The sequence below is a fragment of the Mobula hypostoma genome, chromosome 17 (assembly GCF_963921235.1).
Source record: "Mobula hypostoma chromosome 17, sMobHyp1.1, whole genome shotgun sequence".
In the NCBI taxonomy this organism is placed as follows: domain Eukaryota; kingdom Metazoa; phylum Chordata; class Chondrichthyes; order Myliobatiformes; family Myliobatidae; genus Mobula; species Mobula hypostoma.
This window is the reverse complement of record NC_086113.1, coordinates 8,466,114-8,583,551: the sequence shown is the minus strand read 5'-3', so window position 1 is coordinate 8,583,551 and position 117,438 is coordinate 8,466,114. Positions and strand designations below refer to the sequence as shown.

Here is a 117,438-nt window from a genome sequence, read left to right as displayed (position 1 = left end):
AGTGACCACTGACACCAGTCTCTGATGAATATTGATAATGGCTGGGGTCACTTGTAAAGACACTGCCTAGAAGAAGGCAGTGTAGAAAAACTTCTGTAGAAAAAGTTGCCATGGTCATGGAAAGACTATGATTGCTCACGTCATATGACATGGCACATAATGATGATGAATGATGTTTTACTGCTATCGTAATTATATGTTCTATATGGGCTTTGTGCAGTGTGCAACTTGGTTCCGTATTTTGCACCCTGGCCCCAGAGGAACACTTTCATTTGTCTGTATTCCTGTGTATTGTTGAATGATAATTAAACTTGTACTTGAGTTTGAATGCTGATCACTCGTTTGCTAAAAACAGAATCCCTAAGGAGGACAAATTCCCCATTCCAGTCTTTGGGAATAAAGTTTTTTTAAAGCTTGCTAGCCAGTGAATGTTAAAGAATATGTGGAGATCTTTATTTTACATCTAAATAAAGGTATCCATTAGTCTTGCGAGACCATGGATCTGCGCCTGGAAAGTCTTCACTCTCCAGGGCGCAGGGCTGGGCAAGGTTGTATGGAAAACCGGCAGTTGCCCATGCTGCAAGTCTCCCCTCTCCATGACACTGATGTTGTCCAAGGGAAGGTCATTAGGACCCATACAGCTTGGCACCAGTGTCGTTGCAGAGCACTGTGTGATTAAGTGCCTTGCTCAGGGACACAACACATTGCCTCGGCTGGGGCTCGAACTCACGACCTTCAGATTGCTAGTCGAGCACCTTAGCCACTTGGCCACATGCCCACATCTAGCATGTACATATAATGTTATTCATTATAGTTTGTGCACGGTTCCTTTAATTCCATATCATTGCAGCCGTATTCCCAATTATACCTCTAATTTTAGTTATGTAAATTTACCTTTGTGCTGTTCAATATATGGAATGTATTCACAGTCAAATTGGCAATACATACATAAACCTGCCATTTCATAAGTTTTAAGCTGTTCATTTACATAGTATATGGAATAGTACAAGCCCTTCAGCCCACGATATTGTGCTGACCTTTTTCCGAGATCAATGTAACATTTCCACATTTTTCTTGCATCTATATGCTGTTCTAAGAGTGTCTTAAATGTTCCTAATGATCACTTGAGAGGAAATTTCATAGAGATATACAAAATTATGAGTCTCTTAAATGTCCCTAATGTATCTGCCTCCACCACCACATCTGGCAGGGCAAAGTTCACAGTTCAAAGTAAATTTATTATTGAAGTATTTGTATGTCACCATATACAGCCCTGAGATCCATTTTCCTGTGGGCATACTCTGCAAATCTATAGAATAGTAACTATAACAGGATCCAGTGAAAGATCAGAGTGCAGATGACAAGAAACTGCAAATGGGAATATAAATATACAGCAACAAATAATGAGAACATGAGATGAAGAGTCCTTAAGGTGAGATCATTGATTGTGGAAACATCTCAATGGATAGGCAAGTGAGTTTAGTTATCCCCTTTGTTCAAGGGCTTGATGGTTGTGGGGTAGTAACTGTTCTTGAACCTGGTGGTGTGAATCCTGAGCTTTTTGTACCTTCTACCTGATGGCAGCAGTGAGCAAAGATCATGGCCTGGGTGGTGGAGATCTCTGATGATGGATGCTGCTTTCCTGCAACAGCATTTCATATAGATGTGCTGAATGGTTGGGAGTGTTTTACCCATGATGTACTGGACCGAGTCCATTACTTTCTATAAGATTTTCTGTTCAAAGGCATTAGTGTTTCCATACTAGACTGTGAAGCAACCAGTCAATACACTCTCCACTACATATCTATAGAAGTTTGTCAAAGTTTTAGATATCATGCCAAATCTCCACAGACTCTTAAGGAAGTAGAGGCGCTGCTGTGTTTTCTTTGCAATTGCACTTACACTGCATCCAGGCCAGGTCCTCTGAAATAGTAAAACCTGGGAATTTAAAGTTGCTGACCCTCTCCACCTCTGATCCTCCAGTGAGGACTGGTTCATGGACCTCTGGTTATCTTCTCCTGAAGTCTACAGAGTTACAAAATACACATGGACTAAGATGTTAACTGTCCTGTGCTATCACCAGTGGGATCATCAGTTGACCTGCCACCTGTCTTCAGGAGTTATCAGTTCCTTGGTCTTTCTGACATTGAGTGAGCTTTTGTTGTTATGACACCACTCAGCCAAATTATCAATCTCCCTTCTGCATGCTGATTCATCATCACCTTTGATTCGGTCATTGACAGTGGTGTCATAAACAAATTTGAATATGGTATTGGAGCTGTGCTTAGCCGCACAGTCGTAGGTGAACTCACGCACACCCCTCTCTCTATGTGAAGAACTTACCTCTCTCATTCCTCCCCCCTCATACTTTGCTCCAGTCGCCTTAAAATTGTGCCCTCTCGTATTAGTCACTTCCACCCTGGGGAAAAATCGTCGTGGCTATCCCTCGAGGTCGAGGGTGATGGTCTTCAATCTGAAGAAGTGGCCCACAGAGTGAAGACGGCTGTGCGTGTATTTGTTTAACGTGTACTTGATGTTGCACTCCAAGAAGCACACGATACTTCACAAATCAACCAACTGATTCCAATGGCATGGAAACCACGACGACTGGCGCTGATGGATTTGTTGCAGCCTTCATCCGCCTTCACAGCCGTTGAGTTTGAGGTAACTTTGTCCGCCTGTTCCACCGTTGAGGTCTTGGTGGGATTGTTCTTTGTCAGGGACCTCGCCCTCAACCTTACCGCCATGGGTGACCCTACCAGGAAGTTAGCTCCAGACGGCATTGCTTTCAGGATCACAGGACCACACAAGCTTCTCCACCACGACAAGGTGACAATCCACAGAGAAGCTGGTTGGCGGGGGGGGGGGCGGGGAGTAGCTGGCTGTCCACTCTCTTAATGCCTCTTATGATCTTATACACCTCTATCAAGTCATCTTTCATCCTCCTAACAATATCGATATAATATAAGTAATTGCTCCTTAGCAGGTAACACATATTAAAACCTTGATTAAAATAGATGTATTTATACACTTTACTGAGAATCTCGAAGGTTAGAATCTATTCTACATTTAAATAATTTAGTTTTCAAATTCTATCATCTGTACTGTCAGCCTGTTTAATCACACTTAGCAATCCTAATAGTAATTTTAGCATGGGATGTTTGTATTGTGGACATGTCCTGTGAAATTTGCAGAATGTAGTCACCATAACATTATTATTATTATTATTACATTCCTAAAGAAAGTAATAATATTCATTGTTATCACATTCAGTGGCCACTTCATTAGGTACACCTGTACACCTACTGATTAATGCAAATATCTAATTAGCCAATCATGTGGTAGCAACTCATGCATAGAAGCATGCAGACATGGTCAGGAGGTTCAGCTGTTCCCTACCACCCATCCTACAATCTCTTTGACTCACTACTGTCAGGAAGGAGGTACAGGACTTCCAAACCCCCAGGGTGTGAGACTAATGAATACCCTGCCACCACCAAGGTTTTGTCACTAGGACATGGGGTATTTACTGCTTACCTGTGCTTCACATGCACTTTGAGTTAGAGTTTATTAATTTATTTGTGGTAATGTTTTGTTTTATGTGCATTGTGTAATATATGTATTGTGGGTGCACTGTGGTCTGGAGGGACGTTGTTTCATTTGGTACAGTCAGATGACAACAAGCTTGAACTTGAGTGAGTTGTTTGACCAAATATCAGAATAAGGAAGAAATGTGATCTAAGTGACTTTGGCCATGGAAAAATTGTTGGTGCCAGACAGGGTGGTTTGAAGATCTCAAAAATTGCTGACCTTCTGGCATTTTCTGGAGTTTACAGAGCATGATGCAAACCCCCCCCCAAAAAAAAATAACATTCAATGAGCAGCAATTCTATGGTCAAAAATGTCTTGTTAATGAGAGATATCAGAAGAAAATGGCCAGACTGGTTCAAGTCGACAGGAAGGTGGAAGTAACTCAGATAACCACAAGTTACAACATTGATGTGCAGAAGAGCATCTCTGAATGCACAAACTGTTGAACGTTGAAATGAATGGGCTGCAGCAGCAGAAGACTACTCCAGGTTCACGAGGCGTACCTAATAAAGTAGCCACTGAGTGTATAACTATGTTTAATTTGATGGCCATTTTAGGAGATTGAACAATGGAAATGAACAGCAGCTCCAGCAGGATTGTGGAGAGAAAAAAAAATGTAGTTAAAAGCTTTAGGTTGACAACTGTCCCATGATCCTCTCGTATCTCTTTTGACTATCACCTGTCCAACTCTTGGCTCCATCCCTCTCCCTCCTGTCTTCTCCTATCATTTTGGATCTCCCCCTCCCCCTCCAACTTTCAAATCCCTTACTCACCCTTCCTTCAGTTAGTCCTGACGAAGGGTCTCGGCCTGAAACGTCGACTGCACCTCTTCCTAGAGATGCTGCCTGGCCTGCTGTGTTCACCAGCAACTTTTATGTGTGTAGGTTGACAACTGTTTTCAGATCAGTCAGATTTAAAAATGTTAACAATTTCCATCTCTACCCTAATCTGCCTCCAATCTAGTCTCAAAAGGTGGTTTAGCAGTGCCACTTCTCACAGCTCCTAGGATCAATGGGAGTGAAAATCAAGGAACAAGATCTAGACAATAATGGCTAACATATTTCATGTAAGTATTAGTATTGGTTCTGCAAATTGGCATAAAATGAAATATATAGCACTGCCCCACTAATCATTCAAATAATGCAAAAATATAATTCCAGAAATGGCACATATTCCAAGAGCATTTCTGGAGAAGTCAGCTTTGTAGACGTTTGTATTCACCACTGTGACTTTACTCTGATCCAGTTTGTGATGAAAATCACCTCAGAGCTGGGAAGTTACATTGTAGCTTTTAAAAAAACTCTAGTTCGGCAGCATCTGGAGCAGTGCATACAGTTATGGTCGCCCCATTGCAGGAAGAATGTCAAGGCTTTGGAGAAGGTGTAGAAGAGGTTTACCAGGGTGATGCCCTGGATTTGAGGGCACATGATATAAGGAGACACTTGCGTTGTTTTCTCTGGAGTGGTGGAGATAGAGAAGATTGAGAGGCACAGGGTAGACTGTCAGTACCTCTTGCTCCAGGGTTGAAATGTTTAATAGCAGAGGGTATGCATTTAAGGCGAGAAGGGTTAAGTTCAAAGGAGATAGAGAGGGCAATTATTTTTGAAACACAGAGCCTGGAATGCACTGCCCGGGGTAATGATGGCGGCAAATATGAAAGAGGTGTGGAGGAGGCTCTTAGATGGGCACATGAGTGTGTGGGAAATGGAAGGATATGGACATTTTGTAGAAAGGATTAATTTAGTTGGGAAATTAATTACTAATGCAATTAATTTGCTTTACATTGTGGATCGAAGGGCCTGTTCCTGTGCTGTACTGTTCTGGTTTATGGTTTGTGCTACTTGCATTTAAAATATCAGAGAAACCCTTAAGCATGAAAACAACATTCTTTGAAACTATAAATCGCTCATAGAATACATGGCTAATTATAGTTAACAGAAATTCCAGTCAGTTTACTGGTTTAAGCTTGTAACACCATTAAACGTACGTAGGAGCAGAATTAGACAATTTAGCTTATCAAGTCTTTTCCACCATTCTATCATGGCTGATTTATTTTCCCTCCCAATCCCATTCTCCTGCCTTCTCCTCATAAGGTTTGACACCTTCCCTAATTATCAAAATTATTAACCTCCACTTTAAATATAACTCAGACTTGAGATATAGATATGTGTGTGTGTGTATGTCTATATACACGAGGGGTGATTGATAAGTTCGTGGCCTAAACCTAGCACATTTATTTATCAACATTGTCCCCTCCTACATTTACACACTTAGTCCAGCAGTCGTGGAGCATACGGATCTTGGACCTCCAGAAAGTGTCCACAGCAGGAGTGATTGATAAGTTCGTGGCCTAAGGTAGAAGGAGATGAGTTATACAGCTCTCGTTACATGCACATGCAGTTCAACGCTTTGAGTGATCATGCAGAAAGTTTGAAGTTAATGACTCCTCAGTTAATAACTCATCAGGGGTGATTGCTAAGCGTGTGATTATGGTAGCTCTATACTCTCATTCAGACAATTTATTGACCAAACAAGTACTGCTTTCAAATTCCCATCTCCATGATGACATTTAATAAATTAAAGCAGATTTCAGTAAAGTATGCCATAGCAGTAAATTTTACTATAATACGATAGTTACTTCCAAAGAAACTACACATTATAGAATAGTTTAGTAGAATAGGCTGTAGTTGCCTTCAAAGTAAACAAGTTTTCCCAATTATGGTATAACCCAATGTAGTCTGCATAATGCAGATAGTGTTCCCTAATGCATCAATTACATGTATTTATTGCAGAACTGTACACTATAGAGCTTGAATTTACAAATGGAATTAAAAATGTTGCTGGCTAACAAATACTGTCAAAAGCTATTAGGAAGTGAACAATAATTTTCTTTTCTTTTTAAAAAACCATACACTAGATTGACACTTTTACTGAGCAGAATTCCGCACACAATGCTCACCTAACTCATCCTCAGAATTAAAGCAAATATAGAAATTTGTAAAAGAGAAATTTTTCTCTTTTTGACAGAATTACTGTTCCAATTGGAAACTCAAAGGCATGGTAGCGTAGCGGTTAGTCCAGTCACCTTACAGCACCAGCGATCACAGATTGGGAGTTCGATTCCCGCTGCTGTCCTGTAAGGAGTTTGTACGTTCTCCCTGAGACCATGAGGACATCCTCTGTGTGCTCCGGTTTCCTCTCACGTTCCATACATGTACGGGTTAGGTTTAGTGAGTTGTGGGTATGCTATGTTGGTGCAGGAAGTGTGTTGACACTTCAGGGCTGTACCCAGCACATCTTCAGACTGTATTGGTCGCTGACACAAAATGACGCGTTTCACCGTGTAGTTTGATGTACATGTAACAAATAAAGCTAATCCCTTTATATCTTTACATTTAAAATAAATAAGCATGAAGCTTATAAGATTGACATGTAACATATCTAATCAATGCAATGTTAAATCTATGAATTAACAAAGAAAAATGTTCAGAAGTACAACAATAAAATTCATCACATCTCAATTAGTGTGCCAAATCTGATTGCTGAGAGACCGACGTTTAAGTACGTAGAACAGTCACAAAATAGAGGTCAGAGGTTTCAGCTGTTATTAAAATTGAAAGATTTGCTGGGCAGGAAAGTAGGGAATCAGAAACAATTGTTAAAAAACTGGTTTTAAATTGGAAGTATGGGACAAGGGATTTGGATCTGGATTATAATTAATATGAAGATCAATATACAACTTGGGAAATGTTTTAAATTGATAGTTTCAATGCACATGTAACAAATTTTGGTAAAGAGAACAACATATGGAATAGACTTTGAGGACCCCAGAGGCAAAGACCATAGTACTTGAATAAAAATTGGATGCAATAATTCATAAACTGCAGGAGTGCTCTGAGTAGAATTGAGGTGGAATAAATTATCGTAGAATTCTGCCATGGACACAAGAGATTCTGCAGATGCCGGAAATCCAGAGCAACACATACAAAATACTGGAGGAGCTCAGCAGATCAGGCAGCATAAATGGAAAGGAATAAGCAGTTGATGTTTTGGGCAAAGCCATTTCATCAGGACTGGAAAGGAAGGGGGAAGAAGCCAGAATAAGGTGGGGGAAGGGAAGGAGAACAATCTAGAAGGCGATAAGGGTGGGGGAGGAGGATGATGTAAGAAGCTGGGAGGTGACAGGTGGAAAAGGTAAAGAGCTGCAGAAGGAATCTGATAGGAGACGACCATGGGAGAAAGGGAAGGAGGAGGAGCACTGGGGGAGATGAGAGGTAGGTGAGGAAAATAGTACAGGTATGATGTTTATTTATTTCCATAGACACTGCCTGACCTGCTGAGTGCCTCCAACATTTTATGTGTGTTCTTCTGCTATCTTAAAAAGTCACACTCTTAACTGAAGCGTACAAAAATGCTGTTTCAGTTGAACCAAATGTGATGGACAGTGAGGTTGGGAGGATTAGTAAACTGGTAAAAGCACACATTAGAAGAATTTACAAAGCTAATGTACTCTTGTCACATAGCTCTCTTTGCTCATAAATATACACACTGAGTATTTTTAGATGTGTCAAAATGTTCATTGGCAAAATGCAGACAGGATTGATTTATTTCATGTCAACACCACAAGGTGAAACATTTTTTTAATGAACAGAAATGTCATCTAAATAATTCATCACAATATTTTAATTGTAAACATTTAAACCCATCTTTATGCACTTAGTGGCTACTTTATTAGGTACAGTAATGAATGCCATTGTGATCTTCTGCTGCTGTAGACAATCCACTTCAAGGTACAATGTGCTGGGCATTCAGAGGTGCTCTTCTGCACACCACTGTTGTAATGCATGGTTATTTGAGTTATTGTTTCCTTCCTGTCAGCTTGAACCCGCCTGGCCATTCTCCTCTGACCTCTCTCATTAACGAGGCGTTTTTGCCCACAGAACTGCTGCTCACTGGATTTTTTTTTTGTTTGTTTTTGCTCCATTCTCTGTAAACTCTAGAGACTGGTATGTGTGAAAATCCCAGCCATCCGCAATTCCTGAGATACTTAAACCACCATGTCTGGCACCAACAATCAGTCCATGGTCAAAGACACTAAGATCACATTTCTTCCCCATTCTGATGTTTGGTCTGAACAACAAATCAACCCCTTGACCATGTCTGCATGCTTTTATGCATTGCGTTGCTGCCACATGATTGGCTGATTAGATATTTGCATTAACAAGCAAGTGTACCTAATAAAGTGGCCACTGAGTGTACCTTTGGTTACTTTGTCATGGAGTGATTATATTCTTTTCAGCATCGTCAAAGTACATCACAAAAATGCTGATCATGTTTACAGCTCATCATGTTTATACGTGAATTCTCTGGCAGAGATGTATCCATCTTGGTCTTCATCTTCATTTTTAAAGATGTTTTCCACCATAATATCCTGCTGTGTGTCATTTTGCTCAGTTCCGTGTTTTATAAATTCACGGCGCAGGTACTCTTTCACCTAATTATGAAATGTAGCACTGGATTAATTTAGCTGAAACTTTCAAAGGCATGCAATCTCAAGTACAGAAATGTCAGATATATTTTTTTAAAGTCCGGAAGCATCTAAGCAGGGGAATAATCTGTCAATGTTCGAGGCTGACCTGTTGAGTTCCACCAGCATTTTGTGTGTGCCGCTCGAGATTACCAGCACCTGCAGAATCTCTTCTGTTGATGTGGAAGCCTCAGAGTGCGGGCAAGGTTGACCAGAATGCTGCCTCAACTTAAGGGCTTGTGTTATGAAGATAGATTGAGAGAGCTAAACCTTTTCTCTTTGGATTGAAGGAGGATGAAAGATAACTTAGGTGGAGGTGTACAAGATGATAAGAGGCATAGATAGTGGATAGCCAATGACTTATTCCCAGGGTGGAAATGGCTAATACAAGGGGCATGATTTTAAAGTGATTGGAGGAAAATATAGGGAGGATATCAGAGGTGAATTCTTTACACAGAGTGGTGGGTGCATGGAATGCACTGTCAGGGCTGGTGGTAGAGTCATAGGAGCATTTAAGAAACTCTTGGGTAAGCCCATCAATGACAGGAAAATGAAGGGTTAGATCAGGCGTTCTCAATCCTTCATATGCCACAAAACATTACCATTAAGCAAGGGGACCGTGGACCCAAGGTTGGGAACCCACTGGGTTGGATTGATCTTAGAGTAGGTTGAAAAGTCAGCACAACATCTTGGGCTGAGGGGCCTGTAATGTGTCCTCATTTTCGAAGTTGTATGTTCAATAGAAGAAATCTCTCTTTTACAGCTTTGGGAAAACTGAGAGAAAAGAAAGCATTTTAAGAATGTTAAGTTGATAAATCTGTGTGCGCACATACTCTTTTATATACCAGTTGAAAACTGAAATAAAATTAACATGTCTGTGGGGTATCAAAGGAATGCAATGGGGGTGGGGGACCTGTTCAAACAAGGGGACTAAGAATGACTGGTTGGCCACATAAAGATGCATCAAAGACTGTGCTAGACAGAGCAGCGTGGGTGATGGCATTGCATCAGATACCTATGCTTGGGTCTTTCCTCCTACTTTGTTTTGAAAGAAATCCTCTTCCTTGTACACGGAACTAAATCTGCATATGACTTTACTTTCCTTGTTAGACCATAAGGTGTAGGGTAGAATTAGGCTATTCAGTCTATCGAGTCTGATCTGCCATTCAATCATATCTGACTTATTTTCCCTCAACCCCATTCTCCTTCCTTCTATCTGTAACCTTTGATGCCCTTACTAATTAAAAACCTATCAACCTCCACTTGAAATATACCAGTAGCTTGGTCTCCACAGCTGTCTGTGGCAATGGATTCCACAGATTCACTGTCCTCTGGCTAAAGAACTTCCTCCTCATCTCTCTTCTAAAGGAACTTCTTCAATTCTGAGGCTACACCCTCTGGTCCTAGACTCCTCCACTATTGGAAACATCCTCTCCACATCTACTCTATCTAGGCCTTTCAATATTCAATAAGTTTCAATAAAATCCCCCCTCCCATTCTTCTAAACTCCAGTGAGCACTGGCCCAGAGCCATCAAATGCTCCTCATACGATAACCTTTTCATTCCCGAGATCGTCCTCATGAACCTCCTCTGGACCTTCTCTACTGCCAGCCCATCATTTCTAAAACTCCTCACAATACTCCAAGTGCAGTCTGATCAATGGGCTTATAAAACCTCAGCATTACATCCTTGCCTTTCTATTCTAGTCTTCTCAAAGGGGATGCTAACATTGCATTTGCCTTCCTTACTATGATAGCCAATTACCACCAGGATATCCTGGTCAATTATGTCTCTTGCAGCTCCTGAGGTAGGTAACCTATCTGCCATTGAGAGACCCTGCTGCTACCAATCTGTATTTCCTCAATCACCACTTCCAGCAGAGCCAAGAGTACGAGGCCAAAAAAGTGATGTATGACTAAAGATAAGGAAACAATATTCTGGAAAGAAGGTTGATACTGTGAGAGGCTTTTTCGTGGATCTCATGGTTGGCTTGCCCCTGGGCCTGGCCTAACTGGCCATTCACAGGTCTAGGTAGCAACAGTTGCAGGCTCTGCCCAAGCCGATGGACTCACTTTCAGGGGCTCTAGTGAATGTTCTCAGGATTATTTATTTACTATTAATTAATTATTATTATTTATTTGTACTTGCGCAGCTTCTTTTCTTTTGCACATTGGTTGTTTGTCAGTCTTTGTGTTTAGTTTTTCATTAATTCTATTGTGTGTTGGCGCGTGGCCAAGTGGTTAAGGCGTTCGTCTAGTGATTTGAAGGTCGCTAGTTTGAGCCTTGGCTGAGGCAACATGTGTGTCCTTGAGCAAGGCACTTAACCACACATTGCTCTGCGAAGACGCCGGTGCCAAGCTGTATGGGTCCTAATGCCCTTCCCTTGGACAACATCGGTGGCGTGGAGAGGGGAGACTTGCAGCATGGGCAACCTTGCCCAGGCCTGCACCCTGGAAAGTCGGTAACACCGCACGCGCAGGGCCTCTCCTTCCTCTTGTTGGTGACCGAGGATCAACGCTTCGGTTGCGTGAGGCCGAACGGGCATCTCCCTGCCACTCTGGCCTATGGAACTCTCCCGACTCTCTCGCCTTGCCCCTGTGGCGTGAAAAAGTGCTGCTGCGGCCGGCGCGCCCGTCCCTTGCTCCCTCGGGCCATGTCGTCGCAGTGCCGCGCCATCCCCTATCGAGCCGCGTCGCTGGGTGAGGTCCGCACCCGCACCCTTCCGCCGAGCTGGCTCTCAGGACGGTCGCCGCTCGCCTCCATCAGCCCAGGGCCTAACGCCGCACCGGTAAACGCCTCGCCATCCCAGTCCGTCGATCGCGCCGGTGAGGTCTGCACCTTCACCGCCTAGGTACGCGCGTGGGTGTACCTGCCTTCTCGGGATGGTCGACGGTCGTTCGACCAGCCCCCGTCATCTATGCGCACGGCAGTCCCGTCCGCCGGCGGGAGACTCCGTCAATCGATCGTGGTGCAAACGTGAGAATGCCCAACGTCAATTCCGCCCAAAGCATGAAGCCCTCGGTCGGCAATCGGGCCGCCCCACAGCAGACCCACCTACCCACCTCCGGAGATGGTAATGAGCTGAGCACGGAAGTTCGGTGCACGTGTCGAGACCATCGCTTCCACTCGGCCTCTCCCAAAGGTGGGACCGACCAAGCCGGATCGATCGGGAAACAGAGGTCTACGCCTGCACCCTGGAAACCTTCCAAGGCGCAAATCCATGGTCTCATGAGACTAACGGATGCCTATATAAATAATTCTATTGTGTTCCTTTGTGGTACTATGAATGCCTGCAAGAAAATATTCAGAATAGAATATAGTGACATATATGTACTTTGACAATAAATTACTTTGAACTTTCATCGCCTTCCCCTCTTCTGGGGTTAGGTCTGTGCCCAGATGTCCTTGGAGAATGCACTAAGGGCACAACATGGAACTTCCAAAAACAGTAGGCCCCTCACGGCCTCGAATTTGTTGTGGATAGTAGTAATTATACTTCAATTTGAAACTGCAAATAGTTTATTAAACACTGATTTATTGTGTAGTGCTTTGCTGGTGAACAAACTTTTGTTAAAAGTAAATAAGGAGGTTGATGTTCAGAGACAAAGTATTTTTGTAATTCTTTCTGTCTGGTGGAGGTTAATCTGTGAATCAACAGTTACTAACCTAAATTGGTTGTTCCCTTTGTTCTAATCATGAAACCTGGAGGACTGTCATCTGATTTTTAATGAAAATTGTTATATTTGATGGTTCACCAATTGTGGAATGAAAAAAATAGGGAGGCCAACAATTCCTACTTAGTATGTTCCGACAATATAAATTTATTTATTTCTTCTGAAGTCACTGGAGGTTTCCTCTCAGCATCTATGGAATTGTACTCTATGGAATACCATACACAAGAAATTCTGCAGATGCTGGAGACCTTGAGCAACACACAGATGCTGGAGAAAGTCTAGCTGGAAATCTTGTGCGGGAGTGCTAATGAAGAGTCTCAGTCCAAAGCGTCAACTGTTCATTCCCCTCCATAGATACTGACTGACCTGAGTTCCTTGAGCATTTTATTTGTGTTGATATATGGAATCTATCAGGTTTATGAAAAGGTAAAGTATCAAGGAGTCTCTTCAGCCAATCAAGTTTAAGAATCTTCATTCATGTATGGAGACCCAGTAATTTAAAAAGTAAAAGAGAATATTTAAAACATTTGATAGGAAGCACAACAGAAGTTGGGATTTGATTAAGGTGAATGCATAAGAAACAACAAAAAATCTGCGGATGAAAAGAGAAAATACTGCAACTACCCACTTCAGTCTTAAATTTTAACTGCAACACTTTCCACAGGTATGACCATCACCAATAACCTGATCTGGTCTGAACACATTGATGTCACAACCAGAAAAGCTCACCGACACATCTACTTTCTCAGGAGGCTAAAGAGATTCTGCATAGCCCTGTTGACTCTCTCAATTTTTTATTGATGCACCACGGAATGCATCTGTCTGGATGTATAATGGTTTGGTATGGAAACTACTCTGCAAGTATCCACAAGATAGAAGTGCTGGCACTGGAGAGGGTTCAGCAGAGGTTTGCATGGACGATTCCTAGAATTAAAGGGTTATCGTATGAAGAGTGTTTGACGGCTGTGGGTCTGTACTCATTGGAATTTAGAAGGATGAAGGGAGATTTTATTGAAACCTTTCAAATGTTGAAAGGCCTAGACAGAGTGGACGTGGAAAGGATGTTTCCCATGATGGGTGAATCTAGGATAAGAGGGCACAGCCGCAGGAGAGGGGGTGTCCATTTAAAACAGATGCAGAAAAATTTGGACAGTATGCAAGACAGGCTTTTCACTGGATCTTGGTATATGTGACGATAATAAACCAATACCAGATACAGCCCGAGCTGTTCAGCACTTCCAGCATTTTCTCTCTTCATATTATGTAAAAGACATATTCAAAAGGCAAAACCTCAAAAAGGCAGCATCCACCTTTAAGTATATCCGTCAGCCAGGACATGCCCTCTTCTCATTGCTACCACCAAGGAAGCAGTACAGGAGCCTGGAGCCTAAAGACACACGCTCAGTGTTTTAGGAAGAGGTTCTTACCTCACTACTTTTGTTCTGTTTTTGCACTAGTTGTTATATATATAAAGTCTTAGGCACCCTAGATTTTTAATATGGTTTCAGATAGTATGGCCTCCACAGAGCCCTGATCTCAATGTCATTGAAGCTGGCTGGGATTATCTGGAGAGACAGAAGCAAGCGAGGCCGCCAAAGTCTGCAGAAGAACTGTGGCAAGTTCTCCAAGATGCTTGAAACAACCTACCAGCTGATTTTCTTATAAAACTGCACGGCAATGTACCTGAGAGAATTGATGCATTTTTAAGGGAAAGGGTTCTCAAACCAAATATTGATTTGTTTTAGTTTTTTTTAAACTGTATACTGCACTGTTTAGTAAATATTTTGATATTTAGTAACTTTTCATTTCAGTAGTTTCGAAAGCATCTTCGCTGTACAGTATTTTTTATATATGCCTAAGATTTTTGTGTGTGCGTGTGAAAACTTACCTCATGTTTAGATAATTTCCAGTCATCGTCGAGGTCCATCTCCTGGAATGCATCATGGGACCGCAGGCCATTTCTGATTTCAATAAGTTCAATTTCAAATATCAATGTGCTTTCAGGTGGAATTTTCCCTGTAAAATATAGCTTATTTATTAAATTCACTTGTTTACAAAATTGAACCATGCAATGAATTGACAAAATTATTAAGAAATGATTACTGTTGTTCATCATTTCAGCTAAATAGTGGCCTGCATTAATTTATTAAACATCTTAGTGATTTAATACGCGATGAAGTATTGAAACTACTCTACCTTATTTTTTGCATTATGTACTTATAGATTTTGTCTTTGAACTTTGCTGCAAAACAACAAATTTCATGCATAATCAGAATTGGGTTTATTATCACTGGCATACTGTACATATCATTGAATAATTTAGTGATAATAAATCTGATTCTGATTTCCATTTGAAATTAAGAATACAGGTTGAGAACCTCTTATCCGAAATTCCAAAATCCCAAAGCCTCCGAATCTGAAATTGCTTTGAGTGCTGTCATGACAACACAAATGGACAATTCCAAAAGGCACTGGGAAGGTTCCCAGATGAAGCACAGGTCTCTGCACTCCATAGATGGTTCTGAGAAGTGACTTCACATATGTAATGAACATAAATTAATGAGAAATAAAAAAATCACTGCATAAAGTGAAAAATGAAGATTTTGATGTGTATTGAAAGAGTGGACTCATCATCGTCAAAGTGAACATAATCCACAGTAATATGTTGATCATGAAACAGTCAAAGGTCTACTGCAAAGAACTGAGAATTGAAGGTAACTAAGCGTTCACCAGGCTTTTTGCAGAATTTAAGAAAAGGCACGGCATTAAATTTTTCAAAGATTTGGGGAGATAAATCATCTGATCATGAAGCAGCAGAGAAATTCGTAGAGTTTGCCAAGATTGTTGCTGATGAAAACCTAACAAGGTGAACAGCTGCGTCAATACATATGTGATGAACCAGTGTAAAACAAAGACTGCTTACCGGTAGCACATCAATTCAAAGTTGGAATTTTTAAAAAAAATTTAATTGAGATACAGCATGGAATAGGCTTTTCCAGCCCTTCGAGCCGTGCTGCCTAGTTATTCCCTGATTTAATCCTAGCCCAATTATGGGACAATTTAAAATGACCAAATAACCTACCAACTGGTATGTCTTTGGACTGTGGGAGGAAACTGGAGCACCCGGAGGAAACCCACACATTCATGGGGAGAATGTACGAACTCCTTACAGGCAGTGGCAGAAATTGAACCCTGGTTACTTTTACTGTAAAGTGTTGTGCTCACCACGACACTACCATGTTTGATAGCGATCCCAAGCTATCTCATACTATTCCAGAATCTGAAAAAATGCAAAACACTTATCCAAATCCAAGCATTTCAGATAAGGGGTACTCGTTCAGTAAGGTATAATTGTGTGATGGTGTAAACATCAAGGTTAGACCATAAAACATAGGAGCAGAATTAGGCTATCTCTCCCATCGAGTCTGTTCTGCCATTCAATCATGGCTGATCCTTCCTTTATCTCCTCCTCAACTCCAGTTCCCGGCTTTCTCCCCATAACCTTTGATGAGCTTAATAACCTTAGAGAGGATTAATAAAAGGGGATAAATTTTGATGGCAATTATTTTATTATAAACAGTCAATTTACTACCATAAACATTGTTGGAAATTAAACATTATAGAATTTGCGCAGCCCAGGTATATTTTGGATACTGACCAGCATGATTTGGCATTAAGTAAAATTCCCTTGACAATAGGCAATAAGTGGCTTTGTCCTGAATTCAAAGAAGCATGCAATGGAACAGCTATTTCTAGTGCTTATGCCAGGCACAAGTTGGTTAATTTTTCTGGTGAATTGCTGGTAGTTATTGTATTAAGTTAAGCCCTTTGGTAACTAATCAAAGTTGGTCAGACTTCATTTACAAATAATATTGAAAAGGCTGCAGATTGATCAGACCTGTCTTCCCCGTCAGTGAGTATCAATAGGTTGCCTGGGTTTTACCTGCTAAATATATCTAAAGATAAAGATTAGCTTTATTTGTCATACAGTGAGTTGGGTCATTTCTGTAAAATCAAATCAACTAGGATTGCGCTGGGGGAAGCACACAAATAAATGTTGCTATACTTCCAGCACCATCATAGCATTCCCACTACTCACTAACCCTATGTCTTTGGAATTTGGGAGGAACACCCAGAGGAAATCCCCGCAGTCACGGGAGAAGGTACAAGCTCCTTACACACAGCCGTGGAAATTGAACCCCATTTGGCGATAGGTGATTGCTGGTGCTGTAAGAGCGTTACGTTAACTGACATGCTATCATGGCACCCTGGGTTAAAGCAGCTTTCTCTTAAATTATAGATGCCCGAGATATGACCCAGCCACTGGATGACTAGCAATGATATTACAACAAAGAAGTCCTCCTGACCTCAGCAATAGAATATGGGTGGCACGGTAACAGAGCAGTTAGTGTAATGCTTTTACAGCGCCAGCTGTACGATTGGTGTTTGAAGCTCACTGCTGACTGCAAGGACTTTGTATATTCTCCCCTTGACAATCAGGGTCTCCTCCAGGTGCTTCAGTTTCCTCCCACATTCCGAAAGGCACATGGATTAGGGTGAGTGAGTCGTGGGCATGCTACGTTGGTGCCAGCGGCGTGGCGACACTTGTGTGCTGTCCCCACCATCCTTGCTGATTGGATTTGACAGCAATGACGCACTTCACAGTATGTTTACATGTCATCATCATTATGTGTCGTATTGTATGACATTGCTGATCGTGGTCCCATGATCGTGATGATTCTTGGCAAACTTTTCTACAGACGTGGTTTGCCATTGCCTCCTTCTAAACAATGTCTTCACAAGATTATTGACCCCAGCCATTATCAACACTCTTCAGAGGCTGTCTGCCTGGTTCAGTGGTTGGATAACCAGGACTTGTGATGTGCACCAGCTGCTCATACAACCATCCACCAGCTGCCAAACAACCCTTTTATATCAGCTGCTTGATGCTTGATGTTTCCCTTTTTTTGGCAGTAACATAGATATCTTGGCTTACATCTAAATAATTCATCGAAAATCCCAGCTTTGTTTACAACTTTAACCCTTAAAACTCCAGTATACAACATTGTTGGGTGGCGGGGTGGAGATGCATTCTACCAAAGGAGGTGTAAGGCGCTCCTTCCCTCCGCCAGGCTGCAGATAACCCTTGGGCAAGATGGAGCACTTGCTTAGCCCCCGATCAGGGTCATGTGAGGCCATGGGAGCATGCGGTGGATGGTCGTATGAACAGCGGGTGTGTATCACAACTCGCCACATGATGATGATGTACAACACTAACACGTTAATATTGCTGCTTTCATTGAAATAGGAGACTGAATCAGACTAAGGGACTTTACAGCATCTATTCTGTATTTATTTATTCTTATTTTAGAGATACAGTATGGTAACTGGCCCTTCTGGCCCAACGAGCCAATGGCACCCAATTACACCCATGTGACCAATTAACCCACTAACTGTGGGAATGTGGGCTGAAACCGGAGCACCCACGCCGTTGGGCAAGAATGTACAAACTCCTTTCAGACAGCGGTGGTAACTGAACCTGGGTTGTCGGTGCTGTAATAATGTTGCTCTACCTGTTTAGAGCTAGATATTTGTCAGCTTAACCACCTTGTGGTTTTTAGTTATTATACATCACAGAGCAACATGGAATCTGTTTATTTATCCTGTACACTTAGAGATCCAGCCCGGAACGGGCCCTTCCAGCCCAATGAGACGGTCCATGCAGCGACCCGCCTTTGAACCCTAGCCTAGGTAGAGGGTTTGGGGTTGATGTTCTTGTTCCATTTTGTGCTGGGGAGATGAGGGTTTGAGGTCAATGTTCTTGTTGCATTTGTGTGGGTGGAGGGGGGTTTGGGAGTTGATGATCATTATGCTGTTCTATTTTGTGCGTGGAGGGGTGTTCTTCTTTTGTTTCATGGCTAGCTGGAGAAGATGAATTTCAGAGTTGTATATTGATACATACTTTGATAATAAGTGAAGCTTTGAATCTTTGAACCTTTGAACCTAATCACAGGACAATTTACAATGACCAATTGACCTGCTAACCTGTACATCTTTGGACTGTGGGAGGAAACCAGAGCATCTGGGAGGAAACACACATACTCCTGGGAAAAATGCAAAAACATCTTGTAAAGGACACCCGGATTGAATTCCGAATCCAGCGCCCCAAGCTGTAATAACCAAATTTCTCTATTACTGGCTCTATATTTTTATGGACTTAAAGCCAACCTTACCAGAAGTAAACAAATATACTCAACACAGCCAAAATCAGCGTGTAATGGTCACAGTGGAACGAAGATTTCAATTCAAAGGCGTGCAATGAACATGCATGAGCATATTAGCTGTACACCAACAAAAAGAGTATGAAATTGTTAGTAATTTAGCACTAAACATAGCAACAACAATTTTTATGTTAACAACTGTTAAGTTGAAAAAGACATGCAAGATACTTTAGTTACAATATGAAATCTGTTTGGCATTATATTTCCAGCACTAAGTTTTGTAACTTGAGTAGATACTGCACTCAGTGGCCACTTTATTAGATACACCGTTACACCTGCTCGTTAATTAAATCTAATCAGCCCATCATGTGGCAGCAACTCAATGCATTAAAGCATGCAGACATGGTCAAGAGGTTCAGTTGTTGTTCAGACCAAGCATCAGAATGGCTTTGACTGTGAAATGATTAGTGGTGCTAGATGGGGTGGTTTGAGTATCTTAGAAACTGTTGATCTCCTGGGACTTTTAAGCATATCGGTTTCTAGAGTTTACAGAGAATGGTACGAAGAGCAAAAAACATCCAGTGAGCAGCAGTTCTGTGGGTGAAAATGCCTTGTTAATGAGAGAAATCAGAGGAGGTACCTAATAAAGCAGCCATTGAGTATATATGTTAAAAGAACGAGAACTTAGCAACTTCAGGGGAAGGTACTTCCATTATATCAGAACAATTATTGCACATCTTCAAGTAGGGAAGTGTTGTTGAACTTCCACATTCTCTGCGCATTCCAAACTGCTGAACTTGCCTATCATGAGCTTTTATCAGGTTACCAATAGGAAACCACAATATATTGGATCCAACACAAGACTACTCAGTAAGTACCTATTTTATAAACCTAACAGATTCTCTAGATGCTGGAAATCGAGAGCAACAAACACAAAATGCTGGAGGAATTCAGCAGGTCAGGCAGCATCTATGGAAGTGAATAAACAGTTAATGTTTTGGGCCGAGACCTGCTGAAATATCTCAGCCTGCAAAGTCAACTGTTTATTCCTCTCCATGGATGCAGTCTGACCTGCTGAGTACTTCCAACATTTTCTGTGCATCAGTTACTATTTTATAAACGCAGCTTTGCAGCTTTATGTACAATAATGTTCATACTTTGAAAGTTATTAAATACAATCAACATAACCATTTTGGTCATATGTGACAGCATTTGTCTTATGCAGTTATCCCAAAGACTTTTGGAGTCATACAACACACTTCACTCAATTACCCTCAATATCTCACTTCCAAGATATTTCATTAGCTAGTAACTTTGTATATGCAGTACTGTGCAAACGTTTTAGGCACCTTAACTATATATACAGTATATATTGTTTAGACTTGTGTGTAAATACCAGACACATCCTGTAAAGATCAATGAACCAATTGTTTGGAATCAAATGTCCTTGCCTGTATCTCAGGACTGGGTGTTTCTGAACCTGCACCACACCCCCGTCCCTGGCACACCTTCTCTGCCATCTGTCCCCACCTCCCCAAGGTGCTCCACCCTTGCGATTCTCAACATCTTTTGCTACCACCAGATTTACAAATCTCGCTCTCCTCTCCATGCTGACAAATACAGTACTGTGCAAAAGTCTTAAACACCCTAGTTATATATGTGCTTAAAACTTTTTCACAGTATTGTAGTCAACAGGAATTCTGCAGATGCTGGAAATTCAAGCAACACACATAAAAGTTGCTGGTGAACGCAGCAGGCCAGGCAGCATCTGTAGGAAGAGGTGCAGTCGACGTTTCAGGCCGAGACCCTTCGTCAGGACTAGTCTCGGCCTGAAACGTCGACTGCACCTCTTCCTACAGATGCTGCCTGGCCTGCTGCGTTCACCAGCAACTTTTATGTGTGTCACAGTATTGTAGTATTAGTTTAAATCACAGAAATAATGCAGAATTTCTAGATCATTCATATTCCTGATCTGAATACCTATTTCTGGGTACAATACCTCTTCCTTCTTTTCCATAGGCCAGGGCTGGCGGGATGGTTAGCTTCCTCTTCTCTCCAGAACACATTTCACGCAATCCTTTATCCCAACCTTTAAGCGATTCTTTAATCCCAAGTGTGAACCAAACTGGGTGGCCATTGTTGTCACGGTGACTGGAATAAAATAAGTTTAGTACCAAAGTTGAGAGAACAGATACAGTTTTGCCACAAAGATAGGTAAAGATGGCACTGAAATTGCATAGTGACAGTCACTACAATGTAACCTCTAGATCAGGCGTTCCAACCTGGTGTCCATGGACACCTCGGAAAATGGTAAGGCTCCATGGCATAAAAAAAGTTAGGATCCTCTGTCCTAGAAGAACAAAGTGCTGGAGGAACATGGCAGGTCAGGTAGTATCTATGGAGGAAAATAAACAGTTCACTTTTCAGGGTGAAACCCTTTATCAAGACTAGAAAGAAAGGAAGAAGGAGACAGGTGATGGGTGAGTCCATCTAGGGAGAGAGTGGGTGGGGGAGGTGGGGAAGCTTGCAGTTGATAGGTGGAAGATGTAAAAGACTAAGGAAGGAGAAATATGATAGGAGAGTGGACCATGGGAGAAAGAGAATGATAAGGGCCACCAGAGGGAGGTGATGGGGAGGACGGGTAAGAGTGGAGCCAGAGTGGGGAATGCAAAAAGAGAGAGAGGGAGTGGAAGAAACTACCAAAAGTTAAAGAAATCAATGTTCGTGCCATCACGTTGGAGGTTACCCATATGGAATATGAAGTGTTGCTCTCCCAACCCAAGAGTGGTCTCAATGTGGCAGTAGAGGAGGTCATGGACCAACGTGTTGAATGGGAATGCAGATTGCAATTAGAATGGGTGGCCATTGGGAAGACTGCCTTGGGAGCGAAGGTGCTTGACAAAACGGTCCCCATTTATAACTATTTAGACTAGTTCCTTTTATATTTTATAAATGATATTTCAGAGAAACATAGAATGTAGAAATCTACAACACATTACAGGCCATTCAGCCCACAATTTTGTGCTGACCATGTAACCTACTCTAGAAACTGCCTAGAGTTTCCCTAGCGCATAGCCGTCTATTTTTTTAAGCTTCATGTACCTGTCTAAGAGGATCTTAAAAGACCCTATTGTATCCGCTTCCACTACCACCGCTGGCAGTACATTCCACGCACCCACCACCCTCTGTGTGAAAAACTCACCCCCGACATCCCCTTGGTACCCATTTCCAAGCACCTTAAAACTATGCCTTCTCATGCTAGCCATTTCAGCCCTGGGAAATGGCCTCTGGCTATTCACACGATCAATGCCTCTCATCATCATATACACCTCTATCAGGTCACCTCTCGTCCTCCATTGCTCCAAGGAGAAAAGACCAAGTACACTCAACCTCTTCTTATAAGGTACTCCCTCCAATCTAGGCAACATCCTCATAAATCTCCTGTACACTCTCTCTATAGTATCCACATCCTTCCTGTAGTGAGGTGACTAGAACTGAACACTGTGCTCCAAGTGGGGTCTGACTAAGGTATTATATAGCTGTAACATTACCTCACAGCTTTTGAACTCAATCCTGTGATTAATGAAGGCCAACACACCATACGCATTCTTAACAACACTGTCAACCTGCGCTGCAGCTTTGAGTGTTACATCGACATTGACCCCAAGATCTCTCAGATCCTCCACACTGCCAAGTGTCTTACCATTTATATTATATTCTGTCTTCAAATTGGACCAACCAAAATGAACTGCTTCACACTTATTTGGGTTGAAGTCCATCTGCCATCTCTCAGCCTAGTTCTGCATACTATCGATGTACCACTGTAACTTCTGACACCCCTCCAGATTATCCACAACACCCCCAACCTTTGTGTCATCAGCAAACCTACTAACCCACACTTCTGCTTCTTCATCCAAGCCATTTATAAAAACCATAAAGAGGATGGGTCCCAGAACAGATCCCTGTGGAACACCACTAATTACCGACCTCCATCCAGAATACGAACCATCCACAACCACCCTTTGCCTTCTGTTGGCAAGCCAATTCTGGATCCATAAAGCAATGTCTCCTTGGATTCCATGCCTCCTTACTTTCTGAACAAGCCTTGCATGGGGAACCTTATCAAATGCCTTACTGAAATCCATATACACTACATCCACTGCTCTACCTTCATCAATGTGTTCTGTTACATCGTCAAAGAATTCAGTCAGGCTCTTAAGGCATGACCTGCCCTTAACAAAGCCATGTTGGCTATCCCTAATCAGATTATGACTCTACAAATGCTCACAAATCCTGCCTCTCAGGATCTTCTCCAACAACTTGCCCACCAATGAACTAAGACTCACTGGTCTATAATTTTCTGGGTTATCTCTACTCCCTTTCGTGAACAAGGGAACAACATTTGCAACCCTCCAATCCTCCAGTACTTTTCCCATCCCTATTGATGACACAAGGATCATTGCAAGAGGCTCAGCAATCTCCTCCCTCGCTTCCCATAGTAGCCTGGGGTATATCTCATCTGGTCCCGGTGACTTATCCAACTTAGTGCTATTCAAGAACTCCAGCACATCCTCTTTCTTAATTATCTGAAATCAGATCAGAAATGGGGGAAAACTAAGCTCTTAAAAGTTTGAAAGAAGGTACTGTTTTGAAAAAAGCAAGGACATATATGGAACTAATTTTTTTTTGCAAACTCCCACTGCCAACTAACTGTTGATATTTGTTAAATATAGCAGCTGAGTTATGGAGAGCAAGGTTCCATATTGAGTAACATGGTAATGGCAGATATTCAGATTTCTGTAAAATCTGAATCTGCATTAGGAGCATCAGATTTCTGCATTAGGGTAGATACTGAATAGTCCATCACTTCTCTTCTTCCAAAGCGTGCTACAGGTCCTTGTGTCCACCCATGAATGAAGACAGCATGTTGTCTAGGTTTACTCAAAAGTTGACCAATCTGACATCCTTGTGCTGTGGTGCTGTCAGCAGAGCTTTTGTAATTGAGATGCTGAAGCCAGTCTTAAATCCCACAAATTAATGACTCACAGGCAAGAGAAGTACCAACTGAACCATAGAGGGAAATGGAGAGACTGCAAATGCTGGAAATCTAGAGCAATACACACACACACACACACACAATGCTGGAGATCTCAGCAGACCAGGCAGCATCTATGAAGGGAAGAACCAGATCTACTAGTCCTGATGAAGGGTTTCAGCCCAAAACGTCGACTGTTTATTTCCCATCATGTATTCTGTGGGCACGTGGCCAATTGGTTAAGGCACCGGACTAGCTACCTGAAGGTCGTGAGTTCGAGCCCCAGCCAAGGGAACGTGTTGTGTCCTTGAGCAAGGCACTTAATCACACATTGCTCTGCGACGACACTGGTGCCAAGCTGTATGGGTCCTAATGCCCTTCCCTTGGACAACATTCATGTCGTGGAGAGGGAAGACTTGCAGCATGGGCAACTGCTGGTCTTCCATATGGCCTTGCCCAGGCCTGCGCCCTGGAGAGTGAAGACTTTCCGGGCGCAGATCCATGGTCTCGCAAGACTAATGGATGCCTTTATTTATTCTGTTTGTCCTGCTGATTTTCTAAGATCAGGAAAGGTTGAATAGGTTAGGCTTTTAGCTTTTATTCCCTTGAGTGTTGGAGAATGAGGGACTACTTGATAGAGAAATACAAAATTATGAATGGGATAGATTGGGTAAATGCAAAGCAACACACACAAGATGCTGGAGGAACTCAGCAGATCAAGCAGCATCTGTGGAAATGAATAAACAGTTGATGTTTCAGGTTGAGACCATTCTTCAGGACTGGAAAGGAATGGAGAAGACGCCAGAATAAAAAGGTGGGGAGAGGGGAAGGAGGACAGCTAGAAGGTGATATGTGGAGCCATGTGGGTAGGAATCTGATAGGAGAGGAGGGAGGACTATAGGAGAAAGGGAAGGATGAGGGCACCAGAGAGAGGTGATAAGCAGATGAGAAGAGGTAAGAGTGGGGAATAGAAGAAGAGGGGAGGGGGAGGGAATTTTTTTTATCAAAAGGAGAAATCGATATTCTTGCGATCAGATTAGAGGCTACCCAAATGGAATATAAGATGTTACTCCTCCACCCTGAGGCCATGGATAGACATGTTGGAATGGGAATGGGAATGAGAATTAAAAAGTTTGGCCACTGGGAAGTTCCTCTTTTTGCGGATTGAGTGGAGGTGCATGATGAAGCAGTCCCCAGATCTATGATGAGTCCCACCAGTGTAGAGGAGGCTACATCAGGAGCATCGGTTGCAGTAGCCGACCCCAGCAGATTCACAGGTGAAATGATGCCTCACCTGGAAGGACTGTACGGGGCCCTGAATGGAGGTGAGAAAGGTGAATGGGCTAGTATAGCACTTTGGCTGCTTGCGGGGTAAGAGACTGGAGGGAGGTTAGTGGAGAGGAACGAACGGACAAGGGGATCATGGAGGGAATAATCCCTGTGGAAAGCAGAGAAGATGGGGAAGTAAAGATATGTTTGGTGGTAGGAACCTTTTAGAGATGTTGGAAGTTGTGGAGAATTATGTGATGGATGTGGAGGCTGACGTGGTGGCAGGTAAGGACAAGAGGAACTCTATCACTGTTATGGCGGTGGGAAGATGGGATGTGTGTGTTGTAGAGTTCTATAATTAAGGGTAATAGTGACTGAGTCAATAATGTGGTATGGGGACTTGATGTCTTCATCCCAAGTGCTGCTTCCTCACTCTTGCACTTGACTTCTTGCTTTCACCATGAGTGCGAACTCCTCTCTCCGTAAATACTCTCCAGGCCTCAGCTTCCCGTTTAGATCCAGATCACCAGAGCCGTATGCAAAATCAGCGTGTCACCTCTTTCATCTCTTCTATAAGTTATCATGCCTCGTAAAATGATCCCCGACTCAGGTTTCCGCACTGCGAACAGACTTGTTTATATAATCGCTGGTTAATTTTGGCTGAAAAGGTAATCTCAGCCATGCATTATTAATCTCGCCTAAATTGCGTTATTGAAACAACTCAAGTTCTCGATTATTATTTATGATTTGTTTTGTTCTGTATTTGCAGTTTGTCTGTTTTTTTACACATTGTTAGTTTTTGATTCCTATTGATTCAATTATGTTTCTTTGTTCTACTATGAATGCCCGCAAGGAAATGAAACTCAGGTGACATATACTTACTTTGTTAATAAATTTACTTTGGTCGTTGATTTAGTGTGCGTCCTGCATTAGGTAAAAACATATGCTCATCACCTATTGGGCACCACCGACTTTATTCAGTATTTTTCACCAGATTTAAAGCGATTCAATTACGGATGCTGGTTTATAACATTCATATCAAAGTTCAAAGTAAAATTATCAAAATACATACATGTCACTCCTGGGATTCATTTTCTCGTGGGCATTCACAGTAAATACAAATAGAAACACCAGATACAAGGAAACACAAGAGAATCAATGAAAAACCTCACGCAGCAAGACGGACAAACGACCAACTGTGCAAATACAAAAATAAATGAACAATAAATATATCGAGAACACGAGATGAAGGGTCCTTGAAAGCGCGTCCCGTGCTTGTGGGAACAGTTTAATGTTGGGGTGAACGAACCTCATTCCTGACATACCCAATTACAAATGATCGAAGTTTTTGAACCTCAAGGACTCACCTGGAGTGAAGCATTGTCCCATTTTCAAAATATCCATCATAATGTAGCAGTAATAAGTCACCTAGCTTGGTCTTCCGGTGACAGAGGAAAGGCTTCTGCAGAACCTCGATTTTCACATCAGCCTCTGGTATCAGAGCATTGCTGGCGTAATCCAGCAAAAACGTGAAAACGAGCGCTTGAAAAACACATAAACAATTAACCAGCACAGCACACATTGCGCCCTTTTAAGATGTTTCTCCTTTTCTTTTGTTGCCTGCCCCTTGCGTTTGGATCTGACGGCCCATACGCGTAGACGTGGCACTCACAACTTTTTTTTCCCACTGCAACTTTTGAGTCGGAATGTGAAGCCGACGTCCTGTTACGCCCCACCCTCCCCTCCCCTCCCCAACCTCACCTCTCCTCTCTCCAACCTCACCTCTCCCCTCTCCAACCCAACCTCACCTCTCCCCTCCCCAACCCAACCTCTCCCCTCCCCTCCCCTCCCCACCTTCCGAAACACCGAGGACACAAGCGAGAAGGCGGAATCGGCAAAAGTACAGCAACACATTCACACGGGGGGAGGGGGGGGGAGCTCCGCGAGTGAGACCCTCTGAAGAGAAGCGGACAGTGGACGTTTCGGGTCGAGACCCTTCAAAGTTCAAAGTCAATTTATTATCAAAGTATATATAAGTCACCATACACCACCCTGAGATTCATTTTCTTGAGAGCATTCACAGTAGAGACAAAGAAGCGCAATAGAATCAATGATAAAGATGAACAAACAACCAAAATACGGCCTTAAGAGTGAGGCCATAGATTGTGCCATCAATTCTGTGTTAGGATGAAGGAAATCTGGTTTAAATGCCCTTAGAATGCACTTTTAAATGAATCCTTCCGTCACGCCGCTGTCCCAAAGTGTCAAACTTTCTCCTAGGCTGGCGTAAGCGCCTATTGGTTCTTCCTTGCGGAGAGACTCACGCTGAGAGACTCAATCTACCATTGGCTGTGCCCGGTATCAGAACGCCTCCAGCTGAGTGCCAGGGCCCTTTGCCGAGTGGCTCTGCAGCTCGTCAATCAATCGACGTCACTCTCTTCTCCCCCCTGCTCGCTTCTGGTTCTGCTCATCGTGACGGGTCGAGTTGGGGGGCTGCGAGTGAGCGAGCGGATGGTAGGAGGTCTCCGCGGTTATCATGGAAGGAATGCTTTATAAGTGGACCAATTATCTGAGTGGTAATTTTGGCCGTCTTGTCTCCGGCGTGTGACGTGAGGTCGCGGGGCATGGGTGGAGGGTTGGAGACCCGTGTCTCTGTCAGGGCATTCTTTTGCAATCTTGAAATAATCTGCAGTGCATGGACCTTCCGAACAGTGTGGCTGGGTTTCTCCGGAGGCCCATCTATAAAGCAATTACAGTTTAAAACGCGGTATCAATAGACTGCGTTGGATAAACTACGTACAGATTTACACCTCCGTGGTCAGGTATCTGGGTCAGGGGAAGAAAAGTAAAGCTACTATTACTGGTGTTTTTTTCCATTTGAAAATAGAAATTGCTGGACATAATTTTCATTTTCCTGCAGACATTTCTAAAAATAACTATAAATTACAAAATAACTGGTGCAAGAATATGATATAGTTTTCATGGATGAATTCAGAAATCTGGTGGTGGAGGTGAGCAAGTTATGTGTGTCTTCATTTCCTTCCTTCCTTCCTGATGGTAGTAACCGGGTGATGACATGTCCTGGATGCTGAGGGTCCCTAGTAATGGATGCTGCCTTCCTGAGGCCCCACCTCTCCAATATGTCCTCACTGGTGTATTCCTTTAAATTGAATTATGCTGATTAGTAAATTTAAATTGCTGATGGTTTAGATGTTTGCATTTTTCACTTGCAACATTTTGAAAGTCATGAATGCCATCTTTGGACAGAACCATATTTTGTATTATAAATAGATTAATAAGGTAGATATTATAAGACCATAATCCCCGAAGAGAGACCATATTACTTCTATCCTGGCCTCTCTCCACTGGCTACCAGTATGATTTAGAATTGATTTTAAGGTTCTCCTGTTTGTTTATAAAGCCTTAAATGGGCTGGCCCCCTCCTATATCGCATGCCTTCTAACCCTTTATTCTACTTCCAGGTCCCTCAGGGTTGGCTTACTTGGGGCTCCTGGCTGTCCTGCGATCTAAATTTAAGTTCGGGGGTGACCGCGCCTTTGCTGTTGTAGCCCCTAGACTGTGGAACAGCATTCCCCTCCCTATCAGATCTGCCCCCTCCCTTGACTCTTTTAAGTCCAGGCTCAAAATCTACCTTTATTCACTAGCGTTTGTATCTTCCTGATGTGGCTGATATTTGGCTTGTGCCCAGGCTCATGTGTTGTTTATTTTGTGCCTGTAAGCTGTGTGCCTTGTTTATATCTGTGTTTCTTGTATTTGTGATTTTAGCTACCTGTTATGGTTTGTACAGCACTTTGGTCAACATGGGTTGTTTTTAAATGTGCTTATAAATAAATTTGACTTGACTATAAGAGCAGAATTAGGCCATTTGGCCCATCAAGCCTGTTCTGACATTTCATCATGGCTGATCCATTTCCCTCTCAGCCCCGATCTCTTACCTTCTCCCTGTATCCCTTCATGCCATGACTAATCAGGAATCTATCAACCTCTGCCTTAAATATATCTAATGACTTGGCCTCTACAGCAGCCTGTGTCAATGAATTTCACAGATTCACCACTCTCTGGCTGAAGAAATTCCTTCTCATCTCTGTTCTAAATGGATGTCCCTCTATTCTGAGGATGTGTCCTCCAGTTTCCCCCCACCATAGGAAACATCCTCTCCACATCACCCTATTGAGGCCTTTCAACATTCAATAGGTTTCAGTGAGATCCCCCTCGTTCTTCTGAATTCCGGTGAGTACAGGCCCAGAGCCATCAAACACTCCTCATGTGATAAGCCTTTCAATCTGGAATCATTTTCGCAAACCTCCTTTGAACCTTCTCCAATGTCAGTATGGCCTTTCTTAGATGAGGGGCCCAAAACTGCCCGCAATTCTCCAAGTGAGGCCTCACCAGTTCCTTATAAGGCCTCAACATTACATCCTTGCTTTTATATTCTAGTCCTCTTGAATGGATGCCAAATTTGCATTTGTCTTCCCCATACCGACTCAACCTGCAAATTAACCTTTAGGGAATCCCTATATATTGCAAGGGCCCATTTGAACAGTGAAAATTTTATTCTGATACCACCCTGTACAGCCAGTCCACGTAAGACTGCTGGATAAGAAAGCACTCTGTGTTTTTGTGCATATCTGCTTCTTTTCCAGGAACTTCATTCCAACATAGGTCAAATAGTATCCTCTGTTCAAACATAGCAGTTGTAAATAAGCATAAACATGGAACATTACAGCATACTACAGGCCCTTCAGCCCACAATGTTGTGCTGACCTTTTAACCTACTCTAACGTCAATCTTTTTTCTATCATCTATATTCCTACCTAAGAGTTTCTTAAATGCTGCTAGTTTCTTAAATGCCATGTCTTCCACCACCCCTGGCTGTGCATTCCATGCACTGACCACTCTCTGTGTACACATTAAAATTATGCCACCTTATATTAGCCATTTCCACCCTGGGGGAAAAAAAATCTCTGGCTATCTACTCGATCCATGTCTCTTATCATCTTATGCACCTCTATCAAGTCAACTCTCTCATCCTCCTTCATTCCCGAGAGAAAAGGCCTAGCTCACTCAACCTATCATCGCAATGCATGCTCTCTAATCCAGGCAGCATCCTGGCAAATCTCCTCTGCGCCCTCTCTGAAGCCTCCACATTCTTCCAATATTGAGTAGACCAGAACTGAACATGATACTCCAAGTATGGTCTAACCAGGGTTTTATAGGTCTTCAACATTAATTTACGTCTTTTGATCTCAGTCCCAGATAGCTAATGAAGGCTGGCGCACCATCCATGTTCTTAACTGCCCTATCAGTCTGAGTGGACCCCAAGATCCCTATGTTCCTCCATACTACTAAGAATCCTACCATTAACCCTTTACTCTGTCTTCAAATTGGACCTTCCAAAGTGAGCCACTTCACACTTTCCTGGTTTGAGCTCAATCTGGCGATTCTCTGTTCAGCTCTCTTGTCCTGAGAAGTATCCTAAGACGGCCAAAAAGAACATTTTTTTTACGTTATGATCTTGTATAATCAGATTTACAATCCATGTGATTTAATTACAAAGTAAAGAAAGACTTGCATGCATGCAACATCCTTCATGACCCTTTTAGGATATCCCAAAGTCTTTAACAGTCCAACGTGTTTCCACTTTCCTTCAAGGAATGTTTGTCCTGGCCTAAAGTGCTTGTAGGCCTGAGCCTGCTGCATCTAAAAGAATGCACTTCAGACAGTATTTCCTCGATATTGTACTAGGATTGTTGGCATGGGTTCCTGGAACAGGACTGGATCACGATCAAGGGTCAAACAGGAAAGGAAGAATTCTCTTTTTTTCTTGTGCCACAATAGTGTAGTGGCTAGTGCAACGCAATTACAGCTCGGGGCATCAGAGTTCAGCGTCCTCTGTAAAGAGTCTTCCCTGTGGAATGCATGGGTTTTCTCCCGTTTCCTCCTACAGTCCAAAGTCATACCGGATTAATCAGTCATCGTAAATTGTCTCGTGATTAGATTAAGGTTAAATCAGGGTTGTTGGGAGAGGGTGGGGGATGATGCATACACACATTCAAAGGCTAACAAAGTTGGAGGTTAAAATATCGATATGGAATAAAATGTTAAATAAATAAATACATGTACTTACATTATAAACAACATTGTAAAAAGTGACTTAAAAGTGTTTACAGTGCAGTGATGAGATAATAGATGGGGAGGGGGCTGACTGGAATGTTTGATCAGATTAACTGCCTAGAGGGAGAAACATTTAAGATGATGTGAAGTTTTTGTTTCAATAGCCCTATAGTGCTTTCCAGCAGGGAGCTTTTGGAAAAGGCAGTTTGCAGGGCGGGTAGTGTCCGCAATGATTTTTCTTGCCCCCTCATTTGTCCTGGACACGTACAAGTCCCGTAGTGAAGGTAGACTGAAACTTCCCTGCTGACCTGGTCGTTCACTGTAGTGTTCGTGTATTGCGAGAGGAGACTTCAGACATGGATGAGAGTACTACCAGCTGTCCACTGATGACATTGGAAGTGTGTTGTGAGGCTCTTTGGCCCCTGGTTATCCAAACACACAGTTGGTGTGAAGCTGCTTCAGACCAGAGCTGGGCTGTAGGATCATGGTATGCTGATTATGATCACAACAGAGTCAGCACTGTAAGGGGAGAAGGCAAGTACACAAGGGTGAGAGGGAGGAATAGTGCAGGGGGTGGCTGGTGATTCTTTTTTCCTTGCGTCTCCATGAATGCTTGTTGTTTATATTTAGTTTAACTTTTGCATGCAACTAAAGATGGCTGAAAATGTTGCAGCATGTCTCCACTTAATACTGTTCTGGAATGTTTGAAGGAACATAACGCCAAGTGGTATCTCAAAAGGATACTGCAGGAAGAAGAATGGTTTGATACCATTAATGGTGAAAGCACATCATCTTGTTTATTAGATCACCACACTAACAAGTAGTGAGCAGACAGTAATGACAATTATACCAAGACATCTGATCTCTGTAAAGATCTCCCACTGTGCGTCAAAGTTCACAAATTAAATGTCAACAGAAACTATAGACACTCCCTCTGGAAATTATTTTATTTGATAATGTTAAGGAAAATCACAGTTAATAGAGAAATTACCATGAAGCTGACAAGGCCACTATATGGATTTCACAAAAGCACAGGCCACTGAGAGGAGTGTGAGCACTCGGACAGAAAACTTTGGGTATTTAATATTTCAGTAGAATTAAAGTAATATTGTAAATGTGTTTCATTAAGCATTCTTCATTTAAATAATTCATTATGGGTTATATGTAAAAGTAAGTGAACTGCATACATCATGACACTACCACATCATATGTGTGCATGTTGCTTAAAGAAAAAGACAAAGTCAGACTTGCATTTTGGGCTCTTTTATTTTCCTTTCAATTAGATTTTTGTTTTGGAGTTACAAAACATAACAGTGGTGATGAGGCACATTTAAAATGAACCTGTGGTGACTACCTACCTGTTGAACCAGTGAGACATTTGAGTAAAAAAACAGGAAGCGTAGCATGTTTTCTTCACAATAGGAAAGATAATTGATTTAAAAATAGGCTGAAAATGGAAGATTACCAGGTGATATGAATCATTAAAAAAAGAGCAGAAACGGCTGGCTACATCGGAAAGTTTGATGCATTTGATTACACAACAGATAATTGGAATATGTATACTGAACTAATTGAACAATATTTTAAAGCAAATGGAATAGCCAATGTGAAACAAGTACTAGTCTTGCTGAGTGCATTGGGTTGAAAAGCATACAGTTTGCATAGAAGTTTGACTGTTCCAACCAAATCAGTCGAGATAAGCTTTGCTGTTATTGTGAAAGTAATACAGGAACGTTTGGAGCCAAAACCATTGCTGATTGCAGATCACGTTAGGTTTCATAAGTGGAATCAAAAGGAAAGGGAGTCCATTTCAGTGTACAAGGCTGAATTGAAGAGTTTGTCGGAGTATTGTCAGTTCAATGATGGGCTAAATGACACGCTGGGAGACCATTTAGTTTATGTAACCTTACAAGAAAGTGTTCAAAAACAGCTCCTGACTGAAGCACACCCTACATTTAAAAGAGCAGTTTAAATGGAAACAGCAGACAGAGACAGTCTGAAATCAAAGTGTGCGTGGACAAAATTGCAACGTCTAGACAGAAACCAGCCTGGCCAAACAAATTGTGTTACTATTGTGGCAGGGGCTCACATACTGTAAACCAGATCAATGCAGATTTAAAGGTAAAACTTGCAGAAAATTAAGCAAAGTAGGAGATATACGAAGAGCATGTCAGGCAGACCAAAGTAAATGGACTACACAGGGAAGAGAAATCGATTAAAAAGTCAAGTTGCAGTTTCAAAAAAGAGCACCTATTTGCATGGTTTTGATGAAAAATCTGACAATGATGAAATAACAGTAAAACTGTGTAGCCTTGAGATTTACAATGTGGAAACTAACATTAGAAAAGCAATATGGCTTGTACAAGAAGTGAACGGCACATTATTTAAGATGGAATTGGTCACTGGCTCAGCTGTTTCAGCTTTTCCACAAAATGAGGTTGAATGATATTTCAAAGATGCAGATTTGAAGCCTGCAGATATCCAACTAAAAAATTATGCTGGAGAAAAAAAGGTAACTTCTGTGGGAATGACATTTGTAACAGTGAAACACAACAACCAACAAACCACATTGGGCTTGTATGTAATAAAAACAGAAGGACCAGCATGAGTGGCGAAGACTAGTACAACTTGATTGGAGATCCATTCACCATTTAAACTATAGAAACTACAGCACAGAAACAGGCCTTTTGGCCCTTCTTGGCTGTGCCGAACCATTTTCTGCCTAGTCCCACTGACCTGCACACGGACCATATCCCTCCATACACCTTCCATCCATGTATCTGTCCAATTTATTCTTAAATGTTAAAAAAAACCCCACGTTTACCACCTCGTCTGGCAGCTCATTCCATACTCCCACCACTCTCTGTGTGAAGAAGCCCCCCCAATGTTCCCTTTAAACTTTCCCCCTCTCACCCTTAACCCATGTCCTCTGGTTTTTTTCTCCCCTTGCCTCAGTGGAAAAAGCCTGCTTGCATTCACTCTATCTATACCCATCATAATTTTATATACCTCTATCAAATCTCCCCTCATTCTTCTATGCTCCAGGGAATGTCACATCCCCTGTAATGGAGTCAACTAAAAGCAAATTAAGAAAAGTGTTGCATCATCCAGTATCTATCTCCATGGTGTACCTCATGAACCGTTGCCCAAATGAGGACAAACCACCTCTATGCCTCTGGTTGGAAAGTATATTGCACCAAGGGAAGACCATGCTGCTCAGAGGAATCATGAAAGTGATAAAAGCCCTGGTTTGACTGGAACAGTTTTTGTAGGTACCATAACTGAGGAAGCTTCTGATTTGTTAATTAGGCAGTTACTTACAAAATGTAGCTTGATTTTTAAACTAGAAGAGAGTTGAAAGATCTTCAGGAAAGTTGCAAGTATTCAACTTTTGTGAGTATAAAGAACCAGAATCTATGCTGGGTGCATTAAGGTTATTGCATGAACTTCAAGTGGGAGACAAAAAGCTGCTTGTAAAAGTAGATACAAAGACCAGAGCCCAGTTGGATAAATGGAAGGCCAAAAAGAAAGGAGTCAATAGAGATACGAAAACAGAGGATTTGTCAGATGATGTTGTGAACGAGGAACCCAAGAGGATTGATTAAATTGTAAAAGGAGCAATAGGAGGATTAAGAAGAGAATACTCCGGGGAACTAAATGCACCTTCCCAAGATCAAGATGCACGTCCTAGAAAGAAGAAAAAGGAAGAGGAAGAGAATGCCAGAAATGCAATGAAATATAAGATGTATAAGATGCAATTTCTCGAGAAATTAGCAAATGTGGAGATACAAGAAACTAGAAGAAAAAGGAAGGTGAGGAAAAAAAAGCAAGTTGAAAAGGGAGAAGAGAAAGAGAGAAACCCCAAGAAAAGGGTAAGAGAGGTGTCTAGAGCTGTCAGAACCACTTCTTGCCGACCCAGAGTCCACTCCTGCAACCACCACGGAGGAGGCCCCAAAATCTGAAACTGTTTCACAGCCTCACCAGGAAAGACATTATCCCACAAGAGTAAGAAAGCCTCCACAGTGATGAAATCTTTACACCTGAATAGGACAAGTTAAAAATTGACTATGCTGTGGATGGCTGTATTGTAGTTGCATTATATAGTATATTGTGTATATAGTTGAGGTGATGGAATTTATAGCTAAGCAGGGAGGAGTGTTGTGCATTTAATATTTTAGTGATATTGTAAATATATTGTTTGATTTAGCATTCTTGTTCATTTAAATAATTCATTATGGGTTACATGTGAAATTAAATGAAATACATATATCATAACGCTACTACATGATACGTGTGTGCCTCACAAAGTAAACACCAAGTTAGACTTTCATTTCAAGCTCTCTTTTCTTTTCAGTAATTTTTTATGTTTTGGAGTTAAAGAACATAATGAAGTTGCCCTCTACAGTGTCCTTGGTTTGTTTGGCTGAAATAATCGGTTTGACAAGCCGATTAGTTTTCTGGGAGAATGTTGTGCTTAGAAAACATTGGTGTCTGGATTTTGTTTTCTAGACATGGTTTCACATTCCTATGTTAACTTTTGTCTATGGTCTTGTGTTTTATTGTAGAAAATCAAGGACACTTATATTTATGGTCTCTGTGGATGATTGATAATTGTTTAAATTCCAGACAATTATTCTAAGGCAATTAGATAAGTTGAATATCCCTCACAGTTTGATGATGACATTGTCGCAATTTCTAAATTCTTATTCTTTTCTTCAAATTTCTTGATGACTTTACCCTTCTGTGACCTTTGGTCTTTGCATTCCTGACTCTTGAGAGTCCTGCTTTCCATCACTCTTTCTTTGACAGTCGTATCTTTCGTCACTTAAACCTTGGAATCCCTTTTCTGAATTTCTCAGATCAGTTTCTTCCATCGGAGTTTTGGTTGATCACAAATAGAATGGATAGCTGGATAGCAAGCTGGTTTTACAGACAATAATTTCAGTGCTGTTCATTGTGTCAGCCTGCAAGTGTCGCCATGCTTCCAGCCCACAACCTACTATCCCTAACTCGTACATCTTTGGAATGTGGGAGGAAACTGGAGCATCCAGAGGAAATATCCATGCAGTCACGGGGAGAAGGTACAAACTCCTTATGATGTGGACAGGAATTAAGCCCTGGTTGTTGGCACTGCAGAGCAGAATGCTAACTGCCACAAGACTGTGCCACAAATTAGGATATTATAGTAGTCATAGTCATACTTTATCGATCCTGAGGGAAATTGATTTTTGTTACAGTTGCCCCAACCAAGAATGGAGTATAAATATAGCAATATAAAACCATAAATAATTAAATGGTAATATGTAAATTATGCCAGGAAATAAGTCCAGGACCAGCCTATTGGCTCAGGGTGTCTGACCCTCCAAGGGAGGAGTTGTAAAGTTTGATGGCCACAGGCAGGAATGACTTCCTATGACGCTCAGTGTTGCATCTCGGTGGAATGAGTCTCTGGCTGAATGTACTCCTGTGCACAACCAGTACATTATGTAGTGGATGGGAGACATTATCCAAGATGGCATGCAACTTGGACAGCATCCTCTTTTCAGACACCACCGTCAGAGAGTCCAGTTCCATTCCCACAACGTCACTGACCTTACGAATGAGTTTGTTGATTCTGTTGGTGTCTGCTACCTTCAGCCTGCTGCCCCAGCACACAACAGCAAACATAATAGCACTGGCCACCACAGACTCGTAGAACATCCTCAGCATCGTCCGACAGATGTTAAAGGACCTCAGTCTCCTCAGGAAATAGAGACGGCTCTGACCCTTCTTGTAGACAGCCTCAGTGTGCTTCGACCAATCCAGTTTATTGTCAATTCGTATCCCCAGGTATTTGTAATCCTCCACCATGTCCACCTAATAAAGTATGTTTGTAGTCTTCTGCTGCTGTAGCCCATCCACGTCAAGGTTTGACATGTTGTGCACTCAGAGACGCTCTTCTGCACATCACTGTTGTAACACATGGTTATTTGAGTTACTGTCACCTTCTTGTCTGCTTGAACTAGTCTGGCCATTCTCCCCTGATCTTTCTTATTAATCAGGCATTTTCACCCACAGAACTGCTTTTCACTGGATGATTTTTTTTTGTTTCTCACAGCATTCTCTGTAAACTCTTGAGACTGTTCTGCGTGAAAGTCCCAGGAAATCAGCAGTTTCTGAAATACTCAAACCACTCCGTCTGACACCAACAATCATTCCCTGGTTGAAGTCACTTAGCTCACATTTCTTCCCCATTCTGATGTTTGGTCTGAACAAGAAATGTCTTGAATATGTCTGCATGCCTTTATGCATTGAGTTGCAGCCATATTAGATATTTGCATAAATGAGTTGGTATATATCATCATCGTCATCATCATCAGGTGTCATGCCCAGTTTGAGCCTTGACTGCCATGGCCCACACACTCCTGTTTCGGGTCAACTGGATCAATTCATTAGTATTTGTTTCCAGTTCTCCGGCTGCTGTCTCCATCATCAATTGTCTTTGTCTTCCTCTTGCTTTCTTCCCTTCAATCTTTCCCTTAATTACCATGCATTCTAACTCCTCTCCTAATCATATGTCCAATGAAGTTACGTTGCCTTTTCATGATCTCATACATTATTTCTCTTTTTGTGTTTGCTCTGTTCATGACATCTCGTTAGATATTCATTTCGTCCATGATATTCTTTACATCCTCCTCAAAAAACACATTTCTGCTGCTACAATTTGTTTCCTCATGTTACTAGATATTTTCCAACATTCTGAACCATGTAACATTACTGAAATGTTACGTTTATCCAGTTCTTTGAGGTGGGTTGTCATGCCTAGTTTAGTATTGGTCAGTATACTCTTCATTCTCGTAAAGGTGTCTTTCTATTCTTCTTCAGTTGTCCATGTCACACCTGCCATCTGATGTCACCCAGCTTCCAAAGTAGCAAAAGTTCTATACTTGTTTTATGTCTTCCCCGTTTATTCTCAGCCTGCAGATAGGGTTGTCCTTCTTTTTGGATATCACCATAATTCTGTCTTTTTGCAATTGATAGATAGACCCATTTTTGCACTTTCTTCAACAATTATATCAATTAAGTTTTGTAGTTCTTCCTCCATACTTGCAATTAACAGTGTCATCTGCATATCTGAAATTATTGATGTTTTCTCCGCCAACTTTGATTCCCAAGATGTCTCTTATTTTTTGTAATACAGTATTGTTTCACTGTACACATGAAATAAATCAGGGGAGAAAACACATGCTTGTCTAACGCCTTTCTTGATTTTCGTAAACTGACTCACTCTTCCATCTATTCTTACAGCAGCAGTTAGTTCCCAGTACAGATTTCTGATTAGGCAGAGGTCTTTTGAATCTGGATCTAGAGTTTTCTGTAATATTTCAAATAACTTATTGTGCTTCACTTTATCAAATGCTTTTGTGTAGTCGATAAAACAAAAAAACATATCTTTTTGCACTTGAATAGTTTGTTCTGATAGTATCCTTAATATCAATATTGTGTTTCTTGTACCTTTATCTTTCACAAAACCACATTGTTCTTTACCTATTTCAGCTTGTATCTTACTTTTAGCTCTTGCCATCAAAATTCTTAGAAGTATCTTGGTGATATGACTCATTAAACTTATGGTCCTATGTATTTCACATTCTATTGCTCCAGCTTTCTTAGGAAGAGTGATAAGTACTGATTTTTTTCATCTCTTCTGGTATTATTCCAGTCTCATAAATGTCATTGATTTTTCAAGGGTGATAATTTGTTCTATTACTAATTCATCAGGACCTGCTGCCTTTCCTTTCTTCATTTTATTTATTGCATTACGAACTTCAGATTTTAAAATACTTGGACCTTCAATGTTTTTCTTAATTTCTGGTTTTTCGCCTTGATCGTCTTCAAACAATTCCTGAATATACTCAATCCAACTGTTCATAATCTCATCTTTTTCCATGATAATGGTACCGTCCTTTGCTTTCAAACATCCACCTGAAGAACAGAGGAGCTTTTTACCAGTGATATTCTCGATTTGTTGATGTAACCTTTTTGGATCAGTAATAAGGATTCTTTCTATTTGCTCACATTCCTGGTTTAACCATCCTTCTTTGGCTTTTTGAAATAAAATTTTAACTTTTTTATCTAAGGACTTATATTCTATAGGATTTACTTTCTTCCATTGGATTTTTGATTTTATCTGTCATCCATTTATTCTTTGTGCTTTATTTCCTTTTTAGGAATCATTGACTTTGCTGATTCTACCAAGGCATTCTTTAGAGAGTTAAATTTCATTTCTACATGATTGCTATCATCTTCAACAGATTCTATTTCTAGACTTTGAAACCTATTCCTTACTTCAATTGTAAATTTTTGTCTTAAGTTTTCTTCTTTAATTAATTGCAAGTAATCAAGAGATTGTTCAGGTATATATATGTATGTATCTAATAAAGTGGCCACTGAGTGTGTGTATATATATTAATGATATATTGTTATAGAGTAATTCAGTTCCGTTCATATATTCTGGGTAAACAATCTGAATTTACATTTGTAGTCACATGTTTATATAATCCACTTAAAACTTTGTTGTGAATGTTTATATACAGGATGGCAGCCACGCTGGTTCGTTCTTGCCGGTGGAGTCTTATCCTACTACGATTCACAAGAAGACACTTGGAAAGGCTGTAAAGGCAGCATTAAGATGGCAGTATGTGAAATACAAGGTGAGGTGTCAGATCAATTTTACCATCTCTTAAAAACTTAATTTACATTTCCTTAGGTGTCTGTTTGGAATAATGGATTTTGTTATTAAATATCTTAGCTTTCAGTCTTCAAATGGGAAGAATGCTTGTTTTTAGTATTGTTTTAGTATTGTCACGTGTCATGGAGACATAGAACACTACAACACAGAAATAGGCCTTTCGGCCCATCTAGTTCATGCTGAACCATTAATCTACCTAGTCCTATCAACATGCATCTCACCTATAGCCTCCTATCCATGTCGTCATCATCATTATGTGCCGAGTCCTATGACATGGGCGATCGTGGTCTATGACAATGATTGTTCTCGGCAAATTTTTCTACAGAAGTGGTTTGTCATTGCCACCGTCTGGGCAACGTCTTTACAAGATGGGTGACTCCAGCCATTATCAATTCCCTTCAGAAATTGCCTACCTGTTGTACGTGGCCGCATAACCGGAACTTGTGATATGCACCTATGCTCCCATGCTTCACGTGACCCTGATTGGGGTGGGGGTGGGGGGCTAAGTAGGTTCTACACCTTGCCAAGTGTGACCTGCAGGCTCGCAGAGGGAAGGCGTGCCGTACGCTCGTTTCTCCACTCCGCCACCCAACCCATCCATGTACCGATCCAAATTTCTCTTAAATGTTGGAATCAAACCTACATCCACCATTTCCACTGGCTGCTTGTTCCAGTCTCACCAACCACTGTATGAAGAAATTTCCCCTCATGTTCCCCTTATTTCACCTTTCTCCCTTAACCCATGACCTCTTCTTCTAGTCTCACCCAACCTCGGTGGAAAAAGCCTGCTTGCATTTACCCCTCATGATTTTGTATACATCTATCAAATCTCCCCTCATTCTTCTACACTCCAGGGAATAAAGTCCCGACCTGTTCAGCCTTTCCCGATGCAGTGAAAAGCTTGTCTTGCATACTGTTCATACAGCTCAAATAGTTATACAGTGCGTTGAGATAAAATGAGGTAAACCAGTGCAGAATAAAGTGTAAAAGCTACTGACAAAGTGCAGTGCAGGCGAATGATAAAATGCAAGATCACGTGTGGGGCCAAGTGTCCATCTTGTTTTAGAAGATGACCATTCAAGAATCTGATGCTGTGGATTAGTAGCTATCATTGATCATTGATCAACTTTCTACACATATATTACATGTATTAGGAATTTGCTGCGATCTGTTGGCATTGCATGCAGCAGTAAAAACAGCTCTCAACTATTATAACGAATTATGCATAATATATTAGAGGTTAAAGTACAGAGATGGAATAAAATGTGCATAAATGCATACATACCAGCATGTATTTATAAAAAGCAATTTAAAGTGTTTGCAGTGCAGTGACTGAGGTAATGGGTAGAGGTGAGTAGGGTGGCTAACTAGAATGGCTGCTCAGATTAACTGCCTGGGGAAAGAAACTTTTAAAATAGTATGAAGTTTTTTTTTTAAATAGCCCTGCTGTGCTTTCCAGAAGGGAGTTTTTGGAAAAGGCAGTTTGCAAGGGGTAATGTCTGCAATTATGTTTCCTGTTGCTTTTTTGCTCTGGACACATAGAAGTCCTGCAGTGATGGTAAACTACAGCCAGTGGCTTTTTCCTACTGATCTGACGGTTGGCTGCAGTTTTTGTATATTGTGAGAGGATATTGTACCCAGACCAGACAGCAATGGCTGATGTGAGGATGCTCTCTATCAATGTGGAGTTGCACCAGTATGCTTTGGGGAAGATGGAATTTTACCAACTGTTGCAAGAAGTATATCCTCTACTGAGCTTTTGTAAATGAAGGAGATGTGGCGCTTCGACAGGTCCGGTGAAATTCTGATGCCCAGGAACCTGAATGTTGAAATGGCGCTAACTGTAGAGTTGTTGATAATGAGTGGGTGGAGAGAAGACAAATTTCTTCTGAAGTCGATATGTATCCATGGTTTAGAGGGCATCCAGCTCCAAGTTGTTATGATTGTACCAGGACATCAGTTTGTTTACTTGGATTAGCCATCTCTGGTGACTGGTCCTATAATGGTGGCATTGTCCACAAACTTTATTAGTTTAACTGATGGATTACTGGAGACACAGTCATTGGTGTAGAGGGAAAATAGGAGAGGGGAGAGAACACGTCCCTGTGGCACACCAGTGCTGAGTGAACGGGATATAGATATGTGCTTGCATAGTCTCACGTACTGCCTCCTGTAAAATGAGCAACCTGCAGACCTGCAGATGAGCCTGGTTGTAACGTGCTTTCAGGCTCTTGTATCTTCTGCCCGATGGGAGAGGGAAGAAGAGAGGATGTCCGTGGTAGGTGGGGTCTTTGATTATGCTGGCTGCTTTTTCTGAAGCAGAGAAAAGTATAGACAGAGTACAGAGAGGGGAGGCTTCTTCCTGTGATGTACTGAGCTGTGTTCACAACTGCCTGCAGTTTCCAGTGGTAGTGTGCAGTGAAGTTGCCATACCAAGCGGTTATATATCCAGACAGAATTTACTTATTTATTTATTTGAAGATACAGTGCAGAACAGGGGCTTCAGGCCGAATGAGTCACACCGTCCAGCAACCCACCTATTTAACCCTAGCCTAATCACAGGAGAATTTATAATGATCACTTAACCTACTAATTGGTACATCTCTGGACTGAGAGAGGAAATTGGAGCACCCAGTGGAAACCCACACACTCACAGGAAAGACATACAAACTTCTTTTTCTTTTTCAATCTTTTTATTAATTTCAGAATATATAAACAAAACATAGTAATAATACAAATAATAGGAGATACATTGTCACACTTACGAACAGTAATCGTAAAGTCCAATATTGAAATTTGACATAGCTCCCAATCATGTAGAACTAACAACGGATAATACAAATCAAAAAAAAACTAAAAAAAATCATGAAAAAGAAAAAAAAACAAAACCAAAAAAAAATTCCATCCCAAAAGAAAAACAAAATTAATCAACTAAACTAAAAGACTTGGGCAAATCTAAAAACTTGAAAATGAAAAAGAAGAAAACCTTAGTGCCGACGACTCCATTCCCCTCCAACAGCAATACAGAGAAATAAAACAAGTTTGGAAATAAACATATTACATTAAATGAAAATGCTGAATGAATGGCCTCCAAGTTTTTTCAAACTTAATGGAAGGGTCATAAACTGCACTTCTAATTTTCTCCAAATTCAGACACAGCATAGTTTGTGAAAACCAATGAAATACCTTAGGAGGGTTAATCTCTTTCCAATTCAACAAAATAGACTTTCTAGCCATTAAAGTAAGAAATGCAATCATCCTTCATGATGAAGAGGTTAAATTATTTAAATCTATCATTGGTAGTCCAAAAATAGCAGTAATTGGATGCAGTTGTAAGTCTATATTTAAAACCGTTGAAATAATATCAAAAATATCTTTCCAATATTTCTCCAACAGGGGACATGACCAAAACATGTGGGTTAGAGAAGCTATCTCGAAATGACATCTGTCACATATTGGATTAATATAAGAGTAATAGCGAGATAGTTTATCTTTGGACATATGAGCCCTGTATACTACTTTGAACTGTATTAATCTATGCTTAGCACATACAGAGGATGAATTCACCAACTGAAGAATTTTTTCCCATTTTTCAGTCGGTATATTAGTCTCAAGTTCTCTTTCCCAGTCAGCTTTAATTTTATTAGAAGCATCAGGACATAAAATTCAAAATTATATTATATATGATTGCTACAACACTTTTTTGAGAGAGATTTAAATCTAAAATTTTTTCCAAAATATCCGTTGGATGTGGGAAATTAGGGGAAACAGTAATTAAAAAGTTCCTAATCTGTAAATATCTAAAAAAGTGAGATCAGGGTAAGTTATACTTATTAGAAAGTAGATCAAAAGACATAAAACAATTATCCATAAATAAATCGCAAAAAGATATTATACCTTTGGTTTTCCAATCAGAGTAAGCTTGATCCATCGTGGAAGGTTGAAAAAGAAAGTTTGACCAGATGGGGCTTGCTAGGATAAATTGATTGAACCCAAAAAATCTTCGGAATTGAAATCATATACGTAAAGTATGCTTAACTACCGGGTTATTCATTTGTTTATATAATTTAAAAGAAGTAAAAGGAAGTGAAGTTCCTAAAACTGAACCCAAGGAAAGCCCTTGTAATGAATTAGATTCAAGATTTACCCAATGAGGATTTAAAGATACGTCCAGATGTCGTAACCAAAATTTTAAATATCGAATATTAATTGCCCAATAATAAAATCTAAAATTCGGGAGGGCAAGCCCCCCCTCCTTTTTAGACTTCTGTAAATACCTTTTACCTAACCTAGGATTTTTATTCTGCCAAATATATGAGGAAATTTTTGAATCTATATTATCAAAAAAAGATTTTGGGATGAAAATTGGAACTGATTGGAATATATACAAAAATTTGGGCAAAATGATCATCTTAATAGCATTAATCCGACCAATCATAGACAAAGAGATTGGCGACCATTTGGTAAATAACAGTTTAATCTGATCAATTAAAGGTAAAAAATTAGCTTTAAATAAATCTTTATATTTTTTCGTAATTGTCATCCCTAAATATATAAATGAATCAGTAACCAATTTAAATGGTAAATGTTCATAAATAGGTACATGCTTATTTAAAGGGAATAATTCACTCTTATTAAGATTCAATTTGTAACCAGAGAAGTTACTAAATTGAGCTAACAAATCTAAGATAGCAGAAATTGACTTCTCCGGGTTAGAGATGTATAACAGCAAATCATCTGCATATAACGATAACTTATGTATTTCGTTTCCACGGGTAATACCAACAATATTTGGCGAGTTACGAATAGCAATTGCTAAAGGTTCAAGAGCAATATTGAATAGCAAAGGACTAAGAGGGCAACCTTGCCTAGTGCCACAAAAAAGACGAAAAAAGGGAGATCTATAATTATTTGTACAAACCAAGGCTACCGGGGAGTGATATAACAATTTAATCCAAGATATAAATGTCAGATTAAAATTAAATTTCTCAAGAACATTAAATAAGTAAGGCCATTCGACTCTGTCTAAAGCTTTCTCAGCATCTAAAGAGATAATACATTCCGGGGTGGTAAATGAGGGGGTATAAACAATATTCATTAACCTCCTAATATTAAAGGATGAATAGCGATTCTTAACAAATCCGGTTTGATCCATAGAAATAATTTGAGGTAACACCTTCTCCAATCTAGTTGCTAGAATTTTTGAAAAAATTTTAGAGTCTACATTCAAAAGAGATATCGGTCTGTATGATGCACAATCAGTAGGATCTTTATTCTTTTTAAGAATTAAGGAAATAGAGGCTTCGTAAAACGATCGTGGTAATTTACCTAAACCGATTGCTTCCTTGAATATTCTAGACAACTTAGAGGAAAGAATGGAGGAAAAAAATTTTTTAAATTCCACTGTAAACCCATCCGGACCAGGTGCTTTACCGGAATTCAAAGATGAGATTGCAGTTATTATTTCTTCCTCTGAAATGGAAGTTTCTAATGATAGGGACTCTTTGGGTGATAATTTCGGAAAACTCAATTTACTTAAAAAGTCATGCATGAAATTAGAATCATGAGGAAAATCAGAGTGATATAAAGAGGTATAGAATTCTTGAAAGGTTTGATTTATCCCAGCATGATCCACTGTGAAAGTATCATCCTGTTTACGAATCTTAGTAATTTGACGTTTAACCGAATCAAATTTCAAATGGTTAGCCAGTAATTTACCCGATTTATCGCTATGAATATAAAAATCACTTCTAGTTCTTATTAATTGATTTTTGATGGAGGATGTTAATAATAAGCTATGTTCCAATTGGAGTTCAACTCTGTGTTTGTACAGCTCCTTACTGGGAGAAATAGCATATTTTTTATCGACTTCTTTGATTTTATCAACCAACAAAAGTATTTCATTGTTAACACGTCTTTTCAAACCAGCCGAATAAGAAATGATCTGACCACGGATATAAGCTTTAAAGGCATCCCAAACAGTTCCATTGGAAACTTCGTCCGTAGTATTAGTTGAAAAAAAGAAATCGATCTGCTCCTTCATAAATTTGACAAAATCTTGATCTTGAAGCAAAATAGGGTTAAATCGCCATTGTCGGCTAGTACAAGAGGTGTCCATTAACTTGATGGAAAGTTTCATTGGAGCATGATCTGAAATAACAATACTGTCATAATTACAATCAAGTACATATGGAATCAAACGGGAGTCAATCAAAAAATAATCAATTCGGGAAAAAGAACGATGAACATGTGAAAAAAAGGAGAATTCCTTGTCATTTGGATGTAGAAATCTCCAAATTTCTAAAATCCCAGAATCCAACATAAAAGAATTAATAATAGTAGCCGACTTATTCGGTAAAGCCTGACTAGCTATGGATCTGTCCAACATGGGATTCAGACATAAATTAAAATCCCCGCCCATTATCAACATATACTTGTTTAAGTTAGGAAAGGAAGTGAATAGGTGTTTAAAAAATTCAGGGTAATCCACATTCGGAGCATAAACATTCACCATAGCGACCTTTTTATTAAAAAGTACCCCAGTAATTAACAGAAATCTGCCATTAGGATCCGAAATAATGTCTTGATGAATAAATGTAATTGAAGGATCAATAAAAATTGAAATGCCTTTAATTTTGGCTTGAGCATTTGAGTGGTATTGTTGATTTTTCCAAAACTTAAAGAAGCATTGATTATCCTCTTTCCTTACATGAGTCTCTTGTGCAAAAATAATATGAGCATTCAGTCTTTGGAACACTTTGAAAACCTTTTTCCGTTTTATTGGGTGGTTTTAACCATTTGTATTCCAAGAAACAAAATTAATAGTATGAGCCATAATTAAGAGTTAACCCTTTGGTGAGAAAGGGGTTAACCATAATGTGAGCTCATAAAACCGGAAGAGGAATACATGATTAGAGAGGAACCGGAAATCTCGACACTGTGGACATCTTTGTAGTTCTGAATCAGCCCAATAGAAAAAATTAAAAAAGAGAAAGACTATCCCACCCCCCATCCCCAAGAACCCCGAACTAAGCCAGAAATGGCTGAAGGAAGCTCTAACTAAAACTAACTCTAACCCCATTTCTGCAGGGGGCAACTCCAAAAATATATGTTAAATAGATGACCTCCCAGAAACTGATACATGTAAAAAAATAACCAGTATAATAATTAATCTACATAATAAAAATTAGTAAAATATATAAATTAAAAAACAGTCAGTACATATAATTAGTTATAAACGAGTAAATAAAAAATCGCTTCCAAGATGAAAGGAGGATTATGGGAAGAAGAAGCATAGGAACGTGGCGTCCCGAAAAAGAAACAAAGGAGGTTAAACAAAAAGAAAGACAAGTCGCCATTTTAATTATGCGAAAACCAAAAGTAGGAAACATATAACTAAAAATGATCGTCGAATCATATCATAAATAATAGCGAAAAGGGAAAAGTTAAAACAAAAGGTTAACTAAAAGAAAACTGATGTTAATTTACAGAAGATAAATATTCTATATAAGTTATAGAATAACAACTATAGTAGTAAACAAAGAACAAAAATCTTGGACTTATAAAAAACCTTCATCGCGCGATAATAAGAGGTTCATTTTTTAAAAAAAACACCAGAAGAAAAAAAAATTGGTGCTGGAAGCACCCGACACAGATTAAGAGAGGGTATCTGTATCAGATGGGAAATAATCATTCAAAAAGCTTCGGGCGGCAGTTGTAGAATGGAAAACACAACGATTTCCATCGGGAAGAGAGATTCTGAGACGTGCAGGATACAATAGTGCCGGTTTGAGATTTTTTTGATAGCATTCCGACATTAGAGGTTTAAAAGTCAGTCGTTCCTTCATCACTTCAGGACTGTAATCTTGAACTATCCTGAAGGAATGCTGGCGATACTTGATCATCCCTTGTCGACGAGCAACCTGGCGAAGTTGTTCTTTAACATTGACATAATGGAAACGGAGAATAACTGGTCTGGGTTTAGAAGCAGCCACTGCCGACTTTGTCCATGGTATACGATGGGCGCGGTCGAGTAATGGAGGATCATTGGGAAAAACTGAATCGAACGAATCCTTTAAAAGTTGAGCAAAGAATATTGCAGGATCTCCAGCCTCAACATCCTCGGGTAAACCGATTAAACGTAAGTTTTGTCTTCTCGATCGATTCTCGAGATCAATAACTTTGGATTTAAGTTGTTGGAATTGTTTAGTAGTCGAAGCTAGATTCTTCTCTAAGATCTCGACTTTTGTATCCGTCTTCTGAGATTTAGTATCCAGTTCAGAAATTTTGGCATCATGTTTCTGAACATCAGAATCCAGGGATTTCAAAGAGTCCGTGATTGATTTTAAATCTTCATTGAGGCTTTGACGATGTTGTTCAAATTGAGCCGATAAACTATCAGATAACTTTATCCGCTGCTGCTCAAACATTTCCTCCATAACTTCGTAAGTTAATTCCGTTTGTTTAGAATCACCTTTCTTCTTTGCTCCGTTCCCATCAGCATCTTTCCCATTTTTAGTTCTAGATCTCGTACTCATTTCTCTAAACTCAAGATTTGCAGTTGACAAAAGGAAATCAATTAATCAGGAAATCAAGAAAATAAAATAAATCTTCTGGTGTACTTAAAGTTGATTAGATCAAGGAGATCATAGGTTGAAAAGGATAACAGAGATGGAGCGAAGCCAAAGAGACGACCTCACTCCATGAGCGCTCCCTGCAGACCTCCACAAACATCTTAGAGAGGACCTGGAATTAAAGTCCAACACCCTGAACTGCAACAGCATCGTGCTAATTGCTATGCAACTGTGGCACCCAATTGCTTGCTTTTAAGCAAATAATTCATTTAATTTCCCCTACTCCTAGTCATTAAGAGTAAAATGGCAATGAGCAAGAGTAGGGCGTGGATCTCAAACAACTCACTCGCCTTTCAATTACATTGGGGCCGACTTTCAGAGATGTGGTGAGTGAAGTTTAGGAGCCTGATGGTTGAAGGGGTAATAACTGTTCCTGAACCTGGTGGTGTGGGACTTAAGGCTCATGTACCTCCTGTCCAATGGTAGTAGTGAGAAAAGAACATGGCTAAATGATGAGAGTCCTTGATGATGGATGCTGCTTTCTTGTGGCAGCGCTCCGTGTAAGTATGCTTAATGGAGAGGAGGGCTTTGCCTGTGATGGACTAGGCTGTATCCACCCCTTTCTGCAGACTTTTCTGTACCAGGCCATGATGCAGTCAGCTAAGATCCTCTCCATTGTGCATCTATAGAAGCTTGTCCAAGTTTTAGGTGTCCTTGCTAAATCTATGTAAACTTCCTAGAAAGTGATGGCACTGTTGTGCGTTCTTTCTTTGTGATGGCGCTTGAAGGTGCTGGTCCCAGGACAGATTCTCTGATATCATAACGCCAAGGAATTTACAGTTACTGGCCCTCTCCAGCTCCAATCCCCAAATCATGATTATGGACCCCCAGCTTATTGTGTCCTTTATTTTGTTTGGAATAGATGGATTCATTTACTTTGTAGAAGTACATGTAAAAGACAAATTGACGGTGAGACTGTTGAAAGGCCAAAGGTTATGGGGAGAAGGCAGGGGAATGGGGTTGAGGGGGATAATAAGTCAGCCATGATAGAATGGTGGAGCAGACTCGATGGGCCAAATGGCCTGATTCTACTCCTATGCCTTTGGTCTCATGGCGACGCTGTTAGTGGTTTCTGCTTATGAGTGTTATGAGTACACATTTATCAAAAAAAATGACAACTTCCCCCAATTGCTGGTGCAGTGGGAGTCTAATCATCCTCTCCTCTCCTTTCCAGTGCATGCAGGTGACAGTACGAGAGTGGAGCTGATCATACCGGGGGAACAGCACTTCTACCTGAAGGCTGTGAGTGTTGCTGAGAGACAGAGATGGTTAGTTGCCTTGGGATCCTCGAAGGCTTGCCTGACAGATAGCAGGACCAGGAAAGAAAAAGGTATGACAATGGTGTCATTTTTGTAATATCGGCTTGTGGGCTCCGATCTTCGATATCGACCCTAGGATTAGCTGATGGCGGGTCCCTGAACTCCAGGTTCAAACTACAGGTGCACTGACTGACCAGCCCTCGTGCCTCCTTGTCTCTCCTGGTTGCTGGACTTTGAGTACAGAGTGGAGGCCAGGACTGTAGATGTCCTTCTTCACCTGTCCACGTCGATGGACTTCCATGCAGAGCGCAGAGCAGACACGGTGCGAGCTGACGAGAAATGAGCGTTAGTACACTTGTTTGCCTTTCAGGCTCTCTGTTGCCTGGGGTGGACCTTGGATGTTACATTCCAGCTGTCATCCGCAAACCAGTAAGGTATGGAGAGCAAGCTGTACCCGCGCAGCGGGCTGCCCCTCTCCATGTGATGAATCCAAAAGAATGACAGAGACCACTACAGTCTGGCACCGGTGGCATTGCAGGAACTGCCAGTCAGTGTTGAACTCGAGGTAGTGCAGCCTTAGTACCAGCTCTGGATTTTTCCTCTGGGTTTACTCCCAAAATCTTCCCTGTGAGTGGGTATAGCTTCAAGGCAGCGGAGGTTTGAGTTCAGAGTTTTCCTTCTAGATGAGCTGCCAACCGTTGACGAGACCCATCTGTCTGAAGCGACTGGTTTTAAGATGCCAGTAACCTGCCTTTGCCCCTTTTCTTGTCAGTAGATAAGTTCTGCCAGTTTAATGGCTAAGCCACATGGAGCTCACTTGGTTGTCAGAGGCTATTTGAGATGCACGCCCTTGGGCGCATTCAATAGGCAGTGGGAGCTTATCTCCACTCCGTTCCCTGGCTATAGTAACCTTAAGGAACCCTTAAGGTTTGCCTTTAAGTAGAAAGAATCCAATTAAGAGCTCTTGGATCATTGGCATAAAATGCCAGACTACCACCTGTTGTACTTTGCTGCTTTTTTTATTATCCAACAGAGTTTGAAACACTTCACAAAATAAATATAGTTTAGATTAAAATGTAAACAAAAGTGCAAATTCATTTTGATGTTTCCACATGCAAGATAAATGGTGACATCTGTTTATCAGCACTCTGCAACCATCCTTGTACTGATCAGCAAGAAATCTTTACTCTAGTACATCAACTTTTCAATTAAGTTGTCCGCTGGGAGAAATTGCTACGGTTATGGCAATTGACTCAATAGTAAGTTGCTACTTATAATTTTTTTTTATTAGTCTACAAGTTGGAAAGTTCTACTTTACATCTGGTTATCAAGTTCTGTACTTTTCTGCCAATAACATTTTGGTTTATTATGCATGACGAGTGTCCCAAGCTAGAGTGAATGATACTGTAATGGTAGAAGGATGTCGCAGAGTTACGGAATCGTAGGGTTATACTACATGGATAATGGGCCCTTTGTCCCAACTGGTCCATTCTGATCAAGGTACCCATCTAAACTAGTCACTTTTGGCCCGTAATCTTTCTGAAACTTTCCAGTTCATGTACAGCCCAGCTGTCTCTAAGTTGCTATCGTCTTTTCTCAAACACTTATCTTGGTAGTTGATTCCACCACTTGTGTAATAAAAAGTTGCCCCTCATCTTCTTTGTAATTCTTCCCCCTCTTACCTTAAACCTATGCCGGCATTCTCGATTTCCCTACCTTGGAGGTAAAAGACTGAGTGATTTGTCTTATCTGTGCCCCTCATGAGCTGATACAGATCCATGCAATTACCTCCCTGTCTCCTATGCTCTGAGGAATAAAGTTCCAGCCTGTCCAACCTCTCCCTATAACTCAGTACCTCAAGTTCAGCCAGCACTCTTGTGAGCCTTTTCTGCACTTTGCTGTTCAATAACATCTTTCCTGTATCAAAATGCAAAAACTGAACACAACACTGCAAGTGTGGCTTCACCATCATCCTGCACAACTGCACCATGACCTCCCAAGTCCTGACTTCTGAAGGTCAGTGTGCTAAAAACCTTCTTTGCTACCCTGTTTACCTGTGACTCCACCTTCAAAGAACTATGTTCCTTTATTCTGAGGTCGCTCTGTTGAACAGCACTCTCCAGGCTCCTGCTGTTCACTGTGAAAGTCCTGCCCTGATCTGTGTGGCGGGGTGGAGATGTGTCTGCACCAAAGGCGTAAGGCGCAGCATGACACAAAACAAACGAACAAAGTGCGATACCTCATGCTTATCGGAATTAAACTCCATTTGCCATTTCTCAGCCCACTTCCTCAGCTGAGTGAGATCCTCCAGTAATTGCTGACAATTTTTATTGTCCACTGTGCCACTGATTTTAGTGTCACCTGCAATTGTGTTAACCATGTCCGATACATTCTTACCCAAATCATTGATGTAAATGACAGACAACAATGGGCACAGCACCAACCCTTATGGGCCTCCAGTCTGACAGAACAACCTTCCACCATCAGTCTCCGTTTTCTAACACCAAGCCAATTGTGCATGCAGTTAACCAGCTCTCTCAGAATTCCATGTGATGTAACCTTCCAGAGCAGCCTACCATGTAGAACCTTATCAAAGGCCTTGCTGACTACCCCTAATCAATCCCTGTCTTTTAAGAGGTATGTATATCCTATGCCCCAGAATACTCTCCAATAACTTGCATGCCATAGATCTTAGATTTGCTGACCTATAGTTCCCAGGGTGTTTTTTTTTGTCACCTTGCTTAAATAAAGGTACACAATTCTCTACCGTCCAGTCTACTGGCACCTCACGATGATGCAAGTATCTCAGCTAGAGCTCCCGCAATTTCTTCTCTAGCCTCCCACAGTGTCCTTGGAATAGGCTTGACAAATGAAAATGCTGCAGATGCTGCAAGTACAAGATAAAATGGTGAAATGCTGGAACAACTCAGCAGGTCAAGCAGCTTCTCTGGAGAAGGAAATGCGCCAGTGTTTTAGGTCAATGACACTTCATCAGAACTGGAATCGTGAAAAAGTTAGAAGTGCCACATTTGTTCAGAACAGTACAGCCCAAGAACAGGCTGTTTGGCCCGCGATGCTGTGTCGAATTAAATTAGAAATTAATTCATCTGTATAAACAATCACTTTTGCCTATGAAGTTCATAGCCCCCCCCCCCCATTTTCTGCGTCTTCATATGCTTATCTGAGAGTCTCTAAAATGCCTCTATGATATTTACCTCCACTATCACAGGGCACGGTAGCATGGTGGGTCAGTTGCAGGACTAGCAGCCAGAAGTCTGATCTAATTATTCTGACACACAAGTTGAAATCCAACCAAGGCAATCAGAACGTTTAAATTTAGGCACCAAGGTAGTAATGCTACTACAGCTCAGGCATTCCGGAGCCTGTAAGGAGTCTCTCTTTCTCCTCCCCATGGAATGTGCGGGTTTTTCCCGAGTGCTCTGGTTTCCTCCCACGCTCCAAAGATCTATTGAGTAGGTTAATTGGTCATTGTAAGTTGTCCTGTGGTTAGGTTAGGGTTAATCAGGTCTGGGGTTGCTGGGATGGTGTGGCTGGAAGGGCTGCTCTGTGCTGTACATAACTTACAAACTCTTGAACACAGTGCTTCTATATGTCTTCTATACCACCTTATAAACCTGTGCAGCTGTTTTCAGGGAGCTTTGGAATCCACGATCCTCCTATACATCAAAATGGGAGCAATTCTGTAATGGAAAGGGTGCAGTTTTATATATTAGAACATTGAATAGAACAACACAGTACAGGCCTTTGGTTCATGATGTGCTGACCTTTTAACCTATTTCATGATCAATCTACTCCTTCCCTCCATTTTTCTCTTGCCCATATGCCACTTAAATCATTAAACAAGTCTTCAGTACATTGTCTAAGACCATAAGACATAGGAACAGAATTAGGTCATTTGACATGGAGTCTGCTCCACCATTCCATCATGGCTGATTTATTACCCCTCTCAGCTCCATTCTCTTGCCTTTTCCCTGTAAACTTTAGTGAGGCCTCTGTCAGTCAGGGGCGATGGTGGATGTTGCGTCTAGATATGCAAGCTTGGGCAGTACGATATAGAGAGCAAGCAGTTGCCCTTGGTAGTAAGCTCCCCCCTCCATGCATCTGAACTGAAAGGAACGGCAGAAACCAATACAGTTTGGTACCAGCAGCATCGCAGCAGTTGCCAGTCAGTGTTAAACTCCATGTAGGACTGCCTTAGGGACTCCAGCTCCAGATTTTTCCCTCTGAGCTTACTCCTGAAGCCTTCCCCATGAGTGGATATAGCCACAAGGCAGCGGAGGTTTGAGATCAAAGTTTCCCTTCCAGCTGAGCCCCATCTGCCTAAAGCGACTGGTTTTAAGGCACCATCTTTACCCCTTCTCCTGTCACTGATGCCCTTCCTGACCTATCAATCTCTGCTTTAAATATACCCAATGACCTGGTCTTCACTACTCTCTGTAGCAATGAATGCCACAGATTCACCACCCTCTGGCTAAATAAATTCTTCTTCATCCCTGTTCTAAGGGGACACCCTTGTCTTCTGAGACTATACTGTCTGGTACAAGACGCCCCCACTATAGGAAACATCCTCTACACATCCACTCTATGTATGCTTTTCAACATTCGATATGTTTCAATGACATTCTGCCCCCCCCCCCCACATTCTTCTAAACTCCAGCGAGTACAGCCCAGACCCGTCACACTCTCCTCATAAGTTCCATGCACCTACCACTTCCTTTGTGGGGGAAAAAAATTTACCTCTGACATCTCCCTGTATACTTTCCTCAATCACTCTAAAATTATGCTGTCTTCTGTTCGGCATAATGTCTTGGTCTCTACTGTAGTGTAGGGCTTAGTGCGACACTATCACAGGGCATTGGAGTTTGAAATGAAATCTGATGCCATCTCTAAGGAGTTTGCGTGTGCTCCCCATAAATGTGTGGGTTTCCTCTGGGTGCGCCGGTTTCCTCCCACAGTCTAAAGACGTACCAGCTAATAGGTTAATTGGTCGTTGTAAATTGTCCTGTGATTAGGCTAGGGTTAAAAGTGGGTTGTGGGGCAGCATGGCTTATTGGGCCAGAAGGACCTGTTCAGCACTGTATCTCTAAATAAATTTCAAAGTAAATTTATTATCAAAGTACAGGTATGTCCCTATATATTAACTGTGAGATTCATTTTCATGGGGGCATACTCAGTGTGTCTGTAGAATAATAACCATAATAGAATCAATGATAGACTGCCCATCTAGAGCATTCAACCAGCGTGCAGAAGATACCGGACTGTTCAAATACGAAAAGCAAGAAATATTAATAATTAATAAATAAGTAATAGATATCAAGAGCATGGGATGGAGAGGCCTTGAAAGCGAGTCCATTCATTGGTTGTGGGAACATTCCAATGAGCAGTTAATAACTATTCCTGAACCTGGTGGCGTGAGTCCTGAGGCTCCTGTACCACCTTTGTGATGGCAGCAGCAAGAAGAGAGCATGCTGTGGTTGGTGGGGTCCCGGATGATGGATGCTGCTTTCCTGCGACAGTGTTTCGTGTAGATGTGCTCAGTGGTGAGAGGGCTTTCCCCGGGATGGACTGGGCTGTATCCACTACTTTTTGTAGGACTTGCTGTTCAAGGGCATTGGTGTTTCCATTCCAGGCTGTGATGCAGCCAGTCAGTATACTCGCCACTACACATCTGTAGAAGTTTGTCAAAGTTTTAGATCTCACGCTGAGTCTCTGCAAACTCCTCAGGAAGTTGAGGTGCTGCCGTGCTTTCTTCATGATTGCACTTGTGTGCTGGGCCCAGGACAGGTCCTATGGAAATAATAACACCAAGGAATTTAAAGTTGGTGACTCTCTCCGTCTCTGATCCCCTGATGAGGACTTGCTCATGAACCACTGGTTTCCTTCTCCTAAGGTCAATCATCAGCTCCTTGGTCTTGCCATAATTGAATGAGAGGTTGTTGTTATGACATCACCTAGTCAGGATTTCAATCTGTCTCTATTATGCTAATTGGCCACCACCCTTGATTCAGCCTGTGGCAGTGGTGTCGTCAGCAAACTTGAATATGGTGTTGGAGCTGGGCTGGGCCTCAGAGTCATAAATATAAAGTGAGTAGAGCAGGGGGCTAAGCACACAGCCTTATGATGCACCTGTGCTGACGGAGATCGTGGAGGAGATATTGCCAATCCAAACTGACTGGGGTCTGCAAGTGAGGAATTTGAAGATCCAGTTCCCTAGGGAGGTGGAAAATAATGTTCTTTCAGTTTGAACTGATCACTAAGTTGGTTTTGATTTGTTCCTATTCAGAAGTGCTGTTCTGCTTTCTGTTAAAACCAGAAAGTAGATAATGACCTCACGTGCTCAAGGTCTGCTTCTAATTTCTCACCAATGAATTGTGCGTGCAGATGGTGCCTGGGCATTGAACTGAGCCCTGTGGCTGAGTGACGTTCTGATTAGTAGAGGTTGCTGATAGTCCACTGGGATTTTCAATGTTTGTTGCAGGGAAGAATTTTGAAGCTAAGTTGTGCTTTTTTTTGCAACATCCTCTGCAACCAGTAAATATTTTGAAAACATTCAGCTTCAAGGTAATTTACTCAGTTTAAAATGGGGTTTGATTCAAATTTTAGGAATGCAATCAGTATTGCATTGGACATAGCAGTTAGCATAACACAATGGGTTCAATTCCCACTGCTGTTTGTTAGGAGTCTGTACATTCTCCCCAAGGATCAAGTTTATTCATCGTATATATTTGCATGTATTAGTGATTTGCTTTGGTGTGTTGATCGGTGTGCGACGTGCAACAAAAACAACATAAATGCAAGAGATTCAGCAGACGCTGGAAATGCAGAGCAACACACAAAAAGTGCTGGAGGAACTCAACAGGTCAGGCAGCATCTATGGAAAGGAATAAGCAGACAACAGGATCTTGGCCCAAAACGTCAACTGTTTATTCCTTTCCATAGATGTTGTCTCACCTGCTGAGTTCCTCCAGCATTTTGTGTGTTATATAAAACAACAACATTCAACAATTATAACGAATAAGGAATCACACCAAAATAAGTTAAAAGTTAAAGGATGGATATGGAATAACATGTGCATAAATATATGACCAGCTTGTTTTTGTAATGACAATATCATTATAAAATGTGGTTTAAAGTGTTTACATTGCATAACAATGACTGAGGTAATAGACAGAAGGTGATGCAGTGGCAAACCCTAATGGTTCATCGGATTGACTACCTGAAGGAAGAAACTTTTAAGATGGAGTTTAAGTTTTTGTTTTAACAGCACAATTGCACTTTCCAGTAGGGAGCTACTGGAAAAGACAGTTTGCAGAATGGGTTTCCTCCGAGTGCTGTGGTTTCCTTCCACAATCCAAAGACGTACGGGTCAGTAGGTTAAATTGGTCGCTTGGGTGTAACTGGGTGATGTTAACTCGTTAGGCAGGGAGGGCTCATTACCATGCCCCCTCTCTAAAATAAAAAAGTCAAAGTGGCTTATGGGAAGTTGTGAAGAAAGCAACTAATTTTATTTTTTGTTCTTTTAAAGAAATCAACGAGAACACTGAATGCCTGAAAAAGAAAGTATCCGAATTGAGGTTGTATTGTGATCTTCTTCTTCACCAAGTAAATAACCTAAAAGAGAACAGACCATCTGATCAGTCCTCATCAACTAACCTAGAGGTACTGTATATACTTAATAAGTGTTATCGCTTATGATATTGTTCTCTCAATGTACAATACTGCTTGACCCATTTCCGTTCAGTGCTCTATATGTGTTAGGGAATAAAATCACATTCAGGCTTGAAGAAAATTCTGGATTTTATATAAAACCAAGAAAATCACCAAAGGAAAAGCCCAGACAAACAAAAAAAATAGGGTTCCCTTTAAATCTATGGAATCCGAATCTGAATCAGATTTATTATCACTGATATATGTCGTGTTTGTTGTTTCGTGGCAGCAGTACACCACAGCTATAATATATACTATAAATTATAATAGGAAATATATTTTAAAAATTAAATATGCAGTGCAAAAAAGAGAGCACTAAAAATATCGTGAGGCAGTGTTTATGGGCTCTTGGTCCGTTCAGAAATCTGACAGTGGAGGGGAAGAAGCTGTTCCTGAAATGTTGAGTGTGTGTCTTCAGGCTCATGTACCTTCTCCACGATGGTGGTAATGAGAAGAGGATGAAAGCAAATTAGTGGGAAAACTTGTTAACTACATTTTTTTTTAAAGAAGATCAAGTCACCTGACATTCTAGCTGCCGAAGAAAGGCTGCCCTTGTTTATCATCAGCTGCAAAGATAAACAGACTCTACAAAGAGAGCATGGCTTGGATGGTGGAGTCCTTGATAATGCATGTTTCTTTTCTGCGACTGCATTCCATATAGATGTGCTCAGTGATGGGGAGGGATTTACCCGTGATGGATTGGGCTGTACCCACTACTCTTTCTGTACTTGCATGAAACCCTATACTAACTAACATTAGAAGGACGTGTGAAGTTTTTAATAGCCTGAAAATATGCGACACATTGACTGAATGAGTAGTCATGCCGCTGAGAGGCAGAGACTAAAACTGACTGGCACAGAGTCATAGGTTGCATTTCATACCCAAACCCTTTTGGAAAAAGAGCGCGTGTCAACAGGCAGGGCTGAATGAATAGAACAGTTTGCATATCCACATAATGAACAATAAAAAGCTAACAGCTGGTTGAGTTTGCATTTTGGTCTTGAAAGGGAGCATTCATACTCTGATATTCTGGTGTGTCTGGTGTGTGACAGTGAATTTGAGGTATACGAGGCTAGAAATTATATATTTACCTTTAAATCAGGCATGGAAACCTTTGTTTTTGCTTCTGTGTGTGACCAGCTGCTGGGAAAACTCATCTATCCCACAGAATGAATAAACATGTCATCACAGTGTTGGTTTTAGAAAAAGGACAATTCTTAATCTTGTGGACTAATGGAAATTTTGTAATGCAAGTTTCAAAAGTAGGTGCAGTGTATTGAAAAATGATACAATAGGTTATCAACTCAGGAATGAAGGCATGTTAAATTTTTGCTTTAGCTCTGAATAATTTGATCATTGCCAGTTTTTGATTCTTAGGAGTTATGTCCTGATGAATGGTCTTGGCCCGAAACATTGATTCTTCCTTCCTTTCCTAGATACAGCTGACCTGCTGAGTTCCTCCAGCATTTTGTGTGTGTGTAATTCTGTTCATATGATAGTTGTTTCCAAATTTATTGACCAAATTACAAGGTTGTGTAAATGGTAAGAGGATTACACTGTGCAGCCTGGCTTTCTGCTAAATAATGAGTTTAGGACTGACGTTTGTTGTTTTATCCTAGCTCTCTTCCTGCTCTTAGTTATCCAAAATTGTTCCAGTTTTAGAAATAGATTAAATAATTAATGTTATCAATTACCATTTAGGGAAGAATGTTCTTTTTTCCTCCCAATTTTTGCTGCAGCAATCTTTCTACCTACACTCCTGACTTTAATTCTTCTGTCTAGATTACCAATCAGTGGTATTTTCTTTTATGTACCTGTCTTTTCCACCTTGATATTTTGAAAACTCTGATCAAACGACTGCTTAACCTTCCCAATATCAGGAAATAACAATCCTAGTGTATGTAATCCTCGGTTTTAATTTTTGAGTTTGGGTATCATTTTGGTATCTCCTTCCCAAGAAAAATTGCCCAGAATTCCTCATACTTGATTCTGTACAATACATATATTCTGTACAACATTACATATTAAGGACCAAACACCTTTACTTCCTCAGGAGGCTAAAGAAATTTGGCATGATCCTGTTAACTCATACCAATCTCTATTGAGATCTCCTCCCACATTCCAAAGACATGAGTTAGCATAGTGATGCATGTGAGCTGTCCCCATCAAATCCCCAGACTGTGTTGGTCATCGATGCAAAAAATGCATTTCACTGCATGTTTCAATATTGCGATGTAAATCTCAAGGGTAGTATCTCATGACATAACAGTATTGAACTTTGATAAGACATTTACTTTGAACTTTGAACATGTGACAAATAAAGCTAATCTTTCATCTTTATCTGAAAGATGGTTTTAATATAGATGGCTCTCCACTAGCGAGAGGGATATGCAGGCTGAATGGCTTGCTTCCCTGTTACAGAACACTGACTAGGTAAATAATTTCAAAATAGATAATTTTCCTGAATGGTTTTATGGTTTTAGAAGCTTGGACATCTAACCTGACACTTGCAGTATTTTAATTTTCAAGGGGGATTGTCATTGGTTGAGGAAGCAGGGAACTTGACTGCTTTTTTGTGATTTTCTTGCAGCTCCGTTTTCTGGAGAGCGATGAATTCCCATCATAACATTTATATCATCATTGGTAGATGCAGCTGTCATGATAAGCCGATGTTTATCATCCATTATAATGTTCAAAAGTTCAGAATAGATTTATTTTCTTAAGTACATATGTGTCCACTTATACAACCCTGAGATTCATTTTCTTGTGAGCACTCACTGCAAATACAGGAAATGCAATAGAATCAATGAAAAACCATACCTAACAGGACAGACAAACAACCAATGTGCAAAAGATAGCAAACTGTGCAAATGCAAAATAAGTAAATAAATATCAAGAATGTGAGACGAAGAGTCTTTGAAAATGAGTCTGTGGCAACAGTTCAATGATGAGGCGACTGAAGTGGGAGTCTAATGGTTGATGGATAATTCCCCTTTAATACCTGTATCACCTGTTACGAAGTTATAACTTTGCTTTATTTCTGTTCTCTTGCATTCTTGGTGTAGATTGACATGGCAGTGGTTCTAAGATCTACTTGCAACACCTTCACGAAGACGTTGGAAGAATGCATGCAAATTGCAAATGCTTCGTTCAGGCCTGAACTATTGCAGCCTACGCCACCAGATTCCCCACACGTGGCTATCATCAAACCAAACAGAGTACGTTTGTTTGTAGGAAACAATTTCTCTTTAATGCTGTTGTGATTTCATCATGTACAGTGGACCTGTGTTAAATGAACAGATGCCACGTGCCTTATTTGGTCAGATTCAAATGGAATGCATGTCATATCTCAATAATTGATCATTATCATTGACGAACAAAAGAGATGCTGGGAATCTTGAGGAGCATACACAAAATGCTGGAGGAACTTGGCAAGACGGGCTGCGTCCATGGAGGGCAATAAACAGTCGATGTTTTGGGGTGAGTCCTGATGACGTGTCTCAGCCGGAAACGCCGACTGTTTATTCCCTCTATAGGCACAGCCTAATGTGCTGAGTTCCTCCAGTACTTTGTGTGTGTTACACTGGATCTCTAGATCTGCTGGATCTCTTGTGTTTATCATATAATACCAATACCGACAGGGAAGAAGACTTGTAAGCTGTGACACAGTTGTAATCTATTCGTACACAGGAAAGCTGAGGGACTCGGTGATCCACCATGGACATTGATGGTCTCAGTTGGTTTATGCAGCTATCTGGTGTGGTCATGCATGAAATCTAGCATGACAGAGTCTGAAAGCTTGATGTAATTGAGGATGTTTTCCATGGTGGGGAAGTCTAAGACCAGAGGGCATAGCCTCAGACTAGAGCGACGTCCATCTAGAATGGAGATAAGGAGGAATTTCTTTACCCAGTGGATGGCAAACCTGCGGAATTCTTTGCCATAGGCTGCTGTTGAGGACAAGTTGGGTATTCTTAAGATAGAGGTTGATAGGTCCTTGATTAATCAGATTACAGGGAGAAGGCAGGAGAATGGAGTTGAGAGGGAAATGGATCTGCCATGATGAAATGACCCAGCAGTCCAGATGGGCCGAATGGCCTAATTCTGCTGATATGTCATATGGTCTTAATTAAATCTGTTAAGAGGAATCTATGCTGAATACACTACACATACATCCTCTTTTCAGTCCCTCAGAAGGCAAAGTTAATTGTGCAGCATGGGCTTGTTGGGCTGGATAGGCCTGTTAGCTTGCTGTATCTCTAAATAAATAAAACTGTAAGACATAAATAGAGTGGAGGGATGGAGATGGTCTCCACCAAAGGAGGTGTAAGGTGCTCCTTCCCTCCTTTAGCCAGCAGGTCACCCTTGGGCAAGGTGTAGTATCTGCTTAGCCTCCCGATCAGGGTCACGTGAAGCTACGGGATCAGGTGGTGGATGGTCGTATGAACAACTGGTGTATATCACAAGTACTGGTTATGTGACCACTGACGCCAGGCAGACAATCTCTGAAGAGTATTGATAATGGCTGGGATCACCTGTGTTGTAATGATCCTGCCCAGAAGAAGGCAATGGCAAACCACTTCTGTAGAAAAATTAGTCAAAAACAATCATGGTCATGGAAAGACCACAATTGCCAACGTCATGCAACATGGCACATGATGATGATGACTCAAATACTGAGTGTGTAATCTAATGCATCCCAGATTAAAGAGATTCTACTGCTGAGAAAGAGATTTTTAAAAAGTTATTATTTTACTGGGTTTCCAATCTAACAAAGATCATTGCAAAGATCACTGAACAAGTAGCACAATCGAATAGCTTTTAATGATAATTGTTGGAATTGCATCCACTGGTATGAATGATAATATGGCTACATGAGTTTATGATTTTAGAAGTTTCAGTTTGTGAAAATGATAATAATTAGCTCTATTTGTTACATGTTCATTGAAATATACAGTGAAATGCATTGTCTCCATCAAAGTCCAACACAGACCGAAGATGTGCTGGGGGCAACTCATAAGTGCCGCCATGCTTCCAGCACCAACTTGATATTTCCACATCTCGCCAACTCTAACCGATGTGTCTTTGGAATGCGAGAGCCCAGAGGAGAACCACGCAGTCATGGGGAGAATGTACAAACTTCTTACAGACAGTGGTGTGAACTGAATTGCTATCGCTGATCGTTGGCACTGTTGGAAACATTATATGAGAACTGTTCCCAGGTTGTTTCCCAGGTTCAACTTGTAGTCTAGGTTTATAGGCTTAAGTTGACCTGTGGTAGACCTTCTACAAATAGCTTCGTTATTCCTGGGAGAAAACCAAGTAATCTTATAAAACTGGTTTGGCCACATCTGGAGTATTGCATACATTTCTGGTCACCCCACTACAGGAAGGATGTTGAGACTTTGGAGAGGGCGCAGAAGAGGTTCTCCAGGATGCTGCCTGGTTTAGAGAGCGTGTGCTATCATGAGAGGCTGGATAGAGTTGGGTTGTTTTCTCTGGAGCAGTGGAGGCTGAGGGGAGATCTGATAGAGGTTTGTAAGATTCTGAAGAGGCATAGATAGAGTGGACAGAGAGTATCTGTTTCCCAGGGCTGAAACGTCTAATACCAGAGGGCATGCATTGAAGGTGAGAGGGAGTAGGTTCAGAGGGGACGTGAGGGGTAAGTTTTTTCACTCAGAGTCGTGGATGCCTGGAATGAACTGCCTTGTATAGTGGGAGAGGCAAATACATTGGAGACTTTTAAGAGGCATTTGGGTAGGTACATTGATGTAAGGAAGATGGAAGGATATAGACATGTTGTAGGAAGGAGGGATTAGTGTGTGGGTGTTTTTGATTTGCTTTTTAGCTGGTTTGGCACAACATTGTGGGCCGAATGGCCTGTCCTGTGCTGCACTGTTCTGTGTACCTCAGTTCAGTTAGTAGGAGAGAGAATACGAACACGAAACAGCATTCAGTGAGACAACTAGATTTCACTGGCATAGTCTTTGAAGACATGCCTTTCTTCATTTTTATAGGTCTTGGCTAATCCCACTGATAAACCCAGTGTCCTCTTCAGATGAATGCAGTTTTCTACCAGCAAGGCGATGAAGTACAACTCCAATTAATAAAGTTGTCTAAAAATCTGCTTCTTTACTTTCAGTGAGGTTTAGTGAATGCTGCTTTTTCTGCAGTAGTTCAAAGAGCTCAGTTTTCCAATATTTTAAACTAGAGCTTCTTTTTCACCCAAGTCACAATAAAAACAGCAATCACTAGCATTTCGAAAGAGAGAGGGGAAAAATAATTATACTGTTAAGACAATAGTATAAAAATTGGACTGACTTAACATGTATCAGCCCCACCTCGTCTAGAAATTGGGCAAATGACAAACGTCTATCAAATATGGAATAAAGTGGGAAACTGAAATACCAAATTTGCTGTTTCAAACGTACTTAAGTTTAGTTTGAAGCCGAAAATGTGTTGGTAATATGTTGATGAAATAAGAATGTGAAACTTAAAAGTCAATACAAAACTCATAATCATCTCTTTGTCTTTTGCTGCTCTTAAAGGACTTGGGAGTGTTGCTACTTTATAATTTGTGTTCTTTTATAATTATTTTATAGATTAAACAGCGTCCACCCAGCTACAGTTGGAGAGAAAGGTAATAATTCATAGATTATGGTGCCATTGAAAGTGAATTACGCAAATCAGAAGCAAATAATTGAAGATAAGATAAAGGTTAGCTTTATTTGTCACATGTAGCATACAGTGAAGTACAATGTTTGCATCAATGACCCAACGCATTTGGAGGATTTGCTGGAGGCAGCTGCAAGTGTGCAATGATGGACTTTCTGTTTCAACCTGAAAATTACGTTGAAATTTACTAACCAATGTTAATCCAGGAAATCTATAAAATGAATTACTATTTCAGTGATCTCTGGATATGTTATTTTTTTCAAATCAGTTAATACATGGATGATAGAAAAGTTTAGAATGAAGGGTCTCGGCCTGAAACGTCGACTGCACCTCTTCCTATAGATGCTGCTTGGCCTGCTGCGTTCACCAGCAACTTTGATGTGTGTTGAATGATTTTAAAGCAGGTTAAAGGATGGGCACAGTATCGTAGACTAAAGGGCCGGTACTTGCTGTACTGTTCTGTGTTTTCAATATTGGCAGTTTCGGAAACTTGCGTGTTTAATGACTATTCCTAAGCAAAGCGGGAGCACGGTAGCGTAGCAGCAACATTCCCTCTTTTTTTTGGACCGGCTGAGCGGCAACAAAGACTGTGTGTGGGAGCATTTCAGTTACCGTGTGGCTGCACACCTGTGCAGCTTAGAGGGGACAGTGCATAGTTAGCGTAACTCTATTAAAGTGCCAGCTCTGGGATTTATTTATTTAGAGGTGTAGCCCGGTTACAGACCCTTCCAGCCCAACGTGCCACGCTGCCCAGTAACCCACTGATGTAACCCTAGCCTAGTCACTGGACAATTTACAATGACTTGTTAGTCTACTAACTGGTACATGTTTGGCATGTGGGAGGAAACTGGAGCACCACTCGTGGGAAGGACGTACAAACCTCTTACAGGCAGGGGCAGAATTGGACTCCAAACTCTGCTGCCCTGAGCTGTAACGGTGTTGTGCTAACCACTACGCTACAGTGGTGCCCTGCCACATCCCATCGCTGTTTTCAAGGAGTTTGTACATTCTCCCTGTGACCGCATGGGTTTCCACTGGATGCCCTGGTTTCCTCCCATGTACAATTAGGGTTAGTGAGCTGTGGACCTGTTAAGTGGGCACCAGAATCCCAGCGACACTTGTGGGCTGCCCTGTACAATCCTCGACACAGACAGCACATCTCACTGTATGCTTTGATTATACATGTGAAAATAGAGCTAATCTTTATCTTTAGAACTAACTTCATCAACCTTACTGCCTTTTCCTAAAGCCACAACTTTTGACTTTATTGCTGCTTGGGCAACTATTTAAATATGTTCACCACAGGAATGAACTGAAAAACTGTCAGAATGGATTAGTGATAAAAGAGAACAAGGCAAAGTCTCAGAAAAGGTCACAGTCCGAAGATGACCATCGACATCAAGGAACTTCGAGAGGAAGTGTTGAAAGTGTGGAGGGTAAGATAATTGGAGCAAATCCCCCCAAGAGAAGTCTTTGTTGGATTTTGGCATGGAAATGATATGTGATAATTAAAGAATATCATGGGAGGTGTTCATTTCAACCACATACTTGAGTTTCTCTTAAGGGTGTTGCTGTCCAGTGGGTGAATATACCAACAAGCTTTATTTTTTCCATGCTAACACATTTAAAAATTTTATTGTAATATACTTTACAAAGGAAAAAAATGATTTGGCAGTCTTGGGTATTAAAGAATAGCTTTATTAGACACCAGTACATTGAAGCATATAGTGAAATGTGACGTTTTCTTCAACGACCAGCAAAAACTGAGGATGTGCTGGGGGAAGCCTGCTACTGTCGCCGCACTTCTGACGTCAACAAAGAATGCCCACAGCTTACTAACCCTAGCGTGCACATCTTTGGATAGTGGAGAAAAAACCGGAACACTCCGGATGAAACCCATGCAGTTACGGGGAGAACATACAAACTCCTTACAGACAGTGGCAGGAATTGAACAGTGTTAGGCTGATCACTGCGCTACTGTTACGTTAACCACTATGCTACAGTATTTTTCTGAAGCACCATATTTTCACCTGTAAAGTGAGTGCATGGGTAATTGTTGCATGATGTGTTCAGAAATGAAAAATTACATTCATTGTTCTGGGGGAGCTGCCGTAGATAGAGAATCAGTGGCCACTTTATTAGGTACACCTATTCACCTAATCGTTAATGCAGATATCTAATCAGCCAATCATGTGGCAGCAACTTAATGCATAAAAGCATGCAGACATGGTCAAGAGGTTTAGTTGTTGTCCAGACCAAATATCAGAATGGGGAAGAAAGTGACTTTGACCGCGGAATAATTGTTGGTACCAGACGAGGTGATTTGAGTATCTTCTGTGGATCTCCTGGGGTTTTCACATAGAACAGTCGCTGGAGTTTACAGAGAATGATGAAAGAAACAAGAACATTCAGTAAGCGTCAGTTCCGTGCGCGAAGTCACCTTGTTAATGAGAGAGTTCAGAGGAGAATGATCAGACTGGTTCATGCTAACAGGAAGGTGCCAGTAACTCATATAACCATGCCTTACAACAGTGGTGTGCAGAAGAGCATCTCTGAACCCCCAACACATTGAACCTGGAAGTGGATGGGTTACAGCTGCAGAAGACACAAGCATACCCTCAGTGTTCACTTTGTTAGGTCCAGGAAGTACCTAATATAGTGGTACTTCTTGCAGGGGTCCAATGGTACTGCAACATTAAACAAGAGTTAGGACATCGGTTGCATAGGAACCCTGTCCATATTGGATATTGTTATCCACTGCCAACGTTACAATGACTAAACCTCTTTGAGAAAGTATTTTAGTACTCACTTTACAAAATAATGAACATTTTTAACTCTTAGAAACTCAGTAAGCTTTCTAAAAGTGTTGGAACAGTCCAACAAAAGGGATACTGATGTAATCTGTCCTCCTACATACTTGTACTGGTTTCTCTTTCCATTATCTTTTGTTATCAGTGAATAAGGCTGAAGAATAGGCGCACTGTACTTTGTACCACAACAGTATGCAAATTCATCAGCCGAGCATGGTGCAATACAGTGCACTCCTTGAACAGCTTCTGCCTCCACTCTGAATGCTGGCCTTTGTTTTCTGCAAAAGCACCAAGTTAAATTTTAACAGCGTTTCTTGCAGTTGGATTTTTTTTAACAAGTCTTTCTAGTTACCATGAGGTTATAAAGTCCACCCCCTTGAAACACCAACATCACACTCACAAGCAAAACTTGGTCCCATCAGGAATCCCGCTGCTGCTCTTTGCAAGTATGTTCAAAGTAATCATCTAAAAGATGGTTAATCATCTAAAAGATGATCTAAGAGAGCAATGATCTTTGTATTGGTGTTGGACAAGCTGCTGCTTCTGGAAACACTTCTGATGTTAGAAGTTTGTTATCGATAACTTAGAGGGGGGGAAAGCAGTGTTTGATACCAAATTTAGTTGTGTCTTTTAGTATTTTTCCCCAATAAACATTAAATTTGCTTTTAAAAGCAAGTTTTTTTTTAAAGGGAAGTCTTCTTAATTCTCCTCTTCTTGTTTTATTTCTCATCAGTGATGATGGATAATTCTGAATTACCAGTTGCAGCCGCAGAGAACTCTGGTGCGAATATTGAACTTCAGCCTTCTGCATCTGCCGAAGGAACAGGAAAGGACAGTGAAGAACCAGGTGGGATGAATTCTGTACCTGATGAAGAACAGGAGTCAATACAGACATTCTTCAGTGCAATGGATCAGCGGTAAGAATATTTCATCTGGGAGGCACTGTCTGTTACTTTTTTTTTAAATAGATTAGGTTTTGTAATACATACAATTTTCTAAATGCGACTAAATTTAAGCTTATTTTTCCAAAGTACATTTCAGTTTATTGACTAAGAGGCAATGAAGTGATTACTAGTTATTTATAACAGAGAAACAGTTTGTAACTAAAATTCTTTAATAATAATTATAATGTTTACACCATATTATGTGAAGATTTGCAAGACCTGTATGTTCCTGCATTGCAGATTACTTTGTTCAAATTCCAGATACTGTCACCAACACTTTGAGTAGTTATAACTAATATTATAATTATTTAGCTGCAGAGTAAACTGTGTATATATATGTATATATATTTTTTTTTGCTGTAGAGCTAACCTTCAGCAAGCAAGTATAATCAGATAATGATCACGTGCTTCAGCTCATCAGAATTAACATCTTTGATGTGTGGAGATCTACGCTAATCCTGGTTTTAGTTACTTAGTGGATTTTAAATAGTACTATTTATAAGCAACTTTTAAAAAAGAGATTGCGTTGATGTCTCCTTGTATGTGAGTTTGATTTTCACTAAGTGCATATGACGTCACCCAAAATCTGTTGCTAAGATGCATTATGGACCTCCAATAGTAAATTCACTCGATCTGAAATTTTAGTGCTACAGCTCTGCTGTGTTTCCTGAATGTGTCATTACTGTAGTTTCTTGTCCAATACCCATCTATTCCATAAGATTGTGAAACTATGCTGTTGTGGGGAGTCAGTACCTCAAAAAGGCGATGTCTCATAAAGGTGGCATCCTTCATTAAGGACCCCCACCACCCAAGACATGCCCTTTTCTCATTAATACCTCCTGTCGATACTATCGATGTGTACCATCAATGAGAAACGCGGTTGTGTATTGACAGGGAAAAAGAGGTGCTGGATAGGTGAGCTCCATGTGCATCGCTGACCCATTGACTGGGTAACTTCATAGGCATCAGGTTTGGCCCTTTAGTGCAGTCATGTCCGGAGTGAGGTCAGCTTGCTACTTGCAGCTCTAGCATGCAGTTTGTTAAAAATTGTTGGTGTCCAGTTAAATAAGTGAAAAAAGATTCATTGAGGCAATTTTGATAAGTTATTGCAGCAACTTGAACAGAAATTTTAAGTGATCTATTCCTGATTTTCTTTTCTAACCAGTGTCTATATGCTCCTGTGTACTTAATTGTTTTAAATTTTAATTTAGAGATACACACAGTAACAGGCCTCGCCAGCCCAGTGGGTCCACGCCGTCCATTTGTACTCATGTGACCAATTAACCTACTAACCTGTACGTCTTTGGAATGTGGGCAGAAACTGGAGCACGAAGAGGAAACACGCACAGTGACAGGGAGACCATACAGACTCCCGACGGACTGTGGTGGGAATTGAACCTGCGTCACTGCCACTGTAATGGCAATGTGCTAATCGCCACTCTACCGTGCCACCCCTGCATTTAAAAACAACAAAATGGCAGAATGTTATTTCTGCCATCAATTCTGTGCATCTGCAACTATTGTTATCTCAGTCTTTATTTACTTTTGTTATTTGTTTTATTTTGTATTTGCACAATTCGTTGTCTTTTGCACATTGATTGTCAGTCTTTGTGTTTGGTTTTTCATTGGTTCTATTGTATCTCTTTGTTCTACTGAGAATGCCTGCAAGAAAATGAATCTCAGGGCAGTATATGGTGACATATACATACTTTGCCAATCAATTTACTTTGAATTCTTGGCCGAGATGGTAACTCAGCTGACATGCTGTTCCAGTTTCATGTCATAAATCTGTATTAAAAAGTTCCCCAAGTGGTCATTGGATTGAGTCATGATCCGAATAAATGATGGTTGTATTCACCGTTTGTCATTCCTTAAGATTATGATCCATCCCTTTGAAAGATCAGAAAAATTATTTTGAGGCATAATTAATGTAATTGCAGGCTTCTCTAACAAAACACACAAAATGCTGGAGGAACTCAGCAAGTTCAAGGTCAAATTCAAGTTTATTGTCATTCAACCATGTACATCAGGGGTTCCCAACCTAGTGTCCACAGATCTTGGGTAGTGGTATGGGTCCATGGCATAAAAAAAGGTTGGGAGTCCTGGTATACATGCATACCGCCAAACGATACAACGTTCTTCTCCATCAAGGTGCACAAAGCAGTACATATAACTTATACATAAAGCAATATAACCACAAATAAATTAACATATAATCAAATATATTCCAGAAGATTGATATTTAGCATAAGCTGCAGTAATAACAGAAGGGAAAAAGTAAGCAGTATAATGCTACTGGCGTTTTATGAGACCTGGGTGGTAGCAGGGAGTTCAGTAGACTCACAGCCTGAGGAGAAAAAGCTGTTCCCATCCTAACAGTCCTTGTCTGAATGCTACAGTATCTCCTGCCTGATGGTAGGGATCATTGACAAAGCTGAAGACCCTGCATACATAGCACTCTTGATAAATATCTTGAATGGGTGGACGAGAGACCCTAGTGATCCTCTAAGCAGTCCTCGCAGTCCTTTGTAGGGCCTTGCGGTCAGGTGCTTAGAAGTTCCTGAAGAGATGGTGATGCTACTGCTCAGAAAACTGTCAGTGGTGCTCCTGTAAAAACTGGTTAGCGAGTCAGGCAGCATCTGTGGAGGGAAATAAACATATTGGGATGAGACGCCTCATCAGAACTTCATTAGGAGACACAATCTCTTGTGCCTCCGTGTGTGCAGGCTCACGTGTTTGTTTGCCAAGCAGATGATACAAGGTTGAAGTTCATCCAGATTTGTATTTGTCCTCCAAGATACCATCTCTATTTCTTTTTTAAGCAAAATGTTTTCTTACATTTTATTCCGGTCTTTTGATACTTTTCAACAGTTACATACAACACAACTGTTTTCTTTTCCAGATTTAACGACATTGAATTTGAAGAAGACAATGGAATTCCTACGTTGCCGTTTCTGGAATCTTGCTATGCCATAGTTCCGGTTTTAGGTAGGAAATTGCATCATCTTTCAGTTTAAATAAAATAAACAAATCAGAGATACAGCCTGGTACCAGGCCCTTCCGGCCCAACAAGCGAACACAGTCTCATTACACTCATATGACCAATAAAAAACCCGTATGTGTTTGGAAACTGGGAGGTCACCGGAGCACCTGGAGGTCATCCCTCTGGTCATGGGAAGGACTCACAGACTCTTTACAGATAGCAGTGGGAATGGGAATTGAAACCGGGTCACTGGCAGTGTAATAGCATCCTGGTAACCGCTATGCTACTTTGAACTTTGAACTTCCATGGAGCTGCATGGGAGTGAAAGCATTGAAGCATTGACATCAGATCTACCTTGTGCAAACATATAATTTTTGCAGCAAATTTTTAGCTAAAGATTTCTATCGTTTTCCAGGTCAGCCGATGCAGCATTCCACCATAGTCATAGAACATTACAGCAAAGAAACAGGCCCTTCTGCATATCCAGTTCATTATTTTGCCTAGTCCCATCGACCTGCACCCTGATCATGGCTCTCCACTCCCCTCCCATCCGTGATGAAGTTAGCACCAGTAGATTACTTTTCAAAATTTATTTGAGTATTTTCTTTAAGACCTAAGAATTGTTCAACTTTTTAAATGAATATTAATGTACAGCTGCTGAAAACAGAAAGTAAAATTAGTGTTTATCTTGAAGACTACATTCTGCAGAAATCCGTGGGGATAAAAATACAGTTATAATTGCCTCTTTCTGTGGGTTTATTGATCAGAAGGTCATTGCTGTGACAAGGCCTTTCAAAACAAGTAAAATTTAAACAATCAGCAGATGAACCTCTGGGCTTTTGAAGCCTCCAACAAATCAGCTTTGCCACTTTAGAGGGTCTTCTCAAAAGAGCTTAATATAACCATATAACAATTACAGCACGGAAACAGGCCATCTCGGCCCTTCTAGTCCGGGCCAAACTCTTATTCTCACCTAGTCCCTAGCTGATGTGAAGAATTGTATTACAATAAATGTTATTAAGGAGATACAAGAGGTGAGATTATTTAATAATTGAGCTTTGTTGCTCAAAGTCCATGTTTTTATTGATTTACTAATTAGAGATACAGCACAGTAACAGGCCCTGCCGGCCTGGTGAGTCCACGCCACCCAGTTGCACCCATGTGGCCAACTAACCTGTATATCTTTCGACTGTGGGAGGAAACCGGAGCACCTGGAGGAAACCCATGTAGTCACAGAGAGAATGCACAAGGTCCTTATGGCCAGCGGCGGAACTGAACCCCAGTCGCTGGCGCAGTGGAGCGATGTGTTAAGTGCTACACTACCATACTGCCCTAACTTTGGTTTAGTTGCCTATTAAAATCAGCAGTACTCCAGCTACCTTAAAATTGACATCAGCAGCTTGGTGCCATCTTCACACTCTGTAATTACAGCTGTTTGGATAGTGCCTGCTGGAATTGGCATTTAGTGCATATGCAAATTTACGGCATGCATCACCCTGGTCACCTGGTTGGATAAAGTATTAATGATGATGACGATGTATTGGGAGGTTGTGGATTAGACAAAGGAGTCAAGAGAAACCTCCCTCTGGTGTCCCTCCTCCTTTTCTTTCTCCATGGTCCCTTCTCCTATCAGATTCCATCTTCCTTCAGCCCTTTACCTCTTGCACTTATCGTCTCCCATCCCCCACCCACCCAGCTTACCCCTCACCTGGTTTCACCTGTCACCTGCCAGCTTGTACTCCTTCCCCTCCCCACACACCTCCTTATTCTGGCTTCTTCCCCCTTTCTTACCAGTCTTACCAGGAGGATTACAAATACCTGGGGATATGAATTGACAATAAACTGGACTGGTCAAAGAACACTGAGGCTGTTTACAAGAAGGGTCAGAGCCGTCTCTATTTCCTGAGGAGACTGAGGTCCTTTAACATCTGCCGGATGATGCTGAGGATGTTCTACGAGTCTGTGGTGGCCAGTGCTATCATGTTTGCTGTTGTGTGCTGGGGCAGCAGGCTGAGGGTAACGGACACCAACAGAATCAACAAACTCATTCTTAAGGCCAGTGATGTTGTGGGGATGGAACTGGACTCTCTCACGGTGGTGTCTGAAAAGAGGATGCTGTCTAAGTTGCATGCCGTCTTGGTCAATGTCTCCCATCCACTACATAATGTACTGGGTGGGCACAGGAGTACATTCAGCCAGAGACTCATTCCACCGAGATGCAGCACAGAGTGTCATAGGAAGTCATTCCTGCCTGTGGCCATCAAACTTTACAACTCCTCCCTTGGAGGGTCAGACACCCTGGGCCAATAGGCTGGTCCTGGACTTATTTCGTAATTTACATATTACTATTTAACTATTTATGGTTCTCTTACTATTTATTATTTATGGAGCAACTGTAACGAAAACCAATTTCCCCCGGGATTAATAAAGTATGACTATGACTATGATTTGATGAAGAGTCTAGCCTGAAATGTCGACTGTTTATTTCTCTCCACAGATGCCACCTGATTGGCAGCTTTCCTTCAGCGTTTTGTGTGTGTTACAAAGGGTTTGTCTTTAAGACAAAACTCAGTTGTACTAGCTTTTTATTTTTTTTAATTGCCATTTTCCAAGTGTATGACGTGCAGGAGGAAAGTGAGGTGAGTTTATGTACATCAGGGCAGCCAGAGTCTAGGCATCTGCCAGAAACATGGACGTGAAATGAAGGACATCTGTCGTCAGACATCGGGCTGGCGCACTAGCAAGGATGAGGGCTGGTGCCCCATTCCCCCACCCAGATTAGCGAGTCATCACCGAGTTCTGTGAGGCTATGAGTCATGACTGACGGCGACCTCCTAAGTGCACGAATTGCCGGGATAAGAGTTTAAGGCCTAGTGCTCGGGATCCTAATCGTCGGAGAGTCTGGTGTTTGAGACCTGGAGTTCAGGGCCCTCATCCGGTGTCCTCTTTGGTCGCCATTGTAGAGTCCTGGGGTTGATAGCATCAAAGCCTGAAGGGTGATCGGAAGTCTGGAAGCCAAGGCCCAGTGGAAGGACCCTGAGTCCACTGCGGAAGTCAAGGCCCAATGTCTGTGAATGTGCGAGTCCATTGGAGACTGGTGTCCAGACATCCCACCCTGCAAAAACTCATTTCAGGGAGGTAGCACCATCAATTTGCGGGAGACTTCCGGGAGAGGTGGGATGTCTGCAATAGAGTAGCTCCTTAGCAGCTGGCCAGCTAGTTTAAGTAACATTAGCTATGCGAATGAACGAATGAACCTGTTAAACTCACCTCAACACGTCTTTTACAGTCTTAACCCACCATGGGCAATAGAAAAGTCATTGTTGCAAACAGTGCAGCGAGCAACACTGTCATTATTTTTGACCCCTATTAGGCGGGGGTACACTTTAGGGTAGTCTGGGGTGACGTACGATTTATATTTTCTTTTTTTGGGACAGTCTCCCATGGCGCGCTCTCGCTCGCTCGCGCGCGCTCTCTCGTAGTCATTCTGGCGCTCGCTCTCTCGCGCTGTTGCTTGCTTTCTCTCTCGTGCGCTTTCGCTCGCTCTCAAAAAATTTGATTTCCGTGATATTGTATATAATTTGCGGGCATCAGGGAGCCACTATTAATATGCGGGAGACTCCCGGAACTTCCGGGAGAGGTGGGATGTCTGGGTGTCTGGAGACAGACTGGCCTGGGGTTGGAGAGTCGTGTATGTGCATGGGTGGGAAGGACGAAAGGGGCTTGTTTTTCCTGCTGTTGTTTCGTTGCTTGTTGTGAACTGTGTTGTTCTGTCAAGTATTCTCTGTTGGCATCGGAATGTGTGGTGACACTTGCACACAGCACATCCTTGGGTTCTGTTGGTTGTTAATGCATCAACGATTTTCCACAGTATGTTTTGATGCACTTGTGATAAATAAATCTGAATCTGATGAGCAGAATGCCATCAGCTGTGTTCAGCGCATATTGCAAACAGCACATGTGATTCTGAACTGTTCGGCAACAGGAAACAATCTCCGCTTCCTGAACATCCAGTGGATCTCTGACTGTGAATTGTGTTTTGTAACTCCAAAACTAATCGAAACAAAAAAAAACACAGGGGTCCCAGGGATAACTTGTGTATGTTTAGTGAGGCGTGTGATGTGACTGTGAACGAAGCCACCAGTGAGACAAAGCTGGTAGATATAAAAGTCTTTATTCAGGACAGACACAAGTTTACAGCTTTTGGAGTCACTTGAGAGAGAGGCTCCCCAATCCAACATTACAGCACATTTTTATATGTTAAAGGACAAGGTAATAGGACAATTTCTATAGTTACAATGCCTTCATGATACTTCTTTTGAGTTGCATACAGATTTTCAAATGTCCAGATCTTCCCACCAACACACCCAAAATGAGTGTTAATTATCATTGGCTACAAGTCGTATTCCTGTCTATGCAGAATCTTAGGTCCATGGGCTGTTGATTGCATTCATGCATATGCAGGCATCTCCATCAATTGGGTGTCTCCTGGTCTACAACTTGCTCTTCTTCAGGAAGGCCATTGTTCTGAGCTACATTTTAAATCCAATCCATATTTAGATCTGAAGAAAGGTTGCTGCTGAAATTAATATTTGCTATATTGTATATCTCTAGAATAACAGCCGCACTTATGATGTGATGGCATCATACAGCTACTATATAGATAGCCACAGCATAGTAAATTTTAAATTGTCCCATTCAGGCCTAAAGATTTAATCACTGTGGAGGATTTCTTAGCTTTGTGGGATAATAGCTTTCCTGACAAGCGGTTCACTCTGCTTGGCAGGTGAGACTTGTAGCTGTGAAACAATCTCAGGTTTTGGGGCCTCCTCTGTGGTGGTTGTACCAGTTGACTCTGGGACTGCAGGAAGTGGTTCTGACAGCTCTGAACACCTTTCTTCTCTAGCAATTGACTCTGCTCTCCTCATCGATGTGTTGTCTCCAGATGACGTGAGACACAGTCTTCACTGTGTATTACTGTGGTCCAGTTCAGTCCTTAATCTTTCCAAGCACACACTTTTGATCACCTCGGAAGATCCTTACCAGGAATGCTTGTCCAGGAGTGAAGCACTGAATCTCCTCGTTTGAGGAGCCCTCAATTTGCTATAGCTGTTGTTCCTGCATACTCATTCTGGGATTGGGTTTGAGGAGGTCCAAGGGACAACCCAGGAACAGCATGCTAGTGAGTTGTTGGTTGTGGAGGGTGCTGCATTGCAAATATGCAAGGAGGGAATTGGTGAGCCTCTGATTCAATGTCAGCGTAGTGCGTTCTGCGGACACTGCTCACAGTGTGTTCTTTGGACTCCGGACAAAACTTTCCACCAAGCCATTTGTAGCTGGGTGGTATGGTGAAGATTCAATATGTGTTATTCCATTTATTTTTGGGAATGACAAACTGTTCTGCAACAAACTGGGGTCCATTGTCACTGACTGAGTGTTCAGGAACACCAGTCCTCAAGAAGAGGCTTCTCAACACATCAACAGTGTGTGAGGGTGTAGTGAAAAGTATTGGGAACACTTCTGGTCACTTTGCAGCTGTATCCACTACCACCAAGAAATCTGTGCCCATTAAAATCCACATGAATCCTCTGTTAGGGCAATGCAGCTCATTTCCAGGGATGGAGAGGTGTTGCTCTTGGCATCTTCTGTACATGTTGGCATCCCAAACAGTGCATGGCAAGCTGTTCGATCTGCTGATCTATTCAGGCCACCAGACAAAGATTTAGACCAATGCTTTCATTTTGACCATGCCTAGTTGACTGGCATGTCCCTTCTGCGACACTTTAGCTCTCAGCTTGGATGTACAATAACCCTCAACCTCTACATAAGGCAACTCCTGTCTAGGGCAAGTTCATCGTGGTGTTGATAAAAATGTGAAACCGGAATATCTGCCACGCATTCCAGCGATTTCAGTTTGTGTTCGGTCGATACTGTGTGGTGTCTTTTCTGGTTTTCCTTTAGATCATTTCTGCCATAATAAGGAGACTTTCGATTTGTATTAGGAAGGCTACGTCAAGAGAAAAGTCCTCTTTTGTAAATTTTTCAGGATTTTCTTTTCCAAGGGTAAACATCAACATTTCCATGATTCATTTTCCTCTTGAATTTGATGTTGTAATTTGTCCTCCAAGAAACAAAGCCCATCTCTGTGTTTATGTTGCTGCTGTTAGTGGGACACCCTTCTGTGGATTGAAAATGGACACCACTGGTTGATGACCAGTAATGAGGGTAAACTCTCTCCTATACAAGTACTAGTTGAAACATTTTACATCCCAAAACAGACTCAAGTCCTCCCTGTCAACCTGTTCATATTTTTTTTTTCTGCAGCGGTAAGGGAACGTCACTCATGACACGTGACATGACTGCATCTCTTCCATAAGGCAAGGCAGCACAAGCAAGCTTCACTGGATGATGTGGATCGTAATGCGCCAGTATAATGTCTGTCATCACCATTTCGTTTGCCTTTTTGAAAGCCCCCTCACACAGCTTTGTCCATGGCCATTTCTTTCCAGTCCAAGGTGATGCGTTCGAGGGGTGGGGCGCAGTCGCCAGGAACCTGATATAGTAATTGATAAAACCTAAAACAGACTGCAACTGTGACATGTCTTTTGGCTTTGAGGCATCCACCACTGCTTGAATTTCCTCAACACCCTTGTGTAATGTTTGTGTGTTAACGGTGTGACCACAGTAAGTGACACTTAGTTTAAAGAATTTTACACTTGTTGCATCATGCTCAGAACCCATAATCTTCCAATCTTTATAACACTGTCCTGAGATTTTAGAGATGCTCCTCGTTATCCTCACCAGTAACGATGATGTCATCCAGGTAACACTGACTGCTGGGCGGCCTTTCAGCACCTGGTCCGTGGCTTTCTGCCAGAGCGTAGGTGCAGATGCTACTCCAAAAATAAGCCTATTGTAGCGATTAAGCCCTTTGTGAGTGTTTATGGTAAGAAATACTTTGGATTCTTCTTCCATCTCCATCGCTAAGTAGGTTTCAGTTAAGTTCACTTTGCTGAAGAGTTTCCCTCCAGTAAGGTTTGCAAAGATCTCCTCTATCCTGAGCAGAGGGGATTGATCTACTCTCAGTGCTGGGTTGATGGTGACCTTGACATCAGCACGGATCCTAACAGATCCATTCTTCTTGGCTACTGGGACCATTGGCGTTGCCCATAGGCTCCACTCTACCTTGGAAAGAATTCCTTCAGCCTCATGCGCTCTCGTTCATGGGCTACTTTATCACAGAGGTTTAAGGAGCCAAATGGGCTTTGCCAAACTTGGGTGTGGCGTTTTCATTTAACACTATTTTACCCTTGATGTGTTTGAGTTTTCCAGTGCCATCCTTGATCACTGCTGTGACATCATCCTGTACCCTTGTAAATGTGCTCTCAGTTTTTGACTATTGGTGGATGGATCTCCAACAAGTTGTAGTTGTCTTAGCCAATCATGACCCCACAATGCTGGTCCTCCTGTTTTCATCACATAGAAGCCCAATGTAGCTTGTTGTATTTCACTGTTATGAATGTCATTCTCACAGGAGTTGTCTTTTCTTCAGAATCAGTTCTTGTTCGGATATCTGCAGGCTTCAGTTCAGTATCTTTGAAATGCCATTCAAGCTCATTTTGTGGAATGACTGAAACAGCTGAGCCAGTGTCTAATTCTAATGAGATTTACAGGACGGCTGGGGGAGGTTCTGTTGCAGTGAATGGCCGGACCAAACTTCGATGCAATGGATGCCCTTTCCGCACTTCACGGCACGTGTTTGGGAGATGGCCGTTGACCCTACGAGAGGGTTCATCCGCCCTTTGACAGGTCTTGTTTTTTGTCCTGCAGGGTGTCTAGCCACCCTCCTCACCAGGCAAGCCCGGTGGGGGAGCCAGTTTAGTCGCCGACCACCCGACCATGCAACAGGTAGTACTGGGTTACATGGTACCAGTAGCACTCAGACCAGTGACCTGACATGTCATAATATACAGCTGAGATGAATTCCCTTGGTAGTGGTACAATAGTGGTTAGCACAACGCTTTACAGTACCAGTGGCCTGGGTTCAATTCCCGTCACTTGTAGGGAGTTTATACGTTCTCCCTGTGACTCTGTAGGTTTCCTTCCGGTGCTCCGGTTTTCTGCCACAGTTCAGAGACGTACCAGTTGGTAGGTTAATTGTTCATTGCAAATTGTCCTGTGATTAGGCTGGGGTTAAATCGGGGGATTGCTAGGTGGTGTGGCTCGGAAGGGCTCGCAATGTTGTATCTTAATGAATAAGTAAATACATTTTCTTAAATAAATCCATTAGAATGAGTTGGTTACTTTTTTTTGTTATGACACCAAATAAAATGGCTGTAATGTGTGCAATAAAGGAACAGCAGTTATAATGGGTGACTTCAATCTACATGTAGATTGGGTGAACCAAATTGGTAAAGGTGCTGAGGAAGAGGATTTCTTGGAATGTATGCGGGATGGTTTTTTTGAACCAACATGTCGAGGAACCAACTAGAGAGCGGGCTATTCTGGACTGGGTTTTGAGCAATGAGGAAGGGTTAATTAGCAATCTTGTCGTGAGAGGCCCCTTGGGTAAGAGTGACCATAATATGGTGGAATTCTTCATTAAGATGGAGAGTGACATAGTTAATTCAGAAACAAAGGTTCTGAACTTAGAGGGGTAACTTTGAAGGTATGAGACATGAATTAGCTAAGATAGACTGGCAAATGACACTTAAAGGATTGACGGTGGATATGCAATGGCAAGCATTTAAAGGTTGCATGGATGAACTACAACAATTGTTCAACCCAGTTTGGCAAAAGAATAAATTAAGGAAGGTAGTGCACCCGTGGCTGACAAGAGAAATTAGGGATAGTATCAATTCCAAAGAAGAAACATACAAATTAGCCAGAGAAAGTGGCTCACCTGAGGACTGGGAGAAATTCAGAGTTCAGCAGAGGAGGACAAAGGGCGTAATTAGGAAGGGGAAAAAAGATTATGAGACAAAACTGGCAGGGAACATAAAAACGGACTGTAAAAGCTTTTATAGATATGTAAAAAGGAAAAGACCGGTAAAGACAAATGTTAGGTCCCTGCAGACAGAAACAGGTGAATTGATTATGGGGAGCAAGGACATGGCAGACCAATTGAATAATTACTTTGGTTCTGTCTTCACTAAGGAGGACATAAATATTCTTCCAGAAATAGTAGGGGACAGAGGGTCCAGTGAGATGGAGGAACTGAGCGAAATACATGTTAGTAGGGAAGTGGTGTTAGGTAAATTGAAGGGATTGAAGGCAGATAAATCCCCAGGGCCAGATGGTCTGCATCCTAGAGTGCTTAAGGAAGTAGCCCAAGAGATAGTGGATGCATTAGTGATAATTTTTCAAAACTCGTTAGATTCTGGACTAGTTCCTGAGGATTGGAGGGTGGTTAATGTAACTCCACTTTTTAAAAAAGGAGGGAGAGAGAAACCGGGGAATTATAGACCGGTTAGCCTAACGTCAGTGGTGGGGAAACTGCTGGAGTCAGTTATCAAGGATGTGATAACAGCACATTTGGAAAGCGGTGAAATGATCGGACAAAGTCAGCATGGATTTGTGAAAGGAAAATCATGTCTGACGAATCTCATAGAATTTTTTGAGGATGTAACTAGTAGAGTGGATAGGGGAGAACCAGTGGATGTGGTATATTTGGATTTTCAAAAGGCTTTTGACAAGGTCCCACACAGGAGATTAGTGTGCAAACTTAAAGCACACGGTATTGGGGGTAAGGTATTGGTGTGGGTGGAGAATTGGTTAGCAGACAGGAAGCAAAGAGTGGGAATAAACGGGACCTTTTCAGAATGGCAGGCGGTGACTAGTGGGGTACCGCAAGGCTCAGTGCTGGGACCCCAGTTGTTTACAATATATATTAATGACTTGGATGAGGGAATTAAATGCAGCATCTCCAAGTTTGCGGATGACACGAAGTTGGGTGGCAGTGTTAGCAGTGAGGAGGATGCTAAGAGGATGCAGGGTGACTTGGATAGGTTGGGTGAGTGGGCAAATTCACGGCAGATGCAATTTAATGTGGATAAATGTGAAGTTATCCACTTTGGTGGCAAAAATAGGAAAACAGATTATTATCTGAATGGTGGCCGATTAGGAAAAGGGGAGGTGCAACGAGACCTGGGTGTCATTATACACCAGTCATTGAAAGTGGGCATGCAGGTACAGCAGGCGGTGAAAAAGGCGAATGGTATGCTGGCATTTATAGCGAGAGGATTCGAGTACAGGAGCAGGGAGGTACTACTGCAGTTGTACAAGGCCTTGGTGAGACCACACCTGGAGTATTGTGTGCAGTTTTGGTCCTCTAATCTGAGGAAAGACATCCTTGCCTTAGAGGGAGTACAAAGAAGGTTCACCAGATTGATTCCTGGGATGGCAGGACTTTCATATGAAGAAAGACTGGATGAACTGGGCTTGTACTCGTTGGAATTTAGAAGATTGAGGGGGGATCTGATTGAAACGTATAAGATCCTAAAGGGATTGGACAGGCTAGATGCAGGAAGATTGTTCCCGATGTTGGGGAAGTCCAGAACGAGGGGCCACAGTTTGAGGATAGAGGGGAAGCCTTTTAGGACCGAGATTAGGAAAAACTTCTTCACACAGAGAGTGGTGAATCTGTGGAATTCTCTGCCACAGGAAACAGTTGGGGCCAGTTCATTGGCTATATTTAAGAGGAAGTTAGATATGGCCCTTGTGGCTACGGGGGTCAGGGGGTATGGAGGGAAGGCTGGGGCGGGGTTCTGAGTTGGATGATCAGCCATGATCATAATAAATGGTGGTGCAGGCTCGAAGGGCCGAATGGCCTACTCCTGCACCTATTTTCTATGTTTCTATGTAACCACAGATTTATGGCTCATTCTTGACCTCCAAAATACCTACTGGACAATATGATGCCGAGGTCAAACAACCTCTGGTTGTAGTCTCACACAACCTCGGTGGACCAAGCCTGCTTGCATTTACCCTATCCGTACCCCTCATGATTTTGGATGCCTCTATCAAGCCTCCCTTCAATCTTCTACATTCTGGGGAATTATGTCCTAACCTGTTCAACCTTTCCCTAGAACTCAGCTCCTCAAATCCCGGCAACATCCTCGTAAATTTCCTCTGCACTCTTTTAATCTTACGTACACCTTTCCTGTAGGTCGGTGACCAGAAAGGCACACAGTACTCCAAATTAGGCCTCGCCAATGTCTTATACAATTCCATTTGTATTCGGGGAAAGTCTAAAAAGGAACGTGCGTTCTGTAGGCGTGTATGACAAACCAGCCTAATGTTGTGACCCTTCCCCTCCATCAGTTTTCTGAATGGTCCATAAACACTACCTCATACTGTAAATCTTTTTGCACTACTTAGTTATTTTGCAATTTGTAGTAATTTTATGTATTTGCACTGTACTGCTGCCACAAAACAGCAAATTTCACATCATTGATAATAAACTGAGTTCTTTCAAAGTCCGTCAACCCTACTGGGCACAGACCATCTGCAGCAGCTCATGACAGTCTTTGTCCTTGGCTTGTGTTCCCAGGGACAAGGTCTTTGTAGCTTCTGTTGGTGTTTCTGTAACTCTGGGTTTTTACAGGATGGCGTTGCCAGCTCATTGTTCCACATTCCTCCTTTCCCAGCTAGGCTTGGGGCTGTCCAGGGAATTAGTGTTCCTGAGTCAGAATCAGAATCAGGTTTGTTATCACCGGCATGTAACATGAAATGTGTTAACTTAGCAGCAACACTTCACTCCAGCAGAGAGAAAAAAAAGTGACCAAATAAAATCTTTTCGGTTATGTCTAACTTATCCAATCAAACAATGCTGGGGGAAAAAAAAGATTAAAATAATTTCTTGTATTCATTCTTTTGATAATACTGCAAGATTGTTAAATTTGCAATGTACTGCACCAGAAAGTGTCACTTAAGGGAGGTCTGAGAAATTTTGTCAGTGAAATTGTCAATTTAGTTCTGCAAAGTAACTTTTCAAAAGTGCTTTTCAGAACATTGACTTGAAGAGAATTAAATAAACTGAAATGCTGGGTGGGCTGCTAAGCGAATCCAAAATGTATACATTTGATTCTAATGTTTATAACATTTTACAATGTAAATGTTTAAATATTTCTGTACTAACTGCTATCACTTTCCCTTTGCAGATAAACTGGGCCCAACAGTCTTTGCTCCTGTTAAATTAGACTTTGTGGGTAATATTAAGGTGAGTATTTCATTATTATATCAGCAGCCAACTTGTCTATCTCTGGTTACTTGTTATATTGGATATTTGGGATCTTTTTGCTTTGGTTTGAGAGGTGGGATGGAGAAACGTCGCTACCAAAGGAATTGTAAGGCGCTCCCTCCCTCCGCTAGCCCGCAGGTCACCCTTGGATAAGGTGTAGCACCTGCTTAGCCCCCGATCAGGGTCATGTGAAACCATGGGAGCAGGTGGTGGGTGGTTGTAGGAGTAGATGCTGCATATCACAAGTCCTAGTTATGCGATCACTGACGCCAGCCAATCTCTAAAGAGTATTGATAATGGTGGGCATCACCCATCTTGTAAAGATACTGCCCAGAAGAAGGCGATGGCAAACCACGTCTGTAGAAACCTTTTCCAAGAACAATCGTCATGGAAAGACCATGATCGCCCACATTATATGGCCTGGCACACAATGATGGTGGTGCTTTAATAAATTCATTAAATTCACTTGCTTCGTGATGTTTTTAAATTTCCAGAAAATAAACCAGAAGTACATCACGGATACCACGAAGTTCACGACTCTGCAGAAGATCGTGCTGCACGAACTGGAAACGGAGGTCGCGACAGTGAGGAACTCGGCCACCGAGGCCCTCCTTTGGTTGAAGAGGTAAGTACCAGCGGGGTTTTGATTTCCCTTGCCAAAATGTTTTCTGTTCAGACAGTAGCCCGCATTATATTGTGGATCTGTGGTCACTGGCATGCTGTCAGGAACTTGCCCAAGGGATCATTCCAGTGGAGGTGGTCCCTGGGTCTCCAAGATTTTGACCCACATAGAAACTGTTTTCTCACATTTTTTTCATAATTTCATGCAATCCCATTCCCCCTCTTATTTCCCTGTAATCCGTTGTACTCTCATTCTCCAACTATCCACCTATCCTTTAAAAACCTTTGGATTCCCATTTTGGCTGTATAATAGCTGACTGTTCCTTGGCGTCTCAAGCCCGCATGAGTGAACTATTGATGCCCACAGCACTGAAAGGAGTCATTCAGCTAACCGTATCCATGCCAGACAAAATGTTAGCTGTTTAGACAAATCGCACTTCCCAACACTCCCTCTTTTCTTCTTTGATTGCATTTTTCTATATGCTCAAACGGTAACTTTTAAACTGTGGTGAGGGATATTGGCTCCACTGCCTTGGGTTCTGGACCCTATTTTCTTTGGATGAAAATATTTTCTCTCTAATCCTTCTATCAGTTAACCTAAATTTATTTTAATTTGTTTAAATTTACTTTGAACTTTGATCTATGCCCTGTGACCACAAAGGTTCCTCTTTCCATTCCACGCTGCTCTCTCTCCCTCCTCGATTGGACTAACTTTTAATTCATCTTGCTGCCTGCCCTGGATCCCCTGGGCCTTTACTTTCCTGATTTAGTTTCCTTTGTGGGAGTTTGTCATGTTCCTTGCTCGACTTTATTAGGAGTTTGAGGAGATTTGGCATGTCACCAAAGACTGTTGCAAGCTTCTATACATCGACATGGTCCCCATTGATGCTTGTTTGTAGACAGGCACGTGGTTGGTTGCAAAATAGAGGACGCGTATAGGCTGTGTAGGTAGGAAGGGTTATATTGACCGTAGAATGGTTTATATAGGATCGTTCAATGTTGTGGGCCAAAAGGCCTGTACTATTTTAAGTTGTAAATGCATTCTCCTCACTCTACTTAGTCCTTTAACAAAGCCAAACTGACTGTCCGAGGTAATTTCGTATTTCCAACTGTTGGCTCCTCCAAAAGAACCAGTTTTGTTGAGGTTTGGAGGCTTGTGTGAGTGACCCGGGGAACTATATGAAGCCAGGGTCAGGGCTTTATGCCTTGGCTCTGGGTAGGGTCACCCATGCCAAACAGGTCAAAGAGTAGAGGACAGACTGAGAGTGGTGCACCAGTCCTCCAGGTTCAGGGGTTCAGCTCAGGGCTAACAACCCTGACTGGTAAAACGAAATTGTTACGGAAACAGCAATGAAGAATCCTTCTATATCTGAGTGTGACAGTATTCCGGGATTTCCATGGTTGATAGTAGTGAAAACCAAGAGGAAGCTACTGACATGATGAAGGAAGCTCTGAACACTATCAGAGGAAGACCACCTTCACTGCTTCCCTGAACAGCAGCAGCGTAACGTGGGGTTAAAAATGTCGGCTAGAGTTCCCACTCAGTACTTTTCCCAGCAATTCACTTGCCTCTCTGTTAGCCTAACAAGCCTTCAGTTAATCAGACTAACTCTTTCTGCTATTTCAGTTTCTTTTGGGCACCTCGGTGGCATAGTAGTTAGCACAACACTGATGCAGCTCAGGGCGTTCCGGAGGTTGGAATTCAATTCCAGCGCCGTCGGTGGGACGTTTGTACGTTCTCCTCATGAACTGTGGGGGATTCCTCCAGGTTCTCTGGTTTCCTCCCAGAGTCCAGAGACACACCAGCTAGTAGGTTAATGTGTCATTGTAAATCGCCCTGTGATTAGGCTAGTGTTAATTAGGTGGGTTGCCGGGTCTTGCTTGTTGGGCCAGAAAGGCTTGTTCTGTGTTGACTCTAAATAAATACGTAAAAAGTGGGAAAAATCATGTTAACAATCTTCAACTCCTCTGGCATCACACGTGTAGCCAGTGAAGATTGGAAAAAGGTGAATGGAGAACGCTTCTGTATTTCCTCTTGAATTTCTAAGGGTTTGGGATGAAATTTATGCAGATGTGGTGATATGTGTGCCAGACCTATTGATGTTTCCCTCTATATATTCACTCAGTGGTCACTTTATTCGATCCCTCCTGTACCTAACGTGGCCACTGAATGGTCTTCTGCTGCTGTAGCCCATTTACTTCAAGCTTGAATGTGTTGAGCATTCAGAGATGCTGTTCTGCACACCACTGTTGTGACATGTGGTTATTTGAGTTCCTGTTGCCTTCCTGTCAGCTTGAACCAGTCCAGCCATTCCCCTCTGACCTCTCTCGTTAACAAGGGATTTTCACCCGCAGAACTGCTGCTCACTGAATGTTTTGATTTTGCTTCTCACACCATTCTCTGTAACTCTAGAGACTGTTGTGCGTGAAAATCTCAGGAGATCAGCAGTTTTTGAGATACTCGAACCACCCCATCTGGCACCAACAACCATTCCACGGTCAAAGTCACTTACATCAAATTTCTTCCCCATTCTGATGTTTGGTCTGAACAACAACTGAACCTCTTGACCATGTTTGCATGCTTTTATGCATTGAGTTACCGCCCATGATTGGCTGATTAGATATTTGCATTAACGAGCATGTGTACCTAGTAAGAGTGGCCACTGAGTGTCTGAGAGTTTGGGATGGAATTTGTGCAGTTGTGGTGATTCATGTGCCAAACCTTTTAATATTTTTCTATATATATAATATTTCACTTTCTTCCTCCTTGATAGCAATATTTCTATCTTCATTTGTATTCATTTGGAAGAATATAATTAGAGATGGGTTTCTGCTCTTATTCAGTTTATGGATTTTCATCAGAGTCGGAATGTTTAATGCTCTACAACTCTTGTACGATTATATTCCCAAGAGAATCAGTCGTACACAATGTCACAAAAGCTGTTTTGCAGCAGCGCTACAGCGCAGGACATAAAAATTATATTAAGGAATGATTAAAATATAATAATACATTATATTTTATTACCTTGTGGTAATATTTTGTGTTGTGTGTTTTGTGGGTGCACTGTGGTCTGGAGGAACGTTTTGTTTGGTTGTTCACATGTACAGTCAGATGACAGTAAATGTGTACTTGAACCTGATATATAAAATTTACATTGAACAGAGGTTGCAAGTGAGTTTTTGATACCCCTGTTGGAACCAACGAGCTCGGCATAGGTTGGGAACTGAAATTAAGTATTTTCTACCGCTTGTTTTTCATAATGAAGAAGGGGGAGGCCAAGTCTACAACTGTTTCCAGAGCAATCCCAAACCCCCTTGACAATTGTTCAGTTTCACCAGCTTCATAGGGTTATACGTAATTACTGTGGTTGTACTGTCACTTGAACTTGTCGTGTACCATTGTGCTGAGAAAGTTCGTGTCCAAAAGAAAAAGGTATAAGTGATTGTCGTAGGTGTTTTTATTGTGATCACAATTCCTTGTTGGACATGGATAACACAGAATATTACAAGTCTGGTTCTCTAGTTCATTGGCAAGACCAAAGGTGGGGGGGGGGGCTGTGTTGCCTCAGTTGTGGTGAGGACTCCGCCTAGCCTAAGGTGGTGCTACCCTGAGATGTTTACTCGCCATTGCCCTCTGGTGTTTGCTCAGTGGAAAGACAAGCTGGACCAGGACAATTTAACATCAATCTCATCATGCCACTCAGGGACTTGGTCTATATTATTATTTTTGTTTTTACTTTGTGACTGGATTTTTTTCTGGAATAGTAACTGTATGTGCTATTTGTGCTGTGCAGTACGCTGTGTGCTTTTGGTAGTGTGTTTTGCAGTTTACCCCTGGAGGAAATCCGTTTCGTTTGGCTATATTCATGTATGGTTGAATGACAATTAAATATGAACTTGAAGAAAAGACCGACTTTGTTAGATTTCCAGTGAAAGAAACCAGTTGTTCACTTACTTAACCAATAGTGCCCTCTAGTGGTGCAGTGCGTAAAACAGTGCAGAAACTTAGGATTCTGAGATGCATCGTAAGAAGAGCTGGGACACATAATCAGTGATGTCACCTGGGGTCATCGGGTGTTTTAGGTCTTTCAACATCAGACACTCTCGCTTAGGTGATAAACACAAAGAGATTCAGCAGATGCTGAAATCTGCATCGGCCTCTGCGTTCCTTTGTATTCATCAACTGTGTGGAGAGGGGGTGCCTGCTACATTGGCAACAGCTTGCTCTCCAAATCACACTGCCCAGGCTTGTGGGTATCACGTAGTTAGCTGGAACAACCATGGTCAACCTCAACCAATAGGGGCCTCAACCATACCTTCAGTGCCCGCCCCATGGACACTGCATTGTCACTACATTAGCATCACGCACTAAAGTTAGTGAATGAAAACAGTAAAATGTTATGGGCTTTATGGCTAGTTGGTGCCTTCTGTTGAGTTGCATATCAAAAAAACACCATAATCTACAGTATTTTCACCGGGTTCAAGATCAGATAGGTAATTCACAGAGCCAAGTAGGGTGCCCAGGTAATGTAGCAGTTAACGATATGCTACTACAGCTCAAGGCACCACAGTTTGGAGTTCACTTCCAGTGCCTTCTCTAAGGAGTTTGTACGTTCTCCTCATGACTGTGTGGGTTTCCTCCTGGTGCTCGGGCTTCCTCTCACAGTCCAAAGACATACTGGCTGGTAGGTTAATTGGTCTTTGTAAATTGTCTTGTGATTAGGCTAGGGTTAGATAAGTGGGTTGCTGGGTGGCGTGGCTCATTGGCCAGAAGTGCCAGTTCCACACTGTATCTCTAAATAAATTTTTAAAATAAAGTAGATTAGATGTTTTTAAGATAAAAAAAAATCTTTGAAGTTGCATTTGGGAACAAGTATAGGCCCCTTCTGCCTATTGAATTAGATTGTGTAGTTTTTCTTAATTCTGTCTACCCGTTTTGGTTCTATAATTCCAAATATCCTTATGAATTTATATTTATATATTTATAAATATAAATGTATCCCAAAGTATTATTAAAAAAACAAAATGTATCGTATTTGCTTTCAGATCATATCCTGCATCAGAGAAGTCCCTGCATTTCCCCTAGTTACTTTGCTTTAAAAAATATGACTTGTTTAGTTAAAGTGGTATCTTTGCTCATTGGCTTTTAGTTTTCAGAATTTTACCTTGCAGATTGTACCACCTTTCTCTTAGAGAAACGCATGTCTGCGTTTCAATCACAGCAACAAGGTAGTGTAGCATTTAGCGCAATACTTAACAGCGGCAGCAATCAGAAGATGGAGGTTCAATTCCTGCTGCTGTCGGTAAGGAGTTTGTACGTTCTCCCCATGACCGCAAGAGTTTCCTCTGTGTGCTCTAACTTCCAACCATGTTCCGAGACAGGTTAGGGTAAATAAGTTGTGTCCGTGCTATGTTGAGACTGGAAGCGTGGCAACACTTGCGGTTTGTCCCCAGTACATCCTTGGACTGTGCTGGTCGTTGACACAAACAAATAATTTCACTGAATGCCTTGACGCACACGTGATAAATGAAGCTAATGTAGCCGACTGTACCTCTTCCTGCTGCGTTTACCAGCAACTTTGATGTGTGTTGTATCAGTTTTAATGTTATCTTTCTAGGTTTTCGTGTATATATGTGTCGGCGCCACCTTGTGGCAGCTATCAGTATTACTTTTAGCCATAGAATATAAAACAATTTGAGTATCTAATAAAATACCAGTAATTGCTCTGAAAAAAATCATAATATTTCTCCTTTAACTGCTTACGACAGAGGATTGAAATTTCTGAAGGGATTCCTGGAAGAAGTGAATAATGGCGAAAAGGACATCCAGAAAGCATTAAGTGAGTCTGAATTAATCAAGTACTTCATGAAACTGTCACTTTAGTTGTTCTGTGCTGTGTCCTCCTTTTATTATGGAGTGAGAAAAACTGTGAGAAAAACAGTGCTGAAAAAGGAAGAAAGAACTTGCATTCCTGTATGCATTAGCTTTCTTGGAATAGTCACTGAGTTATTATTTGAAGTGTGCTTGATGCAAACAAAGCAAACCAACTGAGTTCAAATGCATCGCACAAGTAACAGTGGGATTAATAACCTGCTTATTTAATGATGTTGTCCCACGATCAAAACTGGCCAGAATAATAGGAAGATTGTCTTTGCCTTTTGTAAGTTTCCCATATTTTTGTGTGGAACTTTGTTGAAACAGTAATAAACTGCTAATCTATTTGATCCATCACTTGAATTCTTCAGTCCTTTACTTCATTCACCTCCCACCTGCCAGCTCGTACTCCTCCTCCTCATCCCACTTTCATACTCTACCTTCTGTCCCCTTCCTTTCCAGTCCTGATGGAAGTTCTCAGCCTGAAATGTCGACTGTTTATTCCCCTCCATAGATGCTGCCTGACCTACAGAGTTCCTCTAGCATTTTGTCTGTGTTGCTTTAGATTTCCAGCATCTGCAGAGTCACTACCACTTTTTCCATACCAAATCAGGAACTCGCGCTCCTTCTAGCAAGCCTCAGACTCAATGCCTTGAGGATAGAATCCAACCTAATTAATAGTAGTTTATAGTATTTTCATATCTTTGCACTGTCCTGCTGCTGCAAAACAACAAATTTCACATCAACACACACAAAATGCTGGAGGAACTCGGCTGGTCAGGCAGCATCTATGGAGAGGAGTTAACAGTCAATGCTTTGGGCTCCACCCAACCACCTCCGCCCTTACCTGGTCTTGACTATCACCTGACAACACGTACTCCTGCCCCTGACCCCCACCTTCTTATTCTGGCTTCTGTCCCCTTCCTTTCCAGTCCTAATGAAGGGTGTCAGACCAAAACACAGACTGTTTATTCCCCTCCATTGATACTGCCTGATCTAATTCCCTTCAGCATTTTGTGTGTGTTTCTCTGGTTTTCCAGCATCTGCAGATCTTCTCGTGTTTATCACTTGAACTAGTTGATGTTTTCTTTAATTCTGAATAGCTGATAAGTGTTTTGGGTTTTTCGTCCTTTCACAATTTCTGTTTCGTATTCTTTTGCACAGATGCTTCCTATGGTAGAACTCTGCGGCAATACCATGGATGGGTGGTTCGAGGTGTCTTCGCAGTAAGTTCATTTTGAATATACATCTTTTGCATTTAAGTGGTGTTTTCTTTTCGCAAAGATGAAACAAATTTCATAAACTGAATTTATTCTCAACCCTGCAGTTGGCATTGCGAGCTGCTCCATTGTACCAGGCGTTTATGGCAGCTCTCGCAATAAATGAAGGAGATGAGCAGAAGGAAGCATTCTATGAAGGGATGCAGAGAGATTTAAACCAGTATCTTCCAGCCATGGGAAAGCAAATAGAGATCCTGGATGCTTTGTATGAAGAATATAATTTGGAGTCTGATGAAGTGGTGTAACAATGAATCAACATAGTGTTGACTGGAAAAAAAAAGAAATTTGCGAGACTCTAACACCACAAATTAAATGTGCAGAAGAACATTGGTTTGTATTTCAGCCCATCGAACTGTATTCTATCGATTTACAACAACGTGAAGGCGTGCACTGCACAAACAAACAGGGACATTCCTACACGTGCAGTACTACTTAATTCAAAACACTTGTAAGAAGATCGTGGCATATTTACGGGACAGTCTTGAGTTCAAACATGTCCTTGTGCATCAAAGTAGTAACTCCCAAAGTAGTTCTTAAATGTTAAAAAAAAAATGGAAGTCAAGGGATTTGAAACACTAATCACTGTTCATAATTATTCCATTTAAGTTAATATTGAAAATAATTGCATTATATTCTCCTTTGTGTAAATTTATGCACACCCAGCATGTGCAAAGATGACTCAGCTATTTAAAAGAAATAATTGGCACAAAATCATTTGCCATTTTTAAAAAATTTGAAATGTGTGGATATTTATAAGCAGTTGGCTAGCTGTAGTCAGACTGCGCCTTCTGATAGAGAATGAATTTAATATGGTTTATACTGAGTTAAATCTACTCCATTACATTTTCACAGCCGTAATGCAAATTAATTAAATCTGACTTACGGAGTGGTCCGCAGTAATTTATTTAGGATTGGGGAAACAAAGGCTTTGAGAATGTTACGGCAGAACACCTGTGATGGTTTTATAGAGCGTTAAACAGGATTTGCTTTGAGCCTAGTTACTACATACTAATCCATGCACTATTAATAATAATTTCCTGTTTTAGTTATTCCAGTTCAAGTGCCCCTAGGAATGTTTCTGAACGAAGTGAACGTAGCTGAAAACTGTGTGGCACGTCATGAAATAAAGGGATTAAATTAATCAGCCAATGAAACAGACCAACTTCTACCAAACACTAACTTGGGGTAGTGGGTTAACGATGTTGGTTCCAAACCATATTCTGAGGGAGATCTGGTTGTAAAGGGATATCGTTATAAATGCTGGTGTGAACACTTTAAAATAATTGCTCGATGCCAAGAAGTTGTCAGAGCTATTTATGGCTAATATGCTCTTGCACCCAAGTTGCCAACTGGATGACTGAGCTTATTCTAACTCCATCTAGTTTAAGATAGTTTCTATGATGCGGTAAAAAGACATTGTGCAATTATTGCCACTAGAGTTTATTTAACTGAGAAATGCACTATCTGTACATATATAGATATATTTTATACTTATTTAATAAAACATTGCACTTTTAATAAATGTCTGGAGAAATTGGAGTCGTTCAACATCACATCTGGTAGTTTTCACGAAGTTTCAGATTCGGAATTAGTTATCACATACATTGAAACATGCAGTGAAATATGTTATTTGTGTTAACAAAGGTGTGCTGGGGACACAGTGCTTGGCAGAAGGCAGAGAATGTAACCAAGCAGAATGTATGAATGGAGACTGCAGATCGATGCCATCTTGCAAAACAACAAATCGACAGAGAGCGCAATTCGGTGCCATCTTGAAATCGAGTTTTATTCTGTGGCCCCAACAGGGAGCAGTTCTCTGGTGAGGGTCCCAGTTCCGTTGCCTTCCCACCAGCCTTGTGTCAGGAATGTGAGCGCAACAAAACAGAAAACAACAAGCACCAAAGCAACAACTGTGAAGCAACAAGCCCCCTGTTCCTCACTCCCAACGCGTATACACAGTCCTCTGACCCCAGTACAGGCCACCTCCGGCCTTCAGCTTCCAGTCAACATTTTGGGCCGAGATCCTTCGTCAGACTGGAAAGGAAGGGGGAAGAAGCCTTCATAAGAAGATGGGGTGAGGGGAAGTTGCCCTTACTCGCATCTGCTCAATTTCCCAACATACATCATCAACCCATCTTCTCACAGCCTCACATGTCCCTACCTACTACCCTATGGGCCTCTGCAACCAGCACATCATTCTCCGCAACCTACGCCATCATCAACACGGTCCTACCACCAAAAAACTCCATCTTTACCTCCCTCACACTTTCCGCTTTCCACAGGCTGCTCCCTCCATGATTCCCTTGTCCATCTGTCCCTCCCCAGGAATCTTCCCTCCTGTCACATAGCCCTGCAAGTGACAGAAATGCTACACCTACCCATTCACCTCCTCCCTTACCTCTATTAAGGGCCAAAACAGTCCTTCCAGGTGAAGCACCACTTTGCCTGCAAATCTGTTGGGGTCATCTGCTGTATCCATGGCTCCCAATGCGGCCTCGTCTATGTTGGTTGTACCCAACGTAGGCTGGGAGATTGCTTTGTTGAACACCTTCACTCCAGCTGCAAAAAGCATGCTTTCTTGGTGGTCAGCCATTTTAATTCGAATGTCCATTCCCATTCCAATACATCAGTCCCTGGCTTCCTACTTACACTCTCAGGTTGGAGGAGCAACACCTCATATTCCGTCTGGAAACCTTCCATCCTGATGGCATGAACATTGATTTCTCCATTTTCTGGTAATTTTCCCCCTTCCCGTCCTCCTTCAATTCCCCAGCCTTACCTCTTCTCCCAACCTGCCTATCACCTCCTGGTGCCCCATCTCCTTCCCTTTCTCCCACAGTCCACTCTCCTCTCCTATCAGATTCCTTCTTTTCCAGCCCTTTACCTCTTGCTTCCCAGCTTCTCACTTCGTCTTCTTTCTCCACTCACCTGGCTTCACCTATCACTTTCTCATTTATCTTTCTTCCCCAGGAAAATCAGAGCCTGTTTGCCGTTCAAAGGGCAGAAGCCTGAGCCTCAAGTGAGCTGAAGCAAACCTCGATTAATTTTCATTCCTCTTTTAGAAGGAAAAAAAGTTTATTTCAGTTTATCAGCCTTGCCATTTCATTTCTACTTCTCAATCATCACCTTTCAAAAATAACAACCATCCATCACTATACCTCTCCCTTCTGCTCCCCCGGGCCTGAATTCCCAAGAAGTTAGGCATCCAGTAAGAAATATCCAGACACTTTCTCACAACAAACACACAAAATGCTGGAAGAACTGAGCAAGTCAGGCAGCATCCACGGAGAGGGCTGGGGGAACGATAGCTTCCTCTTCTCTCTAGAACACATTTCATGCAATCCTTTCTCCCAACCTTTAAGCGATTCTTTAATCCCAAGTGTGAACCAAGCTGGCTGGCCGTTATTGTCACAGTGACTGGAATAAAATAAATTCAGTGCCATAGCTGAGAACAGATGCAACAAGTAAATACAGTTTTGCCACAAAGATAGATAAAGATTGCACTGCAATTGCGCAGTGACAGTCACTACAACGCAACCTCTGGAACAGCGGTTCCCAACTTTTTATAAGCCATGGACCAATACCATCAAGCAAGGGGTCCATGGACCCTCGGTTGGGAACCTCTGCTCTACAAGAACAAAATGCCAGAAGAATTCAGCAGGTCGGGCAGTGTCCATGGAGGGAGATAGTCAATGTTTTGGGCCAAAGGGAAATAAACAGCCAATGTTTCAGGCTAGGACCCTTCATTAGGGCTGGAAAGTAAGCTTGAATAGGAAGTTGGAGGGAGGGGGTGAGCAGGGGATGAAGTGAGAAGCTTCTTGGGGGCTACAACTTCACTCCCATTTTTTTTCTCACTTCTCTTACACGTTTAACTTCCAGCATACCCACTGGGATTAACCTTGCTGCACTCCATTACCTTCCATTGACAGCTCAACACCCTCAGCCTCTTTGGATTCTGATGCAAGTCTCAATTTAGGAGTTGACTGACGACTGGTGAAGGTGCCTGGCATTGAATGCTGGAAAGGTTCCCATCGTTACGTGGAGCAGACACTGAGCAGACAACTTGATGGCCACTTCATTAGGTACACCTGTATACCTTGTTAATGCACACATCTAATCATCCAATTGTGTGGCAGCAACTCGAGGTATAAAAGCTTGCTGACATGGTCAAGAGGTTGTGTTGTTCAGACAAATCAGAAGGGGCAAGGAATGTGATCCAAGTGATTTTTGACTGGAATGATTGTTGGTGCTGGACGGGATGGTTTGAATATCCCAGGAACTGCTGATCCCCGGGGACTTTTACACACAACAGTCCCTAGTGTTTACAGAGAGAGAAGAAACACAGAGCGAGCGGCTGTTCTGCATGCAAAAACGCCTTGTTAATGAGAGAGGTCAGAGGAAAATGACCAGACTGGTTTAAGCTGACAGGAAGATGGTAACTCAGATAAACACACGTAACAACAGTGTTGTGCAGAAGAGCATCTCTGAATGCACAACACATCAAACATTAAAATAGCTGGACTTCATCAGCAGAGGACCATACCGGGCTCCACTCCTGTACCTAAAGAAGTGGCCACTGAGTGTAGAATACTTGGCATGGCAGAAACCGTTCAGTCAGCTCCAAATGAGTATCAGGTTTAAATCCATTGAGAAATGTCATGAAATATATTGTTTTGTGGCAGCAGTACAGTGCTACAAATTCCAATAAAAATATAAAAAAACAAATAAATACAGCAAAAGGAGAGCAGAATGATGCACATGCATCCCAATACCTTTAATAATTCTGTCTCCTCCTTGTCTGCGGTTGGCCTGTACTTGTACTTTATACTTTATTGTCGCCAAACAATTGATACTAGAACGTACCATCATCACAGCGATATTTGATTCTGCGCTTCCCGCTCCCTGGATTACAAATCGATAGTAAATATTAAAAATTTAAATTATAAATCATAAATAGAAAATAGAAAAATGGAAAGTAAGGTAGTGCAAAAAAACTGAGAGGCTGGTCTGGATATTTGGAGGGTACGGCCCAGATCCAGATCTCTAGATGCAAAAGCCTGAAAGCACATACCATCAGGCCCACGGACAGCTTCCGTCCTACTGTAAAAAGGCTATTGAGTGGTTCCCAAGTATGATAAGATGGGCTCTTGACCTGATAATCTACCTTGCCATGGCTTTGCACCTCATTGTCTGCCTGCGCTGTGCTTTCTCTGTAGCTGTTACACTTTACTCTGCATCTGTAACAGCAAAAATCTGCAGATGCTGGAAATTCAAAGCCACACACACAAAACGCTGGAGGAACTGAACAGGCCGGGCAGCATCTATGGAAAAGAATAAACAGTCGAGGTTTTGGGCTGAGACCCTACTACGGTCCTGAAGATGTCAATGGTTTATTCTTTTCTATGGATGCTGCCTGACCTGCTGAGTACCTCCAGCATTTTGTCTGTGTTATTCTGCATCTGTTACTGTTTTACCTTGTTCTACCTCAGTGCGCTGTGTAATGAATTGACCTGTATGCACAGCATGCAAGGCAAATTTTCCTCTGTACCTCAGTGCATTTGACAATAATAAGCCAACTCCAATTCCAATATCTAACGTACTGCAAATCTGAAGTACTCAATACTAGTACTGTAATTTAGGTTATTGTATTTTTTGTTTCAATCTCATTTGCCTAACTTTACTGACATCTTGCTGGGTTTATGAATTTTGGTTTTGATTATTCTTTCATCCTCATTCTCCATTTTTAATGGAAGTCCAATAACCATACCTCCTCTGGGGCCCTGGACAGGCTTGCCAAATCTAGTCAAATTCATTCTTAGAAGAGGTACCTATGTCCTCCTGTTTTCAAGTACTTCATTCCCAGTTCTGTTATTAGCTACCTTGTATGTTTATCTCCATGAAGGGTCTTGGTCCGAAATGCCGACTGCTTATTCCTCTCCATAGGTGCTGCCTGACCTGCTGAGTTCCTCCAGCGTTTTGTGTGTGTTGCTCTGGATTTCCAGCATCTGCAAAATATCTTGTATGTCTAATATGTTTGTTATTGCCTTGTGCTGATCTATCCCTCCCGCTGAAAGCAACTAAAAAAAACTACTTGGGGCAGCACTGTGGTATAGCTGTTAGCATAATGCTTTACAGTGCCTGTGACCCTGGGTTCAAATCCTTCCACTGACTGTATGTTCTCCCCGTGACCGTCTGGGCTTCCTCTGGGTGGTTTGGTTTCCTCCCACCTGGACAGGTTACTAGGTTAATTGGTCACCTGGGTGTAAATGTGGGCACGTGGCCAAGTGGTTAAGGCATTGGACTAGCGACCTGAAGGTCGTGAGTTCGAGCCCTAGCCGAGGCAACCAAGCTGTATGGGTCCTAATGCCCTTCCCTTGGACAACATTGGTGTTGTGGAGAGGGGAGACTTGCAGCATGGGCAACTGCTGGTCTTCCATACAACCTTGCCCAGGCCTGCACCACAGATCCATGGTCTCGCAAGACTAACGGGTGTAAGTGGGCATATGGGCCCAGAAAGTCCTGTTACTGTGCTGTATCTCTAAATCAATAAAAAATACAAATCTGCAGATGCTGAAAACCTAAAACAGAACCACGACAAAATGATGAGACAGCCTACAGAGCGGAGGTGGAAGAACTTGAGACCTGGTGCCAGGTAAATAATCTCTTTCTCAATGTCATCAAGACAAAGGAGATGGTTATCGAACTTCAGAAGAACTCACACCTCTTTACATTGGCTCACAGCAGGGGAAATTGTGAGTAGTTTCAAACTCCTGGGAGTGCACATCTTGCACAATCTCTTATGTAATATCTTGCTTTATGTAATTCTTGCATCTTTATATTTATTTTATTTTTAATTGTGCTTATTGTGTTGATCCACAGCCTATGGACTCACTTTCAAGGACTTTACAACTCATCAGAATCAGGTTTACTATCACTGGCATGTGATGTGAAATTTGTTAACTTAGCAGCAGCAGTTCAATGCAATACATAATACAGAAAAAAACAAAATAAAATAATAATAAATAAATAAATACATCAATTACAGTACACGTATATTGAATAGATTAAAAATCATGCAAAAAACAGAAATGCTACATATTTTAAAAAGTGATGTAGTGTCCAGAGGTTCAGTGTTCATTTAGGAATCGGATGGCAGAGGGGAAGAAGCTGTTCCTGAATTGCTGAGTGTGTGCCTTCAGGCTTCTGTACCGTCTACCTGATGGTAACAGTGAGAAAAGGGTATGCCCTGGGTGCTGGAGATCCTTAATTATGGATGCTGCCTTTCTGAGACACCGCTCCTTGAAGATGTCCTGAGTACTTTGTAGGCTAGTACCCAAGATGGAGCTGACTAAGCTTACAACCTTCTGCAGCTTCTTTCAGTCCTGTGCAGTAGCCCCCCACCCCCATACTTTGGTTCTCAATATTATTTATTACTTATTTATTCATTTTTTTGTATTTGCACTGTTTGTCTTCTTTCACACATTGGTTGGTTGTCCATCTTTGTGTGTATTCATTGATTCTATTGTATTTCTCTGTTCTACTGAGAATGCCTGCAAGAAAATGAATCGCATGCTAATATATGGTGACATGTACATACTTTGATGATAAATTTACTTTGAACTTTGAATTCCATTGAATATTTAATATTTCAGTAATAGTTGAGTAATATTGTAAATATTTGATTATGCAACCTTTGTTTTTTATATAATTTATGTAAAAGTACGTGAATAGCATACGTTATTACGCCACCATGTCATAAGTGCACACCTTACTAAAGTAAAACGTGAAGCATACATGTTATCCCAGGCTGCCATGTTTTTTCTTCAGTTATATTTATGTTTTGGAGTTACAAAAAAGCACAGTAGCATAGTGGTTAGCACAACACTTTACAGTACCAGGGATCTGGGTTCAATTCCCACTGCTGCCTGCAAGGAGTTTGTGTGTTTTCCCCATGACCATCTGGGATCTGGGATCCAGTTTCCTCCTAGTCCGGTTAGCGGGTTAATTGGTCATTGCAAATTGTCCTGTTATTATGCTAGGATTAAATAGGGGGATTGCTGGCTGGCATGGCTCAAAGGCCCGGAAGAACCTATTCTCAGCTGTATCCCAATAAAATAAAAGTAAAAGCATAACAGATTCCAATCCTATTTGTCCTTGAGGGCACTTTAAACAGGGAAAGCTGGATACTGAGCATGGAGCTCCCACTATTGTTCAAATCTGGAATAGCTGCCTCTGCAAAATTTTCCTTGTATCCTGCATCCCCGTGGCTTAACTGCTCAGTGTCTTTAAATAGCTTCAGTATTTTTATTTTAAAGGTTCTTTTCCATTTCCTGAGGAACAGGTAATTTAACACTTCTTGCAGATATGAAGGCATTGATTTCATTTACAAAAAAAGTGCTTAGAAATATTGTCTTATCCAGTTTCATTTCTCTACCAAGAAAAGATATTTTTAAAGCTTCACTTCTTTTTATTTTATTTTCTTTTACATAAGATGGAGGTTGTCCTCACAGCAAATAGGGGATCATCTTTTGCCGTGTGGATGGAAACAGACATTTGCCCTTGTCAAGTAATTAATAAACGTTACTTTGGTATATCCAGTTTTGAAAAACCTGTCGCACTTTACATGAGAAAGATCTATGAGACAAGAAATACTGCAGATGCTGGAAATCCAGAGCAGTGCACATAAAATTCTAGGGGATCTCAGCAGGTCAGGGGAGGGGAATAAGCGTTTAACATTTTGGGTCAAAACCTTTCATCAGGTCTGGAAAGGAAGGGGGAAGGAGCCAGAATAAGGAGGTGGTGGGGGGGGGGGAGGAGGAGGGAATGGAATGCAAATTGGCAGATGAGGGGGACGTGTTGGGTAGGGCCAATTCCTTTGCAGTCCATATAAAGGGTCTTGGTCTAGAAAGTTGACTGTATTCCTCACCATTGCTGCTGAGTTCCTCCAGCACTTTGTGTGTGATATTAAACTCACTCTGATTTCCTTTGGCTCACTGCTTGTGCACCCATTAAAAGACTCAGCATTTTGTTACCGTGTTGCAGGCATCAAACTCATATCATTGTACAATAATTGGCTGAATGGTAGTAACCATAAAACCATAAGACATAGGAGCAGAATTAAGCCATTTGGCCCATCATGGCTGACTTATTATCCCTCTCAACCCCATTCTCTTGCTCTTCCCCGCAGACTTTGGCAACCTTTCTAATTAAGAACCTATCGGCCTCCACTTTAAATATACTCAGTGACTTGACCTCCACAGAGTCCATGGCAATAAATTCCAGAATCCCAACCCTCTGGCTAAAGAAATTCCTCCTCATCTCTGTTCTAAAGGGAAGTTCTCTATCTTGAGTCCATGCTCTCTGGTCCTAGACTTCCTCACTTTTGGAAACATCCTCGCTAGGTAACTGAAATTGATACCAGCTGGCTGTTCTAATACTGAAGTTTGGTCTTTGTAAGGTCCGCTCCAGACATTTGCAAGGTCTGCACAGTTTGTTGTCTTTTGTAAATTGGTTGTTGTGTTCTTGTGTTCAGTTTTTCACTGATTCTATTGCTTTTCTTTGTATTCTCTGTGAATGCCCGCAAGAAAATGAACCTCAGAGTTGAATATGGTGACGTATATGTACCTTGATAATAAATTTACTTTGAACTTTGAAAGAAGGATATCTTGCTCATGTTCAAAATGCTGGAGGAACTCAGCAGGTCAAGTAGAATCTGTGGTGGGGAATAAGCCAACGATGTTTCAGAGTGAGACCCTAAGCTGACTTTTCATTTCGCTCCATACTTTTTGACGTTTTGAGTTCCTCCAGCACTTGTGTGGTAACTTACACGAATGTTGCTGGGACTCGAGGCCCTGAGCTATAGGGAAAGGTTGAATACATTGGGACTTTAGTCCCTGGGGCGTAGGAGACAGAGCGGAGATTTGACAGAGGTACAGTACACAAGATTGTGAGGGGCATAGATGCAAGCAGGCTTCTCCGCTGAGGTTGGAGTGAGACTAGAATTAGAGGTCATGGGTTAATGGTGAAAGGTAAAATTTTTATGGGGAACATGAGGGTGCTGAGAGTGTGAAACGACCTGCCAGTGAAAACGTTGGATGTGGGTTCGATCTTCACAACTTAAGAGAAATTTGGATAGGTATATGGATGGGCAATTGAAGGATATAATCCAGTGCAGGTCAATAGGACTAGGCAGATTAACAGTTTGGTATGAACTAGGTGAGCCAAAGGGCCTTTTTCTGTGTTGTAGTGTTCTGTGACCCTATGACTCTAAGAGACAAGGCTATAAAAAAGGTAAAATAATAACAATAATAATTAAAGGTAAAGTGTAACAGCTGCAGAGAAAGTGTGTTACAGGTAAACAATAAAGTGCAAGAACATAATGAGGTAGATTTTGAGGTCAAGGATCTATCTTATCATTCAGGAGTCTGAAAACAGTGATGTAGAAGCTGTCCTTGAGCCTGGTGTTTTCAGGCTTTTGTTCCTTCTGCCCAATGGGAGAGGGGAAAACAGAGAGCGTCTGGGGTGGGTGAGGTCTTTGAAAATGCTGGCTGCTTTACTGAGGCAGTGAGAAGTATCTACTGTGACGCTGAGAAGGCAGAAGCCACTGCGGAGAGGACAGCCCCTGTGATGTGCTGAGCTGCGTCCACAACTCTCTGCATTTCCTAGCAGTCACGTGCACAGCAGTTGCCATACCAAACCCTTATGTATCGAGACAGAATGGTTTCTATGGGGCTTTGATTAAAATTGGTAAGAGTCGATGGCAATATGCCAAATTTCTTCAGCTGCCTGAGGGAGTAGGCACCTGGATGAAAGAAAAAGGGAGGAACAATGTGTGAGGAAGGCTCTAGACCAGGGGTGGCCAATCTTTTACATTCCATGCGTCAATTTTTTCACGCACGACTTCAGATGCAATTTTTTCGCGTATAAATTCTATATTAACATATTTTTACAAGAATTGAATGTGGGTACAAGAGTTGTATGGTGCATCTGAACTCGTGAGTGAAAAAATTGATGCATGGAATGTAAAAGGTTGGCCACCCCTGATTTAGACTGATCTTGCAGTCGAGTAAAACTCTGGCACAATATCTCGGGCTGAAGGGGCTGTACTGTTCTATGTTCTATAAATATAGTACCTTGAGATTGGAGTATCAAGTTGTCATTTTCCTGTTTCAGCTGCAGAATCCTTTTGAAATTCAGGTTGGTTTATTATTGTCAAGGGTGGAGGTCACGATACGAGCCTACAGAGGAGGGGAGTGGAGCCTTTTCTGGCTACTCACTCCGCAGAACCTACTCTCTCCTTGGCATTACAGGCTGCCCACCGAGCCAGCTTGATCATGAAACACACACTGACACTAATCCGAACTGAACTCTGCTCATCTACACTCCAGGAGCAATTCGCAGTTGTCAGTTAACCTACCATCTTGCATTTCATGAGGATGTGGGTAGGAAAGCGGTGCATCCGGTGGGAATTCACACAGTCACAGAGAGAAAGTGCAAATTCCAGATGGCCCCAGAGGTCAGCATTGAACGTGGCTCACTGGTACTGTTGAAGCAGTCGATATATGATCGGAGTCGGTGCTGCTGTGTGACTACAGCATTTCATTAGAGTTTAAATGCCCTCTTTAAAAAGCTTTTTCCTTCTTTTCTACATTGGGTTGCATGCCAGTGACTACATTTCATTAGGAATTGGAGGAGATTTAGAATGTTGTCAAAGACTCTAGCAAATTTCTACAGATGTATGGTGGCCAGCATTTTGGCCATTCTCCTCTGACTTCTCTCAATAACAAAGCCTTTTTGCTCACAGAACCACATTTTTTTTTGTTTTTCGCTCCATTCTCTATAAACTCTAGAGACTGTTGTGCATGAAAATCCCAGGAGATCATCAGTTTCTGAGATACTCAAACCACCCTATCTGGCACCAACTATTACTCCACAGTCAAAGTCACTTAGATCACATTTCTTCCCCATTCTGATGTTTTATCTGAACAACAACTGACCGTATCTGCATTGAATTGCTGCCACATGATTGGCTGGTTAGATATTTGCATTAACAAGCAGGTTGTACGGGTGTACCGAATAGAATGGCCACTGAGCGTATACTGATTCTGATTTTAACTCGGAAAGTTGTGTGCATTCGTGCATCTTACAACTTTGACCAAGGCCCTGTTTCCAGAATGTTAAAGAAACAAATCCTTCAAATGCCGGGAATCTTAAATTAAAAACAGAAATGGTTTTCAGTGCTCAACAAGTTACAATGCAAGAAAGGGAAATGTGAATGAATCTTTCTGTCTAATGACCTGATACATGAACCCATGAAGTTAAATTGCTCCTTATCTCCACAGACACTGATTAATACTGCGAGTGCTTCCAGAGGAAGATTGAAATCATCGAGGTGGGTGCGCAGGGCGATCTGTGTCTGCCAGTCTCTCGCTCATGCTGCCAGAGAAGGCGTCTGTCAGTGGCGGTCTCTTGCTCTTTCCACTCACTGATCCTGATGGAAAGTGTTTGCATTCAAATGATCTCTCTCTCTCCCTAGCCGTTGTGGTGGACGGTGCCGGAGCAAGGTTTAATCGACAGGGATTGTAGGTTTGGACTCTAATTCAGGTTTATGATGTGTTCTAGTTCTGGTCACTCTTTTCTGTTACTACTTTTGGGCGACTGAAGCATGCCTTTTGTGTTTTATGTTCTGTGCCTCAGCTAATTTTTTTCTGTTGCATTTGTGGAATTTTGTTTGCGCATGGGGGGAGGGGGATTTGTTGTTTGTTCTTTTTCTTTGAACAGCAGGTTCCATGGTTCTTATCTGCCTCATGACTGTCTGTGGATGAAGATGAATCTCAAAGTTGTGTACCGCATACATAATTTGATAATTGATGTACTTTGAATCTGCAACGTTTGAAGCTGTACACTTTATGCTTACACTCCACACCTCATACCCGCACTGACACAGTCACTGTCCTGCTGTGTTTTCATCCGCCCTGCAGCTGCTTAGAGGAGTTCTTCTTGCCGGGAGTCACTTTGTCACTTTATCATTTCCTGTCAGAGTCACCTTATGCACAGACACTCCCGTACACAGTGTCAATTTATGTACATAGAACCAGTCTCTGTACAACGAATCCCATATGTACAGCCACACTCAACACTTAATTGTATATTGTGTTTTACAAGATTGCTTTTATATTTATATTTATTGTGTTGTTTATGCTGCATCAAGTGTTGGCGCGTGGCTAAGTGGTTAAGGCATTTGTCTAGTGATCTGAAGGTCGCTAGTTTGAGCCTTGGCTGAGGCAGCGTGTTGTGTCCTTGAGCAAGGCACTTAACCACACAGTGCTCTGCGACGACACCGGTGCCAAGCTGTATTGGCCTTTGCCCTTCCCTTGGACAACATTGGTGTCGTGGAGAGGGGAGACTTGCAGCATGGGCAACTGCCGGTCTTCCATACAACCTTGCCCAGGCCTGCGCCCTGGAGAGTGAAGAATTTCCAGGCACAGATCCATGGTCTCACAAGACTAATGGATGCTTTTACTCTTTCGTGTGCCGCGATTACAGTGTCAGCGATCAGGGTTCAATTGTGCTGCTGTCCATAAGGAGTTTGTGTATTCTCCCCGTGACCGGATGGGTTTGCTCCAGTTTCCCCCCACATTCCCAAGGCGTACCAGTCAGTAGGTTAATTGGTCACAGGGGTGTAACTGGATGGTGCACTGGGCCGGAAGATCCTGTCACCAAGCTGTATCTCTAAATAAGTAAGAACAATAAACAATCTTGATTCTTAAATCTGCATTTTTTTCCCTCTTTGCTTTTTTTTATCTGATGTGTTTTAGAAATTGAAGACCCTAATGATGTGTGCAATTGATTTATTTTGTTTGAAGTCAAATTTCTTGAGAGAGGCACTTAGCCAAACATATCTAAACTGATTTAGTGTCTGTCCATGCTCGCACTTCCAGCTCATCGGAGAGAAATGTGCCTCGCATAGTTTCCTATAGGTCACAATTTTCCATTTGGTTTCACTTAACAGCTGGTACCCAGTCCTCTTCCTGCAACTAAGCTGCTGTACACCAATGTAACGCTGGGCTGCTCCTGCCCTCAGTAACTGCATTTACAATCAGTCATATGATATCTATAACTGGTACTCTGCTATACAACACTTTCCTAAACATTACACAACAATACTTGTCTTGCTGTATTCTGACTTGGTTACAGTTCAAAGCCAACTGATCTGAAGTTCAGAGTAACACGCACAAAGATGCCGGAGGAACTCAGCAGGTCGGGTAACGTCTACGGAGAGGAATAGACAGTTGACATGTTGGCCTGGGACCCTTCATCACTCTGTGGAGTGCTGCCACAAGAAAGCAGCATCCATCAGAATCGCAATCGGAATCAAGTTTATATATATATATATATATATATAAATGTGTGAGTGTGCAAAAAGACAAATAAAAAAGTAGTGAGGTTGTGTTCATGGGTTCAATGTCCATTCAGAAATCGGATGACAAAGGGGAAGAAGGTATTCCTGAATCGTTGAATGTGTGTCTGCAGGCTCCTGTACCTCCTCCCTGATGGTAGCAATGAGAAGAGGGCATGTCCCTGGTGATGGGGTCCTTAATGCTGGATGTGCACCCACACCATCCAAGCCGTGTTCTCTTCTCCCTACTGCCACTGGGAAGGAGGTACAGGAGCCTCAGGCCCCACACCACTAAGCTGAGGAACAGTTCAACCAACAGACTAGTGAACCTGCGTGGATAACTTCACTCACTACAGCTCTGAGCTAACCAACAGACTCAATTTCAAGAACTCCACAACTCATATTCTCAGTATTATTTAATTGTTTATTTAATTTTACTTGCATAATTTATCTTTTGCACACTGGTTATGTTTTTCATAAATTCTATTGGATTTATGTTCCTGTAAACACTTGCATTAAATGAATCTCAGGGTAGTATATAGTGGCATATATATAGTTTATTAATAAACTTACTTTGAACTTTGACTTTGAGTCTGAATTAAGACCGTGATTTCCACTTTATCTTCTCAGAATCAGGCACAGTAGCATAGCAATTACTGCTTTACACCGCCAGAAATCGGGTTTCAGTTCCCACCGCGGTCTGTATATTCTCCCCATGTCCGTGTGGGTTTCCTCCGAGTGCTCTGGTCACTGTAGGACATGCTGTGTTGGTGCCAGAGTTATGGTGACACATGAGGGCTGCCCCCAGCACATCCTCGACTGTGCCACCACAAACGACGTATTTCACTGTATGTTGCAATGTACATGTGACAAATAAAGCTAATCTTTAATCACTGACATATGTCATGAAATTTGTTGTTTTGCAGCAGCAGTACAGTGCAATACATAAAAAAATTACTAGAAATGACAGTAAATAAATAAATAATGCCTGTTTACATAGGATTGTCTTTCGAAGAGGAAATCAGAATCAGGTTTATTATCACTGGCATGTGTTGTGAAATTTGTTAACTTAATCTACTTACTGATCTTGGAAAAGTACTGGTCCTTTCTATTTATTAACTATTTCCTGATTGCAGAGAGAGCATGATGGTTTCAAATGGAATTTTTGATTTTTTTTGTTTGTACAGTTCTTCATAAATTCTACAGGATTTATTTATTTCCTGTACATGCCTGCAAGAAAATGAATGTCAAAGTAATATATGGTGAAATATCTGTACTTTGATAATAAATTTACTTGCGTACTTAATTGCAACAATTCACTAAATTGAAGTGAAATATTCTCATTAATTAGTTTTAATTATTCAGTGGACAGACAGCAGTACTTATGAAGAAACAGATATTTATAAATTATTCTACACTCATTTGCTTTATATTGCTTTATATGAAATTTGCACATGAGCAGTTTCAGTACAAGAAATGTAATGTGACTTTAATGAACTTTATGGCCAGAAATTATAAAGTTTCAATAGATCCCTAGTAGTTCCTTTCTTAATTGCACTCAGTGGCCACTTTATTAGGTACACCTGTACACCACCTCGTTAATGCAAATATATAATCAGCCAATCATGTGCTAGCAACTGAATGCATAAAAGCATGCAGACTTGGTCAAGAGGTTCAGACCAAATACCAGAATGGGGAACACGTACAAAATGCTGGAGGGACTCAGCAGGCTAGGCAGTGTCTATGGCAAAGAGTAAACAGCCAACATTTCAAGCCGGGATCCTTCATCATGACTGAAAAATATAGGAAGTTTTCTCCAGTCCTGTTGAAGGGCCTCGGCCTGAAACATCGACTTCTTACTCTTTTCCATAGATTTTGTCTGGCCTGTTGAGTTCCTCCATATTTTGTGTCTTTGCACCAGAATGGGGAAGAAATGTGATTTAAGTGACTCTATCCATGGAGTGATTGTTGGTGTCAGACAAGGTGGTTTGAGTATCTCAGAAACTATGATCTCCTGGGATTTTCACACACAACAACCTCTAGAGTTTACAGAGAATGGTGGAAAATACAAAAAAAAACATTCAGTGATTCAGTGAGCAGAAGTTCGGTGGGTGAAAATGTTTTGTTAATGAGAGAGGTCAGAGGAGAATGACCAGAGTGGTTCAAGCTAATAGGAAGGAGATAGTAACTCAAATAACTATGTGATACAACAGTGGTATGCTGAAGAGCATCTCTGAATACACAACATGTCAAATGTTGAAGCTTGAGATTTTCAGACTGTCTGATTCAATCTCACACCCCAGTTTTACTTCCAGAAAATTCTGCAAATTAATCGTTATTATCGACTTGCCCAAATGGCCACTTTCTCAGAAAGCATGATAGCAGCAGAGGTTTTCGGCAAGAAAGATGTTGCCATGATGTGCACTGGCCAAGTGCAGAGGACTGACACACTCCAATGTAGAGGTGGTGACAAGAGTTTATTGATAAGAATTCCAGAAGATCATCAGTGGCTTGGCTGAGCAACACTACGAGAAGCGACGTTCTCAAAACTAGGACCCTGCGATTAGCGCCGATTGGGCATTCACTTAAATAATCCTGATAAGCTGAATAAGCCTAAGCAGGAGGCACCAGGAGACCACATTACAAAGAGCGAGTTGCTTGAGGAAAACACAAGGAGCTCTAAACAATTAACCAGTACAGGTGATAAAAAATTCCTCAGAGCCCAGTGCTCTCCAGTACCCTGCACAGGCCTGAAGAACCAATTACAGAGCATCGTCAATCAATAGACGTCAGACCAGATGGAATGTACCCCAGGCTGCAGAGGGAGGAACAGATCTGAGTGGATATAAAGACTGCGATTACAAACTCTCAGTCTTCTCCAAGAATGGGAAGGGTGCCAGAGGGTTTGAGGAGTGCACACATTGAACATTAAAGTCAGTCAGCTAATTTCAGATTCATCTCCCAAGAATGACTGCAGGTTATTATCAAGGGCAAAGTTTATTCTTCATTTCGGGATGGAAAATTTAATAAGGGTTAGCAAACATAGTTTGGCTAAAGACAAATCGTATTTTATTAATTTAATTAATTTATTTAATAAGGAGACTGTGAGGATGAACGAAGGCTGTGTCATTCTCAAGCCGTCTGCAGTTCTATGTTGAAGAGTTCATAGAGTTATACACAGACCCGTCAACCCAACTGGTCCATGCTGACCAAGATGCTCCCATCCAAGCATGTCCCATTTACCAATGTTTGGCCCACAATCCTCTAAACCTTTCCAATTCATGTACTGTGCAGCAACTGCCCTTTGAAATTTTATCTTGAAACATTCTCAAAAATACTCCTTGTTCCACAGTTTGTGGCCTTTGGGAACATAGTGAGTGTTGGGACCAAGGATTTATCCACAGAATCTACAAGATTTAACAAGTGGTAATGAGACAGAGAAGAAACGCAAATTGAGCTGAAGCAGAAGAGACTGATGGGGCAATTATCTGAGTCAGAATTACTATCAGGTTTATATGTCATGACATTTGATGTTTTGCAATACAGTCTATACATAAAATGCTACAATAGGAAATATTAAAAAATGAGCAATTTAAGCATTTAAGCCAGCCAGAGATCGGGAGCGAGAGAAGAGGTGACTCACACAGGTCGGCAAGTGTGCTTTAAAGAGCAGTGTTTCAGGGAAGTTTTGGGGTTTGAACAGCAGCCAATCAGAGATCACAAGCAAGAGAAGAGGTGGCTCACACAGTCTGGTGAAAAATAAGGCAGGAGCAAGTGGTGCAGCCTTTGTTAGAGTGAGGCTCTGAGACTCTTCGAGGCTTCAGCGAGGAGAGGTTTGAGTGAGAGAAGGTGAAAAACTGAGTAGATTTTTTTTCAGTTTATTTATTGTTTCCTTCTTTACAATTGCACAGTTAGAGCAGGAGGGAAACCAAGCAGAATATTTGAATGCTGCTCTTCTGGGATTTGGGAAGGCAGGGAGACCTCCAGTGTCCATGACGACTCCACCTGCAAGAAGTGCATCCAGCTGCAGCTTCTGCCACTTCGCATTTGGTGCTAAGCTAAAGGACAGGACCTCCAGGATTGTGATCTCAGGATTACTACCCGTACCACGTGCCAGTGAGGCCAGAAGTAGGAAGACCATACAGTTCAACATCTGGCTAAGGAGTTGATGTGGAAGGGAGGGCTTCAGATCTTGGACCATTGTACTCTTTTCCAGGGAAGGTGGGACCTGTACAGAAGAGACAGTTTGCACCTAAACTGGAGGGAAGACTAATACCCTAGCAGGAAGGTTTTCTAGTAGTACATGGTGGGGGGGGGGGGCAGTGCCAGAGGTAGAGTTTAAACGAGATTTCCAGGGGGATGGGAACCAGAGTGCCAGAACAGATAGTGACGAGGTTGTGGAGACAGATGTTGTTAAGACCTCAGAGAATGTCAAGAATCAAAAGGTTGAACCTGGTGGGACTACTGTTCTGAGTTGCGTATATTTCAATGCAAGAAGTATCGTAGGAAAGGCTGATGCATTCAGGGCACGGATCAACACCTGGAATTATGATATTGTAGCCATTAGTGAGACTTGGTTGCAGGAGGAGCAGGACTGGCAGCTGAATATTCCCGAGTTCTGTTATTTTAGACGTGATTGAGTGGGAGGGATTAAAGAGGGAGTGGTGGTGTTACTACTCAAGAAAATGTCACACCAGTGTTCAATCAGGACAACTGGATAAATCATCTGGTGAGGCTTCATGGGTGGAACTGAGGAATAACAAAGGTATGACCACATTAATGGGGCTATATTACTGACCATCCAACAGTCCATGGGATTTAGAAGGAAGAAATTTATAGAGAGATCGCAGACTTGTGGGAAACATAAGTTTGCAAGAGTAGGTGATTTTAAATTTCCACATATTGACTGGGACTCCCATGCTGTAAAAGTACTAGATGGGACAGAGGTTGTCCAATGTGTTCAGGAAGTTTTCTTAATCAGTATATAGAAGTCCCAATGAGAGAGTGTGTAAGACAGAATTTAGAGTAGGGGAACACTTCACCTCTAGTGATCATAATGCCATGAGTTTCAAGGTAATGATGGCAAAGGCTAGTTTTGGTCCTTGGGTTGAGATTCCAAATTGGAGATAGGCCAGTTTTGATCATATCAGAAATGAACTGGCAAGTGTGGATTGTTGCTTTCTGGCAAAGGTATACTTGGTAAATGGGAGGCCTTCAAAAGTGAAAATTTGAGAGTACAAACCTTGTATGTGCCTGTCAGAGTAAAAGGCAAGGATAACAAGTTTATGGAACCTTGGTTCTTGAGAGAGATCGAGATTCATGGTAAGAAAAAAAAGGTGCATAGCAAGTATAAACAGGCAGGAACAAATGAGGTTCTTGAGGATTATAAAAAATGCAAGGGAACACAAGAAAGAGATCAGAGTGCTAAAAGAAGGCATGAAGTTGCTTGAGCAGACAAGGTGAAGGAGAATTCTAAGGGCTTCTGCAGATACAGTATATTAAGAGCGAAAGGATACCAAGGGACAAAATTGGTCCTCTGGAAGACCAGAATGGTCATCAGGCAGGAGGTACAGAAGCCTGAAGGCACACACTCAGCGATTCAGGAACGGCTTCTTCCCCTCTGCCATCCGATTCCTAAATGGAGAGGGGGTAGAGAGAGAGAGAAAGAGAGAGAGAGAGAGAGAGAGAGAGAGATAGAGATAGAGAGAGAGAGTTAGGGAGAGAGAGAGAGAGAGAGATAGAGAGTTAGGGAGAGAGAGATAGAGAGAGTGAGTTAGGGAGAGAGAGAGGGGGAGAGAGAGGCGGGAGAGAGAGAGAAAGAGAGAGAAAGAGAGAGAAAGAGAGAGAGAGAGAAAGAGAGAGAGAGAGATAGAGATAGAGAGAGAGAGAGTTAGGGAGAGAGAGAGGGGGAGAGAGAGGGGGAGAAAGAGAGAGAGAGAGAGAGAGAGAGGAAGAAAACCACATAGCGAGGTGTTGGGCTCCCACCTGACAAGATGGGAGACAACTGCTGGAGGAAGATAAGCAAGAAGACAAAACACTATGGGAGCTGTCTTCGGATAAGGAAAGGAGGTGAGAATGGGAACCATGAGAAGGGAGAGATGGACAAAGTGATGGTTAGAATCAGATGAAGAGTGGGGTAAAGTGGGTGGATAGAGCTAGGAGGGGGAAGGGAATAAAAGTGGTTGAACAAGGGAAAGGTGGGAAGGGAGGAACGAAAATGGAAGAACTGAAGGATCGGAAAGAAAAGGAACTGAGTTAATAAGCGGGGAGAGAGAAAAATGGCAAGTGGAGCGGTTCAATTTGTCCAGGGAATTATCACACATGTACATTCCACTCTGGGAAACAATATCAAATGCATATTACTAAGCAACCAGATTTCTAAGCCATGAAGATGTTAGAAGCCAGTCTTGATCAAGAAAAAAAATGTGGTAAATTGGTAGAAATAATCTTCAGGGATGGATATTTGCTGGAATTTTAGTATCTGTATTATCAGCAATGGCCAGCAGGTGGAGTGCCTGGAGATTGTCAGGAGCGATTCCAAACCCCATAGTATTCAGCATAGTCATCAGTACAGTGAGGAAAGGGGCCAGGAATGCTGACCTTGGAGTCCTGGTACAGGCCCAGCACTCTTGAAGTCTTATCTTTAATGACCATTATACTTAGATGAACTTTAATAACTCCATTAATTTGTAGCAGGCAATTGGGTTGAGGACAGGTGAAGGTGGGGTGGGTTTTAGGGAAACTTTCTATTCAGTTATAAAAGCCAAAGTCATTCACTGATACTCTTCAGCGAAAGACATGGTAACCCAGTTCAAATGTGGTCTACGTGCCAGTTCTATCCCCTATCATAGAGTCATAGAGAAACATAGAGTACTACAGCACAGGAACTGGTTTTTCAGCCCATCTAGTCTATGCAGACCTGACCTTCTGCTTAGCTTCATGTTCCTGCACTCGTTGAGTTAGATTCTACCAAGGATCTCTATTCCCAATCCTAGCATCCAGATTTCAGGTTGCTGGTACCTGGAACCCAGAATTCCCAGTCCCTATTCAGCCCCCTGAACTCTTTCTGCCCGGTCTCAAACCTCAAATCCTAAATTCCTAATCACTGGCTTAAATCCTGAATTCCCAATACCTGTCCTTCACCCAGAATTCTCAAGCTCCTTCCTGGGTCCTGAATTCCCAATTCATGCTGTTGACTATCAATGCACTTAGGGTACAATAGATGGAAAATAAGGTTCAAAGTTCTTTTTTATTTATTTGTTTATCTATCTATCTATTTATTTATTTATCTATTTATCTATCTATCTATTTATTTATCTATCTAGTTATCTATTTATTTATCTATTTATCTATTTATTTATTTATCTATTTATCTATTTATTTTGCGATACGGCATGGAATAGGCCCTTCCAGACCTTCGAGCCACGCAGTCTAGCAAACTGCAATATACTCCTCGCCTAATTACAGGACAATTTGCAATAACAAATTAACCTACCAGCCGGTACATCTTTTGACTGTGGGAGGAAACCAGAGTCTCAGCGGCAATGCACACAGTCATGAGGGGAACCTCCAAATTCATTACAGACAGCGGTGGGTAATTATTATCGAAGTATATCATTGTCACCATATATAACCCTGAGGTTCATTTTCTTGCAATGGTACTCAATAATCAGAATCAGAATCAGTTTTAACATCACTGGCATAAGTGCCTTAGAAAGGACCCCAGCACCCAGGACGTGCCCTCTTCTCACTGTTACCATCAGGAAGGAGGTACAGAAGCCTGAAGACACACACTCAGCGATTCAGGAACAGCTTCTTCCCCTCTGCCATCCGATTCCTAAATGGACATTGAACCCATGAACACTACCTCACTACTTTTTTGTCAATTTCTGTTTTGGCACTACTTATTTAATTTAATTATTTAATATACATTTATATACTCACTGTAATTCAGTCTTTTTCTTCATTTGTCATGTATTGCATTCTGCTGCTGCTGTGAAATTAAGAAACTTCACGGCATATGCCAGTGATATTAACGAGATTCTGACTCTGATTCTGAATAAATCCCTGCACATCCTAAATACTGCAGATTGGTTTTGACCATAAGAATAAATTTTAGAAGTTGAAAACTGAGAGAACTTTGAAGAGTTTAACTATAGTTTCTGATACTCAAAATCAATTGCATTCCAAACCAAAATGGTGCATCTTTACGAAGAGTTACTGATCTATTCAGTAATTCAGATCTGTCTCTTTAGTGCAACTTTAGTCAATAAATCATTTTAACTGTTAGCTCCTCCTTATCCGATTTAATTTATTTTATTTATTGGCATAAGGCATTGGACTAGTGACCTGAAGGTTGTGAGTTCGAGCCCCAGCCGAGGGAACATGTTGTGTCCTTGAGCAAGGCACTTAATCACACATTGCTCTGCGACGACACTGGTGCCAAGTGGGTCCTAATGCCCTTCCCTTGAACAACATTGGTGTCGTGGAGAGGGGAGATTTGCAGCATGGGCAACTGCCGGTCTTCCATACAACCTTGCCCAGGCCTGCGCCCTGGAGAGTGAAGACTTTCCAGGCGCAGATCCATGGTCTCGCAAGACTAACGGATGCTTTTATTGCAGTAGTTTATAGTTTACAAGGAAAAATTAAGGGACTGTAATATTAATTGTAAGATAGAACATACGGCATGGTAGAATTTCATTTTTCTTAATGCCGGGCTTAATTTTTAACTTAACTTAAAATTTTAAACTTATATTTGGCAACACAATAAACTTCTCCACTTCCTGAAATGAGTGACCGCACCTTATATCACAGAGTTACAGAGTGATAAAGCATTACAGCACTGAAACAGGACCTTCAAGGCATCTAGTCCAAGCCAACATTTTATTCTGCCTAATCCCATTCACCTGCACCATCCACGTACCGATCCAAGCTCTTCTTAAATGTTGAAACTGAACCCACATTCACCACATGTGCTGGCAGCTCAATCCACATTCACACCATCCTCTGACGATCACCTTAAATACTTCACCTTTTCCCTTAAACCATGACCTTTAGTCCAACCTCAGTGGAAAAAGCCTGTTTGCATTTATCCTATCTATACCCTTAATAATTTTGTATCCCTCTATCAAATCCCCCCTCATTCTCCTGCACTCCAGTGAATAAAATCCTAACCTATTCAAACTTTCCCTATAACTCAGGTCCTCAAGTCCCAGCAACATCAGGTAAATTTTCTCTACACTCTTTCAATCTTATTGAAAACTGCACACAATACTCCCAATTTGTTTTCACCAATGTCTTATACAAATTCAACATAACAACTCAGCTCCTGTACTAAAATTAGATTTATTAAGGTCACTGTGTAAAAAGCTCTCTTCCTGACACTATCTAGGGTGCCTTGGACTTTTGTGGAGATCTGTAGTAATTTTATGTATTGCACTGTACTGCTGTCACAAATTTAAGGCATCTGTTAGTCTTGCAAGACCATGGACCTGTGCCTGGAAAGACTTCACTCTCCAGGGTACAGGCCTGGGCAAGGTTGTATGGAAGACCAGCAGTTGCCCATGCTGCAAATCTCCCCTCTCCATGACACCAATGTTGTCCAAGGGAAGGGCATTAGGACCCATACAGCTTGGCACCAGTGTCATCGCAGAGCAATGTGTGATTAAGTGCCTTGCTCAAGGACACAACACGTTGCCTCGGCTGGGGCTCAAACTTCAGGTTGCTAGTCCAATGCCTTAACCACTTCGCCATGTGCCCACACTGCTGTCACAAAGAATACAAATTTCATGACATGTGAGTGATGATAAGTCTGATTCTGATATGGGTCTCTATTGTGGACTGAGAGTGGTAAGTGAGTAGGGAGAGAGGAGGGAGTGGGAAGCACCAGAGAGACATTCCGTAATGATCAATAAACCAACTATTCAGAATCAAATGACCTTGCCTGGTGTCTCAGGGCTGGGTGTGTCTGCACCCACACCACCACTCCCCCTGCCCCTGGCACTCCTCTGCCATCTGTTCCACACCCTTCACACAGTGCTCCACACTCGTCATTCCCAACATTCTTTGCTGCTGCCAGATTTACAAACTTGTTCTCTGCATTGACAAATGCAATACTGTGCAAATGTCGTAGACCCCCTAGCTATATATGTATATGTGCCTAAGATTTTCGCACAGCACTATACCTACCTATCTTACTTTTTGATATCTGTGGAGCTGACAACCCTTAATGAATATGATGAATTGAAGCAGCTTTATCACAGGTAAGTTCCTTAAGGTCTTCATATCCTGGGGTGGTAATGGGGATAAGCTCCCACTACCTACTAAATGCTCCCAATGGTGTGCATCTCAAATAGCCTCTGACAACCAAATCCTGGCCCTCCTGGCCTTCATGTAAGGCTTAGCTGCTAAAGCCGGCAGACCAGTTTCCACTGACAGAAGGAGCAGAGGTGATACTGGTGACTTAAAACCAGTCACTTTGGAAAGCTGTGGCTCGTCAGCTGTGGTCGGCAGCTCATCTAGGAGAAGGAAAAAAAAACTCCGATCTCAAACCTCCGCTGCCTTGCGGCCATATCTACACAGGGAGAAGGACTCGGGAGTGAGGAAACCAGAGCTGGAGTCTCTAAGGCAGTCCTACGTTGAGTTCAATGCTGACTGACAACTACTGTGGCGCTGCTGGTGCCAAACTGTATTGGCCTCCACCATTCCTTTGGGTTCATCAGATGCATGGAGAGGGAGAAATATAGGCAACAGCTTGTACTGCCAGGGATTGCAGATCTAGACAGTGAGGTCGTATCATCCATGGTTGACCCTGAACGACGGAGGCCTCAACATCACAGGTAGTTTTCCAATTTGAACTTTTCACTCTTAAGAGTTTTTCCCAATAGACTATGACATGACATTATAGAAAAAGAAAGCAGCTTTCATTTTTCCCGTTAACACTGTTGCCCTGGTTCATAGCACTTTCTCCTGCAGGATCAAGATAAGTTTTCAAAAACGTATGCAGGTAGCAGCAATGTGGTGCCACATTGATTCAAAATCTTGCTTCATCTTGTAGTGTTCACTCTGATGAAAAACAACCTCTCTATTTAATCTTCTCTAATCCTCAAGATTCAGATGACGAGAGGCATTGATCGTGTGGATAGTCAGAGGCTTTTTCCCAGGGCTGAAATGGCTGCCACAAGAGGACACAGGTTTAAGGTGCTGGGGAGTAGGTACAGAGGAGATGTCAGGGGTAAGTTTTTTATGCAGAGAGCGGTGAGTGTGTGGAATGGGCTGCCGGCAACGGTGGTGGAGGCAGGTACGATAGGGTCTTTTAAGAGACTTTTGGGTAGGTACATGGAGCTTAGAAAAATAGAGGGCTATGGGTAACCCTAGTAATTTCTAAGGTAGGGACATGTTTGGCACAACTTTGTGGGCCAAAGGGCTTGTATTGTGTTGTAGGTTTTCTATGTTTCTATGTTTCTATTCAAGATTATTTAATGCCATTTCCAGAACAAGAGAATGAAATAATTGTTACTCCAGATCCGATGCAGAACAAAAAAACACAATAAGATAAAGAACACAATAATTAAAGAACACAATAAATATAAATACATAAAATAGCTGATATAGACAGATTGATTGTATCTCCATGAAGTGATATTAGGTCTGTACATAAGGTGAATCCGACAGAAAATGATAAGATAAAGTAGTGGCGGTGAGTTAGTGGGTAGAGGTGTTAGTCCCCCTTACTACAGATTATTCCTCAATTTGACCAGAATACAGAAATAAACTTGTTAATGTCCTTGAAGAACCAAGGTAGAACAAAAA

At 41.7% G+C, this 117,438-nt stretch overlaps 2 protein-coding genes across 2 annotated transcripts; one reads left to right on the top strand and one right to left on the bottom strand.

Annotated features, from left to right (window-relative positions):
• Positions 1 to 8,194: 8,194 nt before the first annotated feature.
• On the bottom strand, positions 8,195 to 27,033 carry fkbp14 (FKBP prolyl isomerase 14). The gene is made up of 4 exons (XM_063069510.1): positions 26,685 to 27,033; positions 21,013 to 21,164; positions 14,681 to 14,808; positions 8,195 to 9,085 (listed from the first exon to the last, which is right to left on the bottom strand). The coding sequence occupies exons 1-4, from the start codon at positions 26,897 to 26,899 to the stop codon at positions 8,927 to 8,929; spliced, it is 654 nt and encodes a 217-aa protein (XP_062925580.1). The 5' UTR covers positions 26,900 to 27,033; the 3' UTR covers positions 8,195 to 8,926.
• Positions 27,034 to 27,757: 724 nt separating this feature from the next.
• On the top strand, positions 27,758 to 92,740 carry plekha8 (pleckstrin homology domain containing, family A (phosphoinositide binding specific) member 8). The gene is made up of 14 exons (XM_063069509.1): positions 27,758 to 27,893; positions 40,026 to 40,142; positions 49,988 to 50,143; positions 57,619 to 57,752; positions 60,866 to 61,018; positions 64,403 to 64,440; positions 65,781 to 65,911; positions 68,019 to 68,202; positions 71,132 to 71,217; positions 83,374 to 83,432; positions 83,948 to 84,078; positions 89,844 to 89,914; positions 91,114 to 91,175; positions 91,277 to 92,740. The coding sequence occupies exons 1-14, from the start codon at positions 27,854 to 27,856 to the stop codon at positions 91,472 to 91,474; spliced, it is 1,560 nt and encodes a 519-aa protein (XP_062925579.1). The 5' UTR covers positions 27,758 to 27,853; the 3' UTR covers positions 91,475 to 92,740.
• The last annotated feature ends 24,698 nt before the right edge of the window (positions 92,741 to 117,438 follow it).

Bases quoted from the DNA above. Each gene is read 5' to 3' on its own strand.
- plekha8 (XM_063069509.1), top strand. From the start codon at position 27,854: ATGGAAGGAATGCTTTATAAGTGGACCAATTATCTGAGTG. The intron at 57,753-60,865 runs GTACTGTATATA...TTCTTGGTGTAG, and splicing joins CCTCATCAACTAACCTAGAG to ATTGACATGGCAGTGGTTCT. The intron at 89,915-91,113 runs GTGAGTCTGAAT...TCTTTTGCACAG, and splicing joins GGACATCCAGAAAGCATTAA to ATGCTTCCTATGGTAGAACT.
- fkbp14 (XM_063069510.1), bottom strand. From the start codon at position 26,899: ATGTGTGCTGTGCTGGTTAATTGTTTATGTGTTTTTCAAGCGCTCGTT. The intron at 14,809-21,012 runs GTATTGTACCCA...TATATTTTACAG, and splicing joins CTATGGAAAAGAAGGAAGAG to GGAAAATTCCACCTGAAAGC. The intron at 9,086-14,680 runs GTAAGTTTTCAC...TTTCATAATTAG, and splicing joins GGAAATTATCTAAACATGAG to GTGAAAGAGTACCTGCGCCG.